General features: G+C 39.0%; 1 protein-coding gene across 2 annotated transcripts; it reads left to right on the forward strand.

Moving 5' to 3' along the window:
- Positions 1 to 31,645: 31,645 nt before the first annotated feature.
- On the forward strand, positions 31,646 to 97,078 carry galnt14 (UDP-N-acetyl-alpha-D-galactosamine:polypeptide N-acetylgalactosaminyltransferase 14 (GalNAc-T14)). 2 transcript variants are annotated; one of them, XM_067417901.1, is made up of 17 exons: positions 31,646 to 32,095; positions 41,696 to 41,865; positions 59,902 to 60,000; positions 74,443 to 74,510; positions 74,663 to 74,728; positions 79,971 to 80,092; positions 81,258 to 81,345; positions 81,671 to 81,755; positions 85,860 to 85,963; positions 86,828 to 86,954; positions 88,729 to 88,821; positions 88,926 to 89,009; positions 90,962 to 91,106; positions 92,839 to 92,958; positions 93,304 to 93,619; positions 94,612 to 94,700; positions 96,856 to 97,078. In XM_067417901.1, exons 1-15 carry the CDS (start codon positions 31,961 to 31,963, stop codon positions 93,460 to 93,462), a joined length of 1,665 nt encoding a protein of 554 aa, XP_067274002.1. In that variant the 5' UTR covers positions 31,646 to 31,960; the 3' UTR covers positions 93,463 to 93,619; positions 94,612 to 94,700; positions 96,856 to 97,078. The 2 variants fall into 2 exon arrangements, with proteins under 2 accessions (XP_067274002.1, XP_067274001.1); XM_067417900.1 differs by lacking the exon at positions 94,612 to 94,700.
- The last annotated feature ends 47,101 nt before the right edge of the window (positions 97,079 to 144,179 follow it).

Genomic DNA, 144,179 nt, shown 5'->3' on the forward strand with positions numbered 1-144,179 from the left:
GTTGATAGCGTAGACGGTTGAAAGATTAAACTTTCACCGTATCCGGTCGGCAAAACCCAGAACACATCTTCCCTTCTTAAGAATGACTTCAATGCCATTCTTTGTTCTTTTCTCAGAGAAAAGCTTAACTCCAAGTCTTCCAGAGTCGCGTTCAAAGCTGATTAGAAAGACCGCCGTTCTCCAGCTTCTGTGTTTACTAGAAACACACAAACGTAATTCGGCCGTCATTATGTTAAACCCCGCCCAACGAGTCTATATACGGTGTGATTGGCCCGACCAGAGTTTGCCGTTTACAGCTCAGAAGTGTATTGAGACTTGCTAGACGACAGATTAGATTTGCTGCCGCTATATAGGGTGCGTCTAGATTTCTAGGCTACATCTTCCACTGAACTTGTTGAAAAAAACAAAAAGTAAACTGATTTAGGTTAAAAAAATACCATGTATATATATTAAAAAAACAACAACAACAAAAAAAGTTTGAATATCCCACAAACCAAAACAGTTCATTTGATTTTAATTGGTTTTCTTTCTGAAGCGATTGTCTGTCAGTAATTGGACCGAGAGACTGATCATGACTTTTTGGACTGTGGACCATCATATCTCTCAACCACTCAAAAAGGCGTCTTGCTCTGCCCAGGGTCTGCTGCGATGCCAAATTCAGCGTTTGAGTACCGCAGCTGTGTAGTGCAGATAGCTTTCTGTCAAAAGCTGTTTCTCGGGCGAGGGACAATTATGCTCAATCAGAGATGATGCTTTACTGAGTGTTTTCCTCCCTCCCATGCGCCTCTGATTTGGTTTACGAGAGAATGTGACTGATGGCGATCTTCCAGAGATGTTGAGTGAGTGGGGTTTTAAAATTGCAACAGCAGCCAATTATGGAACAGACAGAGCACATGCTCATTAAATTTGCACAAGAATCTCAGCATTTCGAAACCATTAGCTCTGAAACCTCATTCTCGATTTCAGATGTTTCTCTAGGAGCTTACTGATAATATAAGTAGTGGTGTAAAGCATTATGGAAATTCTGTGTACCAGCAGATGTGAACCGTTGAGAGTGCAGTGATCATGTTGATACACCAGCAATTGGGCTGAAATGCAGTTTGTTTGTTTTCTGTGCCGTGTGGTGCCCATTGAGTGCACTCTGAAGTGCACTAGTTCATGTTTAAATAGAACCTTTAAAGGGAAAGTCATCCAAATTCAGCAATCGTTTACTCATCTTGGTATGGGAATTGTGAATGATTTAAAGGGATAGTTGACCAAAAAATTAGTTTAATGTCCTCACTCTGATATTTTTCCAAACCCACAAGACTTTTCTTAAATTTGATCTTGAAAACACAAATTAAGATATTTTTTTATGACGTGAGAGATTTCTGTTCCTCTATTGAAATTCTATTCAACCAAAACTCTTGATGTTTCAAAACAACGAAGATGAACTGAACGATAGTCTTGGCTTGGAACTACATGATAGTAAGCAATACTAATTGATAACAGACTTTAAATTTTTGGGTGAAATATCCCTTTAACAATTCAAGTTCCAATTGCTCTTAGTGATTCTTGTTACTTAAAGGGGTCATATAATGGTACATGCACTTTTACAAGCTGATTGTATGGAAAAATGTGTTGGCAGTGCCTGTACACAACCATGCTATAATGATAAAAATCCATCAAGTGTTTTTTTTTTAAATCTCCTTATGTGTCTCAATTCATGCCATTCGACAGTGTGATGTCCCATGGTCGGACACCCCTCCCACAATTGTTGATTGACAGCAGCGTTTCACCTCAGACCCGCCCTGAGCAAGCTGTTATCATCATAGTCTGCCATTGTTGATACGCTGAAGCAGAAAGGCATCTAAGCGATTATGGTTTTCTGTACTTAGGTCTAATCATGAAAATAGCAGTCATTTTGATGTTCCTAAATCTGAACGGCTGAAGACGCAGTGGCTGTTTTTTCTTCTTCCGTCAATGCTTTTGTGTTTGTGCGACCTGCAAAGCATTTCTCACCAGACTGCTTTAAAACGAAGAGTCAGTATAAATAAGATTCTGTTCCTGAATAAAGATCTGTACCAGCTATTTGTTTTCCTGCTGCCCCTCCAGAAGAAGTGAGTGTAGTTTTGAAACGCGTGCACGCTTCACGATGAATGCGGCTAAAATGGGTAAATTAAATTATGGCAAGCTTTATACGTATGTATGATGTTCTCAATATAATTTATAATCCCACGTTTATAATGAACAATGCATTATGGTTATTGTGTTGTTACAAACTGTGTATGCTGGTTTTAAAGTTAACGTGGATGTGGTAAGTTAACACTAAGCTTAATTATGTAGATTGTTTCTAACGGTGTCTGTGACTGTCTAAAATAAATTGTGTTGTAACAGTTATTACAATGCATAGATAACGTTACGCATCACTGACAAACTGATATTAACAGAAAAAAAGTTTTATGGGCATTCGGTGTAACATCAATCTGTCAATTAACTAATATACATCAGTAAACACATAGCATTCATGCTAACATTACCCTGCCAGTACATAAAGATAGATCAAAGTGACATTACGTTAACCAACCATTCAGAAACATCCTGATTAGCCTTAATTGTTGAATTTCGTTGGAGCTTTCGCCTTGTCCCGAGTCCGACTCCGGTTCAAATTGATAACAGTTGCACAGATGTCTCCTCACACCGGCCCACTGAACAGAGGGGCGGGGTCATTTATAATTTAAAGCTGAATGCATTGAAATGGCTTGGTGAAAACCAAGCGGCAACCTCCCGCGATCTCTCTTGAAGCCAATACGGATGTAATGTAAACTGCAATTCATTGACTGGCCACTAGAGACAGGCTCCAGAAGGGAGCAGAATCTCATTGAGCCCCATGTTAAAATTTCCAACTTTACAGCAGAAAAAAACATGTTTACAGCCTGGTACAAATTGTGGTTTTGGCCTGTACGGTAGTTTTTTCATTTTTTCAACGAACTAATTCGTTTACGTTATATAAAGCCTTAAAGTTCTGCATAATTAAGGGCATGATTGGCAAAATTAGTGTTTTCTTACAATACTAATGAGAATTTTTAATTGAAGTATATTACAAAATTTTAATTTAGACCCTAAAAAATCATATTGACTTGTATAAAAATGGCATTAAAGGACCCATTTAACGAAGCAATTAATGATGGAAATTATATTGCCAAATTATGAGATTGAAGACTTTTCATTTCTTTTCAGAGCTATCTTAAAGCTACACTGTGTGATATTTTCCCCCATCTAGCGGTGTAAAGGTATATGACCATCCAATGAATTATAGTTTCTGTTCCTCTCAATTCTGATTTCGTTTTAACTCCTACGGTGGCCGATTTAGTCCAAGGTTAACATGGCAATCCCCCTCTTCACATTTGACACAGTGCCATCCAGTGTTAAAACTCGAAAGACGAAGCTTGAATTTATGGTTATGTCCCTCTTTGGCTACTGTACTTTCAAGATGGAGGGGCAACATGGCGACCTTAGGCGACCATCGAACGACGATAATCAGGACCAAAGCCGACCTGGCCATAGAACTAGTTAAAAAAGACCAGTACCACCTGTGGCTGAAAATTAACAAAGGAATCATTTCAACATCCCAGCCTGTCTTCCTTTGTGCCATATATATACCCCCCCTCGAGTCTCCTTATTTCCAAGAGGAAACTTTTCAGAACTTAGAAGGGGAAATAAGCCATTTCCAGGCCCAGGGAAATGTGCTGCTGATGGGTGATTTAAACGCCAGAACAGGAGAGGAATTCGATTTTTTAGATCCACAAGGCAATAGATTTATTACTGGGTATAATGACCTGTACCCCTCTTACCCTGCCAGACAGAGCCGCGATCAGGCCGTGAATGCTCACGGACGGCAGCTTCTGCAGCTCTGCCGAGGACTGGCTCTGTACATCGCCAACGGGAGACTGCGCGGGGACTCGCTCGGCCAATAAACCTAAAGCTCAGCTCTTGGTAACAGCAATGTGGGCTATTCCATCAAAGACCTCGCGCTTTTCTCCCTGAGAGCATTCACAGTCAAACCCCTGAAACCTTTCTCAGACCACAGCCAAATCACACTATGTAAAACAATCTGAAACATCACCCAAACCAATTAGGACACCATATCAAATGAGCAAAATGATGTCATTTAAATGGACAGAAAACAGAGCCACTAATTAGACCAACGCTGTCGAATCCACAGAAATACAATCCCTCTTAAATTCATTTCAAACACAGGTATACCCTAAAAATCAATTCGGCATCAATCAGGAAGTTCAACATCTTAACAACCTATTCTACAAAACAACACAAAAGAGTAATTTGACCTTTTTTAAACGAAAGAAAAAACATCTAGACACAGACAAATGGTTTGATTTGGACTGTAAGGCCCTGAGAAAAAACCTCAGAAATTTATCAAATCAAAAACACCGCCAACCAGACAATCCGGAGCTCCGCCTTCATTACTGTAAGGCGCTAAAACAATAAAAAGCCACACGGAGGCGGAAAAAAGCACAGTTTTTGCAAAACCAGTTTGAAGGAATAGAAAAATCTATAAATTCACACAAATTTTGGGAACATTTTTAATTATTATACAAACCAAACCAAGAAATTCTGGCAATACAAGATGGGGAGACGTGGAAAACCCACTTCCAAGAATTATATAGCCCAATTGAAATCCAAAATTCTAACCAAAATGAAATAAATAATGAACTAGACAATTTGGAAAGATCAATTAAAGCAAATCAAAACCCCTTAGATTTCTCCATAACAATGGAAGAATTGGAGCCTGTGGTGTTGACAGCATCCTGAACGAGATGCTGAAACACACAGACCAAAGCTTCAAACTGGCCATGCTAAAGCTGTTCAATGATGTTCTGTGTGTCGGCTTCTTCCCTGAGATCTGGAACCAGGGCCTCATCAGTCCCATCCACAAAAACGGAGACAAATTAGACCCCAACAACTACCGACGCATCTGTGTGAACAGTAACCTGGGGAAGGTCCTCTGCAGTGTCTTAAACACCAGACTTCTAGACTTCCTTATGAAGCACAATGCCTTGAGTAAATGTCAAATAAGCTTTCTTCCAAAATGTCGCACATCTGACCATATTTTTACACTACAAACACTAATTGATAAATATGTACACCAAAACAAAGGACAAATTTTTGCTTGTTTCGTTGATTTCAAGAAAGCATTCGATTCAATCTGGCACAAAGGATTATACGTAAAACTTATTGACAGTGGAATAGGGGGAAAATTCTATGATTTGATCAAATCAATGTACACGGCCAGCCAATGCGCTGTTAAAACTGGAAACAAAAGGACAGAATTCTTCCCCCAGGGGCGTGGAGTGAGACAGGGCTGCAGCTTAAGCTCCACCCTCTTCAACATCTACATCAGCCAATTGGCCAGCATATTAGAAGATGCTCCCATTCAAGGTCTCACGCTACACGACACAGACATTAAGTGTCTTCTCTATGCAGATGACCTGGTTCTCCTGTCGCTCACTAAAGAGGGGCTTCAGGACAGCCTGGATCTGCTGGAGGATTACTGTCAGTCCTGGGCTGTTAACCTCCAGAAAACTAGAGTCAAGATGTTCCAGAAGCGCTCCAGATCTCAGGGACCAAGAATCATTGAGAATCATTGAGACCACCAAAGCATACACTTACCTCAGCCTCAAAATAACTCCAACGGGTAACTTGACTCTGGCTGTGAATGAACTCAAGGAGAAAGCTCAACAGGCTTTCTATGCCATAAAAAGAACAATTAAATTTGACATCCCAATCCAAATTTGGCTCAAACTCTTCAAATCTATAATTAAACCAATTGTTTTATATGGCAATGAAGTGTGGGGTCCTTCTATAAAATTTTATTTCTTAAATTGAAAAAAACATCCGATTGAAATTCTAGATTTAGATTTCTGTAAGAGAATCATCCAAGTCCAAAGAAAGACGCCAAACAACGGATGCAGGGCAGAATTAGGCCAATACCCTCTCCTTCTAAACATCCAAAAAAGAGCCATCAAATTCTGGAAACACCTGAAAACAAGCAACCCCAACACATACCATTACAAAGCCCTGAAACACCAAGAGCTGAGCGTGACGAGGAGTCCCCTGTGTCAGCTGGTGCTGAGACTGACTGAGCTCACACACACAGAGATCAGCCGGCCTCAGGACAAACACACACTCGCACACATTCGGCCCTCAAAAATTATGATCAAAGTACATCACCCATTGGACACACACCATTCAAAACCAGCACAAACTGGAATGTTATCCGGCCCTAAATCGAGAATACAGCGTAGCGAAGTACCTGAGCTCAGTGAGTGAGGTGAGCCTCAGGAAAACCCTGACGATGTACAGACTCAGCGAGCACAGTCTGGCCATAGAGGCGGGCCGGCGCAGACAGACCTGGCTCTCCCGTGAGGACAGACTCTGCTTGCACTGCATTCTGGGAGTGACAGAGACCGAGCTGCACTTCCTCACAGAATGCACGAAATACAAAAATATCAGAAATATCAGATCATTATTACCCCAAAATGAATAAAATATTCCCCCATTTCAGCACCTGTAGCCCAACCCAAAAACTGAGCTACATTCTTGGTGAAGAAGCCAAATGCTCAAATATAGCTGCAAGATTTGTAGCCTCTTGCCATTTGCTGAAGGGCGAACAAACACACAGCCCATAAACACACACTCTCTCACAGCCAATACACACACTCATTAGACCTGCACCCATGTATATAGTGTATATATGTTCAGCCGTTACGTTTTCTATATTAAAATTAGCTTGATTTTCTTTTTATAAATCTTTATTTATTTTACTATTCATATTTTGTTATTTTTATTATTAATTTATTTTATTATCAATATTTTGTTTAGTTTTTTATGATCAGTTGTTACAAATCACTTTATGTTGTCTTAATGCTTTGGCAATGCAAAATGTATGTTTTTGTCATGCCAATAAAGCTTCTTGAGTTAAATTGAATTGAAATTGATTGGAACAGCTGAATTCAATGATTTGGAGGGGTGTCAGAATACTTTTGCCAATATAGTGTATGAACGCAACATGGACCAAAGACATGTAAATGAACCAAAAACAGGAAAATGAGACCTTAAAAAGGACAGAATGCCCAAGCACACCGGTTGCGGTATGTTGATATGTTATGATATGTTGCCCTATCACAGTTTGGTAAAGGCATCAGAACCACATCTCCTCACAGGAGATCTTCACTTGTGTCTGTAAAGGAGGGATTCCTTCCGCTGTTTTGACTCCTTTACACAATTTATAAGCCTTTCACGAGTTCTCAGTTGGTCAAAATATCATCTTATGCAGACTGCACACATACAATCATTATCTCAACATAGGCAATACATTATAAAAGTGAGCAATCAGGTTGCGAACGAATACCTTTAGGTTTGGTATATTTTGTTTTGGTGATTAAAAAATGGCAATCCTAAAGCTAAGCAGACCAGGACTAAATGTCGTTGTTGTTGTTTTTTGGGTCCTGACAGAACTAACCAAGTAAACCAAACTACAAGTGTGAACACACCCTAATACTGTAGACAGCATCATTAATTATAATGGTTTATATTGCCCTTTGTCACAATACAATGTGGCATGCCACACAAGTCCGGTGTGTAAGGACTCTGCTATTCTCTTTATATATTATATTTATAATTTTTGGTGTGAACGGGCCTTTATAATTGTAATTTGTAGGCTTATAGGACTAAGTTTCTTCAGTAATGAACTAGTCTAAATGTGGTTATTATCTTTGGCTCACTCTTTGAATGATGCATGCTATGCTGAGCATTTAAAATCAGTCACTTATGCTTCCATTTCAGTTAGGATGCTGTCAGCAGCTATGTAGGTAGCGAAGCAGCTCATTAGATTTTGAATTCTCCTTAGAATATAAAAAATAAATGGCAAAGAACGTCCTTTTTTGTGCAAAAACATCAGCATTTTCTAGCACAAGTTTCAAGAAAAAAGTGAGTTTTTCCTCTTACACAGCAGAGAAAAGGAGGTTTAATTTGCGCTCCAATGTGACAGTGACTGTAGATAAGCACTATCACACTCACCTCGCAGAGAACCGCATGTTTCAATTTTAGATTTTGATTTAATCCTAAAATCCTTGTTCCAAAATCTGTGTGTTCGAACTCAACAGTGAAGCAGTACATTTTAATTAAGATCTTCAAGCAGAGCCAGAGATGAAGATTGATGAAACAATCAGTTATAGCATGTCTGTGAAGAATGAGATGTTTTTCTAGTACGCACACTAGGTGAATTATTAAGATTGTGTTTCTGCATTCATAATAATGTTCCATCACACGTTACAGTCATCCAGCCTCATTCGATGCAAATTATTATTGCTGTAATATATTAGCACGAACATCAACACGTTTTTTTTGTGTGTGGCTTATTTATTATTTGTGACCCAGCAAGAACAGTTCCACTTCCCATTCCGAGTGTGTGTGTGTGTGTGTGTGTGTGTGTGTTGGGGGGGGGGGGGGGGGCAAAGTATTAGATCAATAACAGACAGCCGTGTACGTGTGTGTGTGTGTGTGTGTGTGTGTGTGTGTGCTTACAAAACTCACCCTACCCGTTGTGAAAGTGGGAGGCGAGACCCCTCAAAGACTCATCTGTCTCTGGCTCCACTACACTGTCATCTGTATTCCTCTCTTTAAGGAATACCATCATATGCCAGGATCAAATGGCATTCTGTCAGCATTCTGCCATGCATTTCCAGCTTCCCAAAAATCATTGTTATTCCCCAGCAGGATTTGTAAAAAACTGACAAAAAAAAGAACAGAAAAAGACTAGAGGCTTCTACCAGACTTATTCACGTATACTGCAAAATATCTGTTGTAAAGGTGATAATTGCCTTTTACACTTTCTGTGTTTGGAACAATGCCTCTATTATATTATTTCTATTTATATTGTGTTAATTGTCTCTCGAGGAACTGTTATTTTGTTTTACTAGAATGTGTTTCTTTGTTTTGTTTGCCAAACTCTGCAAGGATCTCGTGATTTTGAACTCCCACTTCAGAGTGTGAACTCAGCGCACTGCCGTTTTTTTTTTTATAGTTTCTCTTATAAAGCACAGCGTCACTGGATCTTTTGTTGGAGCCGTAGTCTGCATCCTTTGTACTAGTACAATCAATGCTGTATTTCTGCTTTTCCCTCACATCATTTCATGTTTTTGGCTTTGATTCGAACAGAACAATGGTAAAAAAAAATATATAACTGAGCCGTCTCATAACAGACAAGCATTCAAAACAAGATTCATCCACCCACTTGGATTATGTCAGGTTGAAACAGAAGGCTAGAGTGGGATGCTTTGTTCCTGTGTAGGGGTTTTCCTGACTCGGTATTAACGGATCTCAAGCAGCGGATCCCAGAGAGAGTGGACTTGAGAGTGCACGTTTGGGAGTGATACAATTTCTCTTCTTGGTGATATTGGGAAAGAAAAGAGATATAAAAGTGATTCTGCTCCATTTAGCAAATCTGAAAATCAGGATGCAGTAGTGTTCACTCTTGCTTCTCTTGAATAGGTTTGTGATTAATGAGTGGCATCTGAAACACAGTATGATGAGATATAAATTATGTTGTTACCAATCCGCATAGTGATTGCGACTGCTAGAACCGGAAAAATCCATTAGTTAGGTAAAACACTTCAACAAACGTTCAGCTGAAAATCTAGCGGAGGCATTTCTGAGGAGAGTATTGATTGAGATGTTTTTTGTGCTCAGCAGGTTTTTGCCTTCAGAGGTCTCTTAATATACGAGCGTGTGCCGTTTAATGAAAACCGTGTGCGATGCCTCCCATGCTGTGATTGCTCAGCAGGTTTGCTCTTTTCACGACTCAAAGCCCACCTAAGAGTTAATGTGCAGTCAGAAATGTCCCTGCTTTTTGTTCTTTGGTCCACCCAAGCTTTTACTGGTATTCTGAGAGACAGATAATTACTGGATTACTGAATTACCTATATATATATATATATATATATATATATATATATATATATATATATATATATATATATATATATATATATATATATATATATATATATATATATATATATATATTATATATAGGCTTATTATATATTATATATATTATATATACCTATATATATATATATATATATATAGGCTAATGCTCAACCCTACTACCATTCAAAACTTTTGGAATTTGGAAAGAATTTTAAATGCTTTTGAAAGAAGTCTCTTATGTTAAGCACAAAATAAGAAACACAAATACTATTATAATTTAACCCTTATAAGCACACCCTTTAGTCATCCGGGACGTCATTCACTACCCTCCTTTTTATTAATTTTTTTTAAGTTAGACATCAAACTTCTTAGTATTCCTCAAACAATTAATTTTTTTTAACATATTTTCTTTTGAATAGGGTCTCTAACGACCCAGGTCATGTACAGTGGAAGTATATTTTTTCTGCACAACAATAATTTAATCAACTGATGACTGAATAAGGGCAATTCACCTTTATTCTGTCTGATACACAATGATGAAGTGACGTTTCACTCAGTTACTGAATTTAGAAAACAAAAAAATAGGGAATATCATCAGCAAACCTGCGATTTACTGCATAGCATCTGAACGAAATCAAATAATAGTGTCACTGTAACTTGATGGTGGATCTGGTGAAGAAGCTGTCAGCGATCAGAATATAGATTTTTTAAGATGTTGAAAAAGATAGTTTTGAGAATATGTTTGAGATCACGAATATGAGCCTGATGCTGAATGTAATGGGAAATGAGCTCTATTGAGGACAGCAATGATGGTATAAAACATCTGCTCAAACTGAACCCTTTAGAGCTCCAAAAGGTAACAAAATGTGCATAGTTTTATACTTCTGTGATTGTTGTTGCTCTAAGATTAGGAGAGTTTTATATTATGGCAACAGTTAGGCCTAGAGATCATTTGTGTTAGAGATAGATATGGGTTGCTAATAACCTGAATATGTATTAATGATTGGTGAAACATTTATGCATTTAAGGGTTAAAATAACTTTTCTTTTTTAATATATTTAATTTATTCTTTATGATTATCATCATATCATTCTTCAGAATTCAAATATCCCGCGTTCTCTTAAGCCGGGTGCACACTGTGCGATTTTGGCCACGATTTGTCCGTCTGAGACAAATTTAGCAAATCCTAAAAGATTCCTCTGATCCTAGGCTAAAATCTGACGTCTTTGGTCATTAGTTTGACATGTTCACCGGCAGCCGATTAATGAGCGCTGCGATCAAATTTTACCTCAGACGAAATTCTGGCAGTGTCAGAAGATTTGGCGCACATTCCTCCAGTGTGAATTCTCCTACGATGATTGTCAAATATCTCCGTTTTTCAAGACAAACTATGACCAAAACGAGTGCTAAAGATTTCTTTGTAGCCAGCATTTCAGTCCCGCGTGTAATGCAGCTCACCGTCACCGAGCGCGTCATTCATTGATGATATAAAACTCCGGACGAGTTTTCTTGCGCGTCCGTTTTTAGCGCACCTTCACTGTCGTACAGTCTGACATTAATGACAACTGAGATCTTACAGCGTGACATGGCTTACATCAGTGATCATGTTCGTACGTACAGTCTGACAAGGGACATTCGCAAAGGATTTTGAAAAATCCTTTTTCAAAAATGGGGGGGGGGGGGGGGGTTGGGGAGGGGGTGCATTGTCTAATGCCTGGTTCAGACTACAAGATATTTTTGTCTGTTACGATAGTTACTGTGTCAGATTATGCGATTTTTACTCCTAAAATCATGTCATGTCCTGGACTAGAAACATGTCAGACTACACGTTGCTACTCGACCAGTCATCACTTGTTGTCACGACGGCGTGATGTCATTGACTTTAAGAAATAAGAGCGTAAACAAACGATGTCTGAAGCAGCGTGTTTTGGCTGTTTTATGTTTAGAAAAGCGCAAAAATAGAAAGAAAACCCAACAAAAAACATGTTCCTGGCTTGCTGGAAGAGGACATTGGGCTGTCAATCCTCCAAAGAGAACTTGAGGTAAAATATTGTTCTTTTTATATTAAATATTTAATAATTAGCCAGAAGTAAAAGCTTGCCACCACAACGTATTTGTAAAACATCTTTTAAGCTTACATTCCAGTAACTCACCGGGTTACTGAAGGGCTTTTTCTTATTTGGTTGTGGTAGTCTGTCGATGACACATCGTACAGGCAGGAATACTATTGCCACATCTCCATGAACCTTTCCTCCATTTTATAATTCCACCTAAAGTTAGCCGCTCCGTCATCTCTCATGCGTTTCGCTGTGTTTGAAAGCTGTGTACAAAAACTGTCTGTGCTCCGGTTGGTCAGCGTCACACGTGTCAGAACCCGTCGTGAAGGACCGCAAAAAAAATTAAACATGCTAGTCTTTCTGTCATGACGTCGTGAACTATCGCAGACGCGGATTCGGTTGTCGTATACTATGACACACTATACGAGATGTAACGATCGATTCCTGCGTCCCGACGTCCATTATCGTTTACGAATCCCTACGACACCTTACGTCACACAGATCGTGCCAAATTCGGGCTAATATCGTGTAGTCTGAACCAGGCTGTAATCGAGTAAACGCACTCAATTTCTTCAGTGTGTGTTAAATATAAATAATTCTCCATTCTCAAATATTTTGATTAGAAATTTCTCAAATATATGAAGTATATTTTAAATAAATAATTGTTCATTCAAATGCTGATTTCTTTTAGTGAAAGAAACGTAAACTGTAAATTACTAAATTAACTCTTGGATTTGTAGTAAATTATTTTGGTATGTTCAACTCAAACCATCAAGTAAATGATATTCAAAGATATTATTAAGTTAATAAAGTTAATTACTACTGTGATATTTACTAAGCCACTGAAATATTTTTCAGAGCGTAAATCATTTTAGATTGACAACATTGTTGACAATTTTTGTTTGCAAGGAAACATTCATTTAGTTTCAACACTGGTGAATGTTTTTGTGTAACTAACTGAATGAGACATCTCGGCTCACAAAACTGTTAAAGGTTAACTATGTTTAAACTCAACTGTCATCCTAATTCCCACACAGAGTATTCCCTGTTCTGCTATGTTGGTTCCATTAATTTTAGCTGAAGATAATCGCTTCTTTACCCAGCTGGCCAGCTCAGATAGAAGAACTCAAGCCTCATTTGAACAGTCAGTATGCAACTACTCCATAGACAGTGTAAACCAGAGGAGGCTGAGTTCACCCATCCAGAATAAAGCGTTATTGAGGATGAAATGGGATTTTTAATTGGCCAGGGTTACAGTGCCATGGAAGGGCTCCGACAGGTCCGGTCTTGTCACAACTACACTGTCCTACAATACAATGCTGTGGCATTTGGCTGTCCCAAGCACAAATGCATGTCTCTTCACATTACATGGAATGATGGCATTATAGGACAGTGTTTCGTGGAGCAGAATGCAGGCCTTTCATAAATTACACCCTCACGAGGGTGTATTTGCATGTTAGACAGGTTTAGATTACTAGCACAGCAATATCTCATTTGTTTTTATTAAACACTGGAGACGAGATGTTCTGGATTGCATTATGTTCTGTCAGACTTTTTTTCTGCATTGCATTGCATTACATTAACTTTGCCTCTGAATTTATGATTAATGCAGGACTCCAGGGCTCACCTATCATGCTACAAAGCCTGTTGTTTTTGGGAAATCAATACCTGAAAGGTGCAAGGTGGATTTCTCCCAGCGCTTCAAGCATCAATGGCTACTCATTCAGCACGTGTGTGTATTTCTAAATGTATTGCTTATCGACCACTGTAAGAGCCGATGCAAAAGACGCTTGGCATTCATAATGCATCACAACAATTTATTAAGCTGCTCGTTTACCAAGGAAGAAGTTGTCATTATTGAACTCAAACTTTAAGAACCATTTGAGAAGTTAGACATTTTGTGTGATTCAAGGACGTCTTGTATACAAAGCAGCTATGCTTAAAGGTTTGTGAAGGTTATTGCCAACATAAGCAGTGGGCAGATGGGATCTAGCCATTAATGAACCATTATACTGATTAAAGCCATTGCCAGCAGAAATTATTGCTTCCATTATTGACTGCCTTTACACTAAAAATTAATTAAGGCAGAGAGAGGTTCCTGTTAGCCAGTTCTTAACACACTAAATGCCGTCCAGATTCAATTCAGATTATATCTGTGTATATTAATGGAGATCCCAAATTGTAGGGAGTGTATATGTTCAGTTCAAAGGGCACATCAGATTGCAAACAGGGAACAAGTGATATTTTGCTTCCCTAAACGAGATATTCTTTTGGAATGATATGATGAAATAACAGCTGATCATGCAGATGTGAATTTTGCCATTAACTTAATAAATAAATAAATACATATATACACTTATCAGGCATTACATTATGACCTAATATTGTGCGGTCCGGTCCCTTTTTGCTGCCAAAACAGCCCTGATATGTCGAGGCATGGACTCCACACTGAAGGTGTGGTGTGGTATCTGTTAGCAAGATGTTAGCAGTAGATCCTTTAAGTTCCCTTAAGTTGTGAGGTGGGGCCTCCATGGATCAGACTTGTTTGTCCAGCACATCCCACAGATGGAATTTGGAGGCCAATTTTGGAGGTTGTTGTGCTCCTCAAACCATTTCTGAACCAATTTTGCTTTGTGGCAGGGCACATTATACTGCTAAAAGCCGTTTCCATGAAAGGCTGTACATGGTCTGCACAATGCTTAGGTAGGTGCATGGTACGTGTCAAAGTAACATCCACATGGATGGCAGAACCCAAGTTTTCCCAGCAGAACATTGCCCAAAATCAAGCTGCCTCCGCTGGCTTGCCTTCTTCCCATATTACATCCTGGTGCCATGTTTTCCCTAGGTAAGCTACGCGGTTCCGGCCATCTATGTAATGTAAAAGAAAATGTGATTCATCAGACCAGACCATCTTCTTCCATTGCTCCGTGGGCCAGTTCTGATGATCACGTGCCCTCTGTTGATGCTTTTGGCGGTGGAGAGGTCAGCATGGGCACCCTGACTGGTCAGCGGGTATGCAGCTCCATATGCATTTACCTGACACCTTTCTATTAGAACCAGTATTAACTTTTTAAGCAATTTGAGCTACAGTAGCTCTTCAGTTTGATCGAACCACACGGGCCAGCCTTCGCTCCACGTGCATCAGTGAGCCTTGACCGCCCATGACCAATGGTTCACCAGTGGTCATAACGTTATGGATGGTTGGTGTGTTGGTGTGTGTATATACTCACAGCCATTATGCAAATGCACCACTTGAATATTATACACAGTTCATCTTCATATCCATATACAGTTATCTCCAAAAACTCATATAGGGACACCGTGAGCTGGAACACAGCTTCTATCACCCGTTCTCTCTTTCTTGCAGGTTTAACCAGATTCAACTGGAAGCACAGGGTTGCCGGGAAATGTGTTGAGAGAGTTGACCCTTTTTCACAGCTAAAGTTTTGAAAAGATTAAGAAAAAGCAGGAAAATGAAATCTGGTTGGTATGAGGAGATTGTGTGTGTGTGTGTGTGTGTGTGTGTGTGTGTGTGTGTGTGTGTGTGTGTGTGTGTGTGTGTGTGTGTGTGTGTGTGTGTGTGTGTGTGTGTGTGTGTGTGTGTGTGTGTGTGTGTGTGTGTGTGTGTTGGCGTGTTAGGTGAAAATGGGAAGGTGTTGGTCAGTCAAGTGGGAAAAGGCCTTAGTTTTTCCATTTCATCAAGCAATAAAACCCCAAAGCCCTTGTGGCCTTTATCTGTACTCTGATCTAAGCACATTATAAGGCTGCAACTCAATGTTGAGAAAGCAGCTGGAGGAACTGATTATTACTACAGAAAGTCCTGGCAAAGTAATGAAAAAGTAGCACCGGATAACATCAGAACCAATTAAGTCCATCCAGGTTCAATTCAACCTTGAAAATGTCCAACCTGGTTTCATTTATCTATTTTGAATCCTGTCTAAATGTACGGATTAATCTGCTATAAAATGCGAGGGGAATTTTTTGAGAATAAAGATGCAGTGTGCCCACTGATTGTTTATTTGCATGCTGTCTGCATTGTGCTAGTGCCCAATTCACTAAAGGAATTATGCAAATCTAGGCAACACAGCAAACATGCTCCCAAATTTTTTGTATTTTTTTAATTGCCAGTGCACAGTTGTGGAGAATGCGTCAGTCTATCATAACCACCTTTTTGAAATTGTAGCAATGTTCCACCAATGCAACCTCTTTAAAAGGCCAAAATGTGCTTGCTTTTTGAAAATATGCCTGTTTTTACACTCTTCTCCATCATTTGATATTTATTTGATTAAATAATTCTGCCATGAACAACATAAAAATTAAACAAACATATATTTTTTAATAAAAATCAGTTTACCTTCTTCTGTCTGTGGGCGGTAATAGCCCTGAGTTTTGTAAATAAGGCACAATCTATAAATAATAGGCCTAATTTACATAGAAAGAGGCATATTTATACTAGAATGAATAACAGTGACTTGAACTGATTTTACAGCTGATACCGCTTGGCTAAACTAGATAGCATCAGGTTAGTGAAATGAAATGCCATGCAGCTAGTGTATAGTCTCATTTAATTCTCAATGCTATCTTAGAAACCCAGGACTTGTGATGCTACAGCGATAACTAATGTGGATTTTTGTCAGCTAGATGAGCTGGAGGATGACTCAAAAGCAGCATGTGATAAAGAGATGCTCTGACAAAAAGCGTGACACACATGCAATGGATTCATACCAAGTTGCGCTCTATTTTCAGTGAATGACACCTTTAATTGATGCAGTGTCTGGGGACTCATGTACCGCAAAGTCAGATGGGTGTGAAAAGACAGAATGGCAGAGAAAGAGAGAGAAGTATTGCTGCTGTTTTCCCTAAGCATGAAAAATGAGACTGAGTCCATCTCAACCATATTATCCCTCTCTCAAAGTGCTTTGTGGACAGCCATTCATCTTTTTGCATCTCGCCCCCTTTATCTGTCTCTCCTGTCTCATCTCTACACCTCTAATCCTGCTCTCCTCCTCCACCTGCATACAATTTGCTGAAACTTTACCAACGCTCCTCAAGGCCTGTAACTCATCTTCATTGACTCAGATCACTGACCGTCATGTCACATCTCCATTGTCTAATCATCACTGTTACCTTCAGATTCATAATAGCTCTGGCAGACCTGTTACACGTGTAGTGTTTAATGACAAACAGTAATCAGGAGGGAATTGGTGATGCATTTAATCTCTGGTTTTACAGCTTTGTCCATGGATGATTTTATCCCCCGAGGCAGATTCTTACGAGCTCACTTACTCAGTCTGACAGAAAGCATGATAAAAAAAAGCACCGCACTGGGGAAGAGAAAGAAAGAAAAAATCACAATTCTGCCTTGTATCTTAACGACAACCACCAGGCAGATTTTTCTTTGATGGCAACTCATTACTTTTTCATGTTTAAGTTCAATGATTGAATAACAATGAACGTGTATGAATGGAGTCTCAATTGGAACTTTCCTCTATAATTCATTAAAATGTTAGTTCTAACAAGTAAATGCATGCGGTTGATACAACATGGAAATCATTAATGGTCTAAAGCAACACATTAATAACAGAGTAACACTTTAAAGGGTTAGTTCACCCAAAATTGAAATTGATGTCATTAATGAATGGACTGGTAAATGGACTGCATTTATATAGCGCTTTTATCCAAAGCGCTTTACATTTTTGCCTCACATTCACCCATTCACTCCCTCATTCACACACCGACGGCGATGTCAGCCATGTAAGGCGCCATCCAGCTCGTCGGGAGCAGCTGGGGTTAGGTGTCTTGCTCATGGACACTTCGACACTTGGTCAGGTGGAACCGGGGATTGAACCACCAACCTTCTGGTTTGTAGACAACCTACATGAACCACTGAGCCACTGCCGCCACCCTCACATTAGGGTGAGTCAGCGTAATGACTCACCCTAATGTCATTCCACACCCGTAAGACCTCCGTTCATCTTCAGAACCCAGTTTAAGATATTTTATATTTAGTCCGACAACGTATCTAAGTGTAGTCACACTATACTGTCCATGTCCAGAAAGGGAATAAAAACATCATCAAAGTAGTCCATATGTGACATCAATTAGTTCATTAGAATCTAAAGCATCGAAAATACATTTTGGTCCAAAAATAACAAAAACTACGACTTTATTCAGCATTGTCTTCTCTTCCACGTTTGTTTTCAAACCTCAAATAAAGATTTGAACGGTCATGAATTAGTTTATTGATTCATGATTTGGATTGCTTGTCATACTGCCAAACTGCTGGAATCATGTGACATTGGCGATCCGAATCATGAATCAGCGTATTGATTCATGATTCGGACCATTTGAAAACAAACGCGGAAGAGAAGGCAATGCTAAAGAAAGTTGTCGTTTTTGTTATTTTTTTGTTTTTGTTTTTGTTGTGACCACAGTACACAGTGGTCCACTCCATGTCCCAGCGCTAGAGGCTCTGTTGCTACATATTCCCAATTCGGCAGAAGACCAGATGGAGGGTAGCCTAGAAATCTAGACGCACCCTAGCGGCAGCAAATCTAATCTGCCACGAGTATCGTCTAGCAACTCTCAATACACTTCTGAGCTGTAAAAACCAAACTCTGGTCAGGCCAATCACATCGTGTATATAATCTGTGGGCAGAGCTTAACATAATGACGGCCGAGTTGCGCTTGCGTGCTACTAGTAAACACAGAGGCTGGAGAACAGTGTACTTTCTCTTTCGGTTCCGCTCTGACCGCGACTCTGGAAGACTTGGAGTTAAGCTTTTCTCTGAGAAAAGAACAAAGAACACCACTGAAGTCATTCTTAAAAAAGGAAGATGTGTTCGGAGCTTTGCTGACCAGATACATGAAAGTTTAATCTGTCAACTTGCTCCTCTTCACCTTCATTGCTCTCGGTTGGTTGTAGCGCTATCCTATTGTGTGCAGAAGTAGTTTGAAAGACAACCGTTGTTCCCGCCCCTCGGATTGAGCTGTCAATGGTGAGTTCCCAGACCAAACATCTTGATGTGGGTCTTGGCTTGTCAGGCTAGATGGAGGGGATCGCTGCAGCACAATGCAGGAGACAAACCAAGCCCTCCAGGCACCTCTGTGGACACACCAGGGGTCGGCGCAGAAGTCCAAGCCGTTCAACGGCCGCAACGCAAGATGAAACACCGGCGCAACCGAGACGTGGAACATCCCAACATCATGCCGGACGCCGATGACGCAGGGCCGGTGCAAACGCCGCCAATCAACCGGCAACCTCAGCCACCACGCAGCCCAAGCCAGAGGGAGACCACCAGCGAGCAGCCGCAGCGAGCAACATGAAGCGTAATTAAAACAAGAAGCAACCACAACAATCCAAACAAAAACAGCAGAGAAGCGGTGGGAAACGGCGAACGACAAACAACGTCCTCTCAGTGGCCGTCAGCAATCAGCAACAGTCCCAACTTCATCCCTGTCCGTTTGACTAGTCACAGCCACAAGAAAACAAAACCAAATCTAAATCTAACTGTACAGTTAACATGATTTGTGGGTGGAGAACGGCGAACAGACAACGCCAGCGTCCTCGCCCCCACGTTGCTAAGCAACAAAAAGTTTGGGTGTTATCCACATTATATTTTATCTGCAGCAGTTTTGTGAACTTTTGTAGCGATATGTTTGGCCGTTACCTTTTAAATTCATCCTTCTATTCAATATTCGAAAGGCATGAGGAGAGTATCTGCATTAAAGAAGACTGACAGTTCAACATGCTACAACATTTTTCTCCGAAACAGTAGGAAATTAAATTAGATTGAATGTGGAGGATTTTAAATGTGATGATGGTTGACAGGACAGTTTAAACGGTGACCGGTTGCAAATAACAAAGTGACAGGGATGTCCTTTAAACATGACAAAGTATGCCCCAAAGCTTGCCAACTCTTCTGCACACTCAAAAGAATGTACTTTTTCTTCACAAAAAGAGTACAAACTGTTAGGGGATAACAGTTTAGGAACCAAGACCAGTTGTGAAGAATGAAGACTAAGAGTCAGGAGTGTGATTCATTTAAGAAAAATGTACTAAAGAATAGTTTGCAGTTACATCAGCAGAGCTTTACGTCTCACAAGGAGTTTGTATGCCGCACTCCCTCTCTCTACCTTTTCTCTTACATACAATTTCTCAACAGTAATACTCTTTTCAAGGTCTAGCTATGATTCTGATTGGCTAAGAGAAAATAGATAGTCATAATACATTTCCACACATTGTCAGTTAATCAGATGCACTTCTCCATAGATCACTTGTTGACACTTTTACCCTGGAATTAGTCACGTAGTGACCTTCCAGTTCTTGAGCAGACGCAAGCTTGCCCAGAAAACAAGTCCACCTATCTCCTAGGATGCCAATAATCCACCTACAATACTGATATGTAACACAGAATACAATACGCACATACACAGACACAGTTTCTCCAAGGTTGGAGTTGGTGGAGCGTGAACTGAAAACAACAGTTTTCCAAAACATACAGATAACATGTTCTTCTCCTCAGAGAGACGTACAAGCAATATTCATCTCTTTTCTTTAGTGTTTCAGTAAAAGGAAATAATATAAAATGAATAAAATATAATTTAAATTTAATATAAGCTGAACACAATTATAAGTGCAACACTTTTGTTTTTGCCCCCATTTTTTCATGAGGTGAACTCAATGATCTAAGACTTTTTCTATGTACACAAAAGGCCTATTTCTCTCAAATATTGTTCACAAATCTGTCTAAATCTGTGTTAGTGAGCACTTCTCCTTTGCAGATAATTAATCCACTTCACGGGTGTGGCATATCAAGATGCTGATTAAACAGCATGTTTATTGCACAGTTGTGCCTTAGGCTGGCCACAATAAAAGGCCACTCTAAAATGTGCAGTTTTATCACAGCACAATGTCACAGATGTTGAAATTTTTTGTGGAAGCTTGCAGTTGGCATGCTGACTGCAGGAATGTCCACCCGAGCTGTTGCTCGTGAAATGAATGAATATTCATTCCTCTACCATAAGAGAATTCAGCAGTACATCCAACCGGCTTCACAACCACAGACCACGTGTAACCACACCAGCCCAGCACCTCCACATCCAACCACACCTCCAAGATCGTCTGAGACCAGCCACCCGGACAGCTGCTGCAACAATCGGTTTGCATAACCAAAGAATTTCTGGACAAACTGTCAGAAATCTTTCAGGGAAACTTATCTGCATGCTCGTCGTCCTCATTGGGGTCTCGACCTGACTGCAGTTCGTCATCGTAACCGGCCTGACTGGGCTCACATTCCTCTAGCACTTTTGTAGAGGGGTTCTCTTCACGGATGAATCACTGTTTCACTGTACAGGGCAGATGTCAGAAAGCCTGTATGGGTGAGTGGTTTGCTGATGTCAAGGTTGTGGACCGAGTGGCCCATGGTGGCGGTGGGGTTATGGTATGGGCAGGTGTATGTTATGGAAAAACGAACACAAGTGCATTTTATTGATGTCATTTTGAATGCACAGGGATACCGTGATGAGATCCTGAAGCCCATTGTTGTGACAGTCATCCATGTACGTCACCTCATGTTGCAGCATGGTAATGCGAAGCCCCATGTTGCAAGGATCTGTACACAATTCCTGAAAGATGAAAACATCCCAGCTCTTTTAATGGTCAGCATACTCATTGGACATGTCACCCATTGAACATGTTTGGGATGCTCTGGATTGGCGTATATCCAGAAACTTCGCACAGCCATTAAAGAGGATGGACTGACATTCCACAGGCCACAATCAACAACTTGATCAACTCTATCTGAAGGAGATGTGTTGCACTGCGCGAGGCAAATGGGGGTCACACCAGATACTGACTGTTTTCTTTTTATAATACATTTTATTAGGATACATATATGTAAATTGATGCAGCAGTGGATTTCAGAATCCAGCCCTTCAATACTTTTAGGGCATAGTATAAGTAGGCCAATTGGGATGCAGCATTTGTCTACATAAGCCGTTTAATCAGTCACTCATTATGAAGTCTTGTATATGGTACGATTCTTGTATGGTTTTGGTTCTGACCTTGCCTAGAAATCTAGACGCACCCTAGCGGCAGCAAATTTAATCTGCCCACAAGTGTCGTCTAGCAACTCTCAATACCCTTCTGAGCTGTATTCGCCTAACTCTTGCTGGACCAATCACATCGTGTATAGAGTCGGTGGGCGGGGCCATAATGACGACGGCCGAGTTGCGCTTGCGTGCTTCTTGCGTGCTTGCGTGCTTGCGTGCTTCTGCGTGCTTTTCTCTTGGAAATGAACAAAGAACGGCACTGAAGTCATTCTTAAAAAGGGAAGATGTGTTCGGAGTTTTGCTGACCGGATACGGCGAATGTTTAATCTATCAACAAGCTCTTTTTCACCTTCGTTGCTCTGGTTGGTTGTAGCGTTATCCTATCGCGTGCAGAGGGAGTTTGAAAGACAACCGTTTATCCCTCCCCTCGGATTAAGCCCTGTCTATGGTGAGTTTCCAGACCAAACATCTTGATGTGGGTCTGGCTTGTCAGGCTAGTTCTGACCTTCTGCCCAATTTCCTGGATTCTTTTGAATTGTCTTCCCTGTGGTTTTGACCCTTGCCTGTCATCGTGGTTTACAATTGTGGATTAATAAAAGTTGCGTTTACATGACACTGTTACGTGACACATTTATATATTCCATTATAAAAAATTAAATATATGAATATACTGTTTATATTTGTTTCATTATTAAAGGAAGTGTATGTAAGATTGTGGCCAAAACTGGTACTACAATCACTTTTAAATGACTCTAGAGCGGTGTATCCCCTCTCCTTCTCCCCCTGACTCGAGGTGACCAGATAGGCGGCAGGATCCAGCAGGAATGTTTGTAGCTGCAGCTGTGATAACTAGAGCAGATCTGGCAACCCGGATGCCGAAACACTACTGACTTCGTGATTGGTAGATATGTGGAGGGCGGAGCTTCAGGCCAAAACACAACATGTCAACATCAACATCAGTTGAGGGCTGCAACAACAACTTTTAAATGACAATATCCTGGCCGGACTTATGTTGTCAGTGATATAAGTATTTAATAAATAAATAAATATATAAATAAATACAATTTTAAAAAAGAAAGAAAAAAACTCTCTCCCCTCTATTTCCCTTTTCTTTTTTCCCTTTTTCTGGTCTTTGCTACTCTGAGTAGTATACAAATCTTGGTAATTGGGGCACTTTTTGTGTTTTTTTGCCTCTTCTTGACGGATCGCTTCCTGTACTCCTGAGTTGTAAGTCGCTTTGGATAAAAGCGTCTGCTAAATGCATAAATGTAAATGTAAATGTAAATTAACATGATTTCTTAATGTCTAGTGACATATCAGGGCCAGTTTATGATTAATTGAAATACTTTTTTATATATCCTTTAAATTGTACTACCATTATGCTGAGGAACAGGGTTTCACTGACTGTAGGTCTGTTATTTATGCATCTCAGTTTTTTTCAGTACCCTGTGTAGTCATCAGTGAATTGTAAGCATATTTGTTTTTTGGCATTTGTGGATGTTTGTGTATGAGGGTGTACATTATTGATAAGAAAAAGCAAATGGAGGATATATTGGAAAATATTCCTCTGTTATTTTTATTCCTCCATTCTTCACCACTCTTATCTGAATTTGTGGCAGGCAAGAGCTCTGCAAGTGTCTCCTGTTCACATCCGTCAAGTGGTATTTGGACAACACCCATCCAAGAGGGCAAGATTGTGTGTGTGAGTACATATCTGAGAAACACATCTCACAATATTACATTCAGAGAGATGAATGTCTCTTCTTTGTTGTTTTACCAACCATGATTATTTGGTGTGTGACCGTGGTCTCAAAGAGGATATTTGCTGATAAGTGTGCCAGGAGAACAGCCGTCTTATTTGTTAGGATGTTAACCCAAAAACATTTTAAAATCCCATGCTAATGTGTTTTTTTTTTTATTTGATTTATTATTTGATTTATTTATTGTATTAAATCTGACCAACAATTAATTTACACTATTTATTTTTATTTTATATTATTTTCAATATTATTTTGCTTTAGATTTTTGTATATTTTTATATTTTTATTTAATCATTCATTTTTATTATTATTACCAACAATCTTCAGAACAGATGGCTTGAGGGTTATGTAACAATATTTATATATATATTCAATTTTATTTGATATTTTGTAATTTTATTTTTTATTTATTTTTTATTATATTATTTATTTATTTTATTTTTATTACCAACAATCTTCCAACTACATTTATTTTCATTTATTATCACATTGGGTTGAAATCTAAAATGAATTTTAGGCTTCTGCTCAAATCATCATTATCTTGTTAAATTTAATTGAGCATCATTTCCTTTTTTGTCCAAGTACATTTGTGAATAAATGCTTTTCTCTGGTATAAATTCAGTGAAATTGTTTCTCTTACAGTCGCACCTTTTCTGCTTTGCTGTTGATCTTTGCTGACTTTGTGGGGAAGGCTGGCTTGAAAGCCTCCCATCTTCCCCACTGGCAGCTCCTCCATTACCTACAAAGTGCTTCATCTCTCTGCTGAGGCTGGGGTCTACTGTGCTACTTCTGATTAATGACTGTGCCATTCCAGCTCAATTTATTACTATACATTTCACCATGCAATATAATCCAGCACATTCACCCTGTATGGCGGCATTAACATTGTGCTGTGATACTTGACACTATAATAGTGAAAATGATAAGAACTTATTTGTCTGGCATTTGAGACAAATCCATTAGGTTGACTTGAATAATAGCTGAGCTGACACTAAGGTACAACCTACTGCCCCCCGGTGCATATATGAACACATTTAATAGTCAAAAGAGCATTATATAATAATAAATCCTTTGAGGGTCAGAAAATAGCTGACAGCACTGAATAGAAATGATCAAACTGTGATATATCATTTATTCATTACCTGAATGATATACAACGGGTTTAGATAGAGGATAAGCAGAAATGTTCTGTTTCGTGAGAAAAGTTATGTTTGTCAGCAGTTTTGTGCCTGACAAGATCACCGTTAATGGTTGGAACTCTGGGTAGCTTAACAGGCAGATTGTGATGGTGTGAAAGTATGTCCCTAATAAGCTTTCCACATCCACTGTGTCTGAACAAACATGCTTGGACTTCTCACCCTCAACGATTTATTCAGTTAAAGTCAGCTTTTTTACGATCTTCACAGTTCGCTAGACAAGATTCATCTTGCACTTGTGGAATCTGACTAAGCCTCTGCTCCCACAGTCCTGCCTCCGCTTTCCCTTTCCAACATCTAAACACGCAGAGCTGCCTCATCACCTGTTGTTCTGCTTTTACTTTCTAGCACATTCACTGCCAAGAACAGCAGCACTTTTACCCATTTTTTTTATATTTGTGCCCACTCAGATAAAGCATTGTAAATAATGTAATAGTATCAGTCTCCCCACACTTTCAGTAAACTTTTGCAGGATGGCATTCTCATGCCATCTGACTATCTCAGTTTTCTACAGAAAGTTTTGTACATTGCATTATATTACATTAAACCCTTTACAATAAGGTTTTATTAGTAAGCATTAGTTAACTACTTTGATTAACACAAATTAGGAATTAACTATCTTAGCATTTATTAGTTAATGTTAATTTGACTAATATGTTATTAAAAATAAAAAAGTTGTATTTGTATTTGTTAACTGATGGATTTGTTAATGCACTGAGAACTAGCATGAACAACCAAAGAACAGCTGTATTTTTTTTAACTAACATGTATGTAATACATGTATTGCTCATTGTACATTAACTTATGTTAACAAATGAGACCTTACTGTAAGGTGTTACCATTTTATAGTTTAACCATGTATTACTATATGTCTTTGGAAGGCTTTCATTAAAATGCCCAAATTCATGCCATTTTGTATTTGTAATGTCGGGATTCTCAGAATAATTTGATATATATGAAGCTTTTTTCTCTTGACAAGATTATCATGTTCAAATCATTGTGATAAAAGTTAAATTGGTCAAAGTAATTCAAAAGTAGTCAGATCATATTGCTTGAAATGTAACGCACAATATACTCAGCACTGTAATAATCAGGCATAACAAGATCCTAATATTGTGTTATTCCCCCATTTGCTGCCAAAACAGCCCTGACCCAATGAGGCATGGGCTCCACTAAACCCCTGAAGGTGTCCTTTTTGGTATCTGGCACCAAGATGTTAGCAGCAGATTCTTTAAGTCCTTCAAGTTGCGAGGTGAGGCCGGACTTGTTTGTGTAGCACATCTCACTGATGCTCGATTTGAATGAGATAGGGAATTTGGACGCAGAGCCAACAACTTTTGCTTTGTGGCAGGGTGAGGCATGGACTCCTCAGGCCTTACGAGCTTAGTACATGGTCTGCTGAAAGAGGCCACAGCCACCAGGGAATACCATTTCCATCAAAGAGTATACATGGTCTGCAACAATGCGTAGGTAAAAGATGTCAAAGTAACATCCACATGGATGGCAGGACCCAAGGTTTGCCAGCAAAACATTGCCCAAAGCAAAGCATCACACTGCCTGCGCCAGCTTGTTTTCTTCCCATAGTGCATCCTGGTGCCATGTGTTCCCCAGCTAAGCTACGCACATGGACCGGCAATCCACGTGTTGTAAAAGAAAACGTGATTCTTTCAGTCCGCCATCTTCCATTCCTTCGTGGTCCATTTCTGATGCTCTCATGCCCATTGTTGGTGCTTTCGTCAGAGGACAGGTAATCATGGGCATCCTGACTTGTCTACGGCTAACGCAACAAACTCTGGCACCTTTCTATCAGTATCAGCATTAACTTCTTGAGCACTTTTAGCTACAGTAGCTCTTCAGTTTGATCGGACCACACGGGGCAGCCTTCACTCCTCCTGTGCATCAATGAGCCTTGGCCGCTTATGACCCTGTCACCGGTTTACCACTGTTCCTTTCTTGGGCAGACCGGGAGTTGCGAGCTGCAGTTTTGGAGATGCTCTGACCCAGTCGTCTAGCCATCGAAATCTGTCTGTTGTCAATCTTGCTCAAATCCCTACGCTTGCCCATTTTTCTTGCTTCTAACACATCACCTGTGAGGGAAAAATGTTCACTTGCTGCCTAATATATCCCACCCACTAACAGGTGCCGTGATGAAGAGATACTCTGTGTTATTCACTTAACCTGTAAGTGGTTCTTATTGTTATGCCTGATCTTTGTATATTTATATGCATGCATATTTATCTATTTAAATTCAAAATTGATCATTTTCTTTCTAGGTTTACTGGCTTCAAATTTAATGCAAAGTGTTCTTGTATTTGGATTATATTGTTTTATTTTTTTTACTTTACAGTGTACTAGTTCAGATACTTAAAGAACTTAGCCATTCTAAATGATGCTCTCGGATGTTGTTTCTCTCTTCACGCTCCTGTTGGCTTCTTTTTGGCCATCCACTGTTATCGACCCATTAGACAAAGCAAAATGGAATTTCTAGCTATCTGCACCCTCTTAGTCTATTGTTTCCCTTTCAGTCACGCTAAGGTAATTCGTTTTTCAGGGGCCGTGTTTCGCTCCCCTTTCACTGCTGGCTGATTGTCTTGTAGAACAGACCTGTCCATGTAACATTATCCTTGGTCTATGCTCTTTACTTCTAAATTATCTGTCTAGTAAATGCCAGGATAACCAGAGCCACTGACATATCTGCAACATTCTAAAATGCCATGTTCTGTTTGGCTATTTTTGTTAGTCAGTGGAGGTTTTTTTTTTTTTTTTTTTTTTTTGAAAATTGTATTTTACTTTTTTTCACATATAACAACCACAACGAATACAAAACAAATAAAAAGAACAACATACAAAAAAAAATTAAATTAAATTAAAATAAAATAAAATATTTAAAAAGAGATACAATGTAAAATGGTTAAATCAACTTTATCCAATCAAGCCATGTGGTACTATATTTATATAATTCAAAAAGGGTTTCCAGATCTTATAAAATAATTCACCCCTGCCCCTCATTGAATATGTGATCTTCTCTAAAGGTACACAGCTGCAGACCTCCGACAACCACAATCCAAATGGCACATCAGTGTCTGCTTTCCATTTCAAAGCAATGCATTTTTTAGCTATTATTAGCAACATTTGAGTAAGCTTAATAGCTTGACTGTTTCGAAGATTAGAGTTGGCAAAATTACCCAATAAACACACCTCTGGATCCGTTGGGAAATCAATTCCATGAATCTGTGATATACTATTACATACTTGCACCCAAAAAACCTTCACTTTGGGGCACAACCAGGTAGAATGCAAAAATGTTCCTTCTTCTGCACCACATCTGAAGCAGAGAGGTGAAATACTGTTGTTAAATTTATGTAATCTAGATGGAGTGTAGTAAAGCTGGTGTAAAAAATTAAACTGAATTAATCTATACCTAGAATTCAAGGTTGAGGTGACCCCATCTTTACACAAATGACCCCACAGGTCCCCATCAATTCTTACTCCCAAATCCAGCTCCCATCTACTTCTGGATTTGTCTGAATCGTCTAGAGGCTTATTTGCGATCAGAGCTTCGTATACTCTAGGTGGAGGTTTTTTTAATAAAAAAGATAATTTTTAAAATCTGTAAATTAAAATTGTGTGAGTCAATATCAGTGAACATTAGTTTATGACTGTCTAAAAAACAAAAGAGAAAGCACTTTTGAACATTTTAAAGGGATACTCGACCGCTTTTTCATATTAAACTATGTTATTCCCTTGACTAAGACGAGTTGATACATCCCTCTCTCGTCTGAGTGCGTGCACTTAATCTCTCTGATGCGCGGTGACGATCTGATAGCATTTAGCTTAGCCCTCTAAGCCCAGTTCATTCACTATGGTACCAAACAGAGATCAAGCTAAGCGACCAAACACCTCCATGTTTTCCCTATTTAAATACAGTTACACGAATAGCTGAACGAACAAGTATGACTACATAAAATAAAACGTGGAGCTTTTCTAAGCGGGTTTAAAAGGAGAACTATAATGTATGGCAGAATAGCACTTCTGAGAGTACTTCGACTCGGTGCAGTAAAAAGTCACGCCTGAAACATCCTCCCTCACATCTTCCCTTCACCCTCTCATTTCCGTTAATAGGGGGGAGGGAGAGATGAGAGAGAGAATTTTTCAGCCGGGACTTTTTACTGAGCCGAGTCGAAGTACTCTCAGAAGTGCTATTCTGCCATACATTATAGTTCTTCTTTTAAACCCGCTTAGAAAAGCGCCACGTTTAATTTTATGTCATCATACTTGATCGTTCAGCTATTCGTGTAACTGTATTTAAATAGGGAAAACGTGGAGGTGTTTGGTCGCTTAACTTAATCTTGAAACTTTACCTCTGACTTTACCTGTTTGGTACCCAACTCAATTACATTTCATTGCATGAATTAGTTTTTTATAAGTTGGGGCAACACATATTTATTGGATGGAAATCCTGCCCTCAATGAGTTTGTTCGATGAGTTATTTATTTGAGTGTACTCCTTTGTCTCTGTTTTATCAGAAACAGGAGACAAGCACAAACTTGTTTCTTTCTCGTCTGAAAAAGTGATTTTTGGATAATTGGGGAAATAAATTGGGTTGAGTTTTCTGAGTTATGCAAAATAACCACTGACTGCACTTTTCTTCTGTGTTTTCTATATAGATAATTATTGGTCTGTGAATGAAATGCTGTCTATGACATCAAATTAAGAGCAATTCAGAAAAAGTTAAATGGAAAACAAACAAACAAACAAACAAACAAATAAAAACCTTGCATACCTGATATGCAGGCTAAACGAAGCACTCTCAAATACGTCATATTGGGGAAATTTGGGTTTCAAAGAGCAATACACATTAACTACCAAGTTTAAGAGATATTTAGCAAAACAGAGAAACAAAGAACATAGGCTCCGGGTTTTCAACAGGCGAATAGCATTAGCAACACTGACTGGGCACATACAAGTGTGTCAAGAACACTATTCATAATACCATATGCTCAAATTTCAGAGTGGGTAGCATAACTAAAAGAGTTTTTCAGGTTTCTGTGAAAATATTCCCTGAGCTGCATATTCAACCTTTGGCATATGGCATAAGAGCTAATTAGAACTATGCTAATGTGCTCCCTCAGGCCCAGCGACTGAAGAGGAAACCAACTATGTGCTTTGATATATCTGTCATGCTTCGGCAGACACTAACAAGGATGAATCTGAGACACTACAGACCCGGCATAATATAGGTCTGTATTGTTTAAACTTATTCTTTACAGGTGTTCTTGTCAGTTTTATTTGTGACTTTTAGGCCTGGTTTCACAGACAGGGCTTAAATTAAGCCAGGATTAAGCCTTAGTTCAATTAGGTAATTTAAGTAGCTTTTATAAATGTGCTTTAGAAACAAACTAACAAAAAACACTGGTGTGCATCTTAAGACAAAACAATGGCACTGACATAAGATAGTGCAAGTTGCTTTCAGTTAAAACAGCTTAAACCTTGATTGTGAAACTGGGTTAGTGAATTATTTACTTTTAAATTCTTTATATCATATGTGTAAAATAGTTGTTTTCCAAGAAGCTATAATATTTAAATATAGCTGTTATGATTTAATTGTAACAGTCATCGATGGTGCTTATGTCCTCGATTGCAAGGCAAAGTTGAATTAATAATTTGTCATTTAGCTGTCACTTTTGTCCTCACTGTCTTACAGTGCACTTATTTCAGGGATAGTCCACCTGAGGTTAAGTGCCCTGTTTCAAGGATAAAATAGTGATGGATCAACTTAATCTGAGCCTCAGACGGCACGTCCACTGACCGCCCGCAGTGTGTAGGCTATACTGGCTGTCTGATGCATGTTTTTGTGCTAAACAAAAATGTCAAGAGCCAGCTTTAATCGTTTGTTCCAATCTGATTGACTGGCACTATGCAACATCCCGGAGCCTATAGGGAAAATGTGCACCTGGAAATTAAATGTTTGCGAGCTATACACGTGTGTCAGGTTACTGGCAACAAATACATTTTCTTTGAGCCACTTATAGCAAGTAAACTAGACACTCTAGCAAAATGGCCAGTTCTGCTTTGTTTATCATGGACTGATATGTCTGTATGGGCTACATTTTCAACGCTTATATTCGTATAAAGCCTAATGCAATATTTCATATTACTTTAATTCAGATTAATAATCAGACCTTTTTAATCAGACCTTTCCTGTAAGTAAAAATTCATTTCCCTGCATGCCAATCATGATTACAAGATAATGAATAAAAAACTTGTACACAACAAACATTTTCTGTAAGATTTTATATGTGAGTGTTCTTTATTTATTTATTTATTTATTTATTTATTTATTTATTTATTTATTTATTTATTTTTTTGTGAGTGTTCTTTAAATTTAATTGCATTCATTACCTATAGAAATTCATGATTTTCCATTTAGGTTTTTATGCATTTGCATGGCTTTTCCAGTACTAGAAGAAATCGCTAATCAAAATCCTCTGATGTTTTAAGGCTTTCCATGGCAGTGGGACCCCCCGCTTATTGTAGGCTAAGCCCTCCACAAATAACGAAGAGAAATTCGGAGCGAGTCAATATTAGAAGCGCATCAGGAACAGGCAGGTCCGTGAAAGCGCCGTTCCGCGGTAGGTGGTGCTAAACTCATTCACATTTTGTCGGTACCTCGGTGGGTACACAGGATGATTTTAATCTCCCTGGACAGCGTCCAGCGTCACTCACAGTCTCAGCAAGTCAGCGCGCTGCGCACGAGAGCAACAACCTCATTCCTGGATATTATAGGCACCACGGGCAAGTGCGCGAGCGCAGCGCGCGGACACAATTCGCCTTTCGCTCGCTGAGAGAGTAGCGCGCGAATGGTTTTCAAACTGAAATGAATCTTTAACGGCCGTTGAAAATGAAGAGGCTTTCTCGAAAGCTGACTTTAGCTCTCGCGGTGCTTTTTTGGATAGCCGCTTTACTCTATTTCATATTGCTGAATAGCCGGAAAATACTACCTGACCAAAGAAACGAGCAACCGAAAGTAAAAGAGGTGAGTGATACATCATACAGATATAACCTCAAAGACAAAAGAGCTTGAATTGGTTGGTTAATTGATTTCTAAATCTGTCAGTAACTCTTTAATCTTTGTCTATTTCTGAGAGAACATATTTGTATAGGTGCGTCAATTTTATGACATCTGGGCGGATAATAATGGACAAAACTGTCCAACATGTAGCATCTTTTATATTTTTGGGTGAGTTCAATTCAGAAATGCTTTTCTGAACTTATTCTGAAATAGGAAAATGTAGTCTAATAGGATACTCTCCCCTCGGGAGACGACATAATATGATTTGCGATAACCTTTTCACATTTTGTTTGTTGACGAATATAATTCTGTAATAGCATTTTCTTTCTTTTCCTATTCAAACATGAATTCCTATCAGTCAGAATGATGGACGCACGGAAACAGCTTTCATATATAAGTGCGTACATGAGGGAGCAGATATTCAATCTAGATTATTGAGTGGAAAGTAAATATTTAAATAGTCTATGCGAAATGCTGGTAATTAAGGCTATAAATGAACCAAGATCATTTGTACCCATGGCATTTGCTATAAAAACTGTTTTCAGCCACTTTTTGACTCCCCACAGGAAAGAAAAACAGATATATGTACTGCCAAATTAGTTTTATTATGCTTTATTTCACAAGTCTACTACTTTCTCTTGAAAACTAATAATCTAACATGTGGTTCATCTGGAGTTACAGAGGAGTCTCAAACGTTTTGCAAAAAAATATACCATGTCTGAAAAATTCCTCACAAAATCAAATTATGTGAGCTCTATACCATCCACATTCATTTTAGATCTCAATATTCTTACTGTATGTAAACAGATGTCTGATTTGCATCTATTTTATTCATCCCAAGACATTGAAGGAGAAACATCTGAGACAAAACTGATACTAAAATAACTCCATTAAGTCTATGGAAGAGCAAACTGCGCAATGAAACATTTATTTAGGCCTGGATGCTTGAACTTTTACATTCTTTTTGTATAATTCCCCGTAAGACTAAATCAAGATTATGTTTCTTAAGATGAACACTGTATACAGTATAAAACCATCAATTTTATGTGTGAGATTTAAATAGTGTATAAGCAATTGATTGTTCTCTTGTTCTGAAGATTTAGTGATTTTACCAGGAAGCCCCAATCAATAAATAATTCCACTATTTTGTTCAGTATATCTATTACTACTAAGAAAGAAAGTAATAGGAACAGAAGGTCAAGGATATTCACAAACAAAGTGAGATGATGCTCATATCTGTTGCATTAATAATAATAAAAAAATCTTGTTGCTGCATTCTTGCTGTAAAGGATGCGTAAATCTGCAGCAAAGTCTTGTAAGTCAGTTTTTCATTGAAACAGCGGCTGGTATATGACAATAAAGTATCACTGCGGGTAATGGTGTATGAAACATGATATATGGTGCAATATATCACAACACTGAACAACACTGAACGGAAATATGAAAACAGTTAGCATGTGCTCCTTACATCTGTATGGAGACGATGATAGAATGTTTATGGTATAATGGCTGGATTTATCTCAGAAGAAACAGAAAGAAAATCTAAGCTGGTCAATGCTTGAGCAGTGATTTTACTTTTTTTATTTTCAGCTTTTTGTACGCCCTTGTGCAAGTATGTAAAACTAAAAATAAGTAAACCGTTAATGTGGCCTTGAAAACCGCAGTGTGACAGATTTTGCAGACATTCCCCCTTAAAATACAACTAAGCGCAGGGAGAGAAATGTCTACTTTAGTATTCTGTGTTGAACAACATGTTTCCATTTGCCATTTGCTTCGATATCTATTTTCTATAATAACCCTGACTGGGAAGGCCGAACCTGCAATAGCTGTTATTGGCGAGGAGGAATATGAAATACAGGGTTGGCACAGCGGCTGTTGAGGTGAATGCGGTGTGTGTCACGGTGGCCAGTGTGTTCAAACCATTCATCAAATGGTGGTGACATCTCACTCAGATTCGATGGGAAGATACTCCCCCATCAGCAGTGTGATGCATTATCTTTATAATGGTAAGGGAGGACTGAGATATCACCCATGACATCTGCTATTACCATGATTCATGGCAGATATGTCCCACAATACAGATTACACAAGCAGACAGTGTTGTGTGGTATAGTCACGGTGGCTACGTGTCACTGGTGTTGAGGTGTTAGACCGGACAGATGGAGTTTGATGGACTCATCATTTGCTTGCACATGAATTCTGACAGAACATTGGAATGAATCATTTTAATGCAGTACCGCAGACCAGTTTTACAGTCATGCATGACTTCTGTACCTGCTGAGAGTGTGCTGAGGCCCTTAAAAAAGGAGCAGGAATTCAAAAGAATTCCTTATGAAAGTTCAGATGTGTGGTTATGTGCATTGCAAGAGGGCAGAGGCTTTGGTGGTGTAGAACTCGCTATAAAAAGGACCCACACAACCGCACATATAGAGTAGAGACGACAGGACAGGGAGGATCCAATTACCACTTCCTCAGTCTGTCCTCCTCCTCTCATTAGAAGGCTGAGCTCTGTGGGAGCTGGGGGAACACTGAGCCCCAAACGTGGCACAGCTCAAAATGCCCTGATCAGTGACTGTGGAGCATCAAGGAGCTAATGATTTCAGCGGGGAGCGTCGGGGTGTGTGCGCGAACTCTGCCTTTTGAAGGCGAATAAAATTGTTCAGCAGATAGGAAATTTGACACATTGATTCAGAACCTGTCATCTTTTTTTATGTGCTAATTAAAATCAGTTTCTATTACTGAGTATGCTTATTCATTAGAAGAGTTCCTTTTGCAGTGAGTCATTGTGCCCTAATCCAAAGTGTCTACAACAAAGACATATTTTTTACTTGTGCTCTCACCTGTCGTCATTTAAACTTAGCTCACACAGGATGTTTGGAGCCCGATCCCACGAAAATGCGTATAAATAGTACGAGTTGAAAAGTATACGAAAAGTACGAAATGAGTTTTGGCGTATCCATTCCACGAAATGTCACACTCGTACTATTGATACGCATTATCATGAGATTGTGTTGGATGTTTGACTTGTTGCTTAATGTCGCTTTAAAGTTGCCTGTATTAGACAAACTCAGACTTAAGACATTTCCTGTGTTGTGGGTAATAAAAACTAGAGCTGGATCTATTATTAGATCTATTATTCGATTTTAATCGCTTTTTTTTTGGTGAACTGATATTTATTCCTAAAGGGAAAGTAAATATTTAAATAGTCTATGCGATATGCTAGGAAAAAAAGATACCATGCAGTCTGAAAAATTCCTCACAAAATCAAATTATGTGAGCTCTATACCATCCACATTCATTTTATATATCAATATTCTTACTGTATGTAACAGATGTCTGATTTGCATCTATTTTATTCATCTCAAGACAACATCTGAGACAAAACTGATACTAAAATAACTACTTTAAGTCTATCGAAGAGCAAACTGAGCAATGAAACATTTATTTAGGCCTGGATGCTTGAACTTTCACATTCTTTTTGTATAATTCCCCATAAGACTAAATCAAGATTATGTTTCTTAAGATGAACACTGTATACAGTATAAAACCATCAATTTTATGTGTGAGATTTAAATAGTGTATAAGCAATTGATTGTTCTCTTGTTCTGAAGATTTAGTGATTTTACCAGGAAGCACCAATCAATAAATAATTCCACTATTTTGTTCAATATATCTATTACTACTAAGAAAGAAAGTAATAGGAACAGAAGGTCAAGGATATTCACAAACAAAGTGAGATGATGCTCATATCTGTTGCATTAATAATAATAAAAAAATCTTGTTGCTGCATTCTTGCTGTATAGGATGCGTAAATCTGCAGTAAAGTCTTGTAAGTCAGTTTTTCATTGAAACATTGATAATATGTAATGTTCCTTTCACACATAACGTGGCAATGGCACCGCTGCGCTAAGAAATCCATTAACTTCGATGCCTTGTGCTGCGCAAGGACGTTTTTTTTGCTGCGTCAACCAAAGTGCACGCGCGGCTGAGCACACCATTGACGAGCTTGTGTGCATGTTGCGGTCAAAGTAAAAAAAATATTTCAACTTATGTTTACGTTTATTTCTGTACTCTCTCCATTAGATAATCGTGATCCATGATGACTGAACGACGACAGAGGCATGCTTTAGCATTAGTTATACTTTTAAGTATATCACGATCAAAAGATTCACTACAAGTCAGGTATACTTAAAGGGTTAGTTCACCCAAAAATGTAATTTTTCAAATAATGTCATTAATGACTCACCCTAATGTCATTCCACACCCGTAAGACCTCCGTTTATCTTCGGAACACAGTTTAAGATATTTTATATTTAGTCCTGAGAGTGTATGCAAGTGTATGCACACTACTGTCCATGTCCAGAAAGGGAATAAAAACATCATCAAAGTAGTCCATATGTGACATCATTAATTAGAATCTCTTGAAGCATCGAAAATACATTTTGGTCCAAAAATAACAAAAACTACGACTTTATTCAGCATTGTCTTCTCTTGCGTGTTTGTGTTCAGTCCTCAAATAAAGATTGGAACAGTTATGAATAAGCATATTGATTCATGATTCGGATCGCCAATGTCACATGATTTCAGCAGTTTGGCAGTTTGACATGTGATCCAAATCATGAATCGATACGCTGATTCATATCCGTTTGACTCTTTATTTGAGGATTGAACGCAAACACGGGAGAGAAGACCATGCTGAATAAAGTCGTTTTTGTTATTTTTGGATCAAAATGTATTTTTGATGCTTCAAGAGATTCTAATGAACTAACTGATGTCACATATGGACTACTTTGATGATGTTTTTATTCCCTTTCTGGACATGGACACTTTTGGACTAAATATAAAATATCTTAAACTGTGTTCTGAAGATGAACGGAGGTCTTACGGGTGTGGAACGACATTAGGGTCATTAATATGACTTTCTTTTTCTTTTTTTTGGGGTGAACCAACCCTTTAAGTGCAATTTGAAGAATATTTCTGACAAGTATATAAAAAGTAGACTGATGTGTGTTGCCATGTAGGGATGCACCGAAATCAAAATTCCTGGCCGAAACCGAAAACCGAAAAAGAGGAAACCAAGGCTGAAAACTGGAAACCAAAACGCAGAAAGAAATTATGCCAATTATTAGTACCACTGCATTTATGGCTATGTATTTAACACATTGCAACAATGCACAGTATAAAATAAAATTCAAACTAGTTGTTTGTTTAACTTGACCTCACTCGTGTACATTTAAAAGGGTGGTAAAACACATTCTTTCGAAGGCTTGATTGTGTTTGCGGGGTGCACTGTAACATGTGTTCATGCTTCGTTTTTAAAAAATGTCATGATTTTTCATACATTTTACCTTTACTGTACACTGCTCTGTCTCTCCTTGTAAAAAACGGGTTCTATGAAGCCAGTCCCTCAAAAATACACAATGGGCTCAGATTGGTTAGCTGGCCCAGCTGTGCTGCGATTCGCTAACCGCCTAGCACACTCCAGCCTACTCTTCTCCACAGAAACAAATAATGGCCTTGGCATCTTTGCCAAATCGAGAATGCACTTTTGGGCCATTTTCGACCGAAAATTTCCGGTGGCTGAATATTCAGTGCATCCCTATTGCCATGGTTTCTACAAGTGGAAACCACAGATATTACATCATTTAAGGGTGAAAATAGCTGTGTCTCATTTCGGAAGGCTGCATCCGCCGGAGGTCGCATTTGAAGGGTGCATACGTCATAAGGCCGTCTCATTTTAAAAAAAATGAATAGGACACTCCAAATGCGACCTTCGAATGCGTCCTTCTTTCACAGGAATTCGGAGTGTGCATGAGGTGTATCCTTCACGGCTGGAGATAACCCACAAATCTTTGCGTCTTCGTTAACAAACGTCATTTTTTTTAATATTATATGAAAAAACGGCACCACTGCCAGATAACCATGCAAGCGTAGGTGTGTTAGTCCATATTTGACCCAACATTGGGTTGTTTTTTACCCTGAATTTTTTAGAGTGTACTCAAAAGAGTATGCAATTTCGGATGCAGCCCAGGTGTTTTCAAACCTGTGCTGGATTATTCCCATTACCGTACATTTTGTATTGCTTCTTTATCTGACACACCCACTTCAGGTCTTAAAGTCTCTACTAATGAGCTGATGAGTTGAATCATGTGTGTTAGTTGAGGAAGACATACAAAATATGCAGTGCTAGGGGTGCTCGAGGACAGGTTTGAAAACCCCTTGCCTACACATTTCTACATCAAATATTAAACCCTATGGTGTGTCTCAATCAGCTCCTTAGTTCAGTAGTCAGGGCACTGATCATGGTGTCGGCCATTTTAAGGGCTATCTTAATCGGAAAATCACACCAGTGCACTGAAACATTTGCTCTCTAAAAAAAATCACACAATTGGCTGTGAAAGTTCCCTTAAACAGATCTTCTGAAGCGTGAAACATAAATCATGTGAACCAACTCACAACACTAATGACACGCAATATACACTCACCTAATTTATTATTAGGAACACCTGTTCAATTTCTCATTAATACAATTATCTAATCAACCAATCACATGGCAGTTGCTTCAATGCATTTAGGGGTATGGTCCTGGTCAAGACTATTTTCTGAACTCCAAACTGAATATCAGAATGGGAAAGAAAGGTGATTTAAACAATTTTGAGCGTGGCATGTTTGTTGGTGTCAGACGGGCCGGTCTGGGTATTTCACAATCTGCTCAGTTACTGGGATTTTCACGCACAACCATTTCTAGGGTTTACAAAGAATGGTGTGAAAAGGGAAAAACATCCAGTATGTGGCAGTCCTGTGGGCGAAAATGCCTTGTTGATGCTAGAGATCAGAGGAGAATGGGTTGACTGATTCAAGCTGATAGAAGAGCAACTTTGACTGAAATAACCACTTGTTACAACCTAGGTAGGCAGCAAAGCATTTGTGAAGCCACAACATGCACAACCTTGAGGCGGGTGGGCTACAACAGTAGAAGACCCCACCGGGTACCACTCATCTCCACTACAAATAGGAAAAAAAGGCTACAATTTGCACAAGCTCACCAAAATTGGACAGTTAAAGACTAGAAATGTTGCCTGGTCTGATGGGTCTCGATTTCTGTTGAGAAATTTAGATGGTAGAGTCAGAATTTGGTGTAAACAGAATGAGAACATTGATCCATCATGCCTTGTTACCACTGTGCAGGCTGCTGCTGCTGGTGGTGGTGGTGTAATGGTGTGGGGGATGTTTTCTTGGCACACTTTAGGCCCCTCAGTGCCAATTGGGCATTGTTTAAATGCCACGGCCTACCTGAGCATTGTTTCTGACCATGTCCATCCCTTTATAACCACCATGTACCCATCCTCTGATGGCTGCTTCCAGCAGGATAATGCACCATGTCACAAAGCTTGAATCATTTCAAATTGGTTTCTTGAACATGACAATGAGTTCACTGTACTAAAATGGCCCCCACAGTCACCAGATCTCAACCCAATAGAGCATCTTTGGGATGCGGTGGAACGGGAGCTTCGTGCCCTGGATGTGCATCCCAAAAATCTCCATCAACTGCAACATGCTATCCTATCAATATGGGCCAACATTTCTAAAGAAGGTTTTCAGAACCTTGTTGAATTAATGCCACGTAGAATTAAGGCAGTTCTGAAGGCAAAAGGGGGTCAAACACAGTATTAGTATGGAGTTATACTTTAGGTAAGTGTATGTATAAAAAAAAAAAAAACATTATTTAATTCAGAAACATATAATGCTAAAAGACATCTAATAGCCGTCCAAACACAGCTTTGATGTCTGCCCCTACACCCCTGAACATAATCTAGCTAACATTTATGATTTATTTACGGCTTCAATTTTTTCATATATATGTAACATGCAAATTATTAACCATAATATACTTTAAATAATATTAAACAAATATTTTGGTCATAAATACCAGTAGTTATGTTGCATAATAATGACGTTATCATGTCACCGGAAATAGTCATCAGTGTGTATGAGCCAGGGTCCCTGAGTCTACCCTACACCCTACCCTTACCCAATGAAATTGGCTGCAGGATGGGATTGTGCTGAACTGATTTGAGGGGAAATTTATTTTGCAGGTTCTTAATGAGAACATTTACATATTATTTGTATTATCAGAATGTGTCTACATTTTAATATCAGCCTGACTTTAAGACAAACAGAAACAAACAGTTTCAAGAAAATAAAGCAGAAGTATAATCTGATACCAATATGGCTGGGAATCTGAATTGGCGAGCTGAATTAAAAGCCCAGCAATTATCATGCTAAGCAGTCTAAAGAAACAGACATGTGCAATTATCCACCACTATTACTGGCTGTAAAGATGCTGTTGTGCCTGTTGTAAAGCAGCGGGCCATGACATTCCGACCACACACCGACACGCAATACTGTGAAAAGGCGTGTGAGCTCACTGATGAATTCTTAACTCACTGTTTTACAATGCCCTGAAGCCCACTTAGTCCAGAAGTAAAATTTAATAGCTCAATATTAATGTTGTTTTATTGCAAAAAAGTTTATTGACATTATTCCAAGTGAGAACAGGATTGTGCTTGATGATTTATCAGTTTTTTTTTTTTTTTTGTGGGTACTTTTTTACATTACAGATTTTACTTTTTATATGTCAATACACGAGCTTCGCTAAGGCTTATATTTTCAGAAAATCTAGGATTTTAAAAAAAAATTCTCTCTACCCCCTATAGTTCTAATTAGCAATACCTCTGAAACTGTCATGAGCATGGGTTATTGATTTATGATGTGTTTTCATAGTAACAATCCTCTGTATTGTTTTAAGCAGCATCTCTACACAAATACGAATGCTAGTAGCAATTATTTCCATGGAGGGCAGTAGCTACATTTGGAAACGCAGGAGAGAAAGTAGAATCATCATCAGTCAGCATTCATACAGGCGTCTGGGGAGAAACTAGCAACCTGCTGGCATGGGTAATCACTAGCCCCAACCATAACCAACAGCCTCCAGCCCCCTTAATGGTCTAACATCAGCAAAAAAAAGCCCAAGGAAATAATAAGTGGGAAAACAGGGAAACTCTCAAGTTGCTGTCGGTGCAAAATGTGGAGGTTTATTAAATTATGATTGATATGGCCTTATGGATTCCAAGACGTAGCGTGTTCAACCCTCAACATTTGTGACTACAGCTTGCCATGTGCATTATATTTCAAGGGGTTTGGTGCTGCAGAATGCTGAAATATTAATGACTTTCTTATGATAATTGGGAATACTGCCTATAGCCACTTTATTTACTTTCCCCACTTTAAAATAGTTTATTGAACATTTCTTTTCACAGAATGAACATGCTCTTTTTAGATTCTTGGATTTTGCAGTGGATTGTTATTTGTTTGTTGCCAATTTTAGATTTGAAACCTAAGGATGCTAGGCTTGTTGTCTGGTCAGACCTGTAGGGTTAACTTATGCAACTGATATGTCTTTGACTTCCAGTCTTTCTGTGGAACAAGACAACAGAGAGTGAAAAATGGATAGATTAAATGATAACATTACATCTGACTGCTGCTTTTTCCATTATGATGTAGATTTCAGATGCTGAGTGGGATGACCTGCTGGAAGAGTTTGAAGAGAAAAGCTACCTCAATGCTCACAAATGGAAGCCAGGCCAGGACCCCTACAGTCTGTATGCCTTCAATCAAAGAGAGAGCGAGAGAATTCCCAGCAACAGAGCACTTAGAGACACCCGACATTACAGGTAAGTCGTGTGTGTGTGTGTGTGTGTGTGTGATCTACTGTATATATAATATCAACACGGTTCATATTAAATTAATGAAGGTGCATCTGCGAGTTCTTGAAAACTTTTAGAAACTGATGAAAGGTGTACTGAGATAAAAAGAGTTTTTTTTTATGAGCAGTTCATGGCTGGGTAGTGATTGATTTTTATGTTCTTTAAGGTCAGCATGCTATACTAGATGCATTTACAGTACAGTTCAAAAATTTGGGGTTGGCACTATATTTTATGTTTTTGAAAGAAGTCTTACGCTCACGTAGGCTGCATTTATTTTTATCAAAATTATAATAAAACATTAAAGGTTCCCTAGAATGAGTTCAAAACAATATGTAAAATTGTTCTCTAATATCTACATAAAGGGTATGTGGCTTATTTAAGGGAAAACAATGTCCAGATACAGTTTTACAGGTCCATTTACAACCCTATAAATTGTCCCTAGGATGCAAAGCTTTGTTTTTGCCTTATTTGAAAGAGTCATGAATATTAATATTAAGCTCTACTCTGATTGGCTTATTTCAGCAGCTCACACAAGTGCAGTTGTTCAGCGAAGCAGCTCTTGAGTCCTGAAAGAACACAGACCGACTGAATTAGCCTAGAAATCTAGACGCACCCTAGCGGCAGCAAATCTAATCTGCTGCGAGTGTCGCCAATCACATCGTGTATAGAGTCAGTGGGCGGGGCTTAACATAATGACGGCAGATTTGTGCTTGTGTGCCTCTAGTAAACACAGAAGCTGGCAAACAGCGGTCATTCTAATCAGCTTTGACCGCGACTCTGGAAGACTTGGAGTTAAGCTTTTCTCTGAGAAAAGAACAAAGAACGGCACTGAAGTCATTCTTAAGAAGGAAAAATGTGTTCAGGGTTTTGCCGACCGGATACGGTGAAAGTTTAATCTTTCAACAAGCTCTGCTTCACCTTTGTTGCTCTAGTTGGTTGTAGCGCTATCCTATTGTGTGCAGAGGGAGTTTGAAAGACAACCGTTTATCCCACCCCTCGGATTGAGCCCTGTCAATGGTGAGTTTCCAGACCAAACATCTTGATGTGGGTCTGGCTTGTCAGGCTACGACTGAATGACACTTTCGCAGAACATTTCAAATGGAGATTGCTAAAATGCAGCGTACTTGTTTATTGGTGTTTTCAGATCATCCGCACGCGAGAGCTCGCGTGCACATGGTTGCCAGTTTGCACATGTTTAGGTAAAACACCGGATACTATACGTGTTATTTTCACAGAAAATCTCTAATTAGGGGAATTCAATTACTGAAATCTGGCAACCTCAAGCACAAACACTCGAACGCTCTTCTTTCCCCCCGACAAAACCAGTACTTTTATTTTTTATTTTTTAAACTACATTTTAGACTCCAAATTTGTTTAAACTTTCTTTAGTACTCTGAAAAAGAAATTATAGAAATTGAGTGTCTTTAGACCTCTCACGACTACATGTTTTAAAGACAGCTCATTATTTCCATTCACTCCACCTTCTCCCTTCTGAGCTCTTTCCAAAGTCACGCCTCCAAAACACATGAACGCGCTACGCCGACTGCTCAGTTGGAAGATGCATTATTTACCTAAGACGAGCGGAGAAGAAGGAGCGGAGTGCATGTATTGACATCATGTCAGAATTACATTTAATAAAATATCAAACTTTTTTAGTATGAATATAAACAAATAAGATGTATTTTAGTACTTACTATCAAGCTAAAATACAGATACTGGTAAAGTTTAAAATATATTTTTGTTTGATTCTGTAACGAGCTAGTTATATTTATAAGGCAAAGCTAAAAACAGGTAGCATTCATACATGTTTTTCCAATAACATCAGATATACTGTGATGAAGAGGAATTTTGTGTAAGATTCATAACTTTTTACTCTTAACTTTTTGTAGTGCACTACTTATACCAAAATCACATTTTTCTCACCCTCATCCATATGCTAACAAATGTAAAATATAAACTAAAAAGAGGTGGTTTGTGCTCTTTTAGATATTCAGCAGATACAATTCATTTGATCGTTAACATGCTTTCACTTGTACAGGTAATTGTACTATAAGCATCTTAATGAGACAGCTGTCTGTGATATTTGGCAGCTCTTGGTGGCAACATGACCTCGTGGTATTTGTAGCTCATGAAATGAGACCGCTCCTGGCCACAGTACATTTTCACCCTCTGCAGCACTGTGGGAGGTCGCTCACTCATTAATGCATGCCACTTCAGTCAGGGAGTTTAATTTTTCAGCTATTTCTGGATTTCTTTTCATGTTTATACCCTGTTTACACCTGGTATTGACATCCATCTTGGGTAATTAGTTCGTAAGTAATCAGCTTCGACAGATTTTCTCATATTTGCACCTCATGTTACCACTTGTGATCATATTCATTAGAGGGGAAGGTGTCATATTGAAAAATAAAAGCCAACACACCGTTGCTTCCAAATATACTTGAATTTTTAAGCTCAATGCAAATGTTATGCTTATAGGGATTCCCAATTTGAATGTATTGTATTTCTTTTAAAGGTACACTTAAGAGTAGCTTTAAAAGAGTTTAAAACTCTTTGTTTTATTGACTTTCAATATTGTCTCAGACACATCAGGACACATCATCATATGGTCACGTATTTCTGAACGTGTATGAGAGATCAGTGCTTTCCACATTTGATCATACAATATATTAAATCCAGGTCTAATCAGGGTCAAAGTCTTGTGTAAACAACTGACAAATCTTTTATTTGCATTTCTTAAATAAACAAGAACTTCGATCATAACATTTTCAACATCATGACTTGGGTTCAGAATAAAGGAAAATAAGGACTCTTTTATTTTTATATAACATTTTGTATAATTTTGATAAAGCTTGTGCCCAGAATAAATCTGTTGAAATTCTTTTTGCCTTTCTGCAAAATAAAGGTACTAGTTTTAATCATGTTTTCATCTTTATTAGATTAAATGTAATATGCATATTAATTCTCTCTCTCTCTCTCTCTCTCTCTCTCTCTCTCTCTCTCTCTCTCTCTCTCTCTCTCTCTCTCTCTCTCTCTCTCTAGTAGCAGACTAGGCTTAGAGATAATTACAGTTTACAATAATAAACTTCATTAGAGTTGTCTGAAAATGGCAGACATATTTCATAACACGGGCCTATGTCAAAAAGAGAAAATTATTGATGAATGTGCCTTGAACTAAAACCATGGCTATTCTCAGTTAAACAGTCTCCAAAAATATGTAGGCTAGGTATAGAAAGTCAGATTTAAAAGAAACAATCTAGATAGCTGTTGGGGCCTCTATAGTGGTGCAATATTATTCTCTATAAAATAATTCATGCAGGGGCTGGGAGACAGTAGAGAGAATCTCCGATAAAAGGTGAGGAGGCGGCTCATTATGCAGGCCCAGTGCTCTAATGCTCTCTCTCTCTCTCTCTCTCTCTCTCTCTCTCTCTCTCTCTCTCTCTCTCTCTCTCTCTCTCTCTCTCTCTCTCTCTCTCTCTCTCTCTTTCTTTTCCAGTGTCGACTAGCCTTCGTTTCCTCCTTCCTCTTACATGACTCAAATGCCTTTGTAATTACAGTAGGAACACCACACTCATTGTTCATGCCGTTGTTGACCAGTAGCACAATATTGAAATTTCCAGGAAAATGCAATCAAAGTGCCAACGTTACCTCTTAATTAACTTAAACTGAAATTGGACAAACAAAGGATAATTCTAGTGTTCCAGCAGGAGCCAGTGTTTGATTGTGGCTTTGGACTTCGGTATAGATGCAGGGTTTTTGTGTTAGTGTTGTGTTGACTATATTTAGTCAATAAATATAACCTTGCTGGATTTATATGTTCTTTTTAAAGAAGCATCTGTTGAATCTTGGTGCATTTTCTCATACTGCATGATCAGTGCATTAAGCAACCTAACATGATGTCTTATAAAGTTACATTGTTTGAAAATAATGATTTATAAAGAAAAAAGGTTTATTCCTACTTCCGCACTGAACATTTAGATTACACATTCCTTCAGGTGGTTTCAGGCAAGCTTGGTCCATGGGGAAGGCAAAAATGCTACATCTCAGTATAAACTGGCAGAGCATTCAATCAAATGCAGAATGAAACTTTAACAGCCATCTGTGGCAAGACCCTGGTCCTTTCACTTAGCCTGGTGCCTGAACCTCATTTTGCTTCAGAGAAAAGAGCCACCACCAGAGGAAATTAACATGAACCTCAATTCAGAAGGACTTCCATTCCTCAAGGGCTAATAACAGATAAGCTCAGGCACCAGGAGCTTTGCAAATGTTGTTCATTAAAGCTGCCATTTATTCAATTCAAAAAGAGGATTCAGAGTTACCGTGATGAAACACCAGGGAGGGGGTGGAATATAACCATGGCAAAGATGGCCTGTAGTTTTTAAGATTACTAAAACACTGCAGTCTGGCTTGATGAATTTCTTTGAAAAATTCTGTAAAGGACAATTACGTTTTTACTGTCTACTTTGCACCTTCTTCCAGAAAGCAGGATATTATCAGGATTTCCTGTTTTAAATTGTTACATGTTATACAACAGCCAGTTGCAGGCCTTGAATCCTTGATTAGTCAAATGATTGTTGATAACAGTCCAGCAGCCTTGTTCAGACTATACGTCCAAATCCAATTTTTGTGCATATATCCGTTTTGGAATCCAATCATATTTGGCAAGTGTGATAGGAAAAAAAATCACATGAAATCTGATTTTACAAATCAGTTTCAAGCTACATTCAAATGTGGTTTGAGATATCTCTGATCGGATTTCATGTGGCTTACATTTGCACTTTCTCACGCTGTGTGAAACGTAAACACATCAGACGTCATTGCAGAAACAAGGTTGCATTGTGTTGTTGTCAATGTGCAGGTCATGCAGAAAATTATAATATAATGGAGACATCTCTGATGAGGTGTCTTCACTTCTTTCACAGAGATGGCAGCATGGAATAAAGCCGCTCATGGCAACCTCTGTCTTTCATAGGTTCACTCGATGCTGCGAAATGACGCATATGGGGTACGCCCATGTGATTGTCTGAAGCCCTTATAGAATCACGCCAATTCATTGGCTGATGGCACAGCGCCGCCCCTCTAGCTCATCACCTTTAAGCTATACTTATATATATCTTCTCCCCAGATTTCTTTGCCTTCACGAAGCACATCGCTTCTTTGTCCGATTTTTCTGACCCTTAAAACCTAGATTTAAGCATCTTTCTCCTTCACTACTTCAGCGACCACGGATAGCGGAACTTTGTTCTCCTAACTGGTGAAGTATATGATGGAGTTTCGTCGTTGCCCCGCCGTGCACTCGCTTCTCTCGAGCGATGACCTGCATGGTAAGTGATACATTATATATTATTTTATATATTTATGTATATGGGTCTGCCCACGCGCGTGAGGCGGCTCAGGCCACTTCGAAATGCGAATATTGCTATGTTCTCCCTCTTAAAGAGGTATTTTTTAATACCATTTGATTCCCCCGCCACGCGCCCGAGGCAGCTAGGCCTCCCTCGACTGCTGCCTGGGGTTCAGATGTTTAGCTCTAGGACATTGAATGTGAGCGGGCTTTTTCCCTTCTCTCACTCCCTCTCCCTCTCTCGAAGTTTTTCCGCTTGTATGCGCGCACAAAACTATTGATCCCCAGCCCGGAAGCACGTAGACCGTTTCTTTCGGCCTGGGTTACACTTTGCTTATGACAGCGCCCGACTCCGAGGATTTCGGGCCTGTCTGGTTTGACTACGCTTTTCCGCCTGGTGGCCAGGAAAAAGCATGGCCTTTGCGGCCTACTCCGAGCTCGTCGAAGCGCTTCACGCGCAAATGAGAAGCTTTCGATCGATTGGCCTTATGTTCCCACGAATCGCAATCTTCTAAGCTCGATGAGAGATTTATAAGTGTGCTAGTGCGTATCGCACGTTTATAAGGAAACTGTCGTTTTTCAGCGATCTGCACAACTATGTCTCCAGATACTGAAAGCAGCCGTTTTCCGCCCGCCTTCTAATGCGGTAGCCGCTCACTTCACCACCCTCGTTGGTTCTGTGGAGCGCGGTTATTCCGCCATTCCGGCGATCTAGTCACACTGGCCTTCAGCTGTTTAGAGCTCCGCATAGCCAAGGATTTTGGCCTTACAGGCTACTAAGCACACCGCGCGCGGTAGGGCGTTCGATGGCTGGTCTGGTGGCTGCTTTACGCCACCTTTGGTTAAACCTCACTGAGATTCGTGACAAGGAGAAGGTTTTTCCTCCTCGATGCACTCTGTGTCTCAGGGGGATTTATTGGGAAAAAGGCAGTTGATGCCTAGGAGAACTAGAGTTTCTTCTAGCGCCTTTCCTTCCCAGCCTAGAGAGCGCCCTGCATTAAAAGGAATTTCAGGAGTGACCAGAGTCATCCGAGTCATGCCACGGTTTGGGGAGCTCGTGGTCACCCCTTTCCACGACAAAGACCTCTTCGGGGCAGATTAAGCGGCCTGGCAGTAGCTTTCCAATCCTGCTCCGCTGAGTCGTTCCTGACCCTCCGGGCAGGGAAAAGAGTCGCGCTAAGGTTCGGGGCTGGGTCAGACTGCGCAAGCGTTTCTGCCCGCCTCCTGGCCGCTCTCCGAGTCCACCCCCTTCACACTCGCCACCAGTGCGTCTCGAGGGGCGGTGTCGGCTCAACCTCTCGCCACTCCCACGCCAGGGAATGGAGACGCTTTAGGCTTTCTCCCCTTGAGTCCATTGGATCACATTTCCACTACCAGTTTTCTAGGAGTTTTCTAGTTCTCTCCAGCAGTCAGTAGACCTTACGTTTCCCACTCAGGTCATCGCAGCCTCCTCGCCGCATATGGACGCAGTTGGCTTTCCGTTGCGGCCGGACGATCCCTCCACGGAGTCCCAGTTTGGCACCTGTAATCAGGTATACCCACTGCACTTCACTACTCCTCTTCTCATTTCGTCCAAGAGTGGAAACGTTTTCCAGGAGTGTCACCCTGGGCGCTTCACACGATTCAGCTGGGCTACACACTTCAGTTTTGCCACAACCCCTTCAGTTTTGCCGCAACCGCCTACGGACGTAGAGCGAGGATTTTTCAGCTGGCTGTCTGCGGCCCATATTAGACCTCTGACGTCTGAACTTTTCCCTCCTCAAAGGGAGGTTCAAGATGTGGACACTGAAGTCTATAAAACATTGCCCAGGTTCGTGCAGGGGAGTGGTTCGTGTCGATAAACCTGTAAGATGCGTTTCCATATTTAGGTCATTCAACGACACAGGAAGTTCCTCAGGTTTGCCTTAGGAGGGAAGGCTTTCCAATACAGGGTGCTCCCCTTCGGTTTGCTCTGGCACCGAGGACCTTCACTAAGTGTGTGGATGCTGCTCTGGCCACGCTGTGGCTCCAGGGCATCCGCATACTCAACTACCTGGACAATTGGCTCTTATTGGCCCAGTCCAGAGAGATGGTGAAAGATCATAGAGACTCTGTGCTTCGTCACGTCCGTTCCCTTGGCCTAAGAGTAAACACCGTTAAGAGTGTGTCCTTACCATCCCGACAGACCAGCTTTTTAGGGGTCTGTCTGGATTCCGTGTTAATGCAGGCCCATCTGTCTCCTGCCCGGATTTTCAGTATTAGGACATGCCTGGCTGTGAACACCGTTAAGAGTGTGTTCTTAGCATCCCAACAGACCGCCTTTTTAGGGGTCTGTCTGGATTCCGTGTCATGCAGGCCCGTCTGGACCCTGCCCGGATTTCCAGTATCAGGACATGTCTGGCCCACTTCTAGCCCGGCCATCATGTTTCTGTTGGGACATGCATCATCGCTGCAGCCTCCCAGGTCCTTCCTCTGGGGCTGCTCCACATGAGGCCCTTCCTTTGGTGGATGAAACATGCGGGGATCCGAATTACAGGATCCCCCTACCGTCTTCTGAGGGTGTCGCAAGGTTGCTTTCGAGCCCTATCAGTGTGGCAAGACCCTCTTTTTCTCCAAAGAGGTGTCGGAACGGGGGTCGTTTTCCGCCACCAGATTATCACGACGGACGCCTCCCTAACCAGTTGGGGTGCGGTATTCGAAGGCTGTCCAGCGTGCGGCATCTGGACGGAGGAGACTCAAGCCTGGCACGTTAACTGCCCAGAGTTGAGAGCGGTCTCCCTGGGCCTTCGGCATTTCCTCACCCTCCTCACAGGGCAACATTTTGTTGTCAGGACAGACAACATTGCGGTGGTGTCTCATGTGAATTGCCAAGGGGGCTCTCGGTCGCACACTCTGGACAAGCATGCGCTCCGTCTCCTCCTGTGGGCCCAGGGCAAATTCCTGTCCCTCAGGGCAGTCCAAATCCCTGAGGTTCTGTACCTCACGGCAAACCCTTTTCGAGGTAGAAACTCAAGTCGGGAATGGATGTTAAATCCTCTCACGGTTCGGCAGAGCGGAGGTGGACCTCTTTGCTACGAAGGAGTCGTCCCAATGCCTGCTTTGGTTCTCTCTAAGTCCTCCTGCGCCGTTGGGAGTGGATGCGTTCGCTCACCCCTGGTCGAGGTTGAAGCTCTATGTATTCCCGCCCATCAAGCTGATTCCAGCGGTTCTGTGCAGAGTGAGAGATAGTGAGGCCAATCTTTTAAAATCCTCGTCCCGAGATCTGGAAACTGTGGGTGTAGCCTACCAGGGGCCATCAGTCTTAAGGGCCGGTCTACCAGCAGATGTGCAGGAAACCATCGCTAATGCCATAGCCCCCTCTACGAGGAAGCTTACTCTTCCAAGTGGGAGGTTAATTTCGGCCCACAGTAGAAGTCCAGTCGACTGCCCTATTGGTTCAGTTCTGGAGTTTCTGCAGGAGAAGTTTGCAGCCGGGGCGACGGTTACTATTCTCAGTGTATGTAGCGGCTATCGGCGCTCACAGGGAGTTGGATAAGACTCATTGGGAAGCATTCTTAGTCTCATCTTTTATTACGCGCCTGAGGCCAGTTGGCTCCCCTGGTGTACCCCCTTGGGACTTATCTTTTGTCCTGGAGGGTTTTACAAGTGCTCCCTTTGAGCCATCGGAGTCAGCTCCGGAGCGGGTTCTGACTCTCTGTTAGGCTTGCTTGGGTTTTGCTCCCGGCCTAGTTAGGTCTCTCTGAGACCCAGGCTGGGTTATGTGCCCAAGGTTTAGTCCACACCCTTCTGCTCGCAGGTCACCATCCTCCATTCTTTTCACCCTCCACCTTTTGTGTCATCGGAGGATGAGAAGTTACATTTGCTTTGCCCAGTTAGGGCATTGGAGCTGTATGTTGATCGTTCGGGTGGTTGGAGGAAGTCTAACCAGTTGCTTGTGTGTTTCGGAACCGGCCGCTGTGGGCTTGCCGCGTTGAAGCAGAGCATTTCACATTGGTGACTCACCGCACACTTTTGTTAAATTGATAGTTTAGATCTTGACATGGCTCCGGGTTCGCATGTTCTTTCAGCTTAATCTAGTCGTTCAGGTCTACTCTGGGGAGAAGATGGCGAGCGCGCCAGTATAGCTCAAAGGTGATGAGCTAGAGGGGCGGCACTGCGCCATCAGCCAATGAATTGCCGTAATTCTATAAGGGCTTCAGACAATCGGCACACCCATGGGCGTACCCCATATGCGTCATTTCTCAACATCTCATTCCCTATTCAGAAAAAATAGGTTACGTGAGTAACCTGAGACATTTTCACTATCGTCATGTGACGCTTGTTTATCTGCTGAATTTTCCGACGGCTGCGCACTGCGCAGTTCCACCTGAAATGTTGGAGGTGTATATATTAAGGATCTCAACGATTGCATCACGCTTGCCGTTTTGATGAAAATAGCCTGTTTTTCCGTGGTGTTTTTCACAAACAAGATTTACATATGAAGGAGGAGGCAATGATGTTTGAGACTCACTGTATGTGATATCCATGTACTGAATTCTTGTTTAACTATGGCAAGATTAATTCAATTTTTCATTCTAGGGCACCTTTAATTCTTTAAAGAATAAAACAAGTGACTCTCTTTATGAGTAAGTAATTGAGTGAGATGATTTGAACATTTGACTGTCTACATTTTATATATCGCTCTCAATATAATTCAGACAAAAATTGTTTTATTCTAACAAAGCAGTTCTATCTCCATTATAACACAATAAGTGCATCCCAGTGGAAAAAAATAATAATACAAAATTTATGATATGACCCATTTAAACTTCAGATTTGGTCTATGGTTATTCTAATGGCCATTCTTAGACATCCACATTTGGCAGAGATTCGACATTTATTGTTGTAAATCTACCTTCATTTCTAGATGAATGCAGTCAGGGACTGGACCCTTTTATAGCCATTTATGAGTGAAATGTTACTGTAATTCAGTTGTATTGTGAGTTATGACTGCTGTATAATGGCATTCAAATAGCCTACATGGCAATGGTGAAACTATGAATTTGTGAATCAATACAGTGTTAGCAACTGCAATCGATAGATCCCTGCAATGATAGGAAACCATTATGCTGAGCACCCCAGACATTTTTAACATTGCAAGGACACTGTCATGAAAAATTGAAAACATGTATTTTATTCAGGTGTATGTCATATGACAGTTACTGTTACACTGAAATTCTTGGATATTCTAACTGATATTTGTAATGAAACAGTTGCAGTGTTTATTTTCTGCCTTCCAGAAAAATAATTGACAATATTTATTTGATGTTTTTATAATTTGTGTTTTAGGGCTATATATTAGATTAGTGTCATTTTTCCTCTAATTAGAGTCAACCAGTCTGTATCTGCTCCCACTGCTCAGTAATGATAGGCATGTGCATGTGGCAGGCCTGAAAGGAAGTGTCTCAGATCATCAGCAGTAGCCAATTAGACACCATGGACAGTGTCCTCACACTAGCATCCATCCAAATCAAGCACAGGCTCTAAACTGATGATCTCATGCTCATTAATTGAAGAACCATGCTACCGTATCTCCAGTTTTAATTTCAACTGTTTTATCAATACAATTTACAAAGCTGCTTCTTTTTGAGGTCTTTAGATATTTTGGGACTGTTTATTTCTCAAGCTTTATAAAAGGCATATTGCCTTCTGGGCGTTTCTGGCTCGCCAAGGTTGGAGCAGTGTCACTCGGTTCCCTAGAGCTCTTACACATCCTATTGTGTGTATAACAAAAGGAGCACCTGAAGGACTTTTGCATCTCCGCTGAGCATCTGAGACATGAATACATATTTCCGCGATAAACTTCCTCGTCCGCTCTTATCATTGTTCTTCGTATATCAAACAATAAAACATATGCAAAGCATGCAGAGCAATTACTCACTAGAGCAGCTTATTTAATTAGCTTTTCCTGCCTTTTCCTATTTGTCATATGCACTATTTTCATTGGTGCGGCCATATGTTGTGATTTTGTCCAGCAGTAGCAATCTTAAGGAAAGCGAGTTGGATACATCATAATGAAAAACGCTAAGACCATATTCCCAGTTCCCAATTTTCTCAGGAACGCATCAATCATTTTGGCGAAATATCAAGCACAGTGCAATATGCTTCCCCTCTCCCAGATGTTGTTTTCTGACAGAAACCCTAATGATGTTCTGTGTTGTGCTGTTTAAAGCATCCCCCCTATCTCAAAAGACCTTGGGCTATAGCTGCACTGAGCGATGGATCCCGCTCCCAGGCTGGCTTCAAACAGCATATAAAGCTGTGAACGCAGCTCTTAGCTCATAAAGTGTGTTTAAGGCTGATCTAACTGTATTCATGAATGAATAAGCAAAAGCAACGATATATATATATATATATATATATATATATATATATATATATATATATATATATATGCTACTTCAATCCAAAGCAAACGTATCATGAATGTTTAACCCCCAAAAGTTTTGACACTGCACATAAATACATCTGCACTTTACAGTATGCGTTGCTCCAACAGAGCACCGATGCTCTGATGAAATCATTTTAAAGGCTATGGCTTATCTAATGAATGGTGAAATCTATATCATGTTATTTCACAGTTTGACTCAATATTTAAATGATAGCATTAAAGAGAGAAAAAAAGGAAAATCCTAAATTACACTCTGCTAAGGCAGTAAACAGTCAATTTCAGTCACTTTCAATTGCAGGCTTTCGAGACAGCTTGGCTCTGTTCCAAAACCAAGTGAACTGCCTATGTAGGCAGCATTCTAAACCATCATTTGCGAGGTCCTTTCGAGGGCTTTTTCGTTTTAAAGGGGTGATGAATTGAGAAATCAACTTTCCTTTGAGCTTTTGATATATAAAACGTCATATAACGTAATATAAGAATATCCTCTAAGTTTAAGAGCTGAAAACTTCCTTGTTAGTCAAAGAAAAACTTTTATAGACACCAGGCTCAGCAATCTTCTTGCGGATCTTGCGGGCTATGTGTAATATAAAAATAATAGTCCAATCAATCGCGGGTGGATGAAAAATAAATAAATAAATCATTGTGTTTGTTTGATAAAGACATTTAAGAGCCCTGTGATCGAGAAAATCATTCTGGTTGCCGCTTCTCCCTCAATCTCTCCTCTATCATGTGAACTGACAGGGAGCTTAAGCTCATTAAATATGCAAATCTTATCCAATCCTAGCCGTGGGCGTTTACTTCCAAGTCTTCAGTGCGGCACGCCCCTCAAAACCCAGTGTTTTGGAGAGAGCCTCAAATCCAGTGTAGAAAAAAGCATATTACTTATAAGTTATGATGTTTTTGAATGTAAAAACCACCCGAACATCATTAGTTGACCTCAGACACAGTATAAAAAAGTAAAAAAGCCAGTTCATGACACCTTTAAAATGCATAACTTTTGCTACGGTTACTCCTGTCGTCTACACTACTCTAAAAATATCAATTTTTTAATTCAGCGCGATCATCGTTTTCATGATCGATCATCAACGTCACTTTCGATTACCCGAGTACACTTGCTCATCCTTAAAATGGACCAAAACGGACACTTGCAACCGATGGCATGGCTACCCAAATTACACTACCTGAATACGGCAATATGAGACCAGGCTCATAGTTCCCAAAAGCATTGTACAGCTAAGTTAATCATAGTGAATAGCCATGTTGGTGGCTATTGTTGCAATGCTTTTGGGAAATGCTTTTGCCGTCTCTTTCAGTGGCTCAGTAACACACCAGCCCTGAAAACCATGTAAACAATAACACGGAGACGGAACTGCATGCTTTGCTGACTTTGTGGTCCTTTTAGCAGCCGCTGTGCAGTTAAACGCTGTAGTGTATAATACTGCAGCTGTCTACATGCGCAAGAGTTAACTGTTTTGTGTTTACACTTGTGTACACATGCCCACGGTGATGTGATATGCGTTTTCAGTTGTGCAGTGTAGATGGAGATTGTTTCTGAAACGCAGTGGAAACGACAGTGTTGACAAGGATTGTTTTCATTTTAAAAAGCTGTTAAAAATTCACTAGTGTAAATGGGCCTGAGATAATCAGTTGGCCATTTTGCATTTTGTATGTCCTTTTGCATTGCAATGATTAAGGTAACTTATTACAGTTCTATTGTTAGCTTGGATGCATGTTAACGGTAAACTTTTTCAAAAAATAAATACATATTGATTTGAATCTCCTATGTGTGGTTTGTTGTAAGAAGCATCAGACAGCAAGGCGGCTCACCAGGTTGGAACAGAGCCATTAATTAAGCAAGCCATATTGAGCAGAACAAGCACAAATTAAATAGGCATTCACTTAGGTGAATATGATGGAAGTAGTCAATGCTGCTACTAATAGAACTAATTTAATAAGGGTTTTATATTGTGTATTTACATGAGACCACTTAAAATGACCACCCACTTTGTTTAAGTGGCATTGGTTCTTGAAATGTTTTTGCCATCATTTTTATCCGTAAGGATATTAAATAAACCTTTAATAAAATATTCTTAGTCTTGAACCAAACCAAAAGCTCCAGGATAAAAGGCTAAAAACTATGAATACTGAATACTGAAAGACTGAATATGATTATTTACTCCATATATATAGATTATTTTTATTAGTGGAGGAAGAAAGAAGTTAAGAAATGTTAAAATCTAAACCTACAGTTGATATAAACAATATTTTTACATTTAGCCCCTGTCACACAGCAATAACATAAAATGAGCAGAATGACTTTTGTTAAATTGGTAAATACACAAATATATGCTGTTCACACAAGCAGCAACATTCTGGCTTTTTACCGGTAAGAGACCATTTACACAGCAGCAGCAAAATACGGGTAAATTCTGTGATGTCAGTCATCGTAAATTATCTTTAAACGCTGTGCTGTTGTCTTCATTCTCCCGCAGGAGAAGTGCTTTTTCTGTTTAATTTGTCAACATTGGGGCAAAACCAGACACAGCGGTAGATCTAAAATATTAGCCTAATGTCAGTTCACACATAGGCTTATCACTATGTTAAATGTAGGAGACTTACAACAAGCTACTGAACAATATTCGCTAACATATCGGATTTGAGGAAAAATACATCGGTTATCATCATGTTTTGTCATTTCTAATGTATTAATAACTTAGCATTGTCTTTTAAAGTGTATAGCCTTAACAGCCCTTACTGCAGTTCCACAACTACACAAGAACTTTGTTCTCTCCCTTTGAAGTGTGTGGGTGAGGTGTGTGATGAACCAATTCACTGTGAGGCAAGAGAGGGGGGACTTTTTTTTGCTCTGTCCGTTTGTATTGTTTTACTACTTACACAATTATTTTAAGTATATCATTATACTATTTACAATACACAATGTGGTTTTTAATGACATTTTTAGGGGAGGGCAACCCTGAGATGGAGAGGATCCTGACCCCCCTTTGCTTTACGCCTATGAATTGTTTCCAACTGCAGTGCCACGCGGCGCGCATTAAAGAATGGAAAAGAAGACTGTGACTGAATCCGAAATCACCCCTAAACCCTCAATCACTATTTCCTATGTTAGTCCACTTACTAATACAGTTCACTTGAAGGAGTGAATGAAAACGAGCAAGTGAATTTGTACAGCCATTGAGTGTACAATGCTGTACACTCGTTATTGCGGTGCAATGTGGGATAGAATGAGTGCACTTGATAATGTCCACTATGGTTTTGGACACCATTACAAATGGCTGTCCCCTCAACTAATGCCCTATTTGAAGGTACAGGGGGATACTTCTGACTCAGCATTTGTCTCAAAAGCAACACATAGAAAAAGCTGTAAGACCCTGTGAAACGGTCAAAGATGATCATTCAGCACATGTTTAAATAGAAAAACTATTCAAAAGCTTACCGTACACAGTGTGGAGTAATCACGTCAAGTCTATGCACGAGTTCTGACTTTGAACGTGCAATATACCGGTAATCTTCATTCCGCGTTCACACATCGCACATTACTAGTAATTTACTGGTAATGTTACTACAGTATTTAACTTACTGATAAACCAATTTCTAGAGTAATAATCTTACAGTCTTAAGACAATCTTAATAGTCTTACACCCCGTCTTAAAAGTTAGACGTATTTTATGCCATCAGTGTGTGGAAAATAAATGAAGAAAATAGTTTTGAATGGATTGGGAGCATCCCATCCGGTCTGAATCTAGGACACAAGCTCTCTACAACTCACTACAATGTCTGTTTTCACTTTCTCTATAGACGTTTCTCATACACCAAGGCCAAATGGCTCCATGAATAAAATGTTATTCCCATAAATGTTTTCATGTACTTTTGTCTTTTGACTCAGGAAGACTAAGGGCATTAGTATGTCAAATTAGGGCTTTTTTTTCAAATCCTGTCACAGGGCTCTACATAACGCCCATTTTGGGCGCATTTACGCCTAAAAATTACTGCGTGCGACTGTGAAAAAATATTTAGGCGCACCGGTGCGAGTGACCCGATCTATTCTCATGAATGGATGTGTAATACAATCGGAATAAAAACTACAACACTGAGTGAATCAACACTGAGAAACTGATAGGCTACGTTTCCTACTTCAATCAACTGCTTTTTATGCCTTCAGTCAGCAGAAGAAGTGCAAAAACGTGTGCGACGGACTACACTTCAAACAACGATTGTTTACAAAGTGAAACCATAGACAGAGTGAAACGTGTGTGACAACACAGCCATGCGCACTTTACCAGACGCCTCGCGCTGTTTATTTACAGCCAAATCAAAATGAACTGGAAATACCACATTTGGATTATCATAAACAAGCTCAGAAATTAGCGGATGCTTAGGGGTATAAATGCCATCAAACAATAATGTATTAATAATACATTTAAAAAAGCCCTTGAGTTAATCTTTATCACTCATGCTGTTTAAAAAAATACTAAATGTATATAATGAGCAAGTGTATCATGAAGACTTTTTCCTAACCGGGTTTTGTCTTATTCTGAATCACTGTACACACAAAATAAGTTATTCCCGCTGCGGATTAGCACAATATCTGCGTGACTCGTATTTTTTTTTACGGTCTCTATGGACTCACCACAAACAGAGAGAAGTAGATCCGGCTGCAATGTTCTTCCGCGAGGCGCATGCGGTTCTGTTTATGAAGCGCCAGAGCGCCAAAAGTTACGGCTTGCTATAGCTCCGAGTATTGGCATGATTGCATGTGTGATACTGATCTCCTACAAAAATCTAATAGACAAGTTAATATTGAGTAACAACGTTTTAGCCACAACACTGTCTATTTGTGAAAATCAAAGCCACACCAGAACTGATTCGCATCTCCAAGCGATTCGATTCAAATGAATCTGTTTTGAATTATTGACTGAACTATTGACTGAATGACTTGCCGCCACCTACTGGCGGTTTTATTTTCATATTTATACTTTTGCATGGACTTTTTATTTAAAATATTAAACTTTTAAAGTTTAATTTGTACATATTTCTAAATTCAAAAACTTATATGTAAAACAGTCATACAACATTAACCCATGCATTAATGCATTAAATGCATAGGTGTTTGATTGTATGAAGTCCAGTTCTGCTTTTTGTGTGTGTGTGTGTGTGTGTGTGTGTGTGTGTGTGTGTGTGTGTGTGTGTGTGTGTGTGTGTGTGTGTGTGTGTGTGTGTGTGTCTGTGTGTGTGTGTGTGTGTGTGTGTGTGTGTGTGTGTGTGTGTGTGTGTGTATTTGTGCTGTACTCTCAGAAGTTAATGATAATATTATGTTAGAATTATGTTGAATTTAAGAAATTGACAGATGATGCATACATTTAATAAGATTAGAAAACATTGCTCTTATAATGGTAAAAATGACCCTGGACATTAAAGGACAAATATCGTCCTGTAATGGGAAAGTTATAATTGGAATGTGTTTGATGGATTAGAATGTGCTCCTAAATTTTTGACTGTGCTCCTAATTTTTTTTAATTAGGAGCACAAGTGCTCCTCAAGAAAAAAGTTAGCGTAGAGCCCTGCGTCAGTATTTTTTTAACGCCAAACGAGGGTTTGCACTGATTCAAGCTGTTAGTAAATCTGGCCCTATGTATTATATATACTTAGTTGGTCATTTTGATCTTTTGTTTTTTCTTGTCCACTGACATTTTTTACAATCAAAACCTGAAGTCTCCTGTTTTTCTGAGGTGGAGTGCTGCAGGGTAATGGTTTGTGTTTACTGCAAGTCAGAATGTTCATCCTCAAAACAAAGTGCTTTATGCTTGCCCACTCCTGCTGTTGGGGTGAAGCGAAAATGCTATTTATTTTTAATCAGATCCTCCATTATTGATGCTCCCACTCCTCTGGGTTTTGCCTGCTGTCCTTACCATTCTACCACATGCTCCCTCTTCCTCCACACAATGGGGTGCTGTTGGCCTGTTAACACAGGCAACATCTCTCTTGACCATGGCCCCTGTTTTATATTGTCTATCCTTAACTGCTCACTGTTTACTAAAGCATTTTAAAAACAGTTGCTTTACGCTTTTCAGCAGTTGCTGTTGTTCACCATATGCTTAAGGGCTGTCTTGACCTTCTTTACATTTTATAATTATGTGCGTGTAAATTTAGCAAAGGTTTTGGCACTCGTTAAACTTATGCTTAATTAGTACCACAGAGTCTCATTATTTTGACTCCCTCCTGTCTCTCCCAGGTGTACAACACTGCACTATGACCCCGACCTGCCATCCACCACCATAGTGATCACGTTCCACAATGAGGCACGATCTACCCTACTGCGCACAGTCAGGAGGTAAGGCTTAGACATAAATCCATCCATTCCATTCTCATGTGTATTTGTTCTTTTTTTCTCTTTGTATAACAAAGAAAATGTGCCTTTTAGCCCCCATTGTGCTACATAAAACTAGGCACTATTATTTCCTTTTGCCTTATTCACTTTCAGAAAAAATATGCAAACATTTTATCATTTGGGGTACCGGGGAATTAGCCTCAAAAGCACAAACATTATTAATATAAAAAAAATTAATAATGTTTTGTTATAGCTTTAAGAGCAAGGGCACCGCCATCTTGTAATACCACAGCGCGTCGTCATGGTGTTGGTTTGCTTCATTGGCCAGTGAAATAATGTTAGAATTTCTTTACTTTTGTAACACATGCTTGTTTTGAAATGGAGGAAGACGAAATTGAAAAGACTGTTAAGCCCATAATAAGTCAAATTACTTATGTATATCTCTTAAAGATGTCCATGGTGAAGTGACAGTGCAATACATGGTCCAGATCACCATCCACACTTTTACTAGTTCATGTTTCTGACTCTCACTTCACCCCAAACCAGCAGGTTTGCGAATTCTTCCCCCCCTCGCCGTATTGGCTCAAATACATAAGCAATTTGATTATTATGGGCTCAACATTCTTTCAATTTCGACTTCCTCCATTTCAAAACATGTACGCATTAAAAAAGTAAAGACAAGCTTATATTTTTTCACTGGCCAATGGAGCAAAACAACACCATGACATCACATGCTGTGGTATTGCAAGATGGCAGCACCCTTACTCCAAAAGCTATAACAAAACTTTGTTTTCTTTAAAATGGTCACATTAATTGTGTTTGTTACTTAATTTTGTAAATCAGTTTACTAAATGATGTAAACATGGCTGACTGCTTCATTACTACTCTAAGGCCATGTGTCCACCACTCGGCTGACTGGCGTATTCAGTTGTTTTCAGTGGGAGTGCCGCGTTTTTAGAATGCCATGAGCGTAACGAGGAGCTGAGCGAGTATTTCAGGCTCATGCGCTGAGCGTTTAGCGTTTTGTTACTGGTCACCGAAAGTTGAAGAATGTTCAAATTTTAGTAAAACACAGCATTCACACGTTTTGGCGGCAACACAGCCTTAGAGTATCATCACTGCAGCGCTCATTGCTGTCGCTTTTCACCCAGCCATCTAATCACATTGAAGGAGGGGCAGGATAAAATACAACACCGACCAACCATCACATTCTGCTTTGTACAACGTCAACAGATGAAAACAAGCGGAATAATAATGGAACAAAATAATGTAAAACAATAGCCAGAGCAAATACTTTACATTGTATCATTTACTTGTACATCGCATTTTTATAATATAATCAATACAGAAACAAACTATCTTTGAAATGAGATCCACGGATATTCCGTATCATAATAAGCAAGAGTTTAAACTGAAAAATGCTTCTCAAGCGCTCACAGCGAGGCATTTTCTGCTGATCGACAACCGTTTTCAGCTAGCTAAAATCGCTTTAGTGGAAACGCAACCTAAGGCACTAATGGCTTGTTTCCACGAAGCAGTATGGTTCAGTACAGTTCGATATGATTCGGGATGTTAAACCCTGATCTGGCTTGCATTTCCACTGCCGACAGCACCCTTAATTGATAGGTGTGGTGTAGCGATCAATGTCATTCGCGGATGAAGAAGAAAGCGACGCAGTAAACAACAGTTAATAACATACAACAGATCTTGTTGTTGCTTCTCGGGGTGTGTTTGTCATAAGAATACATGCTTTGTTTGAGCTAAGGCTGCAGGGAAAAACAATAGACTGTAAAAAAATATGGACGGTGCAACTTCATCACGTTTCTGCTAGCCAGAGTTAAAGCTTTCATACAGCCTGCTTGGGATCTTGGGACCGAGTCTGCACAGTAGAGATTTCGGGACCGGAGTTGCGCAGTAGAGAGCAGGAAGTAGAGCAGGAAGTACAGCTGCGATATCAAAAGCTCGCCCACACTCTCGCAGATGCAGAACAATTAATTATGTTGGTGTGAAATAAACAGATATGGAAATGTAAGAATTAAAGCTAAAGCTCCAATCTGCTTCAAAAAATCCTGAAAAAAAGTCTGTTTTGGAGACTTCACTCAGAGAAGACGTCGATCTCAGCTGTCAATCATGACGTCACACCCCTTGTTTTTATAGCATCAAATAACTAACTAAAACTAAACTTATTTAAAAAACAAACACTTGAAATGAAATCATCGTGATAACTGCCTACAATGACATAAACTAACTTTGGGGAAAAAATATTTGATGTGTAATTTGCTTGTTTAGTTTGTCTCGCGTCCATTAGAAAACACAGAGGGAAAAACACAGCCGAAAAAGCATGCGCAGGTAACAATTCTCTGTCAACCAATGGTAAAAATGGTAAATGGACTGGATTTATATAGCGCTTTTAACAGACCCTGAGGCCATCCAAAGCGCTTTACATCTCGCCTCAATCAACGTTCTACAGTGAGTCTAGCTCCACCCTTTTGTACTGTGCTAGGTACCCCAATAGTGTGACCATCAAAAAACAATCCGTGCCAATGGTTTTGCATTCCGTTTCCTCAGTTTAGGAACCATGATCATGAATTCTTAAACTGTTCCCTCGATTTAACAAACCGTACCACGAATTTTCAATCTGTGCGCTCAGATCTTGCAAACCGTACCCTCGGTTTTTAAATCCGTTTCCACAAATTCACAAATTCAAATTCACGGGTTTGTAAAAACTCTACTCTCAGATTTGTGGCCACTCCTCCAGTCTTTTCGGCAGATTCAACCAGGCCACCTATTATGGTGCGATGCATAGGCTACTGTAAATAAATAATCTTTTTTTAAGAAAATGGAGATAATAATCTCATGTTTAACCTGTTAAGCTGATTTCTAAATTTTGAAAAAATCCTAAGAAATGTATACTCAGACTAAAACAAATACAGTTTGTGAATCCTTTGCACTAAAAGCATAATTATGGTCTCATTTGAAAGCAGACACCTGGCAGTTTACTGTAAAGTCAAAATGATAATATTTTTTATAATAAAAAAAAGCTATAATAAGCTTCAAAGTTTTGTAAAGTTATTAGAAATGTATTTGTATGATATATCTTTATGAAAATAAAATTGAAGTGGGCCTTGGAGAAATCTAGAAATGCACTACAGCTAAAGCCACAAGTCTGACCATGTTGTATTTCAGATCTGAAGATGATCAGTCTAAAACTCTGCATTTTATTAAACGTTTTACAAGATCGTTTCATGTGATTTTATTTTGAGATATCGCTGAAATATCAACTGATGTTTATTGCCACATCTTCTCAGCTTTCAGTCGCTGTATTGCCTCTATTGTTTAGAGGTGCAAACTGCCCCATTCAGTTTGTCTCCCCGGCACACATTCACACTTCTGCGGACTGGTTATGGCTCCAATTATTATTCTTTTGTCTGCATTATAATTACTAACGATTCTCTATTCAAACTGTTCTATTCAAACCTCATTTCTAAATCAAACCTCTCACTTTACCCTCACTGAGACTATTGAATGCATTTCGTCCAAATAAGCATTTCAGTAGTTTTACATTTAGAAAATGTTCATAAAAATAAGTATTTACTCAGTGGCAGGTGCATCTAGGGCAAGCTAGCATGTTAGCTTAGCACACCAGCAAAACAACAATTTATACGATTAAAATCATGTTTTATTCAAAACTTGCTTCATATCACTTTATAATTTATAAGTCGAGTGTTTTATATAACAATATGTGATCTCATATAGCTTCGGGTCAAAAAATCTGACAGAAAATATACAATGCTAAAAGCTATGTGGAATAGCATTGCATTATAAATATCATCTATTATGAAACCACCCAACATGGCATAAAGAACACAGACCAACCATATATTGCCGCGATTGTGTGTTTATTGTCTTAAAACGTGTTTATCTGCATAAAATAGCGATCTGACGATCCCAGGGAGCTGTGTGGATATGTCCATATGTCAGATACTTCCTGAATGTCACATGGTGTGTCTGTTCTTCATGTGTTCCCCATGGGGTGAATTTTCAGTAGTACAGCTTTCCAGCGCCCTCCGGCTGCCAGAATGAATTGAAAACACAGCATATCACAGCCTACTGCTCTCATAATCATACATCCGCGGATTTTGGATAAAGATTGAATAAATAATACTTCTCTGTATAGAAATTTGACTCAAACGTGTGAGAATCTATCAATATTTCTCCACATCTGCACACTTTTGAAGTAAAAGCCCTGAGGGAAGTTGTTTTGTCGAGTGTCTTCATGACGACCAAGGAGGATTTTTTTATGAATGGGAGCAAATGACGCGCATATTACAATCAAAAGGTAGCGACGCCCAAGATCATATTCATAACTCCTGGAACATATTAACACATTACGGTCATTATAAGACTTTGAGAATAAAACAGAGGTAACAAAATTAAACTTTAGTCTTAGATCTTTTTAATGATGTATAGTTTGTCAAGGTAATTACTTACATCTGATAGTAATTTTGAGCTAATTTAAACAAAGAGAGCTTCAGCACGTCCTCGTCCTCGTGACGGTTATCGGGCAGAGGTAATTTCTTCATACCTAGGTCAAAGTATAATCTGTCCATCATACTGGAATAAATGTGAGTTCGAGGTGGATGGAAGTCGAGAGAGAGAGAGAGAGAGAGAGAGGGAGAGAGAGAGAGAGAGAGAGAGAGAGAAACATTTCTAAAACTGTAAAAACTTTTTTTTTTTTTATAAAACATATATTTTTTAAATGTAATAATAAACATACTGTCTTAATTGCACTCATTTATAGTCATAAACTAAAAATAATTGATAAATAACTACATTTAAAAAATAAATACAATAAATAATAATACTTTTTGTTGTTGTTGTTGTTGTTGTTATAATTATTATTTGCATATTATTGCATTTAGGTATTTAGAAGAAGAAAAGAGAAACAAAGAAATTAAATGTCAACCATAATACACAATGCCATGCAGGTTTATTAGGCAATAATAATAAAGATGCTAAGATTATTACAATGAAACAAGATTTTGATGCACAAAATTCTTATTAAATCGTTGTATTCCAGAGAATCACTGATATTAATATAATTTGATGAATAATACACAATAAAACAATACGATTCGTTAACACCTGGGAGTTTGCTGTTCTTCTAAAATAAATCTTTGAGTACAGTTTTTACCAATTATGAATTTGTGGGAACAGATTTAAAAACTGAGGGTATGGTGTGCAAAATCTGAGGCCACGGATTGGAAATTCGTGGGTATGGTTTATTAATCCGTGGGCACAATTTGTTAAACCGAGGGAACAGTTTAAGAATTTGTGATCAAGTTTATAAATTGAGGGAACGGATTGCAAAACCGTTAGCACGGATTGTTTTTTTTTTTCTCCTATAGGTGACGTGCCGGGCTCCGTATTTTTCCCCTTTCAATCCACTTCACTTCCAATTCTGACCTTTGACCTACTGTAGATTGATGGAGCACTGAGTCTTACTGCAGGTCAGGGCACATATCAACATTGCTTCAGTATAGGTTAGAGTAGGCCACAAGAGATGAGGAGTCCATTTTAATCATTAGTTCCTAAGCAGTTATTTCATTAGAATAACTTCCAATAAAGATTTGTGAATATAATTAAGAATATATTTTCCCCATCTTCTAATTACCATAATGCAATAATAATGATATCTATATTGCAATATTTATACTTTCAACTTGTAAGTTATACTTTTGGGTTTGTTAGTATTTGTTGCACTACCTTAAATTTATGAGTTAAATAAATTAAATAAAAAAAACACTAATGAGGAAAATAATGAATTTGTTTCATGGACGTAATGAAAATACGTCTCACTTTTCCTACTGAGAGGTTTCATTTTCTTATTGCTCCTAGAAATATTAGGGTTGAAAATTGTCAAATACTCAGGATATTAATTAACACATGATTAAAAAAATATTGATTCAAGCACCTGAGGTATCAATGCAATAGTGATGCATTTTCTGAATGCTATAACAATAATAGCAAAATGAAAATATAATTCATCTCTTTATTGGGGGATGAAACATAACACAGGCATGTTTTTGTTAGATTTAGCCAAAATTGTTTTAGAAGCCTTAGCAGGATCCAGGTGCAGTTTGGCATTGAAGCAATGTGTTGTGAGGTGTTTTGCCCTGGAGTGTGTGGAATCTAAACTACTCTCATCACACATTAGTCACGATAGCTCCTGTGCACAGCAGAAATGACTTTAGCCCTGCTTAAACCCTTAATCTTTTTTTACAATTTTTAGACATTTAACAATAGCTTTGATAATAACGTATATCCTGTTGCCTGATGAGATATGCTATATAAAGCTGTATTAAACCTTTTCTTTCTATGACCTTTCCCTACGTGGGAAATCTCTCTCTCTCTCTCTCTCTCTCTCTCTCTCTCTCTCTCTCTCTCTCTCTCTCTCTCTCTCTCTCTCTCTCTCTCTCTCTCTCATGCACACAAACATACTCAAACATCCCTTCACATGAACGCTCTCATAAACTAAACATTCCCACAGAGTGGGTTTGAAGTTTAGACTCCAGGCCGTTTTTGATGGGTGTTGCTGCTGACAGAGGTTATTACTACAGGGGAGTCCTAAGAGGTGGAAGAGAACTTTCTGGAGCATTTCCTGGTTTTCTCAGACTCTCCTTGCAGCTACTTATGAGGCAAAGGAGTGTGTGTGTGTGTGTGTGTGTGTGTGTGTGTGTGTGTGTGTGTGTGTGTGTGTGTGTGTGTGTGTGTGTGTGTGTGTGTGTGTGTGTGTGAGAGAGAGAGAGAGAGAGAGAGAGAGAGAGAGAGAGAGAGAGAGAGAGAGAGAGAGAGAGAGTGAGAGAGAGAGAGAGAGAGAGAGATGTGAGAGGAGGTATGCGGAGAGGCTGTTTGTTTTTCTTCGCCCCTCAGGTAAAGTGAGGTCAGAACAGACCTTGGCGACATCTACAGAACACAAGCACTATTTCCTCCTGTCTCAAGATGAGCAATTCATACTGTAGACTAAAAAAATCAGTTCAGAAAATGGATTAGAAGGGACATGAATTGATTTGCCAGAAGGGCCTTAAAAAACTTTGAACATTCCTGTGTCAGTGTGATGGATGATAAGCCACTATGTTGCATTATTTGCATCTGAATACAGCACATATTATGGCAATTTATATAAATTGGTGGAAGAATTATTTTTAAAATATATCTTATATACATTCAACATTTTATTAAATGAATTAATTAATTACGTCTTTTAAAATTATTTAATCATATATAGCAGGATACACTATATCTTCTTTCAGTGTGGCAATAATTTACATTGGTAACTACATTCCATTGGTCCACTTATGCTAGGAATTTTCTTGTACATTTAGAAAAATTAAAAGTGAATCCTCATATAACTGCTTTTTGATTTTTATAAATGTTTTATTTTCAGTACATTATTCGATATATCAGTCACTAAACATCTTCAATAATGTTCCACAGACAAGACCAAGTGCACCAGAAAACACCAGATCTTTGATGCAGATTATAGGTTCGTTTTTCAACATGGAAAGAGTAGCGGCCTGACTCATCCACATATTAACTGAGGCTATCTGAGGAGTAATAGGACCGTAGTAGTAATATCATAATTTATAATATCATATATTTATATATGCTAAATATATACAAAAAAATTCAGAACACTTTTTTTGTCACAGGCAAGGCACATACCAGCATTACACTTCAAAAGATATACATTTGGGGACAGTGCAAAAGTTTTTCCAGTAATCTTTAATTTTGTGGAATTTATAAGTAATTTGGCTTTTCATGTACAGTATAAGGTACTTTTTCAGTAGCCTAGAAATCTAGACGCACCCTAGTGGCATCAAATCTAATTTGCCGCAAGTCTAGCAACTCTCAATTCACTTCTGAGCTGTAAATGCCAAACTGTGGATGGGCCAATCACAACGTGTATAGAGTCGGTGGGTGGGGCTTAACATAATGACGGCTGAGTTGCGCTTGCGTGCCTCTAGTAAACACAGAAACTGGCCAACAGCGGTCTTTCGAATCAGCTTTGACCGCGACTCTGGAAGACTTGGAGTTAAGCTTTTCTCTGAGAAAAGAACGGCACTGAAGTCATTCTTAAGGGAAGATGTGTTCGGCGTTTTGCCGACCGGATACAGCGAAAGTTTTATCTGTCAACGAGCTCTGTTTCACCTTCATTGCTCTGGTTGGTTGTAGCGCTATCCAATTGCGTGCACGCCGTGCAGAGGGAGTTTAAAAGACAACCGGGTATCCCTCCTCCCGGATTGAGCCCTGTCAATGGTAAGTTTCCAGACCAAACATCTTGATGTGGGTCTGGCTTGTCAGGCTACTTTTTCAGTGTTCTTCTTTGGAAAACCTTTACTTCACAACATTCCAAAACATAATATTGTACTTTTTACAGCAATACATTTCATACTGAATATCATTTATACTTAATTACATTAAAAATGTAGTACTGTATACTTTTACTCAAGTAAAAGTAATTAAAAGTTTTACTTGAGTACAAGTAAGAAAGTAATTTTTTATGTAATTAAGTATTATAAGAAAACAAATTTTATTCATAAAATGTAGTGCAGTAAAAAGTATGAAATTATATATTATGCTTTTGAATGTAGTGAAGTAAAAGTTTTCTAAAGAAAAACACTGATAAAGTATATACTTAAAAATGTACTTGAGTAGAAAGTAAAAAATACTTCACTGTCCGCCTCTGTTCATCAGTGTCTGCTCTGACACATTATTATTATTATTTTTACATTTTAACTGGGGTTAGATAAGTCCTGTGTATAAATGTTTATTTAGTTCATGGCCAGAAATTGAAACACCTTTGGGGGAAACATGTAAAAACAGACAACTACTCTTCATCACTAAAATCAAAATCAATGTGTTTTCCCAAATGCAGCACAATTCAGAGCCACATTGACCAATTGCCATCCCCTGTTGTATAGTACAGATTGGTTTCAAAGTCTTGTTTGGGCGTCAAAGCCAATGCTCTATAACGCTATACCCTGCTTCTACAAAGCCACCTACAAAACTAAAAATCAATAGACTGACATTCACTCCCACAGTCAGAGTACAGCAGTGATAGGAAACAGCAGTAGAAATTGGTGTTAAAAGTACTTTGATTTTTAATTAGTCTTCAAGCAGCTGTAAAACGATAAGAGGGACAGTATTCCACTTCAATCAAAACAAATCAGCGAGCAAGTTACTGTCACTTGAAAGTTAAAAATTAAAAGCAGTTAAATCCAAGTGTGTGTGTGTATATATGTGTGTGTGTGTGTATATATATATATATATACACAGCTCTGGAAAAAAATTAAGAGACTCCCACTCCCAAGTAGCCTGACGTGGTTATACTCAATTCTAGCCAGAATATGAGTCTGAAACTGCTCCATTGGGCTGTAATTATGAGGCGTGTTTCAACCGAACCAGGAAAGACATCAACTGGATAGACCTACAACCAATCAGAGCAACGGAGCGACGCATTGTCAAATGTCAACAGAGTTCAACTGCACTGTGTTGCCAAGTCCGCGTTTTTTCCGCGGGTTGTTTTCTATGTCCGCGAGTTGAAGCGACTATTATGTGATATATAGACCCATGAGTGCAAATTTTAGCAGGCAACCTTGCCAAAATAACACACATTTTACCCCCCAAACGCCATATTTTCCCCCGGAGAATTCCCCGAGAAGCTATTGTTTAGGGCTAGTAGTTGGCAGGTTTTGTTTTAAAAACTTGGCAACCCTGTCTGCACTCACACTGAAATCAGGCTATAAATTCACGGTCGTTGCCAGTGTTGTAAAATAATTTAATGATACACAGAGTACTTATCCAACATGATCATCATTTCTGAGAGAAATTGTGATGGTGAATGCATATACTAATAAGCTCTCCATTTAGGATTCAAACAAATATAATCCAAGCCCCTTTGATGATGTGCATGATTACGTTACTGTTGATCATCTGTCCATCATTGTCTAAAGCCCGCCCTGATGATTTCATTGGTCTGAACAGTTTCGGTGTATTCGGGGATAATTACTCCTCTATGGAGCAAGGCCAGGCCGAATTGCCCGACCTAAAATTTTTGTGGGCGGGGCTAAATTCGGCTGGCATCCAGGCTAACTCCCAAGTTCTCCCACTTAGAAATCATGGAGGGGTCTGAATTTGTCATCGTGGGTGCTTGTCCACTGTGAGAGACATAATCTAAAAAAAATCCAGAAATCACAATATATGATTTTTTTAAACTATTTATTTGTATGATACAGCTGCAAATAAGTATTTGAACACCTGAGAAAATCAATGTTAATATTTGATACAGTAGCCTTTGTTTGCAATTACAGAGGTCAAACGTTTCCTGTAGTTTTTCACAGGTTTGCACACACTGCAGGAGGAATTTGGCCCACTCCTCCACACAGATCTTCTCTAGATCAGTCAGATTTCTGGCCTGTCGCTGAGAAACACGGAGTTTGAGCTCCCTCTAAAGATTCTCTATTGGGTTTAGATCTGGAGACTAGCTAGGCCACACCAGAACCTTGATATGCTTCTTACAGAGCCACTCCTTGGTTGTCCTGGCTGTGTGCTTCGGGTCATTGTCATGTTGGAAGACCCAGCCTCGACCCATCTTCAATGCTCTAACTGAGGGAAGGTGGTTGTTCCCCAAAATTGCGCAATACATGGCCCCAGTCATCCTCTCCTTAATACAGTGCAGTCGCCCTGTCCCATGTGCTGAAAAAACACCCCCAAGCATGATGCTAACACCCCCATGCTTCACAGTAGGGATGTAGTTCTTTGGATGGTACTCACCATTCTTCTTCCTCCAAACACGTTTAGTGGAATTATGACCAAAAAGTTTTATTTTGGTCTCATCTGACCACATGACTGTAATAAATCTTAGATGGGAAGGAAGGAGGCGGGAACCGGCGAACGTTAAAGGGGGGGTGAAACACTCAGTTTCAGTCAGTGTCATGTCAATCTTGAGTACCTATAGAGTAGCATTGCATCCTGCATATCTCCGAAAAGTCTTTATTTTTTTAATAATTATATAAGAAAGATGCGCTGTTCCGAGTCTTTCCGAAAAAAGCCGAGCGGGTGGGGGCGTGTCGTGTGAGCGGAGCTAAATAATGACGTGTGCAGCAGCGCGCTGTGTGTTGAGTCGAGTGCGTCATCCCTAACAGCGGGAAAAAAACTTTATTCAAAATAAAAATATGGCTTTTAATCAGATACAGCCATACATCTATGATCCGGAATCAGACCCAGAGGCTGCAGTTGAACAGGAGCAGCAGCAAAAACGACTAGAGCAGGACGTCTGTATGTGGTAAGTTACAAGTTATACACTAACTATATAATATGCTTAGCGGCTTGTGCTATTTACATATTTATACTTGAATTATATCGTCGTATTTTTGTCTTTGAAGGTGTACATGTGGGAAGTGCAGTTGTGCACGTGTGTTTGTGTGTTTACGCGTGGTTTGTGTAGACAGTAAGCGGACTAAAAAAAACACAGACATTTGAAGCAGTCTCACTCACCCTTCTAACGTTGGGACTGCTCCATCCTTCAGCATTAGGCGATTGGGAAAATCCGGCGTCGAGCTGGGCCTTGTTTATGAAACAGTCGGCACCGAAATGCAGCGAACAGATATAAACATTCGCGCAACTCAGTTGCTGATCCGGAAAAGCAAATTACATCCACTGTTGCCTTAACGCGGGGTTTTGGGGAATCTGTGCAGGACTGTCTTGGTCTGGCAACCAAAAACGCACTTTTTTGGTGACATTGTTATGTGCTATGTGTAATTGTCACCTGTCCAGCATCCTACAAGCCAGCGCTTTGATGGGCGTAGGCTGTTGCTTTCGCTCTCTCCCTCGCTCTCTCTCACGCGCTTCCGGTAGAATTGTCCGTAAGGCCCATACAAGGAAATTCCGCCCCCATTAACGTCAAAGGGGACGCATGATCTCAGAAAACTTGCCGAAACTTATGACTAACCGGAAGTAGTATTTTTGACAAAGAAATACTCCCATCAAACGTCCACCTTAACTTTTGAAACTTTGTCTATGTTTAGTATGGGATTCCAAGTCTTTAACAGTGTAAAAAGATCAGTATGCATGAAACAGCATTTCACCCTCCCTTTAAACAACTTTAATATACAAATAAATAAACAAAACGAAAGTAAAACCGCAGGCAGCCCCTCACGGACGACTGCCCGCAAAACACATAACAAAACTCAACCTAAATCCAGGCCTGGTCCTCTCTCGTCTTCCGCTGCCTTCGTTCCTCATTTTATGCTCCCGTCCCTTGGCCGCGAGATGAGACCGGTGTGTCATGCAGCTGGTACTCATTACCACTCGTCACCGGCCGCTCTCGCGGTCCCTCGCCACGCTGCTTGCCACACCACAATGACTTTCTCCCATGACTCTTCTGGATCATCCAAATGGTCATTGGCAAACTTAGGATGGGCCTGGACATGTGCTGGTTTAAGCAGGGGAACCTTCCGTACCATGCATGATTTCAAACCATGACGTCAGTGTATTTCCAACAGTAACCTTGGAAACGGTGGTTCCAGCTCTTTTCAGGTCATTGACCAGCTCCTCCCATGTAGTTCTGGGCTGATTTCTCACCTTTCTTAGGATCATTTAGACCCCGCAAGGTGAGATCTTACATGGAGCCCCAGCCAGAGGGAGACTGACAGTCATGTTTAGCTTCTTCCATTTCCTAATGATTGCTCCAACAGTGGACCTTTTTTCACCAAGCTGCTTGGCAATTTCCCCGTAGTCCTTTCCAGCCTTGTGGAGGTGTACAATTTTGTCTCTAGTGTCTTTGGACAGCACTTTGGTCTTGCATGTTAGTAGTTCGATTCTTACTGATTGTATGGGGTGGACAGGTGTCTTGCAGCTAACGACCTCAAACAGGTGCATCTAATTTAGGATAATAAATGGAGTGGAGGTGGAACTTTTTAAAGGCAGACTAACAGGTCTTTGAGGGTCAGAATTCTAGCTGATAGACAGGTGTTCAAATACTTATTGCAGCTGTATCATACAAATAAATAGTTAAAAATATATATATATATTGTGATTTCTGGATTATTTTTTTTTAGATTATGTCTCTCACAGTGGACATGCACCTACAATGACAATTTCAGACCCCTCCATGATTTCTAAGTGGGAGAACTTACAAAATAGCAGGGTGTTGAAATACTTATTTTCCTCACTGTATATATATATAATTTTTGTGAGTTGTTCGGCTGGAATTTGATGATCTTAAAGCTCTGTAGACATTTCAAGTGAATTTGAATTGTGCACGTGTTTACTTGTGTCAGTGTGAAGCATTTGTATCTTTTGCGCATGTGCAGTACAGGGAGAGCTGAGATGAATATGTCACACTGACTCAGACATGTGGAAACATACCAGTGAGCGTGAGTGCAATGCAATCAGTTACCTAGTGTGAGGACAAAGAAAAGAGGTTTAGAGGAGGTCTGTGCTCTTCAACTGCACTGCACTGCATGCACACATTACCCCAGCATCCCCTCCAAACCTGGCTAAAACAACTGCTTATTTATTTATGGTCTTTTTATAGACACAATGGCTAAAACTGGCCCAAAACAGCTGCACATGTTTATGGTTCGGTTTTGCAGTATTACACGTAGTATTATTTATGAACATTTATAGTATAATAATAATAATAATAATAATAGTCATAACAAATTAACTATTAATAATTCAGTCTTGGTATACCTAATGAGACTTTCTCTTCAGAATTGGATCTCATGTGATATGTTAAACTGGATATGAAGTGTGACCCATAAAGAACTCAGCAGTAAGTTTTGGTGGATGTTTTGAAATAAAATTAAAGTACTTCTGCTGCATATATAATTTCTTTCCATTGCAAATATTTGAGAAATATAGTTATTTGAGAATTGCTTTTAACTTTCTATAATTAGCCATTATTTGAAATACAAACCTTTTTGAATATGTAGTTCATATTTTAGTATTAATTATATGCTTTTATATTTTTTAATATATATTTTGAGTTATCTTTTATTTTACAATTTCAGTTAAAAAAAATGACAGTTATAGTATATATAGTATAATATTTTGTTGTTATTTTTGTATTTTTATTTATTTTATTAATAAGACTTTCTAATAATAACAAATGTTTCTGTTTACCTTTAACTTATTTTTATTTCTGTTTTAGTAATTTTAGTACTTTAGTTTAAACTTGATTTCATTTACAATAGTTAATAGTTCAGTTAAATTTCTTATTTTTGTTTTTTAAATAATTGTAGTTTTGGTTAACAATAAAAGCACTGATATAGACCTTAAGAATAATTCATTTTTATAGCTGACTAAAGATTTATATTAAAGTTTTCTGCTGGACAGAAATTAATTTTTTTAATTTCTGTTAATTCTGTTTCTTTTCAGTGTGTTAAATCGGACTCCTGTGCATATGATTCATGAGATCATACTAGTGGACGACTTTAGCGAAGATCGTGAGTACCAGCACTGTGGATTATAATATATTTGAAACTATATATGTAAGAAATAAAGTGTAAATTCATATTCTACTATCATGACTGCAGTTACATTAATATATTTGATAAATAAATAAGTAAATACATTTAAATATTTTTGTTCTTTTCAGCAAATGACTGCCTTCTTCTCACCAAGCTGCCCAAAGTAAAGTGTCTTCGCAATAAACGCAGAGAAGGTAGGCCATTGACATCTCTGTCACTCTCTCCCTTTACCTATGAATTATGTGATGTCTGAAGCACATGAGACAGGAGTAGCCGGTGGAGACAGGAGTGGGCCGGCGCTGCATGGTCACAAAAGTTTAGCATTTGTGTTTTGTGCGTGTTTTTAAGGCTCTCTAATTTAAACATTCAATGCAGCGCTTAAGAGAACTCACACGCAATGTGTGAGAAGCTATGTGTTCGCGCACATCAGATCTGAAGCATGTACCCAGAAAGCTCACAGCTTCACACATAACTCCGTCTGCAGTGCGTATGCTGTATGTATTGTTTCTGTGGCCATGTTAACAGGCTAGAGCATTTAAACTGCACAAGAAGTGTGGCGATCGTTTTTTTTTTTTTTGCACCAATTCTATTTTTGCTGTGCTGCATGTGCTGAAACAACAGCACATTTGTTCCCATAAAAATAAACATGGATTGACACGAAAATGTACTTATCTCACCATAACTAATATAATTAAACTCACTTCAAAGACAGGTTACTGTAATGTCCAATCTTTATACACTTCCCTTTTCCCACCTGAATAGAATTAAGAGGTGGTGAATGGACTGCATTTATATAGTGCTTTTAACAGACCCTATGGCCATCCAAAGCGCTTTACATTTTGCCTCACATTCACCCATTCACACACCGACGGCGATGTCAGCCATGTATGGCACCATCCAGCTCGTCGGGAGCAGTTGGGGTTAGGTGTCTTGCTCATGGACACCTCGACACTTGGTCAGGTGGAACCGGGGATCGAACCACCAACCTTTCGGTTTGTAGACAATCTACATGAGCCACTGAGCCACTGCCGCCCCGTGCATGTGATGGTTTCCCTGTGAATTTTACAGTATGCTGCTTGTAAAGGGGCTGTAACATGGCGGCACTTTGAAAAGAATTTAGCCTGATTAGCAGCAGATTCAATCTGGCTTGGTATCATAACAGCACTGTCCAGTGTACGATCAGTTTCTTGTAAAAGTTTCTCACATATTCGCAGGCTTAGATCATTCTCCACTAACTGATCGCAAATCATTGAATCAGTACTGACACCAAACTCACATGAAACAACAAGCTCCCGCAAAGCAAACACATACAGTAAAATTATCTCTTGAAGCCCCTTTTAATGCATCCTCTGCATCTTTATACGTTGTACTTGTGTTAGGCACTGTATAGAAAATCTGTTGTCCCTCTGTATAAAGGCAGTGAAGTAGTACAGCTCTCTGTTTTTTGTCCGGCCAGGCATCCCCTCTGGCATCAATAACCCATACATCACTTAAAATCTGCAGCCATGTGCTGAATGGCATAGCAGGCTCATCAAGAAAGGCACGTTAGCAACAGCCATCTTCTTGACCAACGATAGACCGACAATTAAAATAAACATAATCCTAATCCCATCTGTCAGGAGTTAATAAGTAATAAAGTACATGAGATGAGAGTTCAGGAACTTCATCCATCTCAGGAACTTCATCATCATTCACTTCTGTTCACCCACACTTTACGTCATTACACAACAGTTTAGACTTCCTTGTCAAAATAGTCCCAATATAATTCTACACACGAGCGCAACAAATTAAATATTTAATTAAGGGCTGGCAACACGCCTGTTTGTAATACCATCCAGATTCTAAAGCAGCTGTTTGCTTTTTGCCCGTGTGCCGGTGAGTGTTTTAACAGCAGGTGGTGCGTTACTGGGAGAGTGACTGTGAACAGACTGTGAAGAAGATTACTGCACATCGACTGAAGCTCTGTCCAGTGTTTCACCTTACATATACTGGTTGCACAGGTGGAAAACAGAGCGTACAGTTCCCCCACCATGCACTCGTGCTGTCATCTATATCTTTCCATTCGGATGAACAGATATATTGAGTCTAGAGTGTGACAGAACATGGATTACTTGGCAAGCAGCTTGCATAGACATAGATTTAAACTCTTGATAAAAAAAATAAAATAAATAAACATTTAAAAATCTATTTGTAAGCAGAGCATTTGGGTGTGCATCTAACTGAAAACATTGGTCTTAAACCGTTATAGCAAATATTGATTTTGCTACTGCTGTACAGCCTGTGGCAGATTTTATGTCGGCCGTTGTTCGGAATGGCTGTCCGAGCCCTTAGAGATTGACTTTGGATAAAATGCCCACTTAATGTTTAATGAAATCCTATTAGCACGGTTTAACAACATTATGGATGTTGAAAGGTTAAGTCATCTTTATGGCCAGTTACCTTTTCGGTAAATTAAGCAGGTCAAGCTTTACATAAATTTCCATGTCCAATTTGGATTTAAATTTCTCATTTAGTTTATTAGCTCTATGCTCTTAATGTCACTGGGCCAAAATGCATTTATACGTTAATAACTAGATTTTCATACTTTCTGAAGTTAATATGAATATATATATATATTCATTTTAATTTCAGTTAAAATTGTAATAATTTTGTTAAAGTATTTTCTTTTGTCATTTTTTATATTTCTAGCTTTAATTCAATTTATTTCAGTTTTATTTTAATATTTTTCATGCTTTAACTTATTTATTTCAGTTTTTTAAAGGTGTCACGAACTGGCTTTTGTATATATATATATATATATATATATATATATATATATATATATATATATATATATATATATATATATATATATATATATATATATACTGTTGTCTGAGGTCAACTAATGATGTACTAATAATAGGCTATTTTCTGCACTGGTTTTGAGGCTCTCTCCTGAACACTGGGTTTTGATGGGCGTGACGCACTGGAGACTTGGAAGTAAATGCCCACGGCTAGGATTGGATAAGATTTGCATATTTAATGAGCTTCAGCTCCCCTGTCAGTTTAGTTCACATGAGAGAGGGATTGTTTTGAAAGCGGCAACCGGTATGATTCTCTCGCAGGGCTTGTAAGCGGTTTCTCATCCACCCGTGATTGATTAGAATATTATTTTTGTATTGCTTGGCCCACCCGGTCAGTGGATATAAGCGTGAACCGTGCACACACACACGCACACATACACACACACACACACGCGTGTGTCCAGATCAAGAAAGGAATATTATTTAACTATTTCAAATTCACCGGCCGGCCGACGGGCGTATGTTTTGGGAGCCCGTCTGAAAAAACACATAGCCCAGAGACTACTATTACAAAAGACATTTTACTCACATAAGTGTGTTGCACCATTCCCGTCGGATTCAAAATAGAAAGCACAGAATTGTGTTTTAATCTCGATATGTCAGCAAATCCAGCATCGACCTGAGACTTGTTTACAAATGATTTCCCAGTGAAATGAAGCAAACACACGCATATGTCTTCCCCACATGAGCTGGAACTTCATTAAAAATAAATGAAGTATCACACATTCCTAATATTAGGATCTGAAGGAAGCTACGACTGTGTTCTTCCACAACCAGGAAAAGCGCAATATCTTTCTATCTTCTGCGTCATATTTATTGCTGCTGGCTAGCGTGATCCGAACTGCTGCATGAGTCGGTGGGCGTGGCTACTGAGTTAGACGTGCTTATGTAGGTTGTCTACAAAACCGGAAGGTTGGTGGTTCAACTTCAATCCCTAGTTCCACCTGACCATATGTCGAGGTGTCCATGAGCAAGACACCTAACCCCAGCTGCTCCTGACGAGCTGGATAGCGCCTTGTATGGCTGACACCGCCGTCGGTGTATGAATGGCTGAATGTGAGGCAATATTTAAAGCGCTTTGGATGGCCATAGGTCTGTTGAAAGCGCTATATAAATGCAGTCCATTTACCATTTATTATTCTGTAGAGGCGTTGTTTCACAACAGATGACGTCAAGATGCGCACACAATCATTTTCTGGGTCTGATGTCTATAAAAGCTTTTCTTTGACTAACAGTGAAGTTTTCATCTCTGAAACTTACAGGATATTCTTATATAACCTGACTTTTATATATTAAAAGCTCAGGGGAAAGATGATTTCTCAATTCATCACCGCTATAAGTCTAATGAACTAATGATAACAACACTGGTTCTGAATGTTTGCTAGGCGGTCAAAAGTCCTGATGATTTTCTTCTCCATGGATAAAGCTTGATTCCCTTATGTTAAATCTGTTGGAATTATTTGCTAATTTCATCATCTGCCAGACAAAGTCCAATCCCTTAGAAAAACTTATTTGCAGCACTTCTAAATAAGCTGCAAATAAGTGCCTAGCTAGTTATGCACAAAAGATTAATACCAGGGCTTTGAGGTTTGTTCCCTAAACCAAAGTATGAGCAAGCTCAACTAATAATGATAATATTAATAAGAATAATATAATATTTAGTCATCGTTACCACATACAACATGAAAAAAGTAACACTGCAAAGTTCTTATTAGTAATGATCATCCACTTGCTGCCCCCTTCCTGTTTATTCCTGCGCTCCGAGGTTCCATTACACACTGTCACACATTGTCGCTTAGACAGCATTGATTAATGCATAAAACCCCTGTGCAGCCAACTCTGTACAAGAGAAAATTGTTAAAAGGTTTAAGGCATTTAAACCTCATTGTCGTCCCGGAGCTACAAACAGGGTGTGCGGTTCTGCTATGTTAACTCTATTAGCTGTAGGTGAATGTAATCTCTGCCATTCACTCACTTTCTCTCTCTCTTTCATTGTCTCTCTTTCTCGCTCTCTCTTTCCTTCTCCATCTGCCCAGCGCATACACAGAGGGACCACACTGGCCCAATATGCATGCACACACAAACACAGCCTGCTCTCAACAACTCTGTAGAGGGTGCGCTCACCCATCTGGAAAATACAGCCTTATTGAGGATGAAATGGGATTTTTAATTGGCTGAAGTTGCCATGCAGTGTGAAACTTTGCACGAGTCTTGCACGTTTACAATTATTATGCATCCTCAGTCAGGCTCTACCGATTTAACAGCCTTGCCTTCATGGAAAAGCTTCTTGCTCTCATTCGATAATAACCATAAGGCTTTAATTGTCCCTTCAACTAATCAGATTTAAATGGCTCTTCTCATATCTTTTTCTGTGAATGAGATTGTTGAGATGAGAGTGTGAGTCAGTTTAACAGGCTTCTCAACAAATGTAATGTGTTGCTCTGATGGACAGCGTATTCTCTATTGCCTCTGATCACCCACTTTTTGTGTGTGTGTGTGTGTGTGTGTGTGTGTGTGTGTGTGTGTGTGTGTGTGTGTGTGTGTGTGTGTGTGTGTGTGTGTGTGTGTGTGTATGTGTGTGTTTTCACAGGACTAATCCGATCCAGGGTTCGAGGGGCGGATGCTGCAGGAGCCGGGATCCTGACCTTTTTGGACAGTCACTGTGAGGTCAACAAAGATTGGCTGCCTCCACTGCTGCAGAGGGTCAAAGAGGTACAATTTTTCACTCGTTTTTATCGAGGCTGTAAACTTTTAAGTTTTTTTTTTTTGCCTGGCTTCTGTGGAACTGTCTCCTTTTTCAGTTCATTTCGTTCAATGGGTGAGAGTCAGCAGGCAGAATGGAGGGGGCACTGAATGCAGCACCGCTTGCCAAGCGCATGCACAAAAATACTACCGCTTTGTTCCGTCTGACTGTTAGCAGCACTGTCATTTGACATATTTTAGCAGCAAAAATAATTATTTTGGGGGAAAAAACTTACTATTTATTTTATTTGAAATATCTTAGTAGTGTATCCTGGTTAAAACCAGACCAATCTTAGAAGTAACTGAGTTATGGACAAATAATTTCCAAAAGGGCGTCACCAACGGACGTTGCTCAAATGCCTTTGGTCCCAGGATAGACCTAAAACCAAACAGGGGTGCGTTTCCCAAACCAAATTTGTTCTTCATCAAAGTAGCCGTTGTCTCCAACATCTGGTAGCTGAGTGTTGTTCTTTCCTTGGGTTTTAACGAAGAGGAAAAGCTTAAATCGCTTAGAACAGAATCAACAGCTGACTTGAACGAGTGATATTCCTCGGCGGCATCTATCTTTGTAATGTACAAAATCTGTTTCAGTGCGCTGTCGTCATCGTGTAAAGCCCGCCCCAACGTTTCTAATTGGTGCCACGATTCCGACGGATTAGAAATGGGCTTGAAATGGGCTCTTTGCCAGACTACTTGCAGAGCAAATTTAAATTTGCCGGAAGTTGTCTGGGTTTTTCCAGGCTATTAGTAGTGCCCAACATTTAACCGCACACATCAATAAATAAAATGTTTTTTTTTTTACAGAGAACAAAATTAATAAAATCTAATTTTTCAAAATGCGTTTCATAAGCAGTTTGAAGTAGTTTGAAAGCCCAGTAGTGCTGACACATCTCAAGTATTCTTTTCTTTCAGCAGGGACTTTGTGTGAGGCATGAGAGGGTTGAGCGATGAGGTCAGAGCGTCTGGTGTAATGATGTTGAATGAGTGTGTGTGCACAGATAATCCTAGCTCTCGCTGATTTTTCACCTCCTTTGTTGTGAAATCAAGCTGAACAGACAGAGAGTCAGGCCGTTCACATACCCTTTCAAATCTCTTGTGCTCTTTTGTCTCAATTTGTAATATTTTCATTTTTCAGGACCCGACCTGTGTCGCCAGTCCTGTGATTGACATCATTAATATGGACACGTTTGCCTACGTCGCTGCTTCCTCAGACTTGCGAGGAGGTAAAAGCTGCAATTATAATCCTCCATTCAGTGTCCCAACCACTGGCATCAAGGGGCATTGGTCATACTCCCCAATCAGCAGTGTCACCCAGAAACAAATCTAACAATTAGCTGTGATGACAGGCCCGGCCTATCATCAGCAATACACTTTAATTATCACAGCCACTACGGTGTATAATTATGCCATATAATAATTAAAGTTACAAGAAATTAGAGCAAAAAGATCTTTATTGATCTCTCTCTCTCTCTCTCTCTCTCTCTCTCTCTCTCTCTCTCTCTCTCTCTCTCTCTCTCTCTCCTGTCTCTCCCTCCATCTCTGCGGAAGGCTTCGACTGGAGTTTGCATTTTAAATGGGAGCAACTATCAGCTGAAAAGCGAGCCAAGAGAGCTGACCCTTCAGAACCCATTAAGTAGGTGAAGGATTTTTTTTAAAAACATTCTTCTAAATTAGGACTGGGCTTTGCTCAAATACCAATTGTGCTTTTCTTTTTAGTTGTTTAGTTAAGTTCAAATTATTTTCCGAAAAAGGTTTAAAAGCAACATGAAATGGCATTCACATGTATCTTCTGTAAAGTTAAACAAAAGTGAAACAGGATCGTTATCCTTCAAGATTTCATTATTGTGAATTATATTTTATTCCTTTTATTAATGGTGTTTGTTAGCATCACTGTTTTGCATTTGGACTTAGGGGTTAGCGGTTAGATCAAGTTTTTAACTAGCGTAATTATTTTCAACTTGGAGGCCAAGCTTCCAAGAGGGCCAAAGTATGACTTAAAGGTAGTTAAATTAATAAACTTATTTTAAAAACATTAAAAGACACATAAAATCATTGCAGGAGGAACACATATCCCACATATAGGGTTCAGAATGTCATAGAGAATCTTTTTTACTTTTACTTTTAAAGGGTTACTTCAGCAAATAGCATATGGCTTTGTATCAGTAGAAACCCTGGAGTATATTCAAATGATTGTGCTTTTCCCCCTCATATCCCCCTGAGACAAGAGATTTATGCATTTTATTTCTGGAAAAATTCCTCCTATGATGCAAATTGGCGATATTTGCATCATAGGAGGAATGTTTGGCCAAAGGCTAAAGACTAAAGCCAGCAGAGGGAGCCATTTCCGCTCATTTAACTCATTTAAACGGAGCTATGCTGAGCAAGAAGTCTTCTAACTTCTCAAATTAATTTCTATGAAAGTTAAGCTTGCAAAGGCATGAACTGAAACGCGCCAGACTGAACTCACGTTGTGAATGTATGCCGCGAGTGTAGTCGCGATTACCTCAGCTGTCATCACGAGAGCTCATCAGCTCATTAATCTCACTCCTGCAGTTAGTGCTCAGTGCTGTGATACTCGTGTGTTGACTCACTCATTATATTGAACAGACACGTTCAGTTTTCTCCCTCCGACTCAGTCACAGTAATCCAGTAGCGGTGGCTTTGGGAATGGCCTCACAGGGCAGTGAAGCATTCTGTTAGATTATAATACTTTGTATTATATCAAATTTTTATAAAGTGAATAATATCTCAGTTTGATGTACTAATTAGTTTTAGTTTGATAATCTCACAATTCCTTTTTTTGAATTGGCGTGGTCTCAAATACACAGCGAGTGAGAAGAACGAAGCCTCTTTTACACTCACATCATGGGGGCCAGTTTTACATAGGAAAGTATAAAAATATAAATATAATTATAAATATAAAAATAATTGGGTAATATTATTTTCTCCCTTGTGTGGCCTTTGGTAGCAAAAAGAAATAAAGGAGAAATCCATAACATTTTGATTAAACAGTCTTAAGAATAGCTGCTGAAAATCATTCCTAGTTAGAGCAGGAGTATTTATTAGGAACATATATAGGATTTTAATTTCATGTTGTCTTTGAAGGGAGAAAGGGGCATTTGAAGCATTGATTTCCACTGAGAAGTACAGCCTGGTTGATCATTAAGAACTGAAGAATTATATCATAATTAAAATATTGAGTTGCTATAACATTATTTAATTAATCATTTGTGATTGTTTAAACAAAGCAATATCAAACTTTAAATCCTAGTTCTCTCTCTCTCTCTCTCTCTCTCTCTCTCTCTCTCTCTCTCTCTCTCTCTCTCTCTCTCTCTCTCTCTCTCTCTCTCTCTCTCTCTCTCTCTCTCTCTCTCTCATTGTGGTGTAATTCACACTGTTCCTAGCACTCTCAGAGGCTGTTGTAATGAAGGCTGTTAATAGCTCAGATAAGCAGGCAGTCAGGCTGAGAGAGGCTCAGATCCCGTCTGCTCCTGCGCGTGCTGTGCGCACCGGTGCAGCACTGTACCCGGCCTGGGTCTCGCCAACAGATCCAGAATAGATCTGTGATAACTCAGAGCTGTGTGTGTGTGTGTGTGTGTGTGTGTGTGTGTGTGTGTGTGTGTGTGTGTGTGTGTGTGTGTGTGTGTGTGTGTGTGTGTGTTTGTGTGTGTGTGTGTTTGTGTGTGTGTGTGTGTGTGTGCGTGCGTGCGTGTGTCCTGGTAATCCCTACGTTATGGGGACAAAATGTCCCCACAAAGATGGCAATATCCGAAATCCTTGTCCTTGTTGGGACATTTTTAGGTCCCCATGAGTAAAACCTCTTATAAATCACACAGAAAGAGTTTTTTTGAGAAAGTAAAAATGCAGAATGTTTCCTGTGATGGGTAGGTTTAGGGGCAGGGGCAGTGTAGGGGGATAGGATGTACAGTTTGTACAGTATGAAATCCATTACGCCTATGGAGGGTCCCTGTAAAATATGGAAACACGACTGTGTGTGTGTCTGTGTGTCTGTGTGTGTGTGTGTGTGTGTGTGTGTGTGTGTGTGTGTGTGTGTGTGTGTGTGTGTGTGTGTGTGTGTGTGTGTGTGTGTGTGTGTGTGTGTGTGTGTGTGTGTGTGTGTGTGTGTGTGTGTGTGACCTGGTAATCCCTACGTTATGGGGACAAAATGTCCCCACAAAGATGGCAATATCCGAAATCCTTGTCCTTGTGGGGACATTTTTAGGTCCCCATGAGGAAAACATCTTATAAATCACACAGAAGGAGTTTTTTTTGAGAAAGTAAAAATGCAGAATGTTTCCTGTGATGGGTAGGTTTAGGGGCAGGGGCAGTGTAGGGGGATAGGATGTACAGTTTGTACAGTATGAAACGCATTACGCCTATGGAAAGTCCCCATAAAACATGGAAACACGACTGAGAGTGTGTGTGTGTATGTGTGTGTGTGTGTGTGTGTGTGTGTGTGTGTGTGTGTGTGTGTGTGGTTGTGTGTGTGTGTGTGTGTGTGTGTGTGTGTTTGTGTCATTTTTTGTCAGGCTCCTATGTATAGGTTTTTACCACGGTACACTCTAAAAAACATTGGTGCTATTTGGCACTAAAAGTTATTCTTGGCGTGCTATCATAGGGGACGTGCCGATTTGGCTCAAGAAATATGTCTTATTAGTATGTTGAAAACTGCTTATACTGTATTATATTATACTGTTTATGCTTAATATTTTTGTGGAAAAAAATTCTCAGGATTCTTTTATAAGTAGAAAACTTTCATTTGAAATAGAAATCCAAAAGTATAAATGTCTTTACCATCACTTTTCATCAATTTAATGTGTGCCTGCTGAATAAAAGTATTTCTTTAAAAAAAATCTTATTGACTCTAAATTTTTGAATGCCAATGTATGTTCAGGAAATTAATCCAAGCACAGCAGGGGTTTGCAGTGAGCATCCAGAGTTGGTTTAATGACACATTCTTCACATTCTTTATGAGCTTCCCATAAGAGTTATTATTAATGGTATTATCTGAGTCATACTTGGGATCAATGTCTGTTCAAACTGGTGTTACATGTTTGCCATGGACGCTTTCAGTCATGCCACTTGTTAAGTGTGCGCTGATACTTTTCTAAGTCTGGCAGTATGTGCATTTCATTTATTTGCATACATTTATACAATAAATTAGTTGTATTGCTTTATTTAAAATTCATTCGCACTCTCTCATTTTTGAAACCCTTGACAGGTTTTTCCACTTTACACTCATACACGGTGCCCAATTGTTGAAGCTTTTGGGCTTTGTTTCTGCCTACTAAATGAGATGAGAATAGCTGTGTGAAAAGTAAATGAAACTGAAATGAAAGTACGTGAGTGGCTGTGAGGAGAGGCAGAGGAAACGATGTGTCCTACCACTTCACAATGAGAGATTATGGCTGATGCAATTCAAATGCTTCCGATAATACCAGAGCCACATTCTCCAGTGTCCTTAGCGCTTGAAGGATCACTCTGGGTACAGTGATTTTGAAGGGCAAGCTGAGCTTCATCAGGAGAATGAGAAATGGGCCTCACACCCCCACTTCAGTGACCTTTTATCCTCTTTCCTTGTTCCAAGACTCTTCACTCAAACCACATAAAAAAAAAATGCTTTCTTGCATCAATCCTGAGTGACAGCGGTATTTTAAGCAGTCACCTGGATTGAAGTGTTTAATGTCAAGACTTAATGTTTCACTCTTCTTCTTTTTTTCACTTTTTCAACCCTCAGAACGCCCATCATCGCAGGAGGACTTTTTGTGATTGACAGATCCTGGTTCAATCGCTTGGGAAAATATGACACAGCCATGGACATCTGGGGAGGGGAGAACTTTGGTGAGTTATTGTTATGCATGAGAGCACTTGTCTGATGGCACATAAACTTTCAATCACTTTTCCTCCCCGATCAAGCACTGGCAGAGGAAACTTAGTGTTGTTGTCTCACCACAGAGAGGAAATGGCACGTAATGACATTTGAACCTAGAAATAGCTTCTCATGATCTCTGAAATCAATTTCTCAAACCTTATCTACAGTATTTTGATGCTGTTATCTAACTGCTAATGTGTTTTTTTTCTTGACCTTGTAAAATCCTTAAGAGCAATGCACTGTGGGGAATTGTATGGTCTCTGAGTTAACCCATCATTAACCATGCTTATACAGTATGACAAAATTAGACTGGAGCTGCAGCAGCGCTGTTTTTTTTTTTTTCAGACTCAAGTATGCTACCGTGCTCATAATTGCAAATGAGCTTTGGACAGTGGCATATTTAGACAGGAGATTTCAGCCGTATGATCTAATTTTTGCTATGAGAGTGAGGTTGTATCCTGGAGGGTTTGTGTAAATCACATATACACGTCAGCAAGTTTTTCTCTATAATATGCATTAATGCATTTTCTGCTGTACATTTCTGCACTTGGCTGTGTCAGGTGAGCTATCTATGAATGTACAGTACTGTTTTTTTATTTTATAAAAAACATACTTTTATTCAACAAGACTGCATTAAATTGATCAACATTGGAAGAAAGGTTTTACTGTTTTATGTATTTTTGGTCAAAAAAATACAACCTTGATGGTGAGCATGTTAAAAAAATCTCCTAAATTGTGAACAGTAGTGTATGCCCTCTAATGCTATGATGTTATATTTTTTTATTTGTTTGTTAAAAACTCTGTTATTGGTGTTTATTGTATTGTGTTTGTAGAGATTTCTTTTAGAGTATGGATGTGTGGAGGAAGCCTGGAAATAATTCCCTGTAGCAGGGTCGGCCACGTATTTCGCAAGAAACATCCCTACATCTTCCCAGAGGGCAATGCCAACACATACATTAAGTAAGAGTCCTGAGAAGTGCACATACGTAAAAAAAAATAATTCCTATCCTGAGTTTTAAATAAAATATTCCGGCTGATAAAGGATGTAGCATTTTTATCAACATTAGAAGACTTTGTTTGTCCTTAGAGGTTGTTAACCTGTAAATTTGAATATGTTGATCTATCTTATTTTTATCTCTGTTGAATGTTTTCCTGTGGTATTTGATAGATTTTTTTTTTTTTTTTTTTTTTTTTTTTTTGCCAAAGATAAAGATAATACACCAACTTCTGCCTGGAAGAAAATCTGCAGTGTAAAATTTGTTTTCTTTTATCACGTTTCGCCTCCGGGGAAAAACCTCAGCATGAAACCGAATGAAATATTAAGAGCATAGCACAACATTCTTTCTGAATCTGAATTGCTATGCAGTGTGCTCAGTCAACAAAATCTGTTTCCTCGTATAGTTCAGAGGCTCTAATGAATAATTGCTGAAGGCATTAGCTGGCTTTACTAGATACTCTTTAAAACCATGTCCTTTTACATCTGTTAGCAAAGTTATCTGTTAGATAAGTAACAATCAAATATGGTTTAGTTATGTGTAGTTTTTTAGTGCATAGTCTTAACAAACTGACATGCACTATACCATCAGTTTTCATACATAAACAAATCATTCATATTTATATAACACCTCCACACTTTCTGAATATAATTTATACAACAGTTGGCTGCAATCATGCTACATCTACCTACTATGGCCAAATCAATTGTAAGCTTCTTTATTTATTTGTATATTTTTATATTTATTACTGCTCTCAAATTGATTAATTGCAATTAATCATGTCTAACATAAAAGTTTGTGTTTAAATAATAAATGTGTCTGTGAGTTTGTGTGTACACATATATATATCTACACACACACACACACACACGCGCGCGCACACACGCACACACACGCACACACACATACATGCATATGTACACGCACATACATAACAATACAAACTTTTATGTTAGATGTGATTATCTGTGATTGATTGGTTTGACAGCACTAGTATGCATTAATTTAATATTTTAATTAGCAATGAAATAAAAGTAATAAATAAATTGATTAAATAAAACGATGAACTACAGAAAGGTAAATACAATTGAAAGTATCTTGATATTAAATTCACAGTAACTGTATTTCAGTAAGTGCTTTATTGTGGTTCCTCTTAGTATTACCCCTTAATATTACACTTTGCTGTGGAATTCATCCTGCTCTGCTTGTGCCATTGACATTATAAATATTATTATATAATATTATTATTAATAAGAGCTCAATTTGTACGATTTGTTGAAAAGAAGTGTGCTGTTAGATTTTGTTGTTGTTGTTGCTGCAATTGGACTTAAATGTGAAAAAAAAATCTCACTTAAGAGGAAGATATATGAGCCATATCTAGGGATCAGAATGTTGAGAGAGGTCTGATCTTTTGACTTTCGCCAGTATGAACCATCCAGAACACCCATGTAGCTGCATAGCAATGTGCTACAAAACACTGAATACCTTAGCAACTGCATAGCAATTACCTGACAAACACCCACAATACCCTGGCATGTGACTGCAAGTTTTCCACTAAGATTTTCCACTTTGAGAATCTATATTGTCTGTTCAATAACTGGCTATACAGACAATATTTTTAGTAAATGTGATGAATAATTGGCAGTTGTCATAATGATCTTCTTAAAGGGTGAAGTGCTTACTTTTAAGGAAAGTTTTTAGCACACTTTGGTGTTTACATTCAATGCTCTTTGTTTCAGGAACACCAGAAGGACTGCTGAGGTTTGGATGGATGAGTTCAAACTGTTCTACTACTCAGCTCGACCGGCTGCTAGAGGGAAGTCCTATGGAGAGTGAGTGACTGATAGCATGTGTGTTTATGTGTGTATCTATAATAGGGAGGCATTAGGGAAAAGATTCATCTCTTATTCTGCTCATTCTCTTCCTCTCTTATCAGCATTCACGGCAGACAGGAGCTCCGCAAGAGTCTCAAGTGCAAATCCTTCAAGTGGTATCTGGACAATGTCTATCCAGAGCTCAAGTGAGTCAGTGTGATGTGTGTATTTGAGTGTTCGTGGGTGGTGACTGATGATTGTAAAGTGCCATTTTATTATTTAGTATGGCAGTGTATGGCACTCTGTGTCTAAAGCTGGTTTGATGTAGGCTAACTGCTGTCAATCTGCTCGTATCGGTCTCAAGGGAAAGATTTTCCACCCACTATACTTTTTTCCCTTAAAGATGATTGTTTTTTTTTGTTATACTTACTAATTTGGCATATAAAAGTTGACAAAAGTGCATCTTACATGATCAGAGAAAAGTCTATTGTTTTCACTGGAAGATCTAGTTATAATATTTGAATGAATCCTTCACAATAAGATCTACCATGTGCATTTACTAAATTTATGGAGTGAATATTTATTTTTCATTTGCTACACATTGCTTTCTTGGAAAAAAATGAATATATTTAAAGGATAACATTTGTGGGTGGTTTTCTCTATGGGGTACAGTGGGGCAAAAAAAGTATTAAGTCAGCCACCAATTGTGCAAGTTCTCCCACTTAAAAAGATGAGAGAGGCCTGTCATTTTCATCATAGGTACACTTAAACTGTGAGAGACAGAATGAGAAAAAACATCCAGAACATCACATTGTCTGATTTTGAAAGAATTTATTTGCAAATTATGGTGAAAAATAAGTATATGGTCACCTACAAAAAAAAAGCAAGATTTCTAGGTTCTCACAGACCTGTAACTTCTTCTTTAAGAGGCTTCTCTGTCCTCCACTCATTACTTAATCGCACCTGCTTGAACTTGTTATCAGTATAAAAGACAACTTTCCACACCTTCAAACAATAGACAATCAGACTCCAAAATCCACTCTGGCCAAGACCAAAGAGTTGTCAAAGGACACCAGAAACAAAATTGTAGACCTGCACCAGGCTGGGAAGACTGAATCTGCAATAAGTAAGCAGCTTGGTGTGAAGAAATAAACTGTGGGAGAAATTAGAAAATGGACATACAATGCCACTGATAATCTCCCTCGATCTAGAGCTCCACGCAAGATCACATCCCATGGGGTCAAAGTGATAACAAGAACGGTGAGCAAAAATCCCAGAACCACACAGAGGGACCTAGTGAATGACCTGCAGAGAGCTGGGACCAAAAAGTAACAAAGGCTACCATCAGTAACACACTACGCCACCAAGGATTCAAAGAGAGCATTTGGATGATCAAGAAGAGGATTGGGAGAATGTCAGATGAAACCAAAACAGAACTTTTTGGTAAAAACTTAACTTGTCGTGTTTGGAGGAGAAAGAGTGCTGAGTTGCACCATACCTACTGGGAAGCATGGGGGTGGAAACATCAACAGCCCCAACAGCATGGGGCTGTTTTTCTGCAAAGGGACCTGTTTTCTGTTTTTCCCAGCGACAGCCCCAAAACATCACTGCTCTAGAGGAGATCTGCATGGAGGAATGGGCCAAACTACCAACAACAGTGTGTAAAAACTAGGGGTGACCCCAAATAGTCGAAGAGTCGATGCATTGATATGCGGAGCCTGATTAATTGAATCAACTGTCCTTGCTGAGATGTTTTTTTCTTGCCTCTATAACCCGACCTGCAGAGCTGAATGTGCACTCACTGGCTGCACTTATGCTGGAATGCAGAGGATCCTCCTTGCCAATGTATTTCATAGTAAATTGTGTCTAATACTATATAAATTACAAAGGTTTAATTGGCATCTTTATTTCAAACGACCTGACCGACCGCGACCCGAATATCAAAAAATATTTTTGGATGACTCGTAACCATGGGTAACCGCAGGCATCTGCTCATTTTGGATCAACCCGCGCATCAGTGTTACCTATGATGAAAATTACAGGCCTCTCTCATCTTTTTAAGTGGGAGAACTTGCACAATTGGTGGCTGACTAAATACTTTTTTGCCCCACTGTATTTATCATCATTACACTTTGATGTTTCTTTCTATGAAATCCAGAGTTCCTGATGATTCTGATGCCAAATCTGGTGTGATTCGGCAAAGACAGAACTGTCTAGAGACTCGAATAGTTGAGGGACAGGATCTCCCAGTGCTCACACTCGCACCTTGCATCATCACCAAAGACATACCTGCAGCCAACCAGGTACAAGACTCTCTGGGATAATATCAGAAAAAGCATCAGTAAGACATATAAAGTCTAATTTTAACCACTTAAACAATAGCTTGCCTTTTAGTATTATGGTCGCATATTCTACTGAATAGTTTAGTCAAGATCAGAAAAGGAGCAAAGATAGTGTGTATTTTTACTCTCACGCCAGGAATCGGTGACATCTCACACAGTTAGGCTGTGGCTCTGAGATGCTAGATTACATTAAATGCTATGCAACCAGGGGCATGTTGAAAGGGCAACTTTTACAGCGGGATAATGGGATTTAATTCAGGTCACATTTGTGCACTGCTGTGTAATTATATTAAACAAAGAGGTGCCCTCTGGTCTCTGAGCAGCTAATCTGCCCTACTGTCACCCTTCATGGCTCTCTCACCTGCACATGAGCCTGGGAAAAAACACGGTTGTGCGTCATTCAGAATTGAATCCACTAATGGCTATTCAATTCTTTGATTGAGGCAGCAAAATGCAGAACTGAATTTTGAATTTAAAGAAATATTATTAAAGTGCAATAAAATTCAAATACATTTGCATAACTTAATTTTGCCACTATGATTAATCATAAAGAATGTACAGTATGGGGCATTTTACTAAAAAATATTATTATAGTAATCATTGTTTAATAATTAAACATAGTTTAAATGTTATTATAATTAATAAATTAACTTTAATTGTATGGCCCATTATGGTAAAATTCAAAGTTATATTATAGTAATCACTGTTTAATAATTAAACGTATTTTAAATGTAATTATAATTAATAAATGAACTTTAATTTTATGGCCCATGATGAAAAAATTTAAAGAGAGCCAATTAATACATTTAAGATTTGGTCAAACCGGAAATGGAAATAGCCATAACGCCTTAGATTTGAATTATTCCCAGTTTCCCTCTCTCTTAATCCTCGCATTTTAAAAAGTTTTTCAGGTGTTTATTCTCTAAATTATGAAACCCAGAGAAGAGGATGGACAGTAGATTTGGTGCCTGAACACCACAAAAGTGATTTCAGAGCACTTAAGTGTGTTCATAACACCACAAGAGCATGTTTCCCTGCTGCCTGCTGCGTGTGACCTTGTTAAGCGTCTGTAAGACTCACCAGATGGGAAGCGGTTCATCAGTATGATCACAAAAGCACATTTTCACACTGCCCTTGTGCGTCATTCTCTCTACATGTCTCAGAACAGCAAATGAGGCCACCTTCTCAGAGGAAAGCAAAAAGTGTCTATTTTCTTCCAAGATCTCTCTCTCTCTGTTTACTATTTAAGTGGAGCTGATTAGAACAGACATCTTTAAATTAACATGTCTGGGAATGCTCTAGCTTGTATCCTAATCTAGTTTTCTAATAAACCTGCCATTGTATACTATGAATATCACTGGCTCCATGTTACGAATTGCTTATTTTCCTCTGGTGTTAAATCGATTTAGATCAGTGTCTGCTAAATGCATGAATGTAACTAAATGCAAACCTATGAAAGATGGATGGTGAAGTAAACCCATGGCATTACTGTTAAGAATAATAAAAACTACACCATGCTCAAATTAGGATACTTGCTTTAAAAACATCGAAAAACATGGAAATTATTTTCGGTTTACAGCAATAACATGCAATTGATTGAAATCTGTGTAATTCTCTTGAAAGAAAGTTGCTATTGCCTTTTCATTTCATTATATGTTCATCATCAGAAAAGCTTGTGTTCTTTCCTGCACAGGAGTGGATCTACACCCACGGACAGCAAATCCGTCAGCAGCAGCACTGTCTGTCTGTCTCCACCACTTTCCCTGCCTCCCAGATCCTGCTCATGCCGTGCAACATCAGCGACGGCAAGCAGGTACCTCCACCGCAGTCACTCCAGACGAGAGCACAGGAGACATCTGTGACAGACCATAAATCAGGCCGCACTTAGAAAGCTCCAGGAGGAACCCACTGACAGCCCCTCAGGAGAGGCTTTACTCTCAGGCCGATGTCAGCGTTTCCACACGTCACATTTGTCATGTCAGGGACTGGGACATGCAGCATACTGTAACATCAGAAAACATCCGATTTGTTTGTTGTGCAGGGAGGCGTACGCATAAGTAGATATTTGTGAAGTGTGAATGCACACTACATTTTAATGCATGCTATATTTTACCGTCCTGTGTACTTATGCATGTGTTCGTCTCCTGTGTTACTGCAGCGTTGGCAGAAATCTGGCACTCACCTCGAGCACCTGGCGTCTCGTTTCTGCGTGGACAGCGAGATGGCTCTGGACGGCATTGAGAGCAGTAAAATGCTGGTGATCAGCCCATGCGAACTGTCAGCGCACACTCAGAGATGGGAGATGCCTTTCTCGTGATCTTTCCTCCTTGGCCTCTCCTCACCTTTCAGAGCTCAGCTGGAGTCAAAGATGGATAGAGAGGCAGAGAGAGCGAGTGTGTACCTCCAGGAGGGGCTACATCTGTGTCCTGCTGTTCTGCTATGTCCACTCCCTTCGTCTCTTCAGCACACCCCAGGTATGCTGGGATTGCAGAATGTCCTGACTTACTGAAATGACCTCATTACTGCTGCTATATTAATGCTACACTCTACATTAAAGGGTACATAACACACACAGTTGCTGCCACCTCATGTTAATCTTGCTTATCTATAGATTAGTATCGCGTCCTTCATGTCTCCGAAGAGTCTTTAGTTTGATCATATTTATAAAAGACATATATGCTGTACCAATTCTTTCCGAAAACATCATACTCATTTTTTTTGTTTTGTTTATGTTTAGCATGAGAATCCAACTCTTTTAACAATTTAATTTGAATGAGCTTTAGAGATAACCATGAAAATACTTAAAGGTCCACTGAAATCAAAATAGATTTTTTTTAGCTTTTAGTATGCTTAAAGTTATGAATAGACTGGTGTGTTCCAAAAAAAAAATACAACATTTGCATTTAGGAGATATAAGCGTTCAAAATGTAGTCTCTCACTTGCGTTAAAACGAATTACAGATTTTGGTGACATCATCGCAGACTTCACTTTCTCATCAAATCTTCTGTCCAATCAAAATGCTCTGTAGAATCTAAAGCCCGCCCCCTACGCTGCTGAAGCTGCGGATGAAATAGGTCAGTTGGTCACACATTTACTAATTTCTACATGGTGAAGGCACATAGCACACTATAAATGTGATAGGAAACGATTCAGTGTAAATATGCTTTCAGTTGAGGCGAATAAAGTCTTTTTCACGTTAGTTTCACACAGCACAGCGGCGCACACACAACGGCTCTGGTATAAATTTAGACTACAGACACGAAAGCGCAGCGCGGATGATATGCGCGAGTCGGCGCAGACAACAAACATATCGGACCCATTTGAATTCTGCACAGAATGCTGCATTTCAAAAGCGATATTGAGTAGATTATGATGATAAACAGTTAGAGGAAACTGGCTTTACCAAACAGAAAGGCAAACTAGTCAAACTGTGATATTATTAACAAAACGCTATTGGTTGTTTCAGAAAAGGGGAGGAGCTGCTAACAGCTGGAACCGTTTCAGGGGAAATTACATCAACACATTGAATAATGTCAAAGCACTTCAGTGGGCGAAGTATGTAATTTTTTTGTCTTCATAATGGTAAAGTGTGTCATTTTCTTTCTGTCATCCCAGTATAACATGCAAAATCAACTATAAGTAAGCTGCTTGTTGGCTGATTCCCCCTGAAGACACTGTAAATATCAAAACATTGCTTGTTTATTTCCGTATCCTGACCAGGCCTGTTTCCCAAAAGCATTGTAAACCTAAGTAGCCTAGAAATCTAGACGCACCCTAGCGGCAGCTAATCTAATTTGCAGCGAGTATCGTCTAGCAACTCTCCAACTCTCCAACTTGTGAGCTGGAAAAACCAAACTCTGTTCAGGCCAATCACATTGTGTATAGAGTCGGTGGGCTGGCTTAACTTAATGACGGCAGAGTTGCGGAGGTTCCGCGTGCTACTTGTAAACAAAGCTGGCGACAGGCGGTCTTCGAAGTCGGCTTTGACCGCGACTCTGGAAGACTTGGAGTTAATCTTTTATTTGAGAAAAGAACAAAGAATGGCACTGAAATAATTCTTAAGAAGAGAAGATGTGTTCAGAGTTTTGCCGACCGGGCGAAAGTTTAATCTATCAAAGCTCCGCTTCACGTTGCTCTGGTTGGTTGTAGCTATCCAATTGCATGCAGAGGGAGTTTGAAAGACAACCGTTTTTCCACCCCTCGGGTTGAGCCCTGCCAATGGTGAGTTTCCAGACCAAACATCTTGATGTGGGTCTGGCTTGTCAGGCTAAAAGTGGATTTTAGAAATGATTGGTACTTATTGTCTATAATTATGATCAGATTAGGCTCACAATGCTTTGGGGTGGCATTGTTATTGTTAACTTAAACAAATATTGGTTTTGTTAATTGAAATAAATCAGAATTAAATTATATATTTAAAAAAAAAAATACAAAAGAAATGTCTTGGCAACTAACTGAAAAAAAACTAGTTGAAGTACTAAAATTATTTTAATTATAATTATAATATATTATATTATATAAATATAATTGTAATAATTGTAATCTGTGTTGGGGCAACAATACTTTTAAACGTATATTTTAAAAATATACTTTTAATAGAAAGAAATTGTTACTTTTTTAGGAGTTTATGGAAATAAAGTATTAGTTACTATGTAGCTTTAAGCTCTCACATTCCGTTGCAGTCGGTGGAATGGGCTCTTTAAATCGCCACGCTGTCATGACAGCGTCTATCATGTGACAATTCCATCATGGCATGTGTAGTACGTCCGACTCCATTCATACTACCCATATTCATACTATATAGAACATACTTTTTTTTACGGTCGCGAAGTACGTTCTAATTCAAATGTAGTACCTACTCACATATTATGCAATTTCGGACGCAGCCTGAGGACTCCACCTCTTCCAAAATGTCAATGTTGGCTTGGCTTGCAGGGTTGTTGTTTTTTAAACTCAGAGTGCTGTTTTTTTTGCTGTGTTTGTCCTCCTGACAGTCTTGCAGTGTAGACAACTTTGTTGATTATAATGGGGTTGGCCTAGTTATGTTGCTTTGCGTTGTGCCACTCGCTTGCAGTGTAGACACATTTTCTCATGCAATGGGCAAGCCTGCTTGACAGCATTATGGGGAAGGGAGACAGTTAAAAAAGTAGTTTAGGTATATTTATATACATTCAATAAGTATCACATAACTTTACTCATTACATCCAAAGCATAATCTTGTTATGTAATTGATTTGTAATATCCTCAATTATTAAGAATCATTTTTGGTACAAAAAATAAAAAAATAAAAAAAGCATTTCTAAAGGAATGTATAAAATATGTAGCTTCTTAGTTAAAATGTATTTAATTTATAAGTTCATTTAGAAAGTAAGCGCAAGACCTTAAAAAACTGGTAACCCTTGAATCAGCTGTGCTGTCAGTCTACTCAAGGTAACGGTCACCACAACGGAAGGCCCGTCTCTCCATTCATTTAATTGGACAATAGAAAAAAATTGTGATGATGTCGGGGGCTTTTCTGCTCTCAGTTGATTTTTTAAAATTTCATGCGCTCAGAGCGCTCCTTCGAAAACGTGCGCATCACACGCTCTGCCAATATAGAAATCTATTCAAAAAGGTGCATCGCATTGCGAAAACTTGACAAGTCTAGCTTACCCAATCTCCCTGTAAAGTCTGTACCTTGGCTGATCTTCTCTTCTGTCTTTCTTTCAAGGTTCCCCAGAGTGTCAATCATACTGATGCTCTCCAGAACAGAGTTTGGCAGCTGGACACACACAAACTTGCGGGGCACTCACCGAGTGCGATACACGCTCACAATGGAGAACAACGCACAACCTTTTTATTTCTGTTTCGCTTGAATTTACCCCAATACGAAGCACTTGTGAGATACATCTGCTAGCACATCGATATACAATAAATACCCTATTTTTTATTAATGGGCTGCTGCTTGCATTTATTCCTGGTTGTTTGATTGTGTAAGTAAAGCATGATCCAACTGTATTTAAGGTAGTTGCTGACATGATCATCAAAAATAGACAAATCCCAAACGCATTGCAGAGGCAGCCTTCTTCAATTAGCATGTCAGCCCAGCCTCATTAGTCCATAATGTAATGGCATAGCTGTTGAATGCAGTTGCAGAGCGCATTCTTCTGTTCTGCAAGCAAATGAGCTCAAGATGGGCAAGAGTGGCTTGTTCTCACAAGCTCTGCATTCACTGCTCGTAAGTGGAGAACTGAGACTGTTTGCCGAGAGGATCTAAATAAAGCTCAGCCACATCGCAACACATGCCCAGGCGACAGGACAGGGAGGATCCAATTACCACTTTCTCAGTCTGTCCCCCTCTTCTCATTAGAAGGCTGAGCTCTGTGGGAGCTGGGAGCATACTGAGACTCAGACGTGGCACAGCTCAAATGCCCTCATCACTTGCTGTAGTCTAGTCTAACCCGGCAATTACATCCAATTAGGTTCTGCTGTTTTCTTACCTACAGCTTCCTGATGCTGCACAGATTTCAACCATCCGCTTTGCATGGAGCCTAAAAGCTTTAAAGAACCAACCATTGAGTCGTTATGGGTTTCCTGATTTGCTAAACGTGTGCACTGAATAGTATGCACAAGTCTCCAGATTCCTGCTTTATTTCAGTAAGAATGAGTCATTATGAGGGAAGATTGAGATGAGAGGGGTGAGAGCAGAGAGTTGTGTCTCAGACATGTTATCTAATGATATGTGTAGGAGAGCTGTACTAGTCAATACAGTCTATTTTTAGGGAATCTCGGAATCCTGCCGTTTAAGAATGTACCACAACAGAAGAGCTTCTTTATGATTTAAATCGTTATATCATAGAGATCTTTCCTTCACCTAGAATTTGCGTCCACAGCACTAAATGTGGCATTTTAAAGCTGAAGTGAGTCTCAATGTTAAAATACTTTTAGCACAGCTTAAAGGGGTACTTCAGCGCTGGGAAAATGAATCTGTATTTAAACTGGGTCATCAATGTAGTAGAAATGTGAAATTATTTTTGAATTTGGTGCCTTCTAGACTGAGAAAAGACAGAAAATGTATTTTTGTCTCATGGAGATGAAAGACTACAATTCCCAGAATGCTTCGCTGCTCTGTGAGGCCATTCCCAAAGCCACCAACTTCATTACTGTGACTGAGTTGGAGAAGACACTACAATTAAAAACTGAACGTGTCTGTTCAATATAATGAGTGAGTCACCGTGCGAGTATCACAGCACTGAGCACTAACTGCAGGAGTCAGATAAATGAGCTGAGCTCTCGTGATGAGAGCTGAGGTAATCGCGACTACACTCGTGGCATACATTCACAACACGAGTTCAGTCTGGCGCGTTTCAGTTTATGCCTTTGCAAGCTTAACTTTCATAGAAATTAATTTGAGAAGTTAAAACACTTACATTACTCAGCTCCGTTTAAATGAGTGCCTGTAGCTGCGAGCTGAGCTCTGAGTGTGATCTTCCATCCCCCATGTGCGAGCTAAAAACATGCGGAAATGGCTCCCTCTGCTGGCTGTAGTCTTTAGCCTTTGGCCAAACATTCCTCCTATGATGCAAATATCGTCAATTTGCGTCATAGGAGGAATTTTTCCAGAAATAAAATGTATAAATCTCTTGTTTTAGGGGGATATGAGGGGGAAAAGCACAATCATTTGAATATACTCCAGGGTTTCTACTGATACAAAGCCATATGCTAATCGCTGAAGTAACCCTTTAATGTGCAAAGACAATTATACAACTTTTATGTGTTGATTTCTCTGAAATATATAATCACTGTGGCTCTATGGTGGCGCTATCAAAGTGTTTGTCATTGGCTTTTTTTGGCCATTACTCACCCCCATTTAATCCAAGATGTTCATGTCTTTCTTTCTTCAGTCGAAAAGAAATTAAGGGTTTTGAGGACAACATTGCATCATTTTTCTCTAGTGGATTCAAAGGGATCCAACTGGTTGAGGGTCCAAATTGCAGCTTCAAAAATCTCTACACGATCCCAGTCGAGGAATGAGGATCGTTCATTTTCACACACAAAAAAATATATAATGTTTTTTAACCACAAATCTTGCATCCCTGACTTCACACATTACATAGTTACATTGGAAAGGTCACATGCGACGGAAAAGTTCCAGCCCAGTGGTTACACATCGAACATGCATATACTAAGTCAAACGGTCTTTACAAAAAAACTAAAAGGTAAAAGAACAATGACAGGCAATTTTGAATTTGGAGGAGACAATGAGATGTAGTTTTGTGTAGTGTTACCGGAGTCCACAAACAAACTTCATGTCATTCATGATCGTGATTACATAATGCATGACGTATTACAGAGCTAGTGCAAGACGAACATTCATGGTTAAAAAGTATATACATTTTATTTATTTTAGAAACTGACCCATCATTTCACAAGATAAGACCCTTATTCCTTGGCTGGGATCATGTAGAGCCCTTTGAAACTGCATTGGAACAGCCATTTGGACCCTCAACCTGTTGGTTCCAGTTGAAGTCCACTGTATGGAGAAAAATCCTGGAAAGTTTTTCTCAAAAACCCCCATTTCTTTTCTACTGAAGGAAAAAAGACATGAACATGGATGACAACAACTTGGATGACGTGGGGGTGAGTAAATTATCAGGAAATGTTCATTCTGAATTGAACTAATCCTTTAAATGCAGCACACAACACAAACCTCTTTTCACACAAACCATATTGACTGTAGTGAAAATAACCTCAATAGACAGTATTAATATGTAATATAGTTGCATTGTTCACCTTGTTGTCAGTAGTCAATTCTTTTGTATATTTTAGTGGACTGTTTTTTTTTTTTAGCGGAAGCTTTAAAATTAATCTTAAAAGATTCAAAACTTTTCATGACAGAGAGAGGAAACGCTGCATCACCGGAGGGCTGGAAACTGCAACTCTGCATTAGCCTGATAAAGACAAATTCAGTGTTTCTCTGATGCTAAATACAGAGAGCAGCCCCTGCCACGACCTTCAACATCATTCAACCAAGGTGGATTAACTTCCACTGTATCGAAGGAAATAAGGGGCTAGAGTCCAGATAGAGAAACATATTAACCAGCTTTATTGTGTCTCAGAGGACAACAATTACTCCAGTCTTGGCATCGCATGAAAATGAAATGTAATCACTGGATAACAGCAGCAAGTGTTTCATTCCTCTTGTAAGTTCATGCAATCGACAAAGGCTTTTGTCTCCATGTGCATCCCTCTGCCTCTTTGTCTCAGAGAGATTTTCCTGTCTTCAAGACACATAGTGTGCGGGGTCATCATTATCCAGCACTCAGAATGGTTATCAGGGGCCACTAGCAAGCTGCCACAGTGGGTTATCACAGCCAGTGACCAAATAACTCAGACCTACAACCCTAGCACTGCAGAGTGCTTAACAATTCACAATATAAAGAACATACAACCACGAGGAATGAGAAAGACCATGATGAATGATTAAAATAGAAAGGAATAGAAGAAGAAAAGAAGTCTAAAACATTGATTTTTTTTTAATACATTTTACCAAGTACACATAGCATTGTCAGGCTTTAAAGGGTGAAACATACCTCTCACTCAGCACCAATCAGATCAATGTAATGATAATTGCAAACAGGTGCATTGGTGTGGGAGAAGAGCATAAAGCTCAGGCTGCATATGCTTATGTAAAGGAGTGTACCATCACACTTACTTCCCAACAAGTATAGGCTAGGTGAACAACAGTATGTAAAAGAGGACTATGTCCAAATTCACAGTATTCATAAAACAGTAGGCAAATGTTGACACTGATTTTAACATTCGCATCCAGTGGCCACGGAGGAATTTTGAAGGCCTGTGAAGCGACGCAAATGAAGCTGTAAGTAACATGACAATGAAAACATGATGAATGTATTATATCACAGTTGGGTACACAAATGAAGAGGAGAGGGATCTATTGGAGTACCAACTCTTTTATAATTCCAACTCTTTTGGTTTTCCTTTTGTAGATTGGGCAGCCATAATGCAGGCCATAAAATGGCATGTTTCATATCACATAAGCTTCCTGGGTCAACATAAGTGTATTAGCCTAGAAATCTAGATGCGATCTTTGGTCTGGCTTGTCAGGCTATAAGAGTATATCTCTAGCATTTTAATTTTAAATCTTTGTAATATTTTATAATACACTGCACGTCAGATAAAAAAAGATACATTGCTGTCACTGGGGCGGCACCTTATGGTACCGAAAAGAACAGACACAAAGAAATGAGGTATGCCATATGTAGCTCTTCTGTATGATATATTTTCCGTCGAAAGGACTGTGGTAACAACAAATGCAGAATGTGGAAAGAAAAGTGAAGAGAAAAACAAATGCACAAGGATTCAAAAAATAAAATATGAGAAGAAAATGTAAGATAGCACAAAATACAACCAGCAATAAAACAACTTTTAAGAAGACCGAAACATAAGTTTAAGATTTGTGCAATATAATTTTTACAGTGTTTAAAGTTGAAACATGCATGCTTTTTTTAAATGTGGTTTTAATTTTTTTATTCACACTTATTATATTTTGATCCGTGACCACATTGGTTGCTATTCTGATCATTTTGCATTATTTTATTTTCAGTTTGTGCAATATATTTTTACGTGTTTTTATTTATTTATTTATTTATTTAAATCTGTGGCCGCAGTACTTTAGACAGAAAATGTATCCCATAGTTCTGCGACTAATATTTCAATACTGATAAAAAGAAAATCTGTGTCTAGGAATAAACACTGGAATGATATCTTGGCAGACTGTGCAGAGAAAACAGCTTGTCACTCACCAACAGAAGCCGGGCCGAGACCCCCTACAGTCTGCATGCCCTCCGTCAGTCATAGAGGGAAAGAGAGTGCAAGAATCCCCGGCAATAGAGCACTTAAACCCCACAAAGAGTCTACAGCCTCTGGTCACATTAAATTTGACTAAAGTAATTGTTGGCTATTTGCAAAATCATCACAACTGTGCTTTTAAAGTAAATACAATTTGAACACCATTTGCATTATTTGAAAACGCTTCCCCAAATAAGCATCCATATTAAATAACGATTTGAGAGAAGATTGTTTTACAATTGTATCTGTATATTATGTGCCATTATGTTGTAAAAATAAATTCACACGATGAACACAGACACATTCAAGTGTGGAGTCCAAGTCCTCAGAGGTCATAAAACAAGGGAGAGAATTGGTGAGTGATTCTGATATACAGCATTGCTATGGATGACTGGATGCTCCAATTGACCATTCAGAATCAAACACTATACACTGTAAAAAAAGAAAAAAAAAAAGAAAAAAAAAAGAAATAAAAAGTCTCCAATTGAAAAATTTCTAGTAAATGGTCACATCTTAATTTGTCAGTTGGCCGAATTGAAATTCTGGGAATTGATGCAATTTAATTCACAGAAATTCAGTTTGGCCAACTGAAAAATTTAGATATGATCAGTCACTTGAAAATTTTCATTGGGAGACCTGAATTTTTTTTTACAGTGAAGGACAAATTATATTATAAAATGTACACTGTGAGAGACATAATCTAACTTTTAAAAAAATCAAGAAAAACCCAATATATTTTTTTTAACTATTTATTTGTATGATACAGCTGCAATAAGTATTTGAACACCTGTCTATCAGCTAGAATTCTGACCCTCAAAGACCTTTTAGTCTGCCTTTAAAATGTCCACCTCCACTCCATTTATTATCCTAAATTAGATGCACCTGTTTGAGGTTGTTAGCTGCAAGACACCGGTCCACCCCATACAATCAGTAAGAATCCAACTACTAACATGGCCAAGCCCAAAGAGCTGTCCAAAGACACTAGAGACAAAATTGTACACCTCCACAAGGCTGGAAAGGGCTACGGGGAAAGTGCCAAGCAGATTGGTGAAAAAAGGTCCACTGTTCAGACTGAAATCAGCCCAGAACTACACAGGAGGAGCTGGTCAATGACCTGAAAAGAGCTGGAACCACCATTTCCAAGGTAACTGTTGGTAATACCCTAAGACTGTCCAGGCCTGTCTTAAGTTTGCCAATGAGCATTTGGATGATCCAGAGGAGTCATAGGAGAAAGTCATGTGGTAAGATAAGACCAAAATAGAAATTTTTGGTCATAATTCCACTAAGCGTGTTTGGACGAAGAAGAATGAGTACCATCCCAAGAACACCATCCCTACTGTGAAGCGGCGGGGGGGGGGGGGGGGGGGTGTTAGCATCATTCTTTGGGGGTGTTTTTCTGCGCATGGGCGGGACAGAGACAGGGCGACTGCACTGTATTAAGGAGAGGATGACCGGGGCCATGTATTGCGAGATTTTGGGGAACAACCTCCTTCCCTCAGTTAGAGCATTGAAGATGGGTCGAGGCTGGGTCTTCCAACATGACAATGACCCGAAGCACACAGCCAGGATAACCAAGGAGTGGCTCTGTAAGAAGCATATCAAGGTTCTGCTGTGGCCTAGCCAGTCTCCAGATCTAAACCCAATAGAGAATCTTTGGAGGAGGTCAAACTCCGTGTTTCTCAGCGACAGGCCAGAAACCTGACTGATCTAGAGAAGATCTGTGTCGAGGAGTGGGCCAAAATCCCTCCTGCAGTGTGTGCAAACCTGTGAAAAACTACAGGAAACGTTTGACCTTTTTCTCAGGTGTTCAAATACTTATTTGCAGCTGTATCATACAAATAAATAATTAAAAAATAAATAGTCACTATTTTTTGTTTTATGATCAAATCTATTTTTGTGGGGGGACATATAACACAATACAATACAATGATGATGTACACATGACCTTTCCTCAAAAGCCTGATATTCACATTTTAACACAATTATTTTGTATGTATTGAAGTGATGTATTGATAATACAGTTGCTTCAGATCCATAATTCTTCATCCTGAAGCATTACTAACAGTATAAAAGTTATTCTCATGTTTTTAAAAAGTCAGTAAAAGTTTCAAAGGAAAAAGACACATGCACTTCACCACGACCTGAAGGTGGAATCCTTTCAGAATCCTTTCTTTGTTTTAGCCAGTGAACAGTTTCTATTAAAAAGTCTCCCCTGCCAACACCGTCAATGCTGGGCTCTGCGCACTCGAGGGCGAGAACATAAAAGATTATCCACTGGGTTTGTGTGTTAGCATAACCCCACTGACTCCAAAATGTCGCCTAGCCGCTCAAAAGGTCAACAATGGAGGATCCACTATTCCACTTTTGCTTCAGCTCTGTTCAGCACCGCCAGCACCCACATCTCCCATCAGTCCACATCGTTTAAAAGATCAGGAACAGTGGGGCCATTATCGATTTTCTCTGTTATTGCTGAGTTCATGTCTAGGAGTTTGGCAGCGCTTGTTATGTGCTGGCTCCTTTGTCAACTGCATAACCCCGCTGATATTTCTCTGTGATATTGGAAGGAGGACGATGAAATTGCTCTGCCAGAGACAAAGGTCAAGGAAATTACTGCTGCAAGAAAATGTGAGATCCTGCCAAAAAGACTAAGATGAGCAGGGATGAATTGCTGTCAGGAAATGAAGAATTGAGGATTTGGCAGTAATTTCTCTGCCTTTGTTCTTCGCCCCTTCTTGGTGATCACTCCGCTTGTAAGCGCGTGTACATTTTCCCCTCATTGATTTTGCCTCAAACTGTCAGTCACTCCAGAGGTTGACAATTATCTTCTTTAAAGAGCTAGTTAATTTTTTTTTTTTAAAAGGCATTTCCTTCCATTATTTTTTCACCCCTGTTGTTAAAAAAACAAAATGTGATATTTTAAAGGGGTCCTGAACTGCAATGTTTTGTTTTGTAATGTTTCCTGTGGTGCACTTATAATGTTAGTATGATTTCTACATCAAAAACTGTCATTATTTAGAAAAAAAAAAAAATATAGCCGTCTGAGTTGAATGCTGTTTAAAGGCGTGTGTCTGCTGTGAGATTTCGGTGTAAACGCCCACTGCTGTGATTGGCTAACATCTTTGCATATAAAATAGCTGAATATTATATGTTTACCTCTCTTGTAACTTGTCGCAATGTTAACTAATCGTGAAAAGTGTTGATTAAAGCATTATATTGGGATGAAAGTTTTGCAGTGATGAGCATTGTAGCTGATCGCAGACATGCGGAGCGCATGAATGGAGCAATCTCGTCATTGTAAATACATTTATGCACACTAACAAATGCTTTCATCATAACTAACATTGCAAACACAATGTAAATAAGAGATTCATCGATTTTAACAGTAGTTTTGACAAGTCCAGAATGCTCATGCTCCACCAAAAGCAAAGGGAGTATTCTTTGATCTTTTTCTAGACAGGTGCTGGTCATATAACTGGAATAACATCAAAAAGGTAATTTATTTCCCTAATTCCATTCAAAAAGTGAAACTTGTTTATTATATTCATTCATTACACACAGACTTATATATTTCAAATGTTTTCTTCTTTTAATTTTTATGATTATAACTGACAACTACAGAAAATCCCAAATTCAGTATCTCAGAAAATGTGATTACTTAAGACCAATACAAAGGATTTTAAGAAATCTTGGCCAATTGAAAAGTATGAACATGAAAAGTATGAGCATGTACAGCACTCAGTACCTTTTGCCTGAATTACTGCAGCAATGCGGTGTGACATGGAGTCGATCAATCTGTGGCTCGGCTCAGGTGTTACGAGAGCCCAGGTTGCTCTGATAGTGGCCTTCAGCTCTTCTGCATTGTTGGGTCTGGCATCTCATCTCCCTCTTCACAATACCCCATAGATTTGCTGTGTGCAGCTGTCAAGTCCTGTTGGAAAATTAAATCTGCACCTTCACAAAGTTGGTCAGCTGCAGGAAGCATGAAGTGCTCTAAAACTTCCTGGTATAAGGCTGCGTTGACCTTGGACCTCAGAAAACACCAACAGATGACATGGCACCCCAAACCATCACTGACTGTGGAAACTTTACACTGGACCTCAAGCAATGTGGATTGTGTGCCTCTTCTTTCTACCTCCAGACTCTGGGGCCCTGATTTCCAAAGGAAATGCAAAATTCTCTTTCATCAGAGAACATAACTTTGAGCCACTTAGCAGTGCTTTTTGTCTTTAGCCCAGGTGAGACACTCCTGACGCTGTCTGTTGTTCAAGCTGAAACCCGTGTTTTGCATACATCTGTGCGTAGTGGTTTTTGAAGCACTGACTCCAGCTCCAGTCCACTCTGTGTGAATCTCCCCCACATTTTTAAATGGGTTGTGTTTCACAATCCTCTCCAGGGTGCGGTTATCCCTATTGCTTGTAAACTTTTTTCTACCACATCTTTTCCTTCCCTTCGTCTCTCTATTAATATTCTTGGACACAGAGCTCTGTAAACAGCCAGTCTCTTTAACAATTACCTTTGTGTCTTGCCCTCCGTGTGCAAGGTTTCAGTGTTCATCTTTTGGACAACTGTCACGTCAGCAGTCTTCCCCATGATTGTGTGACCTACAGAACTAGACTGAGAGACTATTCAAAGGCCTTTGCAGGTGTTTTGAGTTGATTAGCTGATTAGAGTGTGGCACAAGGTGTCTTCAATATTGAACCTTTTCATAATATTCAAATTTTCTGAAATACTGAATTTGTGATTTTTCTTAGTTGTCAGTTACAATCATCAAAATTAAAAGAAATAAGCATTGCTTGGTTACAATACAAGCTGTTTTTGGACTAACAAAGAAGTTGTCATTCTTATAGTATTATGACCTATAAGAGCAAAGAAACTTGAGTTTTCAGTTCATGACCTCTTTAAAGAATGGATATTTTTTTAATTCAAGCGCAAAAGAGAACGTGATACTGGCACACGTCCTTCTGCACGACAGGACATTCACAGACCATATGTTCTTTTGTCGCTCTTGAATGGTTTCAAATGCATTTGCATGAATAAGATCATGATCATAATGTAACACTACGCAAAGGATGCCAGATAAAAATGGATGCGGCGTTAATAGATTGGGTGCAAGTATGACATCAATTTGTAGGCCAAAACATGGAAACAAGTTAGCACTTCCAGCTCCATGGTCCTGAAGTCAGTAGTTTTATTGAATGGGATTATGGTTAAATGGCTAAAATAAGGTCTTTGTTGAACACAAGCTCAAGCGTGATGTTTAATCTCCACAATGTATCACTTGTTAGCAACTGCCTTTTGAGGTAATAGGCCTACTTGTGTATTGTCGTAGAATAAAATGTGACTGTTTAGAATGTGACTTGCTAACAAGTGGCTAAATGGGACCACAGAGTCTGTCGGAGAGATTAAACATCACGCTGAACAGGTAACCTTAGTCCACTTTTACAGCTTTCTTAACTATGCTTCATCATCCAGACCATCCTGAAAACATGCATTGAGCATTTGATCGCTCCAGCTCACCAGGTGGGACAACTAAAACATCCTCCACACGTCTCCAAAAGTTGTCCATCTTGTTGGCGATCTAGTAGTCTCAGAGTCGTCTCCAAATGTATTTTTTTGTCATCTAGTCATGGTTGGTAACACAGGAACAGGCTGAAGACTGAACAGAAACACAACCTTACATAAGTGACTAAACAAAGACAGGTTGAACATGAGGAACTTAAATAGCAGAATGAAACAAACTAATTAACTAGACACAGCTGAACTAAATTAACTCATAATGACGGTGACCATGGAAACAAGCGGTGGTGGGAAACTGAAGAACAAATCATACACAAGCAAAGCAGACTGAACATGTGACAATTGCGTTAAGTATTGTTAACGCATTCAACCAAAAAAAATAGTGAAACGCATCCATTAACGCATTAACACAGTGCACATATTAACACTTAGTGCACATATTAACACTTAGTGCACATATTAACACTTAGTGCACATATAGACTACTTCCTCATACATGCATACATACAGTATATTAATGTTAATTTTCATTGTGGGGTGAATTATCCCTTTTAAATTGTTATTCTGTAAGGTTCTATTTCGTGATTTAACAAAATTAGAGATGATAAAGTGTGTTCTGCAATGCATTTAGCCTTATAAATAACAGTGAGAATGAAAAAGATGCATTTTACTGATTTGCACCAGCTTCTTTTTCTGTAGCAGCCCAAATTTAATTAGTTAACCCCAAACTCTAGGGGAAAAAAAACCCCTCTTCATTCCCCATCAGTGCTCCTTCTAGAGTGAAATTAATACTGTCTTGATTCACCCTTGCATTACCTCTCTCTCTCTCTCTCTCTCTCTCTCTCTCTCTCTCTCTCTCTCTCTCTCTCTCTCTCTCTCTCTCTCTCTCTCTCTCTCTCTCTCTCTCGCCCCCATTTTCCCTCTTTTGCAGCTCTCACCACCAAATTTGACTTTGCTTGATGTCTGAGCCACAGTGAATCTTCCATGCTTGAAGCTTTTCCCCTTGCATGGCTGGCTATACATGTATCTTGCGCTTTTGACATCAGGTAATCTTGTTTTGCGGCAGACACGCTGTGTTGTGACATTTTATTGCGCAGACATGGTATTTCAGATGTGCAGCTGAGCGTAAGCCTTTTCTCTCTCGCTCTGTGTTTTCATCGCTCTGCCTCTCGGTCAGCCATCGATCTCCATTTGGCTGCTGTGGTTTAGTAATTACACAGCAAGCACAGGGGCACTAAATGAGTTGATTGCGCTTTGATGCCTCCTGGGTCCCTCCGACTAATGCGGTTTTCATGCGCCCTGATGTTTAACTGCTTAGAAACCAAGTCAAACAATGAAATCATTTCATAATTGCATTATATGATAAGTTAATTTATCATCCACCTCCACATTGCTCAGTCAAGGCCATCTAATAGAACACAAATACAAATGGTCCTGATGAAAAACTAGTTAGTTTATCAAGTTTTAAATATGGATATTTTTTCTTACACAAACGCACCACTTTGCTACAGAAGGCTGTTATTAGCCCCCTAGAGTTGTATGGATTACCTTTATGATGAATGGATGCACATTTTTGGACTTGCCTGGATATTTTTTTAATAACTCACATTACGTTAGTCTGAAAGAAGTCATACACACCTAGGATGGCTTGAGGGTGGGTAAATCATGGGATATTTTTCCTTTTTGGGTGAACTATCCCTTTAAATATCTAGCAGAATCCTCTGCCAACTGGTTGAATGAAGAAAAAAAATGTAGTATTAAAAAAGTGGACAATTCCGACAAAAGAGACTCCAGTCCAGAATAAGCCGTCCAAGAATGTTCTGTAACAGGAACCGTTGGTTCATAATACCGCCAGTAGACAATACAAGCATCTACAGTATGAGCCTCTGTATATGCTTGCCAGAAAACAAGACACTGACCTGACAGACATGAAAGCTTTTTTCTTCTTTGGTCTTTAGAACAAACATGCGCGACATGTTCAAGCACCTACAGATCACAGCTCATGTGTCAAACTACACGTCCACCTTTTGTTCTGTGTGGTACATCTCACAGGACCTCATGAGCAGGAGCTGTCAAGGGAAAAAAATAGAAGAATATAGATAAAAAATGGCAGTTATATAATATCTCTCTATTTAAGTATTTGAACACCCTGCTATTTTGTAAGTTCTCCCACTTAGAAATCATGGAGGGGTCTGAAATTGTCACCGTAGGTGCATGTCCACTGTGAGAGACATAATCTAAAAAAAATAATAATAATAACCCAGAAATCCCAAATCACATTTTTAACTTTTTTTTACAGCTGCAAATAAGTATTTGAACACCTGTCTATCAGCTAGAATTCTGAAACTCAAAGGCCTGTTAGTCTGCCTTTAAAATGTCCAGCTCCACTCCATTTATTATCAATGTTAATATTTGGTACAGTAGCCTTTGTTTGCAATTACAGAGGTCAAGCGTTTCCTGTTTTTCCAGTTTTTCACCAGGTTTGCACACACTGCAGAAGGGATTTTGGCCCACTCCTCCACACAGATCTTCTCTAGATCAGTCAGGTTTCTGGCCTCTCGCTGAGAAACACGGAGTTTGAGCTCCCTCCAAAGAATCTCTATTGGGTTTAGGTCTGGAGACTAGCTAGGCCATGCCAGAACCTTGATATGCTTCTTACAGAGCCACTCCTTGGTTATCCTGGGTGTTTGCTTCGGGTCATTGTCATGTTGGAAGACCCAGCCTCGAACCATCTTCAATGCTCTAACTGAGGGAAGGAGGTTGTTTCCCCAAATCTCACAATACATGGTCCCGGTCATCCTCTCCTTAATACAGTGCAGTGCACCCCAAAGCATGATGCTACCACCCCCATGCTTCACAGTAGGGATGGTGTTCTTGGGATGGTACTTATTCTTCTTCCTCCAAACACATTTAGTGGTTTTTGTTCTATAGAAAAAGTTATATTTTGGTCTCATCTGACCACATGACTTTCTCCCATGACTCCTCTGGATCATCCAAATGGTCATTGGCAAACTTAAGACGGGCCTGGACATGTGCTGGTTTAAGCAGGGGAACCTTCCGTGCACTGGATGATTTCAAACCATGAAATCTTAGTGTGTTACCAACAGGAACCTTGGAAACGGTGGTCCCAGCTCTTTTCAGGTTATTGACCAGCTCCTCCCGTGTAGTTATGGGCTGATTTTTCACCTTTCTTAGAATCATTGAGACCCCACGAGGTGAGATCTTGCATGGAGCCCCAGTCCGAGGGAGATTGACAGTCATGTTTAGCTTCTTCCATTTCCTAATGATGCTCCAACAGTGGACCTTTTTTCACCAAGCTGCTTGGAAATTTCCCGTAGCCCTTTCCAGCCTTGGGGAAGGTGTACAATTTTGTCTCTAGTGTCTTTGGACAGGTCTTTGGTCTTGGCCATGTTAGTAGTTAGATTCTTACTGATTGTATGGGGTGGACAGGAGTCTTCATGCAGCTAACGACCTCAAACATCTAATTTAGGATAATAAATGGAGTGGAGGTTGACATTTTAAAGGCAGACTAACAGGTCTTTGAGGGTCAGAATTATAGCTGATAGACGGGTGTTCAAATACTTATTTGCAGCTGTCTCATAAAAATAAATAGTCAAAAAATAATATATTGTGATTTCTGGATTTATATATATATATATATACACACACACACAAACACAACTAAATCAGTCTTTCTATTGTTATGCAAGTTATTTAAAATGGTAAGCATCATTAACTGCAGGTCTTCACCTTCTTCATGAATGCTGATTCTGTCCTCTACTGTTGCATTGTTGGTAAAAATGTTCTGCGATTTAATTAGGCTGTAAATTATATCCATCCATTTAATGGCATTCAAATGTCCTTTACGGCTCTTTTTAAATCTTGCATTTGAATCTTGCCTCTTCCTTTAAAATCCCACTAACAATAAAACCTGAGTTGGGTTCAAGCTAAACTAGGCAATCTTAATAACATTTGTCACCTCTCACGGCACACAATGGGCAGAGGCTCAATGGGTGAAAAAATACCGTCTGCCTAACCCCTGTCTGACATTAAAGACAGTACTGTCATTCACCCCAGTCTGTCAGGTCCATCTCATCAGCCTGCTCCACTCCTGCATTATTTAGATCTGCTCTATGAGTGATGACTGGTGATTTGGTCTCTCTCTCTCTCTCTCTCTCTCTCTCTCTCTCTCTCTCTCTCTCTCTCTCTCTCTCTCTCTCTCTCTATACATATATATATATATATATATATATATATATATATATGTATATATTGTGAAGTTAATGTACTATAATTCCTATGTTTTGTTACTTGCTACTTGTTTATTTCACAGCCTCAGATTTTAATGAGACTTTTAGCTTTAAGCGCCTCCACTGAGATTTTGTGACCTGAATTTCTAAGTCAGTACTCACCTGTGATCTTTTAATAGCTTGCGCTTAAAGTAATGCATGAAAGGATGTGAGCCACATACTGAATCCAAAAAGATATGAAAGCCATTCTCTGTGTGGAGCACCTCATCTGATGTCTCTCCCATGGGTTAGTGGGAAATCTCAGGCGACCCCCAGCTGTGTGTCTGGAAAGATCGCGCTGTCAGATCAGTAGAACAGAGGATGTGTTCTTTCACTCCACCAATTTGGAAACTAGGACGCATGTTTCTCAAAAGAGCCCACCAGTAGCACCACTACGCTATTGTCTGTAAGTTCTCCAGGGTTTTCTCTTATATGCCAGGATCTGACATCATCTTGGTGCACTTTGTTGCTTGACTTCACTAAGTCTGCTGGTTTGATCAGACAGACAGCTGCTGTTACTGTCCCTTTTGCATCTTCTGGTTTGGGGTCTTCTTTTGGTGCCCCCAGAGCATTTGGTGCCCTACATGATGCGCGTGGTGGGAGCGGCGGAACTGTACACATTAGATTTTTTTCCCAACAATTAACCAAACATTCACTTAAGACGACAGATAATGTTTGCTTGAATACTCAGCAAGACATATATTTTGAAATACTGTAATTTCAACTCCAATTGCAGTAAAGTTTATTCAATAAACACAAACAAAGATAATCCAAACCAGCAACAGGAACAACAACCCAAAAGGGTATAAATACACAGGGAAACAAGGAGCTAACAAGGAACATGTGAACAATGAATCATTATGGAAATTGTGTGAGGGTAAATCATAGACTGTAAAGAAAATATGGACGTAGTGTCCGTGACTTCCCCCATATGATTCCGATAAGCCGTTCTGAAGAGTAAAGTATGGGCGAGCTGGGCATTGCCATCTTGTGAGCACGTCATCGTAAGTCACTCCCGGGTAATAGCAAATAGGCAAAAAGGCGGGATGTGGGCGGAGCTTAGGTGACGCAATGACTATGGACGGCGAATAAATGGCTATCCACCAGTAACCACGCCCTTAATTATGCAAAACTTTAAGGCTTTATGTAACGTAAACGAATGAGTTATAAAAAATGTCTCCCCCCTCACAGTTATCATGAAGGTCAAAATTAGCCGTATAGGCAAAACCACAATTTGTACCAGACTGTAAACATTTTTTTTTCTGCTCTAAATTTGGGCATTTTAACATGGGGCTCAATAAGTTTTTGCTCCCTTCTGGAGCCTGTCCCTAGTGGCCAGGTTACATTACTTCCGTATTGGCTTCAAGAGAGATCGCGGGAGGTTGCTGCTTGGGGTAAATGAGGGTAACTATAGAAACGGGAACAGAAAAATACACTTCAAAATAAAAGTCCATATGGAAAAACAGAGAAACACAAAGCTTAAAGAACACAATTCATAATTATATGAAACAACACATTAATAAAACTACCACGGGAGTATATAATAACTTATTTAATTATAATAATTGATTGTAGTAAATATGATATTATTAAAAATGTATGTGTTTGGAAAAAATATATATTATAATTGTATTTATCACATTAAATGCATTCAGATGACCTCATAATCTTTCTTAAAAATCTGATTATTTCTATCAGGAAACCTGAACCACAAACAGGTGGAAAGGAGATTCTTTTAAATGCGCCTCGATGGCAAAATTATGATAATTATGAAGTTGCCAAAAATGTCAAAAAAGAAAAAGAGAAGAAGAAGAAGAAGAAGAAGAAGAAGAAGAAGAAGAAGAAGAAGAAGAAGAAGAAGAAGAAGAAGAAGAAGATTATCATCATAGATGTACATTCACAATGTGAATAAAAATAAATATAGTGCTTCATTATTCCAGAGATTATGATAATTTATGCAACATATGTTGGGGGAATGAGAGCACTAGCCTATGACACTAATTGCAGCATGTTAGTTTTTGCTTAAAAAAATGGTATAAAAGATACTTTTATTAACTTTTTATAATCAGTATATGGAAATCAAACCATGACATTGTTAACAGAGTAAGACTGTATGTACAGTATGAATGCATATAATGCAATATATATTGGAAGATAGGCTACAATAAATAGACGGTACAAAACATACATACATATAAGAAAAAGGAAAGTCCTGTAGTGTTACTGAATTTTGTTGAAAAATGCTATTTAAGCTCCTTCCTACCAATACACTTATAGTGGCAGCAAGTGCGTGCTGAAGATTGCTTCTTATACACACACTGTAGGCATCCACGGAATAGAACAAGGTACTGAAGGTTACATGAGGCATTTGCTGTTTTAGTTTCCAATTTTAATGAGCTATTTAACTCCCACCAATATATCAGAAATTAGTCTAACTGTGCATGTGCATTTGTGTCTGAGTAATGTGTTACTGAAAGTTCCAAAAAGAAAAAGTACACTTTAAATATCCCCGGATGATGCACATAATTAGTCATTAAAGTTAAGTTTACATTACGGCTGCACTAATATGCATTAATTCAGGCTAAACTAATGCACAGATAATCATGAGTTAATGTATGACTCATGAAGAACTAAACCATTTATTAATGATTACCACATCAACAACTAATGAAGATTCTACATGATTAAAAGATTAACTAATCATTCAATTGTTATTAGTTAAATGTGTAATAATGTATTAATTCCCTAATAACATATTATATTAACTAATAATGTTAATTAACATGTTAATTACCACAACGGGTCAAAGCCATGCATTTCAACTTTCAGTTATCTGATTTAATTAATTATTAGCTAATGATTTACAAAGGTATCATTATGTTATGACTTTATTTGTTGAGGCACATGACTATTATCTAATTGATTAAGTAATATGTAATTGTGGTTAGGGTTTTGAATTAATATTGAATTAGTAATAGTCATGTGCCTCAACAAATAAAGTCACATAATGATACCTTTTGTAAACCATGGCTTTGACCCGTTGAGGTAAATAACACGTTGATTTACATTATTAGTTAATATAATTAGGGAATTAATACATTATGACACATTTAACTAATAGCAATTGAAAAATCTATTAGTCATGTAGAATCTTCATTAGTTGCTAATGCAGTAATCATTAATAAATGGTTTAGTTCTTCATGAGTCATACATTAACTCGTAATGTAAAGTTTTACCAAAATTAAAGGTCCACTGAAATCCAAATTTAAGTTTTTTAGCTTTTAGTATGACTGTGTTAGCCTTAAAGTTATGAATAAGCTGGTATGTTCCAAAACTATGACAAAATTTGCATTTAGGAGATATAAGCATTCAAAATGTACAGTCTCCCACTTCAGTTAAAACGAATCTCAGATTTTGGTGACATCATCGCAGACTTCACTTTCTCGTCAAATCTTCTGTCCAATCAAAATGCTCTATAGAATCAAAGCCCGCCCCCTTACACTGCAGAAGCTGCGGCTGAAATCGGTCAGTTATTAACACACATTTACTAATTTCTACATGGTGAAAGGCACATAGCACACTATATATGCGATAGGAAACCATTCAGTGTAAATATGCTTTCATTTGAGGTGAATAAAGTCTGTTTTCACGTTAGTTTCACGCACCACAGCGGCGCGCACACACCAACGGCTCTGGTCTAAATCTAGACAGTCACAGGAGAGCGCAGCGCGGATCATATGCGCGAGTCCACGCTGACAACAAACATATCAACCCATTTGAATTCTGCACAGAATGCTGCATTTCAAAGCGATATGGAGGAGATTATGATGATAAACAGTGTTAGAGAAAACTGGCTTTACCAAAGAGAAAGGTAGGCTCTTGCGCTCTCTAGTCAAACTGTAACGAAACGCTATTGGCTCTTTCAAAAAAGGGGAGGAGCTGCTAACAGCGCCGTTTCAGGGGAAATCACGTCAACACATTGAATAATGAGGCGCGTTTCAAGGCACTTCAGTGGGCCTTTAAGTGTGGAATGTTGGACACTTCAGCGCAGCTTTTATTATGTACCTTAGGGACTCCTATCATACTCCAGTGTTGCATGACAAAATAACCTCATGAAATGTACACTACATGGTTGAGTACTTAGTGTATATTATTAGTGCGTCATTTGGGACACAACTAAAGTCCTTTTCTTGGATATTGAACATCTCTTCTGCTGTCTATTTGAATGACGTTGGCTTTATTTTTCCTTGCCAAAAATAAAAATAAATAATCTCTTTTCAACATATGTCTGGTGACAAATTTCCTCTGTTTTGCACCTTTTGGCAGGTGATTCATGACTGCCTGCGTGCAACTGGATTTTAATTAAAAACTGCCTCAACTCAACTGACAGTGTGGAGCTGTTGTTTTTGAGAATATGAGCGTACACAACACCTAAAACATGTTGACAGCTGCTTGCTGAGGACTAGAACATTAATAAGGTTGTCTAGCTGTCTTGGCCACCATCCCAACATTGAAGGTCCAAAGCTTTCCCACAAAACAGCATATCTCTACCTGAGTTCTCCAGCAACTGTGAACACATTCAAAAACAGTGCACCTTAAATTGGACGGAGAGTATATTTGAAGAGTAGGCCTTGGGTGCTGTTTGATGGGTGTAAGTCTTGACAGTAACCATTACTACACGGCGAGGTGCAAGGGAACATTCCTGTTGTGTCGGTACATACTTTCTGTCGGCTTCAAACTGCTGCTGGATATAGATCAAGGCAAGGAGAGGGCTGGGAAGGTGAGGTTAACTGAAACCGGAAATTGAAAGGCAATTTTATTCCTGGTTTGAAGAACAAAGCTAATAAACGGATAGCTTTTCTTCTCTATTGTGACGTATATCCAAGTGAAACGCGCCAGTAAACACGCCATCAGAGAAGAGATGAGATATTGTTGCAAGAGGGAGGGGAAGTTATTTGTATTAAAGATTAAGAGGGGACATGACTACAATATTCCATACAAAACAAGAATTGTTGATTCCATGGTAATTTTAATAATCAAACCCTGTTCTCATCTTTGCCTGTTTAATGGATGTGTAAAAAGTGTGTAAAAAACATCCACATTTTAAAGAAGACATGAAGAAAGCAAAAAGACTAATTGTTTTTCTTTGTTGCTATCTTTATCATCTTTAAGGCTAGGGTCATTTTTCTTGTTTTCTGTTGTGTGTGAAAACTAAAAAATGGGCTAAAGTGACATCCAGTTGGCAAAGTAAGCTGTGAAAAGCTGAAATGCTTCAGTTGAGTGCTTCAGAGGGGTTTGAAGACATTATGTTTCCACCCACTCTAATTGTGCTGCACTCACAAGCTGTCTGGCTATTAGGCTTATTACGCTGCTATCTGGAATACTGGAATCTGATTGGTCAGTTGCGCCAACGGAATTATATTTTGCAGTACTCATTGTCGCCCACGGAACGTGGAACACAGACCTAAGCTTTTTAAAAAAGAAAACACTTCAAGCACTACAAAAAATGTAAGTGTAAAAATTTTATAGAAGTTTAAGTTTACTGTTAAACAAATGTATTGTACTAAATAGGGCTGTAACGATACACCAAACCCACGATTCGGTTCGTATCACGATTTTTGACCCACGGTACGATACAAACCTCGATATGGGGGGACAAAACAGTTTTATTCTGTACAGTATTCTGTACCCTATTTTGCCATCAATACCATATATCTGTATGGTCAATAGGCTACTGCCGACGTTTTCTTTGCGGTACCAATAGGCAATATATATTTAACATGAAGTATAGGGCCTCCTGTACATCAATACCAACAGAAGCGCCGCGTCAGACACGCTTCTGGTGTGCAAAGAAAGAGAAAACGCCACGCAGCCGCCCCGCAGATGACACGCAACTGAAACACCACGCTCACACCACGTTGCCAGCCGGTTGGGGAAGCTTCTTGAAACACTTATGGCAAATTTTGTGGGTCTTGTCAACTACACGATTGCCATCCTTGTTCTCCACTGGGTAGCTGAAATGTTGCCATACTGCTGACTTAAAAGTTGGACCTGGACAGGAAGGATAATTCTGGGAGTTGGAAGGGGTGTGTCGCGATTCTGCCTCCTCACATCGCGATACAGGTTCGTGGACCTGCGTATTGCGATTTCGATTTCATATCGCATATCGTTACAGCCCTAGTACTAAACATTTTTTTTATTTTATACAAAATATATATTAAATATATAAAATCTATATGTCTAATTAAGATATGTTCCAAATTTGAAATTGATATCACAAAAATCAAAGTTAGTATGAGATTGTTCAGGCGCTATACCAAAAATAGCCACCGGGTGACACCCACATTCCATTGATTCCATTTTTTTACGCAATCTCCAATAACAAATTAATAAAATTTTGTCACAATATAACTTTTATCACAAAACAGTCGCCAAAAATGGACCGTTCTGACAATGTGTTCTGACAAGGTTAGAAAATGTTGTGCTTATAAAATATATATAGGGCTTATATATATATATATATATATATATATATATATATATATATATATATATATATATATATATATATATATATATATATATATATATATATATAAATTATAAAATTTATATAAAATAAATTTGTAATATGAAACATGGCACCACCCACTAAAAGGATTTACAGAACTGTTTCCATTTCTTATTCCAAAATGGTTTTCACCGTTTTTTACGCTTTCGAATGATACTTAATTTATAATGATTATTAAAATATGTAATAGGAAAAAAGGCAATAAAAAAGGAGCGCCAAGCATTCCGCTATAGCGGGACAGTGACAGTTAAAGGTGCAGTGCGTAATATTTATGAGGATCTATTGACAGAAATGCAATATAAATAATGCGTAATTATGTTTTCAGTGGTGTACAAAGCCCTTATAATGAACAGTTAATTCATAAATTATACCCATTCATCCAGATCCCAATAATACTTTGAGTCTTACACCGACCAGATTACGATCGCTTTATCACACACTCTTCAGTCGCGACAGTCAGACAGAGGCGATTAAATGATATCCGTGCTCCACTCCACGTTGGTCATTCTAAAATATTTTATTCAGTCCCCGACTCCCCATAGATCTGATTCTGAACTCACCTAATTAATGCAAGACTATATCTATCTAACCAGAGGCCATGACCATTACCATAGAAACAAGTGACCAACTCAACCTCCTCTCACGGTTACTTTACATAATTAAGCTGTGGTTGATACGTGCACATAAAATTACAATAATCAGGAGTTGAGGCTTTTACTGTTTTAGATTGTTCTAATAACTATTTGTTGCTCTAAAGGGAAGACCCATTTGGTCTACTAGCCTATACAGTCTAAGTATATGTAACTAATGCCAATGTGTTAGTCGAAACTCTAAAACATCAGTCTGATGTGCCCTTCTGCTTCACTCAGAACTGTCCTCTAGTCCGTTACTAACCTGAGCGTATAGATTTGCTGTGTTACAAACGTAATGTAATCTACTAGAGTTAATTATTCCAGAATAAGTCAGAATAATCAGAATCAATGTAACAATTTATTATTAGTCAGGTAAATGTATCACGCCAAGTACATAATCAATTCAAGGGTAATTTGTTGTTTATATAGCACTTTTCTGGGTACTCAAATCGCTTTTAGAGGGGAGGAATCTCCTCAACCACCACCAATGTGCAGCATACACCTGGGTGATGCGACGGCAGCCATATTACACCAGAACACTCACCACACACCGGCTGATTGGTGGAGAGGAGAGATTAAGCCAATCATTACACGGGGATTATTAGGAGGCCATGATGGACAGAGGCCAATGGGCAAATTTGGCCAAGATGCCGGGGTTACACCCCTACTCTATCGAAGGATATCCTGGGATTTTTAATGACCACAGAGAGTCGGGACCTCGGTTTAACGTCTCATCCGAAGGACGGTGCTCTTTGACAGTATAGTGTCCCCATCACTATACTGGGGCGTTAGGACCCACACAGACTACAGGGTGAGCGCCCCTGCTGGCCTCACTAACACCTCTACCTAGTTTTCCCAGTTGGTCTCCCATCCAGGTACTGACCAGGCTCAGCCCTGCTTAGCTTCAGTGGGAAACTGATGATCTTGGGGTACAGGGTGATATTTTCCAACCTTGTACTTGTGAAAGTGCACTGGAACAGCAGTCAAACCTGTGACTTCCCACCCGTGAACTCGTACTAGATCGATGTACTCCCAGTTATGAGCTCTGACGTCACATAGCCCGCGAAACAACAAAGGCAGAGCCTACGAACGTAGTGTTTATGGAAGTCATACATTAAAAACCAAATCGTTTATTAAAATAAGGTATTGCTCTAACGTTATTTATCAGCAAATGTTATTCATTTTCAGCAGCTTTTCTAGCGTTAGTTTCCAGTCCTTTGAGAGCAAGAATGAATCACTACCAAATACATTTCGAAATGTACAAATAACATAAAATAAAAGGTATAACAGCTTCTCTTGCCTTATGTACCATTTTTCTTTCCACCGTTTCCCTCAAATGAGCACCTTTGGCAATAAATGATTGTAAATTAGCATTAAGCACCATTCGGTTCGCCATGCTTTGTTTACATCTTGCTACCGCAAATACTCAGGCGGTTTGGTGTGACTTTGCCTGGAATGCTACAAAGTCATGACTCGTGGTTTGAAGTCAGAACTTGCTGTCACTTTTTACCCAGCCGTCCAATCAGAGACAAATACAACACAACCTTCTGCGTGTACAAAGTAAACAGAGGACTACAACAAGCATAATAATGGAACAAAAAAAATCATTTAAAATACTTCACATTGTATCAGCATTTTCAAATACAGAAACCAACTATCTGTGAAATGATACGCTAGTAACACTTCCGGATATTCCATATCATAGCAAGCAAAGCGTCTGCACTGTGCTGCCAAAATGCTAGGTATAGCGCGCCTAACAGTTTCAACTGGCTCAAAACGCTTTGGTGGACATGCGGCCTAAACTGACAAACTGCTAGTTTGTAACAGAGCACGAGTTACTCTCTGCTGTCTCAAATATTTCTAAAATATCGCATTTTTCTGTCCGAGCCCGGCCCACATCCGACAGAGCAGTAACCGAACCCGACCCGAGCCCGACAGGCATTAAAATATTTATGTCCGAGCCCGACAGTTAAAATCTATTTTTTTCCTCATATACTAATGACACGTACATTTTTTTGTGTGGAAAGCCCGCTTTTATTAAGCAACTATAGGAAGGCATTCTGAAATGTTTACAGACGAGCGCATCAGCACGCGCATGGAGCATCAAACGTTACACAGAGCCCAATCAAATAGCCAACTGAAATTAAATGAACAAAGGTCTGCTAAAAATGGCCCAAGCTAACAGAACAAAACATTAACGTAACACAATTGAAATGCTTATTGAAATGAAAGTCATCCTACCAATTTTCTTAAACTGTATGGTTCCTAAACTGCAACATGGGATCTATTTACATAATCTATCGATCAAAGTTTAGGCTAATCGAGGTTTTGTGCAGAAAAAGGATTGCATCAACTGTGGATGGCTTTAAGGCTGTCCTACTGCCAGCAGCGCTGAAGTTGCGCTCACTGGAATGAGAGGGATGCCGGCCAATATGCACGCTTGTGTTGCGTGTTGTTGTCACGGCGACATAAACAAATTTCCGCATGCAGGAAGACGGATGTTAGGGTAATATTTTACATTTATTTTAATCACAAAAACAAACCATTGCATCAAGTTAAACAGGCCCATTGGCTACTTGCATAATAAGCAGTTTTAAATTTCAACGGTATGCCTGCTTATCACACTGACGTGACCGAGCCCGAGCCGAGCCCGACCCGAACCCGAACGTCATTTCTAAATATCTGTCCGAACCCAGCAAGACCGGTCGGGTACCATCGGAACCCGTCAGGCTCGGGTCTGGTATCCATTCTCTAGTCTCAAACAATGACATCTTTGTCCTATGTCGGCCACCGTAGATTCTGTGCTTTGAAAGGGAGGGGTAAGCAGTGGGCAGTTTCAATTTGCAACCTCACCACTAGATGCCACTAAAATTTACACAGTGCACCTTTTAAAGCAGGGGTCCCCAAACTCGGTCCTGAAATGCCACTGTCCTACAGAGTTAGCTCCAACCCCAATCAAACAAACATGAAACAGCTAATCAATGTCTTTATAGGTCATATTAAAACACTTATAAGCTGGTTCAGGTGTGTTTAACTGAGTTTGAGGACCCCTGTTTTAGGGAGTTCAAAAGGTGCTATAATGACCCATGCATGTATTGCTTGCTATTTTTTACCTCACTCCGTCTTTAATATTAAAACACTCAAACATGGTTATTCTTCTGTACTGGAGGACCACTGAGATTTTTCCATTCATTTAATTAAATATACAACAGAGAGGAAAGAAAATGCAATCTGCATGGTCTGTGGTCACAGCTTGAAAAGATTAATGCTTCCAGGACATAAAAATAATCTAATAATAACCCTACATTCTTGGGAAATGTTCTTATCCATGACCATGTAGCTCAAATGAAATATGCAATATGTGGCTTCTACTATTTCTAACCTGGCAGTACTAACCATTTTGATATGGTTCTCCAGATAGCAGCTGCTAGCTTGTGAAGTGATCTAACAGCAGGTTAGATTTTGTTTTGGAGAGATAACACCAGTCTGTGGTGCTGACTGCGGTATGTTGGCAGTAGATGTTAGTCCATTGTACTCACAACAAGTCAGAAGATAGAAGAACGGTGCAGTGTTTCAGAGGACGGACTGTGTTTAGTTTGCTGTTTGCTTTCTTTTGTTGTGATGGCTTTTGTTTGTCTGCAACAAATATTTATCCAGTATCGACTCAGAAAACCTTCATAAAGAAGCCTTTTTATTGAAAGATCGGTAAAAGAATCAGATCTCATTAAAGGTGGAGCCAGCTGTCTCTGGTGATAGTGGCTGCCTCCTGTGCAGTCCAGCAGATTTAGGTCTTAATGAGTATGTAGATTGCTGTATGTAGAGGTGTCCATAAAAAGTCTTTGAAGTTTCCTGCAGAGAGCTCACCAGCAGAATTAATCAGATGAACTTCACACAACCTTCTGCGTTGCTGAGAAAGAAAAAGAGAAACGTTGCATTGCGCCCTAGCAGTTTAGACAGTACACGCTTTCATCAAAGAGAGTCTGGGGAAAACCTACACGATTCCTACGACTAATTTTATTCATTTGTTATGAATGTATTCATAATGTTCTTCTCCAAGCTATTAGAGACTTCAAACTATGTATCATTTATAGAGATCACAAATAATTGTTTATGAATCGTTCTGCATAGATACACTGTTTTTACAAGTACAGCATTGGTTCTACCCTCCCAAAAAACAAAATATTCAACCAATTGTCAGTGAAATATGTTTAACCTTGATTTGTCAACAAACAAGTCCGATCCATGGAGGCCCAACCTAGCAATTTACAGGGCTTAAAGGGTCTGCTGATAACATCTTGATGCCTGATACCCCAGCACACCTTCAGGGATCTATTGGAGTCCATGCATCGATGGGTCAGGGCTGTTTTGGCAGAAAAAGGGGGACCAACACAACATTGGGCATGCCTGATCAGTGTATGTTTTTACATTGCTTTAACTCATCAAAATAACTTTTTAATTTAATAAGCAAAACATTTTTTTTACAGTGTTGTCCAAACAGCATGATACTCTTTTATATACAACTTAGTTTCAACAACTTCTCTAAAAAGAAAATGCTGGATGCTTCAAAGTGTGTCTGGCACTGCTAAGCAAATTAGCGGCTGTGATGAGTGGCAGTTAGTGGGCACGTAACACAGTAATTTGTGCTGTTTTGTTGTGTTACCTCATAGTAGGAGGATCAATCTGCCACCGGCTCTGTCTGGCCAGATTAGACCTCTTAAACTCCATCTGATACAGCACAGCATGTACTGCTGCACAAAGTCAGAGCGAGCAGAGGAAGGGGAAGTCATCCAACCAAATAATAAAGTGTTATTGAGGGTGAAATGGGAATTTTAATTAGCTGGAGTCAAAAGTGCCATGTGGAACTTTAACAATGGTTGTGCACTTTCACAATGACACTGTGTCCTCAGTCAAGCCCTGGTGATGTGACTGCTCAGCCCAAACGTACGTCCTTCAGCCATTTAATGCTTTAATGGGGTAAAATCCCTTTATATTGCCGTTATCAAGATGCCACTGGCCATTTATGAACTGAAAGGTCGATTTTTACTAATTATAAATTTGTGATTTCGCCAACACTTTCAACCACCGTGACACGATAGCTAGGGGATAGTATGGCTAAAGGGGCATGAGATGGATACAGTATATGGAAATATGTTGTCTTTACCATTGGTACTAGAGCTGACCTCAGCTGGACAACGACATTATTTTCTTATTAGAGCCGTTTTACAGCAGAATCAAACTCTGTTTGCGTCACTGATTCATTATTTTACGGTTCATCCCTACAAAGCTGCTTTGAAACAATCTGTATTATATATAAAGTGCTATAAATAAACGTGACGACTCATTCACAAGCTGCACACATAATATCTGCTTCATTGCTGACAAATGGTCAAAGACATGTTTAAGTTTTGTTTTTCTAGGCAAATATCAACCTCATCCGGCGCTCTGTGTTTTCTGTCTCATAAAGTCCTGTTACTATTTTATGGAAGCTTGTTTCCGCCACAGAATAAAAAAGGTAATTGATATTTTTTATCTCACAATTCTGACTTTATAACTCGCAATTCCAACTTTGTATATTGCAATTCTGACTTAATCACAACCAATTGTGAGTTATAAAATCAGAATTGTGATATATAAACTCAATTCTGAGAAAAATTATTTTATGTTACATGTTATATACGGGATATAAACGAACAATTGTGTGTATATATCTCGCAATTCGCCTCAGAATAAAACATTTTAAATGATAATTGCGACTTTTATCTCAAAATTGTAAGTTTACATCATGCAATTCTGAATTTTTTTCTCAGAATTACGAGTTATAAAGTCACAAATGAGTTCCTATCTCACAATTCTGACTTTCTAACACGCAATTTATATCTTGCAATTTTTATTTTATATCTCGCAATTCAATAAACAATTAAGAGAATATCATTGATATTACAAGAAAGATAAGTGCAGCAGTAGTATAAAATAGATAGTAAGCTTTAAATAACAAAAGAAGAATCAAACAGTGTGAATGATACACACACACACACACACACACACACACACACACACACACACACATATATATATATATATATATATATATATATATATATATATATATATATATATATATATATATATATGCTAGACTGGGCTATATGAAGCATATGTTTGTGTATTCACTTGAATTAGTGTGTTAATGTGTGAGTCATAAGGGATATAAAGAGACAGACATTATGAACAATGAATAAGCTCTATAAAGTACACAGGCTTATGCTCGTCTTGTTGACCCATGCGGATCATCCTAGCGCTCATTGATTTTCTACTCTTTAGTTGTGAAATCAAGCTGAACAGACCTGAGGCAGTCTGACCAGCCCATAATAACTAAGGTTACAGTCTGAGTTCAGAGTCACTGCGAGGTCAATGTGAGAGATTTGATGCAATCACCTATATCACTTTATCTTAATTAGGTGCAATTAAATACAGCAACAATCATGCTTGTGTTGAGCTACACAAATTAAGTTGAGCTTAGAACAACAACTACAATCTAATACTGTTTGTAGGCTTATCAAGGAGAAATTAAGGAACTAGGATTTTGTTCCATTTTTGTACCTTTTGTAAGAAGAACAACAAAAGAGTTATTACGTCTCCATAAGTTCCCATGCTTAATTAAATTATACAAAATAAATGCAATATGAGTGTACCCTAAAGCCCCAGTCTGGTTCTTGGTCATTTTAATGTATTTATGCTTCTTATTTTGAAACCCAGAAAATTTAAGGAATGCATATATTTGAGTTGAGTTGACATAGATGTTTGCGCACAAAAACTATTTGCTTCATAAAAATATTGTATAACCACTGTAGTGAGATAGACTTGTTAAAGATGTCTTTAGTACCTTTTATGGGTCTTGAGAGAGGAAATGTCATTGTTGCCAATGGAGCCCTTTCTGAGCCATCGGATAGTAACAAAAATATCTTCATTTGTGTCATAAAGATGAACAAAGGTGCATGAGGGTAAGTATGACAGAATTTAGATTTTTGGGTGAACTAATCCTTTAATTAAAGCTGCAATTTTTAACTCAAAATCAATTTTGAGCAAGTACATAACCAGGCATTGTTCAAAACAATCTCCTTACCTAACCCTTACTTAAATTCAAGCATGTCTTTGCGTCATTACATCACATCTGTATACATAAAGAAGGATGGCTAGTAGACTATATGCATGTGAGGATGCTGCAGGTGGCGGATCATTTATAGCCTTTTCTCACAGCAGCTGCCTGGAATAATTAAATGTATCATTTTGATGGCGGATTGAAATCCAGAAAGGACAATCATCGGAGATTCAACCGTAGTCAAAAGCAAAAGATTAGACTGTAAGGAGATGTAAATCTACAGGTAACGCTAATACACACTAAATAAATGTAGTCATGTAATGATGAGGTTGTTAAAATTAACAATTTGAGAACAAAGTATTACAATAATAATAATTTGCACGTTTGATGTCATGTGAGCTAAGTGATCGTTAGATTTATTCACCACTGGATTTACTTTAATGCTTTTTTCTCAGTTCAGAACAAAATTGCAGAAGATATATTACTTACTTGTTCAGATGACATTTTGTGTGGGGAAAATTCTTATTTTGGTCATACTTCCAAGATATAGAATTTGTGATTCTGAAGTACATTATCCACACCGTTGCGGTGACTGACAGCCACACATTCATCCTCGCTGAGGAGCCGTGCCGATACACAATCCACATAAAGATGATAATTCAGCAAATAACTGCAATTGCAGGTTTCAAACAGAGATGGCGACAAAGAGGCAAAACGTCCGGACTGCAGCTTTAAATGGTTAGTTCACCCAAAAATGAAAATTATTTCATTAATTACTCATCCTCATGTCGTTGGACACCCGTAAGACCTTCGTTCATCTTCAGAACACAAATGAAGATGTTTTTGTTGAACGCTGATGGCTATGAAAGACTTCAGAGAGGCCTCCATTGGCATTCAGTATATTTCCACTCACAAGACCCATAAAAGGCACTAAAAACACTGATACAAAGTCCATCTCACTACAGTGGTTGTACAATCATTTTACAATGCGACGAAAATAGTAAAAAAAAAAAAAAAAAAAAAAAAAAAAAATAATGATGCATGTTTTTTGTTTTCCGTGTAGGTCTCGGACATGAACTCACTCTAGCTAGCGGCACTCCTTCTCTTCCAGGTCATGTATCTGAACGGCGGAGCTGCGTCATATTCTCGCGCGTGTGTCGATTTCACGTCAATAACTTGGTGGATAAAGTCGTTATTTTGATTTTTGTGCGCACGATAACTATTTTTGTCACATTGTAAAATGATTGTACAGCCACTGTAGTGAGATGGACTTTGTATCGATGTGTTTAGTGCCTTTTATGGGTCTTGTGAGTGGAAACGACATGAGGGTGAGTGATTAAAGGGTTATTTCTCCCAAAAATGAAAATTATTTAATTAATTACTCACCCTCATGTCGTTGGACACCTGTAAGACCTTCGTTCATCTTCAGAACACAAATGAAGATATTTTTGTTGAAAGCTGATGGCTGAGAAAGGCTTCAAAAAGGCCTCCATTGGCATTCAGGACATTTCAACTGACCCACACACAAGACCCATAAAAGGCACTAAAAACACATCGATACAAAGTCCATCTCACTACAGGGGCTGTACAATAATTGTACCAAGCGGCGAGAACAGTTTTTGTGCGCAAAGAAAATCAAAATAATGACTTTATCTACCAAGATATTGTCTTCCGTGTAGGTCTCGGACCTGAACTCACCTGGAACTCACGCGATAGCGGCGCTCCTCCTCTTCCGGGTCATGTATTCGCTATTGATTCGAATGGCGGAGCTGCGTCATATTCTCGCGCATGCATCGAGTTCACGTCAATAATTTGGTGGATTATATCGTTATTTAGATTTTTGTGCGCACAATAACTATTTTCGTCGCGTTGTAAAATTATTGTACAGCCCCTGTAGTGAGATGGACTTTGTAAAGACGTCTTTAGTGCCTTTTATGGGTCTTGTGAGTGGGTCAGTTGAAATGTACTGAATCCCAATAGTTCTGCCAGAAAGACTCGGGAGAATAAATACTGTGACAATAATCCATTTATTAACAATCCAGCAAGCAATAAAGTACTTTGGCATAGGCCCCGTCCGTAGCTCGCAATCAGAGGGTATGGACTCTGCATATCCTGCCTGAAGACGAAGGCAGAGGCGCAGCCGACCCCCCCGTGAGGTATGGAAGGGACCATCCTGGTGGTGGTGGTGGGGTGGAGTAGGGAAGGATTTGACTTGGAGGTGGTGGGGAGGATGGCGGTGAATTGGGGCGTCAGCATCTGCGAACTCAAACATGAGTAAGTACCGATCTTTTATACCCAAGTATTAGAATGTGATTGGATAGATAGAAGTTGAAGAGACGTAACAATTAAGTCTTCCTGGCAGAACTTATGCTAAAGCTTTCATAGGCCTTTCTGAAGCCTTTCTCAGCCATCAGTTTTCAACAAAAACATCTTCATTTGTGTTCTGAAGATGCACGAAGGTGTTACGGGTGTCCAACGACATGAGGGTGAGTAATTAATGAAATAATTTTCATTTTTGGGTGAACTAACCCTTTAATGAAATAATTTTCCTTTTTGGGCGAACTAACCATTTAAGACCACTTGGAAAACACATAAAATGTACAATAAGATGATTAGATCAGTTCAGATGCTTTCTTCTCCAATATCTTGTTGTGTAGCAGTCTTGCTCTGGGGCATAATTAATACAAATGCACGTCTCAAAAATCCTGCTCTTCATACTGTCTGAAAGAGACAATCTCACCATCTATTCAGAAGCTCAAACAGTGCCCATAAATAAATGTCAGAGTCAATAGGGATAATAGCTCCTGCCTAGCTTAGATTGATCAGTTTAATTATTCATGCAGCTATAGCTCATGACATGAAAAAGATGTGGTGTCAATAGAGCTTCATTGATCCACTGAGCTTCTTAGCTGCTGACTGCAGCAGAAACATTATTGTGCGATACTGCCGCATTGTACCTATTTTTACATTTTGACTGTGCTTTAATGCATCGGTATGAAGCCATACACTTCATCTGACTTTTTAATGTGTTTTGGGACTGGCGCGGAACAGAAGGAAAATGTGCAAATGGATTTCTTCTTTTTTTGGACTTAGATGCACATTATTCTCCTAATGCAGGCCAAATTATTGGGCTTTAATAATCTAGGAGTATAGCCTCAAAAACACACATGCATCCTACAGAGCTCACAGTGTATGAGTTCACAGCAAAATACATTCTTAAACTGTACTTGATAAATCTATATGCATGAGTTCTGAATCATTATCCTATGAATCCCATTCTGATAAACTTTTAAAGAAAGCCATATAGCAACTCTGTCAAAGTGAGTTATTAGACCTGTGTATATTACATCCTATAGCACTACTGCAGTTTTAAATTCAGATCTGCAAGCCTATCGTGGTGGAAAAGCAGTTACTGCTGGCAATAATAGCAAGGAGTGACATTCATGCTCTCAGTACTGAATTGGCCGGGTATTGGCCTCTTGTTTATTGTAGATGCACTTAAAGGGGAGATTGTGGAAAAAAAGACTGCCTGTCTGTAACATAAAATAATAGAGGGACTATTTAGAAGCAACCACAATTCTTATATATATATATGTGTGTGTGTGTTTGGGGGGGTGTGTGACATATGAGGACACAAATGTGTATAGGTATTACAAGGAGAGGATGACTTATAAGGACATTGGCCATGTCCTCACTTTTCAAAATGTTTATAAATCATAGAGGATGAGTTTTTTTAGAAAGTAAAAATGCAGAATGTTTTCTGTGATGGGTAGGTTTAGGGGCAGGGGCAGTGGCAGTGTAGGGGGATAGAAAATACGATTTGTACAGTATAAAAACCATTACGCTTATGGAATGTCCAAATATGTCACAAAAACAAACGTGTGTGTGTGTGTGTGTGTGTGTGTGTGTGTGTGTGTGTGTGTGTGTAGAGTCTTAAAGGAATAGTTCACTCCAAAATGAAAATTACCCCATGATTTACTAACTCTAAGCCAAGGTGTTTATGAATTTCTTCTTTCAGACAAATACAATCAGAGTTATATTAAAAAAATGTCCTGGCTAACCCCCCTAGTGCCATGTGGATTACTTCTATAATGGATGGATGCACTTTTGGGGGGCTTCACATTTTGGGCTTTATAAAGCTTGGATTAGCCAGGAATGTTTTTAATAAAACTCTGATTATATTTGTCTGAAAGAAGAATGCCATATATGCTTGATGGTTAGCAAATCACGGGGTAATTTTCATTTTTGGGTGAACTAGCCTACCTTTAAGCCCCTATGTAAATATGAGATTAACCCCAAATTTCATTGACAAAGCTAATCCCAGAAAATTAATTTTTTAGTAATGACTCCCAAAAATTTAAATGTTGTCATCATTTTTTTTTACATCGAATTTTGATAATGTGCTTGCGCTGGTCTCTCTTTTTTGTTTTTGTCTAAAATGTATTTGTGATTGGTGTATCACAATAGGAAAGAAAAGGCTCATCTTCTGTTATGCCAACTTTGAACAAAAACATTCACTCAAAACACAGACTAGATTCAAACTCAGGTAGCCAGTGTCTCATTTCCTTTGCACACAACGTACATTTCTGGCCCAATTTTTTTTACCACTATTATCTGGTCACCTCATGTGGCCCACTGATCATTTAGAATATCACCTTCTCTATCTATCCTCAATTAGAATATCATCCATCATGGCTGTAGCACCAAATTCTCACTCTAGTCAGAGAGGTGAAAAGAGCTGAACTGTGGGAAGAGTGCCTGCGAGTGTCTGACAGACGGAATCACTCCACATGAGTGCACCTGACTGGCAGGACGTCACCCTCAATCTCTTTACTGACAGAACTCCTTGAGTTCTTGAACAACAGCTCATTTGCATTATGCCACATCACATACAGAATGTGTTTTAAAAAACAGATGTGTGGATATAAAGAGTTAAAACTTTATATAAAAGGTTGCATTCTTCTGTGAGATTGCTTGCATTGATGCAGCTCAATTATTGACAGGTGTAAATAATCGAATCTCTCTCAGTTGAAGCTGTCTTGTTCTGTGTCTGAAGAATTAATGTGCCATGTAAGCTTCATTCGTTCAATCACATTTTTAAATGTTCCTGAAAGCCGTAATATTGCAGACATTAGTAACAATGACCAAAAACATCACACTTTATAAAGCCATGAAAGGTAACCCTTGCAGCTTTAACCCAGCTAACTGGGAACATTCTTAGAACTATGAATAACATTCTGGCGAGGTTATTTCGAAGTTATGAACAAACATTCTTACAGTAATGGTAACCGAATGTTCTTTCAAAGTTATTATCTCAAGACATTCGCAAAAAAACATTATGTATACATCTTTAAAGGAATTATAATTGGACAGTCATCTGTTTTTTTTAAGTGTTACAGTATACTTGTTACTTTTGAATGTTCTCTTACATTCACATAACCAAGATTTTTTTTAAACCATAGTAAACCCTTTTGAACCATATTTGAACATGAAAGAGAAGAAATGGCATTAATGGAAACATTAACAAAACATTTTTAAAACTTTAGACATGTCCTTGTTTAAAAAAACAACAGCATTTGCTGGTAAGCTTATATTTTGAAGCATGGCAGCTGGTTTATGCTGGTCTTTAGTTATTCATGAGCTGGTTTAAGCGGGTCCTAAGCAACCACCTCCAGCTCAGGACCAGCTTAAAACAGTTCATGACCAACTAAAGACCAGCATAAACCAGCTGCCATGCTTCAAAACATACCTAACCAGCATTTGCTGTTTGTTTTTTCCAACAGGGTCTGCTATAACTAATGCTATAGATGCTTATTGATGTTATAACTACTATAAGTAACTTGTCAAATACCTTACCAGTCAGTAGAGTATTAGTAAACTGTAAGTAGACTGTATAGGTTAGGGTTATTAGAATAAATTATGTAGTTGCAAAGTTACTTAATAGTCAACAGAATGTCTGTTGGAGTAGCATCAAAATAAATTGTTAGTGGATATTAAAGGAAGGGGAGGCAATTTTCTAAGAGGCTAGCAATAGCAAGCTAGCTTTGAAAGCTTAAGCTCCCACACTTCCTTCAGAGTGTCTCGAAAGCCACACCTCCTTCAAAACACACGAACGCATAACAGCAGGGAGCACACAAAAGCATAACAAGAGACTGAGCGACTGAGGCAAATCAGACACATAATCGCCTGTTACAGATTTAACAAATATGTTTTAAATGCTTTGTGCTCAGACCTTCCCCCAACACAACAGAGAAAGGTCCTCCGTTAACCTGGATACCAACTGATTTTACGTTTTATGGCCCTAAAAAATGTGGCCACATGGAAAAGGAAAATCATGCTTGAAACACAGAGCATAAAATCTCCAGAGGAATTTATCGCTTGTAAATCCTACTAATCTCATTGGTCAAACCTATACCTTAGGAGGGAGTGACTACTCCCAGACCTTAAAAGAGAAATACTCGTATTCCCTCACTCTCTACTCTTCACCCTGGCACCTACAACCCGCACTGTGCCCGTGGGCTTCCGCCTGGCAGGCCACCAAGAATGAAGAGCCTACACACACAGAACCTGCATGTGTGGGACAGGAAACCCAATACCACCATACGGCCTTGGGCCAGCAGGCCCAAACTCCTCATGCTATGTGCAACTTCCTCAACCTCGACAGACTCAAAGCAACTATGCACACTCACGGTCCTTCCTTTGCTCAACACGGAAGGAAACGATTCCAACTGCGAAAAGATCGGACAGAATCATCAAGACTTTCTCCTGCATATCTCTGAAGGCCTTCTGGGGCAAATGCAAGTACTAAGAAATACAAATCACTGTGGAGCTTATCAGGGGTGGACCTCCCCGGTTAGACTGTTTGCATATCTTTATCCATCTGTTCTGACCTGGATCTTCTAACTAACTTTGCCTCTCGCCATGTATGTGTTTTGTGTATGTGTGTTGTAATATTGCCCATTATTTAGTTATTAAAGTTTGTGCCCAATATGACTCCCTGCTGCAAGCAAGTTGTCTGCGCTCTAAACACTTCTGTCGTAATATATATATATATAAAAATTCTGTCGTCATGAAAAATATCCTTTTCTTAGAATTAATTAATAATCAATACTGAATGTTCATATGATGAACTGATTGATTAATTGTATATAATTGTATTAATTGTGCCACATCAAGTTAATATATTTAAATTATTCAAATATTAATAATTAATCATAATGAATAATCATAATGAGTTTAAATAATTATTAATATTTCACCTCTGAGCTAATTCGCTACATTGAAAAGCATAAATTCGCTACACAAACTTCTCGGGTTTCCATCTCTTCCTAATTATTGTAGTTTTTTATGGTGTGCATGGAGGTATGAAAATACAAACGCTGACAGGCAGGTAGGACATTGTATCACTGCATTCGGACCAAACGATTGGATGAAAATGTTATGGTTCCACACCTTCTATACACACACACACACACACACACACACACACACACACACACACACACACACACACACACACACACACACACACACACACACACACACACACACACACACACACTTAAAGGGTTAGTTCCCCCAAAAATGAAATTGATGTCATTAATGACTCACCCTAATGTCGTTCCACACCCGTAAGACCTCCGTTCATCTTCAGAACACAGTTTAAGATATTTTATATTTAGTCCGACAGCATATCTAAGTGCATGCACACTACTGTGCATGTCCAGAAAGGTAATAAAAACATCATCAGAGTAGTCCATATGTGACATCAGTAGTTCATTAGAATCTCTTGAAGCATTTTATTCTAAAAAATAACTGCCAAACTGTCAAACTGCTGAAATCATGTGACACTGGCAATCCGAATCATGAATCAATAAGCTGAGAATCTTTATTTGTGGTTTGATAACAAACGTGGAAGAGAAGAAAATGCTGAATAAAGTCGTAGTTTTTGTTATTCTTGGACCAGAGTGTATTTTCGATGCTTCAAGAGATTCTAATTAACCAACTAATATCACATATGGACTACTTTGATGATGTTTTTATTCCCTTTCTGAACATTGACAGTATAGTGTGCATACACTTGCTCTCGGACTAAATATAAAATATCTTAAACTGTGTTCAGAAAATGAAATGAAAGCTTTAGCATAAGTTCTGCTGGGAAGACTCAATTACTACGTCACTTAATGCCTTCACTCTAATCCAATGATATTCTCATGCTCACGGTATAAAGGCTCTGTACTTACACATGTTTGAGTTCGCAGATACTGAAGCGACGATTACGCCCATCCTCCCCACCACCACCAGGATGGCCCTGTCCATACCCTACCAGGGGGTCGGCTGCGCCCCTGCCCTCGTCTTCAGGCAGGAATTGCAGATCCGAGACCCTCGGATTATGCTCTTCGGACGGGGCCTACGCCAAAATGACTCTGTACACTATCAGCTTGCTGAGCTGTTAATAAATGCACTATTGTTAATATATTTCTCCCCGAGTCTTTCTGGTAGAACTGAGGTCTTACGGGTGTGGAACGACATTAGGGTGAGTCATATTTTTCGGGTGATTTTTGGGTGAACTAACCATTTAACTTAGTGACTTTCAGTCAGATTAAGCAGGCAGTCTACTAAATTCTAATGTTTTTTTACTTAGTAGAATGTATAAAGTGGATCATCGCAATAAAGTGTTACCCATATTTTTGTTAGTTGGGAAAGAGCCAAAGACATTTCAAAATTAGTCATATTGTCAAAGGATTAGGATGTGAATCTACACAAAAAACAGAATAAGTCACTTCTGCAGTTATTAGACTGATGACGGAGTGAAAAGGCCTTCATATAAAAATTGAAATCTCCTCAACCACTAAAGAAGAAATAAGATAATAATGTATCCATCTAAAAGGCGATAGAGAATTAAGTGTTATAAAATCAGTGTTATTTCTAACATTGATCTTTCTCTGAAAGTCTAGGAAAATCAGAGCCACACATCATACAGCAGCAGGCGTCCACAGGAAGTGATTCTGGAAATTCTGGGAACACTGAATTGCCTTAATGGCCATAATAATGTTCAGCTATTAGCGTAGGGCAGTAATATTTGATACAGCCTACACATTTACAGTGCTGTTTAATCCTGCTGCGCAGTGGATGGCAGTGCTTTGATTGACCCCCTAATCTGCCTATGGTTCTGACCCACCTGCAGTTTAGTCCATCAGTCCATTAGCTTCCTCACCATTAGGGATCAGGCTGGTGGATTTTCACATCTCACTCTGTCCTCCTTTCAAATCCGCCATCACTCCCACCACCATACATTTCCATGCATACTATGCCTTTTATCTGATTTTATCCCTTTGAACACTGTCATTTATTGATTAACTTCTGATAATGAGTGTGATTGGAAAAACTAGCAGTCCTCCTCCCAGAGGAAATGTCATTGCTTAAATGTTGTTTGCATTGCACAAAATATGTTTTATTCAAAATCAACATGAAACAGCATTCACAACCATTTTAATAGGGTGATAAAAAAAAGGTAAGGTGGGACTTGACTTTATCCACTATAAATTGATTGAATCATGAAAAAATATAAGCACAGATGAGTCACAGTCAGAGCAAGTTATATATTGTTTACACATTATGAAGACAATATTTTTTTACTTCACAAAAAGGCCAGGGACATCAAAGAAAACAGTTAATCAAAGTGAAGTATTTTAGTAATGTCTGATATTTCTTCTAAAATAAATTAGAAAGTTGTTGACATAAGGCTGTGATCGGAATTAATGGTATCTCTGGTAAATATGATCAAAGATGGTTGGAAAAAAAATCAATCTGCATTGTTTACCCTTTTGATCTTTCAGAAATATCTAACCTTTTATTGAAGTAAAATAATTAAAAGTGGATGGAAATCACATTATGAAATAAATGCTTTTCTCCAAAACATCTTTGGCCATAATTACTGGCATTTTTTTTTTAAATGCGTAAAATATCTCTGAAGTATATTCCCATTAATATTTTTTTTTTTAGCACACCAGGGGGACTATCCTGAATAGCCTGACAAGCCAGACCCACATCAAGACGGTTGTCTTTCAAACTCGTTCTGCACGCAATAGGATAGCGCTACAACCAACCAGAGCAACGAAGGTGAAGAGGAGCAAGTTGACAGATTAAACTTTCGCTGTATCCGGTCAGCAAAACACATCTTTCCTTTTTAAGAATGACTTCAGTGGCATTCTTTGTTCTTTTCTCAGAGAAAAGCTTAACTCCAAGTCTTCCAAAGTCGCGGTCAAAACTGATTCAAAAGTTTTCCAAAAGTTTTCATTCTCCAGCCTCTGTGTTTACGCAAGCGCAGCTCTGTCGTCATTATGTTAAGCCCTGCCCACTGCCTCTATACACTCTATACCAATATGTGATTGGCCTGACCAGAGTTTGGTTTTTACAGCTCAGAGAAGGTATTGAGCAACCTGATCACATGTAAATGCGTATAAATAGTAAGACTGTGCAATGTCATGGAATGTATAAAGCAAAATTTGCCGTGCATATGTTACGCTCTTTTACACGTGCATATGATACGCACTTTATGGCGTGTATATGACGCGCTTTTGGGTGGGATTCGGGTGGTGGGGTGGGTGGTTCGAATGTATAATACGCATAAAGTGTGTATCATATGCACGCAATAAACAGCGTAGCATATGCACCGCCATTTGTTTTGGCGTATACATCACAACATTTCACACTATTTATACGCATATTCGTGAGATCCGCCTGTATTGAGAGTTGCTAGACAACACTCGCGGCAGATGAGATTTGCTGCCGCTAGGGTGCGTCTAGATTTCTAGGCTACAGGGGGACTATAGGAACTCCCTATTTCCACCATCAGGGGAATAATTAAGAAGTTCCAAGGAGAGTTTCAAGAAAAATCCTCCTCGCTCATCCAAAAACAAACTCCAGTATATTCATTTGTCAGACACGGGTGGAATTTCAAAAGGGACCGGATTCTATGGTCAGGTGAAACTCAAAATGAGCAGCAAACCAACAGATAAAAAAAGAAACCTGACAGCCTACGCTAGGAATCATGGGCCATGGTTAGTCAGTCCAATGATCCAAAACAAATATAAAATGTACACAAAAATGAACACAAAAATGTCACACAAAACATAGCTACTGCCATGACCATCCCAGTTCCCTGACCTGAACCCTGTATAGAAAATGAGTGGGCTGAATTGAAGAGAAGAAGCAGAAACATTGAGCTGGGAAGCTGAAAGATCTGAAAACTCAGAGGTGTTATCTTGGCAAAAGGAGGGTGCAAAAAGTATTTAATAAAAGGGAGCCAAAAATTATGGCCAACTTGTTTTGAAGAAGAGCATTTATTCTATAATATAATTCTGACCACAAATAACTCTAGAGGAAACAGACTTTAAGCAATCAGATCATTACTGCATGGCACGATCTGATTGGTCGGTGTTGACCCTGCAGCCAAAGAGACTACAAATTAATTTTTTTTGCTGTAAGCCAGTCCTGCAAAGCGCTAAATCAGAGTTCCTCTGAAACCGCCCACCTTCCCCAGCTCCACTTGCCTATAGATCTGCTACGGGATTAACTTATATATATTTATGCAGCAGAAGCAGCATATCTTACATGCTCACAGCTGTGTCTGTGTATCTGTTAGCAATAGTAAGTCTATACTTGCAGCAGTAATAATCAACAGCAGCAGCGTAGCAGATGTAGTCCGCCAAGAGAAAATGTTTTAGTTCATGTTGAGCTTGCTGATTTTTCATTGCATAATTCAACATCTTGGCAAATCTGCACAGTTTGAGACACTGCTGATGTCTCATCTGAAACAATGACTGGGGTGTTTCAAGTCTTCTTTTAGTTAGTATATTCTGCTGACTGTGAATGCTGTCTAGAAGCAACAATTTAAAAATTACTGTAAAGAGATCTGTGATATTTCTTTTCAAACTGGATTATCCAGAGCTAGCCGCAAAACCCCCAACATCTGATATGGTAAATAAGACATAATTTTAACAGGATTGAAATATATGCCTTGGCGTTTATGCTATTAAACACTCTGCTGTATGGCTTAATATGTGTATATAATTGGATCCTTGTGGAGCCACTCAAACTGTTAAATGCTCAGAATGAGCCGCCAGCCCACATCTCGGCTCAAGCAGAGAGAGCGAGAGAAAAATATGTTTTTTCCCTATCACTCCAGTAATGATACACAACCACGAACTGTTAGGAAATTGGACTTGTGACAAAGTCACAAAAAGATAAATGCAGGATGGCAGATTTTTGAATTTATGTAAGCTCTATTTGTGATACCACTATATACAAATCTGCCCAGATAATTCAAGAGTGAATTGGCACTAGCAGGTTTGCATAGCCTCGTGGGCTCCCCCAAAGTGACAGAATCACACAAACAAACGCTAGATGCTATGCCTGGCAAACTCATCAAGATGTATGACACATTATAAATCAAGTCTGCACGAGCTGCCCTAGAGATTTAGTCCTTAAGACAGATGAAGCATTGCACTCCCTAGGTATCCACCTCTCTCTGCCACTTTATGAGTCTGTCTCCTTTCATTGTTCCCTTAAAATTACTCAAACACCTTCTGCGGTTTCAGTTGAGATACATTCCAATGGCTTCTGTAAAGATTATGGCTGCATTAAATGAATAGTTCACCCAAAAATTACAATTATGTTATTTCATCCATTATAACGTGGCGCCCTAGAGTTCTTGATTCTGATTGGTCAATTGAGGCATTCCACAATTTCCTAATTCTTGATGTAGTCCATGGTAACACTGGGCTGCATATCACTCTGATCACCTCGGTAATGTAAACCGGTTCTACTTTCTCTCAGATCACACCGCAAAAACACTCACTTTCTTGTTTCATACAAATGCAGCTCCATCTAGTGTCATTTTCACAACAATCAGTTTTCAGCATGAATATGACTGTAATATTGCTACAGCATTTATCCTGTTGCCAGTACACGTTGTAACAGATTATTTTTAAGATAATTGGTCTATAAAGGGAAATCAAATATTTTCATCTCAAATTAATATTTTATGTACATGTATATTTATTGTGTGAGTCAATATGATGGAGAATAGGCAAATCCGGTCACTGCTGCAAAATAAATGTATGATTTTTGAAATTTTGGAAGATGCCTCCTTTTGTTTCACAGAAGAAACAAGGTTTTAGAGTAAAATAAAAAAATATATTTAAAAAAAATAAAACTGTGGATGTTATTAAAGAGAGTTTACCAAAAAAAATAATTTACTCACCCTCATCTAATTTCAAACATTTATGACTTTCTTTCTTCCGTGGAACATAAAAATATATATTTTAAAAAATGTGTGGGGTAATTTGTTCATTCAATGCATGGTTTTGGTCACCAAAACTATATAAATACAATTTTTTTTTGTGTTTCACGTAAGAAGGTAATTGTACAGGTTACAGGTGAGTAAATGAAGACAGATTTTTAATTTTGGTGTGTCTTTGATACTTGTATAGCTTTGATACACTGCACATTCCTGCTGAATTTAGACACATTCACAGTGCTGAAGGTCTTCTTATTCTGTGCATCTATATGTAACAGGTTACTTATTTTGCTTTAATCATCCATTAGGCAAACGACTGTTTGGACAGTTTTGGACTGTTTTGGCCATTGTAATGGGGATTCAGAGAGCAAAATGAACAGCTTCAGGCCTTCATTCACATGAAACAGAGCTTAGCAGAAATGTGTCTTCATATCTGCTGTGCTTCATCAGCCACTAACAAGGACAACAGTGGGATACAATACAGGTCCTGAATATTAAATAGCCTAGTTTTAATTAGCTATCTTCCTTTTTCAATTATAAAAATGCAGCCCCTCATCTAGGAAAACGTGTCATGGTTGTTTGCTTCCATGTTCCTTTCATCAATAATACAAAGGAGAGGAACTTGTTTCTGCTCTCTATTACATGACGAAACTACTTCACTGCTTATTACATCTATTATTTGACTCTGTCTTTTAACTCACAAGAATTTAATAATAATATGATCTATTTACAGCAGCAGCCGTTTGTTTTCATTTGTATCTCCCTAATCCTATGTTTTTGTCCTAGACTCAAATAAACTTAAATGAAAGACCAACTCCGTTTGTGTGACGGAGAGAGACATCTAGTGGTAAAAAGCAAACAGTCACCTTTATAGTCACCTTCCACCCTTTTTATTTACTTTGTAAATGTTAGTGTATTGAAATTTCCAGTCTATGACGTTTGACGCAAGTAATGTATTTTCGCTTACTTTTGCTGTTGCATTAGATCAGCATATTCATCCACAGCTTTATGAACTGGACAGAGAGTGTTCACGAGTGTTTTTCTGTTTTTGTACAAATGTCTACAATTACCTTTAATGGGCTTTCCAGGTTAGTGTTTCGTTGTCTTATTGCACCGTCTAGTGGTGTGTTTTATTTGTACTCGTTTAAAATGAGCATAGGCTACTGGCATTTAAAAACATTTAAAAATGGCATTTCCTGTTGATTGAATGAGTTTATGGTGACCAAAATTAGTTTCCATTGGCTTTCTTCATTTTGAAAACATAATTTTAGTATAAAAAATATTAACAGAATCATCAACATTCCTCTGAAGTATGTGCTACCCTCACTATGCTGAATATTGCCTGCAGGCTTATCTTTTCTGTTTAATTTATTTAATATCTATTTAATTTGTTCTGTCATGCTTCACTACATTCTTTGGGCCCATGTTCTGGTCTTTCTTGAAGTTATTTTAATCAACACTAAACTGAACATGCCATTAGGCCTATAGGCATTTATAATTGTCACATTATTGGTGTTTTCTTGTCAACACGAATGAAAAAGCAGGAATTCATAATGCCTTAATAATCAAACCAGAACGCAGAAGATCATAGGTGAATACTCAGGCATAAACACTCTCAAAGTAAAGACAACAGTAAACTGAACAAAACAGGATATATATATATATATATATATATATATATATATATATATATATATATATATATATATATATATATATATATATATATATATATATATATATATATATAACTTAGCATGAATGAAACACAATTAAATCTGATGAGGTTCTTGGAGGTGGACGGATTGAGGAGCCAAGGTGGAGACCTGATGGATTTCCTGGGCAGTGGAGCAGGACATGGTGGGCGACATGGCATGCCTGGAGGAACAAGATAATGTCGTTGGTTCAAGTGAATGAGGCAGAGGCAGGAGCCTGGCAGAACAGGATGATGCCGGAGGAAGGATCAAGGTGGAAGCGAAGGGAACGATGCACCAAGCAGGGTGCAGGGTGACCAAGCACAAGCAGGGGGTTGATTGACCAAGGTGCTGCCGGTGTGACATAGGGAGCCTGGTGGAGCCTGAGTGATTGCTGATCGCTGTAGAGCTGAATGAGCGCAGTCCAAGGCTGACAGGTCAAGGTGGAGAATGGGGACTGGAGGCCAATGGTGCAGACGGGGATCTGCCTCACAGCAGAGTGATGGAGAAGCCAAGGCAGAGACAGAGAGTTGCAGGAAGCCAGTGGTGAGCGTGGAGCCAAGGAGCTGTGTGGTACCAGAATAGCATGTGAGTCCAGGGAAGTGGATGGAGTCAGTAGAGAGAACAGGCAGGATATCGGATGGGACCTGATCATCCAGAAAGTTACCAGAGGCAGGTTGATGGGAAGAAAATTTTAAAGGTGGTGAGAGTTTGAACTTTGGCTCTGGGATGGACCCTGAGCTTGTGGTCTGGCTCTGGGTCTGTGGCAGAGAATCTCTCTGGATGTCCGGGCTGGTACAATGTATATTATCTAGAGCGGGGCAGAGAGATGGCAGCTAAAGATGTTGAAGGACATGGGGAGTCGGAGCTGATGGTGTCGTCTTTTACGACTTCCACAGTGAGAGAGGATCCATAAATCCACAAGGCATACTCCACAAACTCAAAGAAGGGATGGGGATTGTTCCTCATCAGCAGTATCATGCATTTCACTCTAGAAAAGCTGTTTAAGGGTTTCATCGTCCCAGCGTACCTCATTATAGAGCTCAGGATGTCCTCTACAAGTTCAACCAGCATGCGACCGTTCTGCGTTTACTAGTCCATATCGAGAGGTAATATTGAGGTTCAGTTATTCTGTCACGATCTTGGTTTGTTCTAGTCAACACACACAAAGAAGTACTAATTGAAAATCTTTAATTCTTTAATTATTAAACCATAATTCAAGAGGCAGCAGTACCAAATAGCACAAACACTCAAAGTAAAGACAATAATTGACAGTGAAGCAAACAAGGTGTTCTAAATAAGACACCGGTGTAATTAATTAGAAACCAAGGAAACTAACAAGGGTATTAACAAGACTAAACAGGAAACAGAAGAAACATAAGCACACGTAAATTAAAACAATGAAGCATAACCCTGACAACAATATAATATAGGCTTATGATATATGTATATAATAACCTGTTATATTATAGGTGAGCACTGAAGAAAGCAATGTGCTGAAACTTAAGCTTGTGCTTTTCTAGTTTTTAATTTACTTGCACTTTCCACTGTACACTTTTTTAAAATAAAATAGTTTTGCTAGACTTTCTCCAGTCTGGATCTCATTCAGTGCGTGGTTAACAAATTCTTTGTTTGTCAACATTGACTTTTTGGGTCTACGGATCTAAAGCAAAAAGATTTTACCGGTTTGGAGAACAGCAATTTCTTCTATAACCTGTTTAAAATACTGCATGCTTCATTATCAAGTTTGTTACTCTACAACTAGGTTACCACTAGGTGAACATTTCCAACCACGCTTGGTTTACCTTAAAGGGTTAGTTCACCCAAAAATGACATTTATGTCATTAATGACTCATCCTAATGTCGTTCCACACCATAAGACCTTCATCTTCGGAACACAGTTTAAGATATTTAATATTTAGTCCGAGAGCGTATGCAAGTGTATGCACACTATAGCCTGAGAAGCCAGACCCACATCAAGATGTTTGGTCTCGAAACTCACCATTGACAGGGCTCAATCTGAGGGGCGGGATAAACCAACCCGATCACACATAAATGCGTATAAATAGTACGAGTGTGCAATGTCGTGGAATGTATACGCCAAAACTCATTTTGGCGTGCATATGATACGCTGTTTTTCGCGTGCATATGATACGCACTTTATGGCGTATATATGACACGCGCTTGGGTAGGTTTAGGGTGGTGGGGCGTATATATGACACGCGCTTGGGTAGGTTTAGGGTGGTGGGGTGGGGGGTTCGTATGTATAATATGCCATAAAATGCGTATCATATGCACGCGAAAAACAGCGTGCCATAGACACGCCAAAATGAGTTTTGGCGTATATATTCCACGACATTGCACACTCGTACTATTTATACGCATTTTTGTGAGAATACCCTGGATAAACGGTTGTCTTTCAAACTTCCTCTGTACGCGATAGGATAGTGCTACAACCAACCAGAGCAACGAAGGTGAAACAGAGCTTGTTGATAGATTAAACATTCGCCGTATCTGGTCGGCAAAACTCCGAACACATCTTCCCTTTTTAATAATGACACGGTGTAGCCTATCAGTCTCTGATTTCCTCGCTTCATATTCATTCTCTCCTTGCTTATAGTACACTCAACTGCCATGAACTATATAGGGATTAGAGAATCAGTAAACAAGTTAGCGATTTCAGAGAGAGCAACAGAGTTGAAACGGAGTCGATTCCTGTGCTGGAGTCGACTCCAACTCTGTCAGGGTGTCAGGGAATCAGGGAGTCAGGGAGTCAGGGAATTGACTCTTTTGGTGTCACCCCGTTACTGCCACTAGGCCAGTGTTATATATTTTGTTCAGTTGAGTACTTACAATACCCCAAATGTTTCCAACTATTTGTAAATCGCGAGAAAACATTGACTTTAATCAAGGAACCAGGACGTGTAAGGTAGTTGCCTATCAATAGCGTCATATCCACATTATCCTTGGTTTCCGATTTTACTGCCGTAGAAACAAGCGGCAACCTCCAAACCTCCAGCGGCAAATCTCTCTTGAAGCCAATACGGAAGTAATGTAAACTGCAATTCATCAACTGGC

The sequence above is a fragment of the Pseudorasbora parva genome, chromosome 15, assembly GCF_024679245.1.
Source record: "Pseudorasbora parva isolate DD20220531a chromosome 15, ASM2467924v1, whole genome shotgun sequence".
NCBI classification, from domain to species: domain Eukaryota; kingdom Metazoa; phylum Chordata; class Actinopteri; order Cypriniformes; family Gobionidae; genus Pseudorasbora; species Pseudorasbora parva.

Bases quoted from the DNA above. Each gene is read 5' to 3' on its own strand.
- galnt14 (XM_067417901.1), top strand. From the start codon at position 31,961: ATGAAGAGGCTTTCTCGAAAGCTGACTTTAGCTCTCGCGGTGCTTTTT. The intron at 41,866-59,901 runs GTAAGTCGTGTG...TGTCTCTCCCAG, and splicing joins AGAGACACCCGACATTACAG to GTGTACAACACTGCACTATG. The intron at 92,959-93,303 runs GTACCTCCACCG...GTGTTACTGCAG, and splicing joins ACATCAGCGACGGCAAGCAG to CGTTGGCAGAAATCTGGCAC.